The 125,502-nt window shown below is 41.9% G+C and overlaps 1 protein-coding gene and 1 long non-coding RNA gene across 4 annotated transcripts; one reads left to right on the top strand and one right to left on the bottom strand.

Annotated features, from left to right (window-relative positions):
* Window positions 1-7,203: 7,203 nt before the first annotated feature.
* Window positions 7,204-25,053, top strand: LOC114017715 (uncharacterized). Its single transcript, XR_008731998.1, has 3 exons — window positions 7,204-7,427; window positions 24,431-24,517; window positions 24,649-25,053. It is a non-coding gene; the product is annotated as an uncharacterized LOC114017715 (long non-coding RNA).
* A 27,852-nt stretch (window positions 25,054-52,905) lies between these two features.
* Window positions 52,906-100,713, bottom strand: LRRC3B (leucine rich repeat containing 3B). 3 transcript variants are annotated; one of them, XM_055710218.1, is made up of 2 exons: window positions 100,416-100,713; window positions 52,906-54,170 (listed from the first exon to the last, which is right to left on the bottom strand). In XM_055710218.1, the coding sequence occupies exon 2, from the start codon at window positions 54,005-54,007 to the stop codon at window positions 53,228-53,230; it is 780 nt and encodes a 259-aa protein (XP_055566193.1). In that variant the 5' UTR covers window positions 54,008-54,170; window positions 100,416-100,713; the 3' UTR covers window positions 52,906-53,227. The 3 variants fall into 3 exon arrangements, with proteins under 3 accessions (XP_055566193.1, XP_055566191.1, XP_055566192.1); XM_055710216.1 differs by having other exon boundaries at window positions 100,530-100,711; XM_055710217.1 differs by lacking the exon at window positions 100,416-100,713 and adding an exon at window positions 99,751-99,894.
* Window positions 100,714-125,502: the final 24,789 nt, after the last annotated feature.

The raw sequence follows: 125,502 nt of genomic DNA on the forward strand, positions 1-125,502 counted from the left end.
TATCAACAACAGGCTGTACCAAAGACCCACTCTCGGCTTCCCTCCAATGACACTTGTTGCTATTAATACTTTTCATCTGGCATAAAGTATGAGAAAGCCTTTCTTCAGCCTCAGATAAATGGTGAAAGTTCATTGACGACTATGCACTGCATAAGGAAAAGTAACATTTCTCTCCTGTTAATGCATCATCGAGATTGGAAGTTACTTAGAGCTCGATTTGCCATTTTTGTAGAAAATATTTTGCATTTGTACAAAACTTCCTACAATGAGGGGACCTATCTCGGGTTGCTTAGCTCAGGCTGCTGATCTTTATCAACAATCATCTACTACTAATAATAATTAATTGCAATAAGTGATGACTGTGTAATTTCCTTGTTATTTAACAGACTGGGACATAGAGGTTATGGCTTTCAAAAGAAGGTGAAGAATGAGAGAGCCTTGAAGGCCTTGGTTCCTGAAAATCAGACTCCTTTCAGGACACTTAAAGTCTGTAATCACAAATCACTTTTGGCCTGTACAGCGGACTTCCTTTCTGTAAGTGCTTAGTGAATAGTTTGTAATGGATATTCCTGTGATTTGTAGCCCAGGAGTGTGAGCAGGTATCCCCTTCCTTCTACTTGTGCGTTCCTGCTGGATGACTCTGCTGTTACAGGGGGCTTGTTCTCTCCACTGAATCAGATTTTCTTTTCTCATCAAGCAAACTTCAGCCTGTGAACTAGCATTTCTTTTCTGGGAGCATTGACACAAGCTACATTTTTCTTGTGCAAATGTTTATGGAAAGCCAAACCAGGGCTTGACTGGAACGAAATGTATCTGAGATGCCACCAAGGCATCTGAACATCCTTCTCCTAGTCTTTGCCTACCTCCACTGTTGATTGATCTATTACAGCAAGGCCTTGTGCATGGCTGGACTCCAGGCATTTTCTGGTACAGTGTTTATTAATGCCTTACCAAGACGAAACATTTCTGAAACAAGATTAGCATCAGTATTTACAAGCAGAGGGTCAGCTCTAGAAATAGCTCAATCAGAAGATGTCAGACCAGGCAGCTATTCATGGGAAGTTATTTGCAAGGGACACATTCCCCCCCTTCCCAGTTGTGCTTCATGTTTTCCTCCTGCTGATGATGCTGATCAGGTTCATTCTCCAGTTCAAAGCTTAAATGAGAAAAATACATGTTTGCTTCCTAGAGTGCAACTCTGTTTATTTTCTGCTACCTTTCTGCCTGTGGAACTGCCTATCGATTTCTTAGCCTGTATATTTCTCTTCTAATGACTACACCTTAAGCTGTGCCAATGTTGGTGAAACAGTGTGTCTATGCCACACTGAAGTGGACACAAGAGGAATTTTTTTTTTTTTTAAATTGAAATAATCTCTGATCATGTCTTGCTAAGCAAAGACTGCTCTTGTGACCAGCTGTATGGGGACAAGAGGTACGGGAAGAAATGTCCTGGGAGAACAGAAGCTTTGGAGGCAGACAGAATTTTTGCTGAGCCCATAAACTGTTGGCCAAAGACAATTCATGTGCCTTGGACTGTCCTAAATATGAGCATGATTTTTAAATCTAGCCTTCTACCCATGCAGGGTGTGTTTCTGGGAGACGCACCAATCCTTTGTTTTCCATTCTGATGAAACAGCCACCAATATCTTGACTTTCAGAATAGGTACACAGCCAAGTCTCATAAATGCAATACAGTTAATTTGCAGTGTCCTGCTGAGAGCTTAGTGACACTGTAACCTGAACCTGTAATGTGACCAAAACTGGCTTCAGGCAGAGGGCATGTCTTTTAAAGCAAATACACAAACAAAAAGGAAAAGCAAAACCAACCCAAAAGCACGTAAAAAAAAATGCATTGGGGAAAAGTGAGAAGATGATGATGATTCCTGATTCTGTTTGAAACAAGACCTTTTGCTAGACTCTAATCTATATTCCACCTTTCCTTTCACTACAACTTGTCAGACAAATTTTGAAACCCAAGACTGAAATTGGTAGTTTAAAAAATTGCTCTCATTATTTTAGAGAATTATAATCTAATCAAGAAATATGTTCTAAATCTGCCTTGTTTTTACTAGCTAAAGGGATTTTTAAAGTAATATATGTTTTGGCAAACTATATGTGCACATGCCTTGTAGCTGAGTAACAACCTAAGAGTTAATTCTTATAGAAAATGTGCATAACGAACTAGAGCTCGTGATTTTCTGTTTTCCTGTTGAATAAAGTATCTGGGAACAACGAATGTGATACATTGCTGCTACTAATGCTGTAGCCTGTCCCTTTGTTTAATTACTGCAATTAATCTTAATCTGTCTTTGTTTGGCAACAGCTAGGTTACGAAGAACCAGCTGAATGCTTTTAATAGAGACTGCTGTTTTGATCACTAAACTCACAGTCTTTTCTTTGACAGATAAAAATATTCAGTATTTTATGGCAATCTGAGTGGATGCTCTATGGTTCTTCCAAATACAATTGTGTATTACTAAGGGAGTGGGAAAAATATTTGCTACAAAAGAATATTTTTGTAAACACAGTAGAAAAATGAAATTCAGTGTCTAGAACATGTTGCCCTGTTCTGTCTCTACAATTGACACAGCTGTGTTTCACATTGTATGAAGCACTCACACAAGCATTTAATTCACTCGTAAATTGAGCTACATGAAGATGATGTAATAATTAGGTCTGAAAAAGATAGAAGGCCTACTTTAGATAATATACTCACTAAAATAGCATATGCTGTCTTCCTTCAATTCTATATATTTTAGTCTGTAAAGCTGTACTTTTGATCAAATGACAGTGAAAAGAATAGAACAGGCAAGATTTGCACAAAATTTTCTGAGACAGACACTCTTCAGTTTTGCAGTACTGCATTTTTGTAGGCATTGCTGTATATTCATAGAGCTGCATGTACAATTTCTTGGTTGTGATTCTAGGAAACACATTGAAGGAGTACCAATCTCATTGAAACAAACTTCTATTTCTCTGCTGAGTGTCAAGGAGTAGAATTTTACCCCACGCAGGCTGAAGAACCATGATCTGCTCTGGCCTCACCTGGGCAAAGATCAGCCAAATGCATCATCTACCCTTGATGAAGTGATGAACAAGACCATGCATAGAGAGGATGTAGTACACTGTCTGGATAGTCATATCTCCAAAGGTAAGCCCCCTATTGCAAGTGGGCCTCCAGCATCTCTGTAAGAAGAAAAGGTTCTTTCCCGCCCCCCCCCCCCCCCCCTTTCCAATGCTCGTTCTTGCAAGAGCCCAATTAAGCAAAGTTCTCTGCTGTTTTCAGCTCCTCTGGCCACAAACAAGAGCCAATGTCCCATCTGGCGTAGCAGGTCAAAACCAAGTCTGAACTTCACCTGGGAGAAAACGGGAACCTAATGCAGCATTTTGCAGAGCAGGCATTGCTCGTACTGTGCAGCCAGATCTCCTCAGTGAGCAGGTGAAGACAGCTTCTGCAGATTTCAGAGACAGCCTTGATAGGAAAATACCAGGCGGTGGTGACAAAGGCATCAGGTACTGAAAATGCTGCAGAATAAAGTTGGTCATGGTACATTTGCTGTTTCTGCGTTAAGGATTTTCTAGGGTTTATAGGGACATACCAGTGTTTGTTTGTGCCAGCATTATACAGAAGTGGCTGGTCTGCTCAGACCCTAGGATCTGGACAATTTTCTCTTCAGAGTGACTATATGCCTGACCTCTATTCCAAAAGTATTTTAAACAGTAAGAAAGTAAGAAACCTTCGGGGTCTTTTGACCTTCTACATGTGTGTCTCACTGATGTAAGACAGTTGTGTCTTACACAGTTCTGTCTGCTGTGAGGTGGCTTTTTAATATTTACACTTTATGCTATTTACGCCCACCACAATGCAGCCCAGGTCAAGACCAGTGTTGGGGAAAATTGAAATGGTTGCATGGATTTGTTTGGAAAACATGTCAGTGTCTGTAAAAATAACGTGTTGAGATTTTGTCATGTGTGATTTTGTGTTGGCTGGGTCAGGCAGGTAGGGCTGAAGAAATCCCTCTTTGGACCTATGATCCCAGTTCCTTTAGCAAGGGGTTCTCTGCTCGAAGGCATGCAGTCATGTTGTTCAGACCGTTGCTCAGACTCAGTCTGAATGAGAGCAGATTAGGGAAACAGCATTAATACCCCTCAATTTAATCAGTACAGTCACCCAGCTGCGACTGGGCAGCCACCACTTGCTCCCTGAAGGCCCAGTTCAGCTCTAGGAGTGCATGTGCTCATGTTTTACCAAATAAACTTCAGTCTGTGCAAGATGTCCTCCACAGGGATGCAAGTCTAAATGATGTATATGCACATAAAATGACTCCATGAGTGATCAGTTCAAATCTAAAAATTTAAAAAGTGAGACACAGTGGGTTTGCTCACTTGAGGAAACATGCAGCATCTATTTATTATTATGAACAAACCCCAGCAGATTATAATTACTATCTTCTTGTCTTATTACTGTGGCAATCAGGAACACTGCAGAGGGAAACTGCCTGTGGCAAAAAGAGCTTACAAGCCAAGGGATAGCAATGTGATGGAGGTGTCAAAGTTGTTTCAGCAGAAACTAGTAAGTAAAAGCTTTATTTCTCTTTTGCTATTAGAAAAAAAAAAATATCTCAGGATTGAACACAGTATTACATCTGGCCCCAAATGACAGCTTGTTGCAGGTGCCTGCAAAAGATGCAAAGGCACTGAAGAGCTGGATTTTTCATAAAGCTGCTACATATCCCAGTGCTGGCATCTCTCTTACCCACTGGCTCACAAATAGGCGTCTTCCTGGCTTGTTTCTGGTAAGAGCTGGGGGCTCTCAGCTCCCCCTTTCGCTCTGCCATACCTGGTATTGACAGCTAAACAGCCCCTAAACAGCTAAACAAAAATATATTTACATACACAGAGAGAATCCTTATCCCTACGGCAAGGCGCTGAGGGCCTTCGTATTGAAAATAAGCAGCCTGTTTGATCTGATACTGAAGTAGGAACCAACAGAAGGATTCAAAGACCTGACTGAAGGTCTTCCATTGAAACTGTTGCTTCCCAGGAACAGAAAAGCAGAGACAGGCTGTGAGGTTTTGTACTGTTACAAATTTGGGACAAGAGTGTTATTCCTAAGAGAAGTTGACATCAGACATCCAGGTCATCCCAAACAAGTTTTCACACATCCTGTACACTTCTCCACAACATTTCTGATACATTGTGATGCATGCTTTGTAGAAAAACGTATTTTGTGTAAGCTTCAGAAAGCAGTCGTCTCTATGACTGCCCTTTTTCTTCATCTGTCGTTTGTGCTGCCAACTGCAGGCAGCATGCTTATTTAGCATACTGCAGAGAAACGTCCCTTTGTTCGCTTTACAGATTCTTCACCAAGAGCATGTTTGTTATTTGGTGTTACTAAACAGCTGATTTTGCAGGAGCACATTTGAGCTCTGAATTGTTTGCCAGCAGTTTGTAATAAGCCAAGAAAGAGCAACAACATATAATCAAATCCATTATGACTACATTAAGATTACAGTAGAGAAAGGAAATTAAACAAACAAAAGTATTGCAAAAGTACAACTAAGAACAATGAAGATATCCGAGCAATGTTGTAAACACTTATTATTACTTACATAAGAACCACTTGTCTGTTTACTCTCAAGCCTGGGACTGAACAGACTTTCCTTTTAAGGCTGCCCTCAGATAAGGTCAACCTCTGTTAATATGGAATCATCAAGTATGAACTTGTTTCTCAGCAGCTCTCTTAATACTGAAGCCATTCCTTAAGCAGCCAAACTCTTCCTTCAGTCCTGACAACTTTTATTGTTGAACAAACAACAGAAATGCAGATAAGATGATAAAATCATAAGGGAATCTATCAACCTTAAGACAAAGAAATATTTAATATAGATAAGTTTACAATTTAAAGGAAAACACCGATTAGCATAGATACATAGTGGAGAACCAGTATGTAAAATGCACTAACCCAGATATGTTTCTCAATGAAAAAAAAACAGGTAATAAATTAGGTGTGGTCTCAGTTCAGGCCTGAAAAGTTACCTTTCTTCTTGATGTGGAGAGGGAACGGAAGGCAGAGAAAGTAAATAAATACAGACAAGCTTCACAGAAGGCGAATGGGAATAGTTTTGTAAGTTAGTCAAATCTGTTTCCCAGTTCTCCTGTATTTGACATTTCCTGTGGGAGAGGGGTTGGAGACGGCTGACAACCCCAGCCGTCTGTGCTGCACACCACGCTCCTGGCTGGCCCACGCTCTGGCAGCAGCTTGATCTTACTGAAGTGCAAACATGAAGGGCAGTTGCAGTGATATGCAAGCTCCGACCCGCCAGAGAAGCATCCCGGTTACTAAAAAGCACGTTTTTAAGGAAATTGTCTCATGCAATGATTGTTATAAAATGTCTGTCTTTCTCTTCCAGCCTCTTTTAATTAAAATTTTAATAGTAGATTTCAGATTACTACACCATAAAGTTAATTGGGACTTTGTTCAACCAGCTACTATGCCATTAAGATCAGTGGTTTTCCTGGGATTGAATTTGTCTAGAAAAGAATTATTCACTGTGTTCTCAGAAGGAAGGATTGTATTTCAGTATTTTGCTAGAGAAGGCTGCTGAGGCAGAAAGATAACAGAGAGAGAGGAAGAGAGAATACATAGCATGCTGTGCAAATGATACAGTCTTCCTTTCTTCTCTGCATAATTCAGTTCTCACCAGATTTTAACAGGCAGGCTGCACTCAGATTGCCTTTCAGAAGCCGATGATTGGAAATGCCATCTCTCATGTATTTCCCTGCCACGGCTTCAAACATGGCAAATGATTCCCTCAGAACGGGGGCTCTGAATGGCTGCAAATCATTACTGTTCCTCCAGGTTTCCCCTCTGATCATTTTGCCATTTAGGGTTAAAGGAAACTGGTAAGCATCATAGTGTTTAAACAGTAACTAGCTGCTGAAGGTACAGGTTAATTAAGCTTATTGAGACTGGAGACACCAGCTCTTTTTGTCAGCACGTTTACACTGAGGTAAAGCTGGTGGGAAGCCGTCACCAATCTGTCCCACTAGGGCAGACCCAGTCATACTGGGGGCATTTCTATCTGTGCTCTGCGGGGATTTCTGCTCTTACGTACCCAGGCAGTAAAAATTACTTGGAGGGGAATTCTATTCCTCTTAGGCACAGCCCTGTTGATTACAGCCAGCATTACCACTGCCTTCTGGGAATTAAGTCAGTGCCTTTGCAAATTAAATCATGGGGAGGGTTGCTGGTTTTGTAACAGTTTTCAAGATCTGAAATGTGTTTCAGGCTTCATAGAAAGAAAACCACTGAGCCTTTCTTCATACACAGAGAATGGTGTGCCCGTGACCTTTTTTTCAGTGCAGAAGCTGAGGAGCTCAGCTAAGAACACAGACACAAATTGCCTGGGAGAGGAGCTCTGAAGGTAAGCTCTGCAAGGGGGAGGGAAGGTGGTCATAGGTCTCACGGGTCAGCAGTTGTCCCTAAAGGGAGACATAGGATTTTTTGGGTACCTGCAACCCAAAGCCCTGCCTGGCTACACAAAATTTGTAGCCTGCATAAGCCCAACACAGCAGCACAGTGAGTGTCCTGTGTACTCCTGAGCCATATTTCAAGTGCAGGTCTGAGCTGTAATCACCCCTTATGAAGTACCTGGGTGCAAGTCCTCCGTGCTGTGCAGAGATACAGGGACAGGAGGCATAAAGCCCAGGACTGCGCCAGCCCCTACCTCTGTGTTACCAGGACATGAGCAGCAGCCTAAGCTGTCATCACCTATCCCGTGCTTGTGGGAAGCACTGGGTGCCTGATGTCTGGTAGGGTGCCTCTAGAGAGACCCAGCATTACAGGCTGCGGAAGCACATGGATGAGCTAAAGAAATTATGACATATGGGCAATGGAGATTATAGGGCTTCTGCTCATGCACCAGCCCATATTGCTGTGCTCTGCGACTCCTTTACTGTGCATTCAGGTAATATTGTATTCTTGAGGATGTATAAATTCGGTTAGAAATGGAGAGATAAAGTCTGACATACAGCATCAGGTTCCTGAGGCATCTGCACCAGTACCCTGCTCTAGGACCAGCTGCTCTGAAAAAAAAAAAGCTCACAAAGCTCAGTAAGTGGCATGTAAGGGAATAAAATCCTTCCTATCTCCCCTCTCATAGAGACTCTGCTCTGCTTGAAGCTTGGCTGCGTTTAGAGACTATTCAGATTTTTTTTTTTCAGGGGAAGAGTTTTTGTGTAGCATTTAAAAGAGCAACTAATTAAACATTTTTATGACGTAAATTAACTTTTGCTTGTGTATGTTTGTATATTTTGTTGTGAAAATAAACATAAGCATCCTCCCACAGGTATTTACCTAGACATAGACCTATACACACACTATATATGTGCATATATATATAACATTCTCAGTTTTTCCCATAACTTACCATGGAAATCTTTATCTATCCCTGTCTTGGTATGCCCTCTCTTCCCCTCTCTCATATCGCTTCAATAAAAAGTTAAAATCTGAAGGAAGATAATAATGCTGTACAAACATCTGAAATGTGAAAAGCAAGAGAAAACCAGTTTTGCTTACCCAAAACTGTGAGGGTTGAAAGGAAGGCCTCATCAGCTTTGTGTAAAGAAGCAGAGATTCGGGTCAGGTATAAACCTTCCTCAGTGCTAAAGCAGATCAGGTTGTGGAATAAACTGCCTGAAAAGATCACTGAGTCACATCAAAGGAGGGATTGTGGAGCTGGAGGCTGTGGAAATTGCAGTGCCATTAGGATGCAGCTAAAGAGCCTCAGTGAGGCTGGGTCAGCCATCTGACCCCGCCACCTCCACTTTGGGGTCAGTTTTTATTTCATGCACAATTTAATGTGACTTCTTCCTTATCTGCATGTAACTAAACCTTGCTGTGCAGCTCCTGGTGTCCTTAGTGTAAAGTCTCAGGTTAGCGGTAAGCTTATCTAGCCTCCAGCAGACAGGGAGAGGAATGCCTCTGCCCTGGCTCCCTGGGCTGCACACTACCGGTCCCTCCCCATCACCCAGGAGCTAAGAAGCGGCAGGATGGCTCCCTCATGAGCAGGGGTGGTAGCAGGGGACAAGGGGGGAGTAACAGATGCTTTCTACAGCTGCAGCAGGTGAGACATGAGACCAGCACAGTGGTCACATGGAGCTGTGCCCTGTACCACTGCTGTCCATGTTGACCATCAGCTAATGAGCTGGAGAGAGCAAATAGCAGAGACGGGCAGAAAACAGGTGGCTTGGCATGGCTGTAAGCGTCCCAAGCACAAACACTGGTCGGTCACTGCTGTTTCTTGATGTCAGATTCACCACTTTACCAGGTGCCAGCAGCCAACGCCAGTGGGAGGAGGTGGTCAGACCCGCACTGGGTCAGGGAGCAGCCACTGCAGTGCGGTCTGCGTGCAAACAGCTGGTACTATCAGCTGCATGTGTTTATGCAGAGAGATACCTGTGTACCTGTGTTCCTTTCTTACTCTAACTTCCTTCAAATGGCTTTTTTTGCTGCATCTTTCTCACTTCCATGACAGTCCTGCATTCCCAGTGACGCTGGCAGGTGCTTATCACTGGGAGCAAGGGACAAAAGGTCTTCAGCCATGGTAACAGTATACAGTCATCCTACCCGAGCTATAGTATGATATCTTTTAATTGACTGGCCTTTTTGCAAGCATACACACATCACATTTCCACTGACTTCACTGAAGCTTCATGCCCCCCTCCAATATCGGCACTGCACAAGACCTAGGGCGCAATTCAGGCACCACAACAGACTGCTACAGCACACAGGAAATCTACACAGCATCTTGGAAGAGGAAGAAAAACCAAAACCACACTGAGTTTATCTGTCATGGGAATGCACAAAGCCAACATCTCCTTCTAGGTCCTTCTAGGACCCAAGCTAGGAAATACACTCTAACCAGTTAGAGCCAGGCACTGGGCAGGCTGGGAGGAGAGGGCTGTGTCTGGGTGCAGCTGTTGTCACCCCACCACAAGCTGGAACTGGGCACTCCATCGTGGCTGCCCCAGTGACACTGTTCCATCCCCAGTGCCAGGGAGTGCAGCTGGTGCCCATCCCGGGCAGGCTTTGAAAGCACGGGCAGGGAAGGGCGGGGGGGGGGGGGCTGTTTGCAGGCACCCCGTCCTCAGGGCTTCTGGCCCTCGTGCCTTGTGGCAGGATAGATGCAACATCTTTACCTCTCTCTGCTACGTGCCTGAGCTCCTCCACAGGGATTTGTGTGTGGATAGTGAAATCTGTATTTCTTCTCATGAATTACAGAGAAAATCTTGAACTGCTATCAGCTGGTCATCTTACCAAAGGTAACCAAAGTTGTGTGAGGGAATTATATGAAAGAAAGAGTTAATAACAAAGGCACGGGAGAATGGACTACTTAAAACTTGTAAATAACTAATTGTTTTAAGATGTGTCAACAAAGTTTTTCCAAACTATTGCCCAATATACTACGAACAGTTTAAGACAGAAGGTCTTGGAAGACTCCCCTGGTTTTTATCTCAAGTGTTTTACTACAGTGACAGACAGAAGGACAAGCCTTGCAGATTGAGTACGTCTGAAATGGAGGTTTGTAATGAAGACGGTGCCTTCCTAATCTGAGTCTCAGGTTGCTTCAAGCTTCTTTGGGAAAGCTACCAACGTATACATAGTCAATAAAGATGGAGTAGAAGGTGGTAATCTGCAGTTTATCATTATCGTATGATATGTAGTCAATAAAGATGGAGTAGAAGGTGGTAACCTGCAGTTTATCATTATCGTATGATATGTGCGTGCGTTGCTGGGTGCTGTCCTTCCGCTTAGGGATGTGTTGGTATTACTCCTAGGCTGGCCATTCAGCAACTCTAATCCTGGAGAGATTTCCCCGTTTGGCTTGCATTGTATTTGCATGAGCTTTCATCATTTTATCAAAAGAAAAGAAATTGCTGATAAGAATATTATTTGAAAGGAGGTTCCAAACATTTTTCCGAGAAGTAGGCTGCGCTAAAAACAAATGCCTATCTATGTACATGCATAGCATGAGGGTTATCACCTCAGGAAAGTAGTATATAATGCAGTTAAGTGTGTGTAGCGCTGTTCCACACCTCTATGTGCCACTGTGGGAATTAGCTTCCTTTCCCCTATAAACTCCTCACTGTGCTGGCAAGAAAGGATCTGGAAGGCAGCTGCAGGCACTAAATGAGTTGCACAACAGCCATTGCCCACACTCCACTGGGCTGCAGAGACTTTCTATTTTCATATTTTCAGCTTTTCACTCCGGTAAACACATTAAAACCCAAAGACGATTGACTTGCCATAGACAATCACAACCTCACTTGGGCATAGTTGTGTGCCTTTCCTATTTACCCTACCTTGTCTTAGGGGGAATATCTCTCGCCAGTGGAGAGCAGGACCGAGTCTGTCATTAATATTCTTTAGTAGAATCATGTGCTGTTCTCCTGCTAAAGAAAACCCGAAGTCACACAATCACCCAGAAAACAAAAAGAAAACATAATTTATGGATCTCTTGTCAGGCTGTACTAATTATAGGCTGTTGCCTTCTGCTCAGACTCAGAAAGAGTAGTGAGCATAAATATTCAAGTGAAACAAGCGTGCAATGTCATGTATGCTTTTGTGGTTAAAAGGTTACTTTTAAAAGCTGAAGTAAGCATATGTTCTGTCTGTGAATATGAAGCAGAGCAGTACATCATAATTCCAGCTGAGAATCCAACCAAGAACCCCCAGTCAGGTGTTACCTGAATGAAACACCTTCTATATTATGCTTGAGATCACTTTCAGCACCTGTAGCTACAGATCTGTGCCTGCCAAGTTTCCCTTTGCTTGAGGAGTAATTGAATTGTTCCCACCTTCCTGGAGATAGACTTGCAGGTCCAATAAATTACAGGGACCAGCAGGTAATTAGAGAGATAAATGCTGTCATTTACAATTGAATCCATTTAACCTACAATCTTACACTTAAAGCTGACTGGGCATTAGAAAGGGGGATGTGGACTCACGGGCTGTTTAGAAGCACCGGGTCCATGGTGCCTGACTAGGTCTGAAGTGACATAACTTATTTTCCCTTCTATTTCTTACTGTCATGCTTTGTATCAGCCCCTTGCATGTCTCCCATTTTAATTTGGCAGTGACTGAATCACTCTTCTTATCCCCTGCTAGATAGTTCATCTGTGTCTTCCATTCTCTAGCCAAAACCTTTTCTTTTTTCCTCCCTGTAATTTGAAAAACGTCTCATCTCGTGTTTTTCTGCTCTAGAAGATGAGTTTGGTTAGGAAGTCACAGGTCCCGAAGCTTGAATACACATACAAGTACATTCGCACTAAAGGTTAGACATTCACGTCATCCAGTTTTCTAGCCTGGGGTGCTGGATAGCCAATATGTGCAATAGCTAAACAGCAGCCTTATTTTTTGTAAAGGTTACATTGCTTTTAGCTTATCTATATGATGTTGGACATAGCGTTACTGGCATTTCATGACATCAGGGTTACCTTTATTCTGACAACAGTACAGAAATACCCATAAGCTACAACATGATTTAAGCTCTTTATGATGGTTATGCTTAAGGCAGCCCTGTAGAAAAATGGAGATTTAACTTCAGTCAAAAGAGTAAACTTTTTTCAGGTCTGTGGCATAAATCTGAGCTCTCTGCCCATTCCTTTCTACCTCTTCCCAGTCATTTAGCTCAGTCTGAAAAAATGCCAGGCTACTTTCAATATGAGATAACCATAAGCTTTTTATGTCATATTTTAGGAATTTTTTTTTGTTGAACTGAGAGAAAGCAACATAGAAGGTAGAACACTTCTTCAGTTGTAAACTAGAGGAGGAAAAAGTTTCTCCCTGTGTGAAAACACATCTTTCTTAAACCCATCCAAATGGGTAAAGAAGAACACCCCCCACCCCCCACCCCACTCCCTGAGAAAAAAAAACAACCCACCAAAAACCCACAACCCCAAACAAAAGAATGAAAAGAGCCAGAAAGCAGGTGAGATTCTGTCTCTTATCTGTGTCTCTGGGAACAACAACCAAAAAAGAAGATTTTTTTTTTTTTTTTTTACTTAAAATAATATCTAGTTCAGTAAAAAATTTGAATGTTGGATCAGTTATCAACACACTGATTCAGGCCTACTCTTTGAACCACATCTGGAGGGCAGTTGAAGGCCTGTTAAATCTGATGAGTTGAACATTTCTACACGCTAACTTCTAAACTAAGCTGCTTTTATCCATGCACCAGTGACAGCTTCAGATTACACAAGCAGGACACTGCAATCTATAGGGTTCAGAAAAGGCTTGGTGTTTCAAGGCTTTCAGCCCCTTTCTTCCTGCTTCACAGATTATGGGTCATTTGAGAACCAAGGAGATCTGTGGAGGTGAAGCAGAGAAATTTGGCATTAATGTGTCACTGCACATGAGAGAACAGTTGTTTGTTTCGATGTCGTACAAAAAACCAGTGCAGATGACAAGAGTATTTCCTCCCCTGGAATTCACCAAGGCTTTTGGCAAGAAACATACAGAAAAGGACAGACTGTTGGACAAGATGAAACGTAGTAGTCAAAGAAACCACAGCTTTGACTGAGTTGTCAGAAGTGAGATGCTGACGTGGTTTTATTTGATATGAAATGGACTGAAAAATAAGCATTTGCCTACTGAAAGTGAGGCTGAGGAACAGCACCTAAAATTGTTTGAAGATGGGACTACAAGAAGATTTGCATATTATTACGGTCAGGTCAGGTAGCTGGACTCACAACACAATGCTAGGAAGCGTTAATCGGTGCAGCAGTAGAGGTTCTCCTGTGGGGTTCCTGGTGGACAAGCAGCTGAACATGAGTCAGTGTTGTGCTCAAGGCAAATAGGATCTTGGGCTGTGTCTGCAGGGACATTACTAGCAGAGATAGAAATGTGATTATCCCACTCTATTTCATGCTTCTCAGGCTGCTCCTGGAGTCCTGTGTCCAGTTCTGGTCCCTCCAGTTCAAGACAGACATGGACAAACTGGAGAGGGTCCAAAGGACCCTACAGAAGAGAAGGCTGAGGGGGGACCTCATCACCATCATAATATTCCAGTACTTGAAGGGTGGCTACAAAGAGAACACAGGTTCCCTCTTCACAAGGAGCCACGTGGAGAAGACAAGGGGCAACGGGTACGAGTTGCACTGGGAGAGGTTTCATCTCAACATATGATTTTTTTTTTTTTTTTTTTTCACAGTAAGAACAATTATTCACTGTACCAACCTCCTCAGGAACGTGGTAGAGTCATCATCGCTGGAGGTTTTCAAAATGTGATTGGACAGGGTGCTAGATAATCTCATCTAGGGTCCCTTTCCCATGAAAGGTTGGACCAGATGAACTTCTGAAGTCCCTTCCAACCTGGGTGATTCTATGATTCTAATTTAGAATAATATTTCTATGCAAGGATATTTATTGTGAAGAAGAGCATTTCAATACCTAAGGAAAGTTTATTTTGCTGTAGAACTGGAGGAGGGAGGGGTTAACATGAAGAAATTCACAGTCACAGCTGGAAATAGAAAAGGGAAAGGTTTAGGTTAGACATCAAGAGAAGTACCAAACCTGGTATACGACACTGATGTGTTAAATAGTTCCTTAGAAAATGTAGAAACAGATGTTGCAAAGAAACGTAAGGAGAGAACGCCTCAGGAGTTAATACCACTGAATATATCTGTCTGGTTGTGCCTGTTTGGGTACAAAGAGAGAAGACACAAGTGGTTCTTTGCACCCCTTGTCCTACTGTCTGGTACCAACATGGTAAGAGGGATTCAGCCATCTTGCTATACTGTGTGACAGGTTAACCAGGGACACCCTTATGTTCATGAAGCTATCACTTTAATATCACTGGGAGGTGCCTCCACTGCTGTTAGGAAACAGCTTGCTTTACATTTCAACTCTATCTATGAAGATGTTGCTTGGACATTAAATAGAAATATGGTACCTTTGTAAAAAAAAAAAAAAAAAAAAAACTAGCTCATTGGTTTTGGCAATTTTGTGTTGGCAGAATAGCATAAGGAACGTATTGCCGGAAAAGGGAAGAAAAGAGCTCATGAACCCTCAAGGGATAAGTGAAAAATATTCTCCCTCTTGGTGAATAAACAATGGTTTATTCCTTGACAAGGAACATACGTTCATTTTCTTTTCTCTATATTTTTCCTGTTGAGTGAGTGGGCAGGCTGTGATAAGGGGTATCTGATTTGACATTACACGTATTTATGACCTACAAAGCTTTATGTAGACCAAAAAAGGGGGGTGGGAGTGGGTGCAGGAAAGAGAGACAGACAGAGATGGCTTAACAGTTGAATGTAGACCTAAGAGCCAAGAAATCTCCAGGACTAATTGTACTGCTACTCCCAATTTATGGGGTGGCCTTGGACACTGTTAAAACTTAGCAAGTGTTTTGAGTTTGAGAGCTATGTGTTAGTATTAAGATGGCATAACGAGGCTTTAGTTAGGGTAAAATAGGCTAGTTCTCTGCTGAGACAGAGTAACTATTGTAGATGTGAATATACAAATACACTACCAAAGCTGAAAAGAAACCTATTGATCCCTCTGACATGAAATCTTGAGAATGGGCCATAAAACAGTTTCAGTAAGTAAGTATTTCACTAGAGATTGTATATGTTTTTGTATGTGCCATTGTTGCCATCAAAGGTGAATATACTTTGATTCATTTTAATTTATAATTCTGACTGAAAAGATTGTTTTCATTCCAGTGCAATTCATATAAACCAATACATTCTCAAGACAGGGGTGGAAACTTGGCAGTATTTCCTTTCCACACGAGTGCTAAGCCAGCTTTGACATTTTATACATTTTTAATTAAATCACCATGATCTTTGCAGGCTAGTGTTTGGTCTGACAGGTTTTTAAAGCTTGAAATTAAAAGGTAAATTATTTTAACAAATGTGCACAAAGATTAAAAAATTAATCCCTTCAGTGTTGAGACTGCATTGTCTGTTATCTTTGTTTTAGGTAAAACAGATGTTTCATATTGCAAATGATGCATGAATAGGACTTCCCCAATGTGATGCAAATGGATTGTTGAAACCGGCATTGTACAGACTAAAAGAGCTTGATGCTACTAGAAACTTCCTGGACAAACATCAGTAATGAACATGTTATTTGGTTACGTTTCACCACCTTCTAAAAAGCAAAGCACGCTCAGAAAGAAATCACTAGAGAGAAAGTAGTCCATTCAGTGACTGATTGTTTCAAGGAGAATAACTAGCCTAATAAGTCAGCTCCTGGTCCTGCTGCTAATTCCAGTCATCACCTCTGGCAAGTGCATTCACTCAACCTCTCTGGGCCAGCCACTGTAATATGAGGGTCACAGTCTCCCACTGTTTATCATCTGTCTCATGTATTCAAACCATCCATGTCTGGGGCAGGTATTTTTTTCCAGCAGCTGGCACAACCGATGCACACTGCTGTAATCCAGAAATCAGTAGCATCTGAGGAGCAATATCTCCCTGAGTTAGAAAGATCTTCCACATGCACTGGATTGTGTGGAATAGACCTGTAAGCTCTTATAACAAAAAACCATTGTTTCGTTTGAGCAGACTGTTTCACCTCACTGTGTCCATGACAATGTATTTCCTTGAAGTACATCATTACCAGTGTAAGCAATTGAGAATCAGGTCTAAATTAGCCTCCGTGTTCCCAGTTTAGAAGAGGACTTGATGAACTTTCAGTCTGTTCCTACAACCGTCAATATTTGTGTTTCAGTGACTAGAATGAAATACATTCCTAGGCTGGTAGTGTACTGACCAGATTTACATACTGTTTTCAGCGACTGATTCTTCCCAGCTTTTCCTCCTTTAGAGGAGGAAAATTCAGATTTATGTCAACAAACCCGTATGCAAGAAAGGGCTCTTGTCCTTAATCATTGTATTAAAAGTGCACAACTGCCTTGCTTTAAAATGGAGCACTCCAGCCACAGCGTCACCAGCTTCTCTTTTTGTGTGTGTGTGTGTGTGTTTTCTTTCATTGAGTATTACAGATCACAGAATGTATGGTGTCAGTTTTGCAAAATAATTAAATGAGTTATTTGGGTATTTGGGCCTGGTGACCTCAGTATGAAATGCTGGGGAGAGCAACTGCAACAGGTTCAGCTGTAGGACAGGAAAAACGCTCATGATAAATAAGTTCCCTCAGCTTTTGCTTGTCCTTTTAGTTGCTCACCAAACAATTCTGATCAAAAGGTTAATTTTCCTGTCTTTATTGAACCTATCCCACATGTACCCTGACACAGTCAAGATTTGCCTCTCGCTGTTAAGTCTTATAATTGATCACCAATTCCCTCCTGGAATCCTTTCCTCTTCCCTATTCAAAATTACATTGCCAAAGAACACAAAAACCTCTGCCTTCGCATGATTTCCCACAGACTTGCTGAATTTCAACCCTGTCTGCTGTGCGGCTGGATTCAGAGCACATAGGCAGAAAGGCCCAAGATGGACCCTACCAGGAAGAATTTAAAAGGCCTTGGCAAAGCAAGGTGACATCCAGGATCACCAGTTGGGAAGGACAGAGAAGGCTTGTGCAGGACTGAGAAAGGAGCACGACAGAGCAGGTGGAAGAAGGTGGTGAAATTATAAGAACAAACAGAAGTTTGAAAAGCCATAGAGGTTTGCCTGATTTTAGTAGTTCAACATTACACATCCTGTTCTCTCCATGAGCTCGCAGGGGTACCCAGTTCCTCTTTTTATGCCACACTGGGCACACTTACTGGTGCATATGTTTCAGAGCTCACCAAAATGGAGACCATGACAGGAGGTTTGCTCCTTGCCTAATAGGCAAGTCTGGTCTCAAAGAGGGCTATTTGGCTGTTGTAGCGAGTGATGCAGGCAAACACCATAAAATGAAACGCTGAGTATTCTATGTGTGGAATCATACCCATTTTCACAACATCTAGAATTATTCCCCTGACTTTCCAGGGCTCCTTAGCCTAAATGCTCCGTGAAGTCTGTGAGCAACTAACAGTCAGTGCTTTTCTGGAGTGGGAAGAGAATGTACATTTTTGCATCTGTTTGTGTGGCTTCTGGGACTTTTCCTGCTTTTAACATTCTCTGGCGATGCCTCATGCTGAGTCTGCCTTTGGCCGCAGCCACTGCACCAAGGGACCATGCAAGCAGAATAAATAACGAGGCAGTGCTGAGAGGCTTTCCTTGATACAAATTGCTGTAGGTTGGGAAGAGAAGGCATATTTTCTTAGCACACAAAAGGCCCCCACGGCTGCTGCTGTAGGAAACTGATCCACTGTTGTTGCTTTCTGTTCTGGGAAAGGATGGAAGAGCTTTTTGATATTCTTTGGTTTCTGCTGTATAGTCTGCCACAGCAGTCAGCATTAGCAAAACCAGACCCGTTCTCATCTGTTCAAAATATCGCTATTATTTCTGAATGCTGATTACTCAGGCAGACTGCAAGGCAGAGCTGTGTGAGTTTCAAAAGCAGGGCGACAAATTTTGTACTGAAGTGGCAATGACACAGAAAAAGGAGGCAGGGTACAAGCACTTAAGGGACCTGGAGAAGCTGTGGAGAAAAAGGGTTGTGGCTGAACGACAGCAGTTAGCTGAAGGAAGCATTTACTCAGCACTTGTGAGATCCCATCTGAAGTACTGAGTCCAACTGTCATTTCCCCCCCCCCCCCCCCCCCCCCAAATACAAGAAAGGCACTAGTGATGAGTCCAGTAGAGGGCTTGCAAGATGATCAGAGCAGGAGCACTTGCCCGGTGAGGAGAGGCTGAGAGAGGGGCTTCCTCCAACAGAAGATGTGATGGCTTTGGAGAGACTTAACAGCAGATGTCTGATGCCTATAAGGAGGTCACTGGAAAGATGGAGCTAGGCTGTGATAGTGGGGCATGGCAGCTGGATGATAGACAGTCAGTTTCCAACTAGATATAAAGGAAAAAAACATTCACTGCAAGGACAGTCAGGCAGCAGAATAGGATGCCCAGAGAGGTTGTTCAGTCAATCTCCATCCTGGGAGGCTTTTCAAGACCCAACAAGATAAATCCTCAAGCAGCCTGGTCCGGGTTGAAAGGTGACCTTGCTTTGAGCAAGGGCTTGGACTAGAGACCTGCTGATCCTTCCCACACAAGCTACTCTGTCATCCTCATTACCAGTTGCCCCATCATGCTAGATGTAATGGCAGCTCTGCACAGGTCATCTCAGTCATCACCCAGATTTTGCAGCCACTACACTAATGCCTAACCTCAACAGGCAACTTATTCAAGCCTCCAGTCTCTAGGATCCTTGCAATATTTTTGTTCTTTTCTTATGAGGCAAACCTTGGAAAGATGACCTCACTGTCTTCAGTAGAGTCACAGCAGTTCAGGGCTGCAGAGAGCTTGAAACAATGGTTTCAACCCAGAAGTCCTCCTTACTTGTGGTATACCAAGCCTGAAACCTCCTGCTCTGAAGGTGTTGGTCCTCTTAAGGGTAGATTGGTGTCAGGTGCTCTACATGGCTTGGATGGGCCAGCAAAGCCAAAGATTGGAGTGCCAGGAGTGGTCTGAGATGCCTTTTTTTCTCACATTGTGACAGAGGAGATTTCGTTAACCTTTTTACCCCCTCTGGCTTGCTCTTATTATACAGATATAATCGTTACCTGCTTTAAACCTCCTAATGTAATACAGAAGTAAATCTAAGCCACAGAGTTAGTGCTATGTATCAGTGTTAAAGAGGGGAAAAAAAACAGCTATCAGTTAGAATTTAAGTACACACGAAGGTAAAGAAATTACAGAAAATACGTCTGTCAGGTTTAGGACAAGAAGGACTATTTAAGCCATAGTACAAACAAAAGAAATTTAAATAAAAGACTGCGTTTGCAAGGTGAAAACAGGACCGTTCATAACTGCAACCGAGAAAAGATGTCAGTAGATATTTCTGTTCTGTACTCAGAGAAAAGGAGGTGATATGCCTATGCCACCTTAAATGTTTTCCAGTCCATTAGAAAGCAGGGAAGGTGCTACCATTTCTTTAAGATTATTGTTTATAAAGCACCAAACCTGGGTAACTTGCATCAAGAGATACAGACAATTACTTCAATCTTCTGGTGATGGTACAGTAAAAAGGAAAAATGGGTTAATATAGGCAATCACCTTGCTAGCCTGATGCTACCCTTGCAAAATAATGGAAAAACTGAAACAAGGTTTAATTAATAAAGACGTAAATAGATATAAAATGTGTGAATATAATTTCATGACAGTCAATATTATGCTATTAAAAAAAAAGTCTTGTCAGAACAGCCTGATTTTATTGGGAATTACATGTTTGGCTGATACACAGTGTTGTGTAGACATAAAAGATTTCTGTGGTTTAATGTGTTCTGTTTGCTGCCATAGGATAATCTGAGTTTTTAAAAAATGAGCAACTGCATGGCAAGGTTGCAAAAATGAGCAATTAGTGTCAATAAAGCTTGGATAAGATGAATTTAGAACTTGCTAAATGGCAGATTGCAAAGCTGTTGCTAACGTAAAATGTTCTCTGAATGAGTCTGTTTCTAGTGGCATCCCATGGTGGTGGTATGTACTAAAACCAATGTTGACCAACCAATTCCCTCATAATCCTGTTGATTTAAAACAAATCTGTGAATATCACATATGCTAGTGGAATAGAAATAATGAGGACATGACAACTATATGAAATTGTGATTGAGCGTATGTAGTCTAATCAAATAAAGCTTTTTAATACGGCTGGGTCACACAAGCATAGACTGTAGGCTATATCTGCAGAGTTGGGGAAGCAGCGATGCTGAGCAGAGTCTCGGGGCTGCCACAGTGCAAACAGAGTCCCACTGTGATGTTCTGGCAATACAAGCAAACCTAATGCCTAGCTACATAAACGTGAGAAAAACAAGTAGGAGCAGGGAAGCAATTTCACTGGAACTGGAATATTGCATGAAATTCTGATGCTGGCATCTTGAACTAGATGTTGGAAAATAAAAAAGGTGCAGAGATTATTTGAAGCCTGAGGAGTCTGAGAAAATGTTTTATTCTGAGAGGACTTAATCTATTTATTGTGAAGTGGCTTTATAGCAGCTGAAGTAGGGAAAAAGAGAAGGTAGGGCACACAGATACCTTAATCTAGTGAGAAGAGTTCAACAAGAAACAAGAACAGGGGGTGAGCAAGCTCAAATGATGGAAGCTAGAAAAAGCTGTAATAGAAGATGCATTTTTTTTTTTTTTAACAGTGGTGGTATCAATCTGTCAAAGAAATTACAAGAAGGGATAGAGGTGAATCTGTTTCTAGATCTTCATCTCTGGAAAGAAGGAAATACTTTGAAAAACAGGTTTTAGTAAGCCAGAGGTCACTTGTTGTGGTAGAGGGAAGACTCCTTTAAGCATTAAGTTAATTAAACAGAGAAGAGCTACTCTGTGATTGTCCCTTCTATTACCCCTTACATCTCTTGGACGTGTCCAATGGATGGGCTTATACGGGTAATTTAATGCTTGTGATTATGTTTTTGGTTTAACTGCCTATAGGGTTTAGACCCAGCTGTGAGGCTGGCTGTGTTCTAGCAACACTGGTCATATTCATCCTTTTTGCTGCACGCTGTGTGGTTATCACAGTCCCTTTCTGAAATTAAGAGAGGCACGTGTGTCTGTTCCCAGGGTCTCCTTTGTATAGGGAAAAGCCACCAGGAAAATATCCTGCAAATAGAAATTTGTTTTCTGGAAGCTGAAAGAAACAATTAGGGAAAGAGGTATGAGCCACTGCATTTTCTCCCTGGAAGGATCCCTGTTTGTATTACTGAGACAGGCCTTCTTGCAGCCACGTCCAGCTGACAGGAAAGTTATGTATGTACCAAATAACAACAAACATAAATAAAATGAGCCTTTAGAGCTACACTTACTGTACTTGACTTACCTTTATTGATGCAGCGGGATGCAAACTGCATTTCCAGTAGCAACAGCTGATGAACCTCTAGGCCAGCCAGGAAAGACTGTTTCAGACTGGGGACAGCAAATTTAAACTGTTCCCAGGTGCTCCAAAATAACCTCTCAAGGGGACATATTTACAAGAGGGCAGGCAGAGCCAGCACCACTACAGATGTTACTCAGCTGAAGTGCATTTTTGGAGTGGCACTTCATCTGCCTGAATAAAATGGGGATGGGAGTCATCTACCTAAATGTAGGTCACCTGGGCTGCCTGGTGACTGACCAATAGTGGATAGAGCTCAGCCCACCCTAAAATAGACTTCTAAAATAAGGCAGGGGTGTGCTCCCTGAAAGTGCCTCTTTCTCTCTCTGTATGGGGAGTTTGCTAAGTAGCTTAACTACAGGCTACTGTGCTGCAGATGTCTGCTTTCATTAGCTTTTTGGGGTCTTACAACCAACTCAATTTCTGCCATCTGTCAGTGCTGGGAAAAGGTCCTGATGGGCCACAGTCACACTCATTGTGTGCCATGAAAAGAAGCAGATGTGATTTCATTGTCTTCCACATGCACAAAACGCACGTTCACACTGGCTGATGAGCACTTAGTGCAAGCAGTGCAGGGAGGCAGTCCAGGCTCTGATCATCCAGCCTTTGTTAGCAATCTTTGGACACCACTTGTAAGTGAGTGAAAGTAATTTCTGATTTTTTCCCCTGCTGATTACAAATGAGGATTGATCTAGCATTGATACATAAGGCAACAGGCTCATTCCACTTATTAAGTGAGGGCAAACCAAGAAAGCCAGTTTGAACTTTGCACCAGAGGCACATGGATAATATGGTGGTATGGTTTCGCTGTGCTTCCTGATTATAGACTGCATTGTAAAATTAAGGGAGGGCTGCTACATTGCCAGAACCAAAGTGTCACCAGCCGCATTATCAGATGGCTGAAGGAGGAGCAATGGGCTGGGTCCTATTGCAGCTCAGTGCCAGGAGGTGACAACGGCATTACTGGAAAATTCACACAAAGCTCTGGTACTATCTGTGCTTTGTGAGATGCAGTGCTATTTTTGAAAGCCATAAAACTAGTCAAGTGTCTTGAAAGCATCTCATTTCATTCATTGGGAAAAAATACCCTCTCCATCAGAGATGGACTGTGAAGCGGTATAACAGAAGCCAAGATTAATCCAAGATTCCTGGCATTTGTAGGAGTTGGATAAAATTTTATTTGTATGAGACTATTCCTTTGCAAATTGAAGACTGTAGTTACAATGTGATGGAAAAGAGGAGGGGAATTTGCACTTGACTAACAGAGCATAATCTGATACCAAAGCAAAGCCTGGGACTTGCAGATTTACGCAGTTCAAATGAATGATAAACTGCCTCTTAAAATGACAACAGTGCTTGAAATGGGCTAACAAATGAGTTGCCATGTAAATAATGGCACTGCTGGTGACATCAGAAGCCGTTCTTTGAGAAACTTCAAAGAAAAACAGAACACTAACGAATTTCTACGTGAAAGAGGACCTTAGTTTCCTAGTACAGAAGTAACACATGGCCAAAAATATATATTTTTCTCTTTCTAACCTACACCTTCCACCTTCCATAGTGATTCTTGCTTTCACCTCTTGGCTAAAACCAAATTAAGAGTGAGTTGTAAATAGCCTTTTCTGTTGTCACATGCCACATGGACAAGGAGATGCTGAATGAGCACTATGCTTAAAAATGTCCATCTACTGAGACTAGGTACAGAAGATGCATGATAGAAATGACCTAAGCAGATGCATTGTTCCTGTAGTGAAATAAAACCTGCAGCAGTCCTACTAGAGGGAAGTATCCTGTTGGTGGTATCGAATAAAAGGGGATGACTATATATGACAATACAGTATGTCTAACAGAAATGTGAAACAGGCCCCTTTGACCCACACTCTGTAAAGTGAGACCCAGGCAGCAGGCGATGGAGGGTACACACAGGCAAGTCAGCAGTGACGTGCAGGATCTATTCCAGTGGAAGTAGATATTGGACTGGGCCTTGTCACATGCAAGCACAACTGATCAATCAAAATTGCACTGTTGTAAACTGTGGAAATTGCTAATGCCACTCAGTTCCATGGCCTTTACTATTTGAGTTTATTCCCAAATGCATTTGCTAGAGCCAAGATGCTGCTTACATGTCAGTAGGAAAAAAGGTAAGACCTTTTTCCCTGGGAATTGGTTTACTTTTAGTTCAGTGCTAGGTTAACGGTTGGACTTTATGATCTTAAAGGTCTTTTCCAGCCTAAACAATTCTAAGATTCTATGTTCCCAAAGCCCTGCTCTGTGTGATTTGCTCCTCTGCCATTTGCCCTTAGTTTATTCTTCTCTCTTCCCAACTTTTGCAGTGTTATTGCTGTGAGATTCCCACTGTGATCATACCCGATATTATCCTGTCTGGTTTATCTTCCTGACTGCCAGTCACAGGAAATTCTCACATGAAGGAGGATTTGTGAAGAGACCGTCATCTCTGCATGTTGACTCTGACTTGTTCCTGTTTTTCAGTTCCTGCCACAGCTCCTTGCTGCTCAGTCTCAGTTGTCTGCTGAATGTAAGCTGCATCTTCCATCTCCCCCTGCTCCTTGACTGAAGGTACCTTCAAAGCTGTCACTCAGCATATAGCAAGGGAGACAGCTCCATCTTACTACTGTCCTATTACTCTAAAAAGCAATAGCTCTGTGTCTAAAGTTTTCTTCTCTTTTATGTCAATTCTTCTTTTGTAGTTTGAGGTGAGATCCTTGTTTCTCAGCCCACCTTTGGACCCTGGGGCTTGGAGAGAATTAACATTGCTATCACCTTTCCCTCAGCCACCAAAGTCATCTGTGCCTTGATCTGGAAAATGTATGTTCTCTATCCTGGTCAAATGCAGCAAATGCCTTAAGCCTGATGGTAAGTGCGTGTCCATTCCCGTTGAAGTAAGAGCTTGGATGCAGCTGTCCGAGGATTCACCATCCTTCCCCCACATCTCTCTCTTTCCACCATGAGACTCCAGAAAGTGCCAGGTTTTACTGCAGACCCACCCCTAGCCTGTGGTTTCTCTTAGGTCAGCTGGGCTGTCTCTCCTGCTCCTCCGTTTAAACCCCATTTGTTTCACCAAAGCGTTTGTTAGCATGAGTCAAATAAACCATTTTGACACCTTCTTCAGTCTATTTCTCATTGAAGAAACCTCTTTTATCCTTCTAAAAAGTAGAAGCCACAAGTATCCTTTCAGTTCCTAATACTGCGGCCCTCGCTAGCAGCAGCTTCCTCAGAGCCGGTGGCATTTTTCAGTGTGGACGTGAGGGGACAACTGTGCTCCTGGAGATCATATGGCTTGCAGCCAAGGTGTGCAGATTCCCCTCCCAGATCCACTTGCATGCTGAATCATCCATTACAGGGGGCTGGGAGTTAAGTAGCAAGGGGCAAAAACCTTGCTTAGTGAGGTGCTCTGTGAACAAATTTTCCCCTGAAATAAAATGGAGAAAATGCTGAAATGTGAAATGATCCTCGCTGATCCTACAGGGTTTCACAGTGTAGCTGGGCTTTATTTTTAGGTTTCTGTGTCTTTTTTTGGCCATTTATTATTTATCTCACAGCTTGGGAGAGGTCACTCTTGCTCGTCACTCTCCAAACTTTCAGGTAGTCAAAGGCTTCAGAAGCTCATGCCTTTCCCTGCTTCGATTAGGTATGGTCCAATAAGCCTGACTAATGCTGGCAGGATCCCAAAGCCTGGTTTGCTAGAAAATAAGCCTAATGCCCATTATTTTATCCTCAAGGTACTTCAGGTTTCCAGACAACTTTCAAATTTGAGATTAGGAGGCACGAACAAGCCAGCTGATTAATTACAAGAGGTATTTCATACATCAGATTCCATTTTTCATCTGCAAAGGAAGAGGGCAACCTCCTGATCTGCCAGAAGTGTGTGTGTTTGCTCATGTGGCTGCTTAGCATGGGAGCAGGCTGCTCTCTCTTTAAAAATTCTGTTAACAAAGAGGAAAGATTTCCCAGTATTTTCTTCACGTGCATAAAAGAGAGTTACACATTAAAATCGCAAGCGTCTTGTTCCCTTGTGTGTGTGCATGGGGAGAAGTGACACCCCCTTTTCTTTAGTGGGAGCTAAGCTCTTCTACCCCAGCCTAGAAAATCAGCTTTGGATTTTTGGTGTCAGTAAGTGTGCCACATCTGCCACAGCACGGACGGCAGAATTCAAGGTGGACTTAGAAGCATTTGCATTTTCTGGTATTTGTGACCTGCATGAAAGATGGATGATTTGTGGTACACTCTGAGAAATTAGCTAGCCTTTAGAAGGAAGTTTACTTTTCCTCTCTAGTCTTTAACTGGACAGCAAAGACTTAGTTCATTACCTGGGGATCTCCAAAATAAAACATTTTGAGCCCATATGCAGAAAGGCAGGAAAGTTCAAACTCCACCCCCCACTCCCCCCTTTTTTTTCCATAGCAGGTTCTTCCCTACTTGCAAGCACTGAGCCCCTACTGAGTTGACTTCATTAAGACCATAAGAAATGTCTAACTAATTTGAGGAAACAATGAAGAGTGAGTAGCATGAGGCTGAGGAGCACTATGCCCACCCCCACTGCCCTTGCCAGTGGTTCTTCACCTCTACGTCCTGAATAACCACCCAAGGAACCAACATGCCTTTCGCATGTTGCTCTTTATTTCTCTCAACTCAGTTTGTTGGAGGCTACCAAACCCCCAGCATCAAATAAGCACAGCCAGTGTTCATCTTCACTGGAGGGTGGATGGGAAAGGCTGTCTTCTGCTTTCCATGAAGGGATGCTACCCTGCAGCTCCAGCAGCCATTCCCAGTCCATGTTGTTCCCCTGCTGCCTCAGCAGTGGTGTCTCACCCCAGGGCTGCTCAGCCTGCCCACACCAGTGGCGAGCTCAACCTGGCATTAGCCATGACATCATGGGGATCCCTCAGTGTCTGTCAGGCTACTGACACAGCTGCTGAGGTCCCAATTGCTCCCTCCTAACATGGGTCTTCATGACTCCTGCTAGTACTGACTTCATAGGGTTGGGACACCCTTCTTCTTCACGTAAGAATGCTATCCTTACAGGTGCAGTTTGTGCCTTCTGCTCTTCCTCCATCTCACCAGCAAATGCCCCCATCTCCCAGTAACCCCCAGTCCCAGGCTGAGAGATACAGAAGGAGAAGGGAGGACTATGCCTACAAAGGGTTTATCTGTGGCATTTCCCTAACAGCATTCTATTCATTTAGCAGCATCTCGCAGCATTTCCCCATGGACAGAAATTTTTAGTTGGCTTGTAGAACATAATTTTTTTCACTATTTTCACAATTTAAGTGAATTGGTTTTACAACCAAAACAGAAAAGGTGGGCAATGAATGACATCTGTTAATTTCAATCCCTGCGTAATGCCCAAGTGCTTAGAAGTTCTGAGCAGAAGTGAGCAGGGAAGGGGGCAGGGCAACTGAGCAATGCCACGAAAAATGAAAGTCATCTCAAAACTGAACATCAGACGGTAATTGAAAGCAGCTGCACTTTTTAATTTAATGCCCATCCTAGATACAAAATGAAAACAGTAGCTACATCTGTAATAAAATAAAGCCCTAAAGCAGTCCTAACTAAAAGCGATGTCAGATACCACAGACCTGGTCTTCTACTGGCTGATGAAAAAAAGTACCAGGGTCACTTGGCAAGTGCCAAGTGATGTCATATCCAAACATTTCTAAGGAACTCTAGCACTATAAGTCTTAACACTAAAATAGCTACAAAAAGTTGTCAGAAAACATTATGAATGACTAAACAGATTAATCGTCTATGCATAATAGTGAGACATACATATACAAAAAACAAGTACCTTAAAAAATGAAGTTAAATTAAATAAACTTCAAAAACAAAGAAGAGATTGCAGTAAAATACATACCCCCCTCCACCACCCCACCCATCTCCACTGACGTAAATATCAGAAACCCATGCACTGGAAAAAAAACTATGTCCTCTAAAGCAAGGTAACAAGCTAGACGGGGAAGACCATACCAGTGAAGGCACTGCATCCATATTTCAAGTGTTTTCATGATTGATGATGACAGATCCTTTCCTGGCTATGAGCGGTATAAGAAAGAATTATTTTTCCATTGGCTTTCCTTGGGCATACAGAAAACAAGGCAATGAAACATAGATAATATGGCTGGCAAGAATGTTCTCTGGATAGTCAAGAGGACAGGTCTTTAGCTTGCATATATCAGAATAGCATCATTGCCTTTACATTAATTAAGCACCTGCCCCAGCATATTAATGGTTCTGTTACTGTTCTTTTTTAATGGACAGTCATATGTATTCTAACAAAGAAATCACCAAAAGAGCTGTCTTAAACCAATGAACCAAAACAACCCCATAGTGGAAAGGTGTATCATATTGGTATTCAAAGGCTCCAGAAACAATTTGGGTAACTCAGCCTGGGATTTATTTGCAAGGAAAATGAAGATTCAGGGCATGGTTTATTTTATCTCTGCCAGGATGTGCCTGCCCATTCTTGTACCCCTAGGCTGTATGCATGCATGCCTTTATGTACTAAATGAAATCCAGTAATAGTATTCAAAATCACTCCCCAGTATGAAAAGGCTATGGGACTGCTTAAATTAGATTAACCATCACAGAGTAAGCATGTGTCTAACCCTTTACTTGGGTTCTTCTATTGATCATAACTATTTCTTTTTTTGGTATTCTCTCCAACTATATTCTAAATATAAAATGCTGTGTTTGGCGGGGACAGATGAATCGGGTGGAGAGTAGGGGTTGTCGTATTTCTCAATCAGAAACTACTAGCTTGATATGTTCCTGCCCATCTGATTGCCTCTCCTTGGACCTGAGAGCATTCGCTCCCACAGGCCCCAAAACCTGCACATTTAGAGGCCATAGCAATAACGTGTAGGAATAAACCCTTTCACTATTTCTTTGGGTATTGAAGCTTGCCTCATCTTTCTCTCCTATTTATTACCTACTTAACTACTGGCTGTACCTTGGCTCTTCTGTCCTTCAGTCCACTGGAAATTCATCTGCTCTTAATGAGGTGTCAAAAATGATTGATAATGCCTCTGTAATGATCTCTGCCTGCTCTTTAAGTACATTCAGGTGAGACTATCTGAGCATTTAGTTTGTCACTATCATTTTCTTCATTTTTCACCAGCCCAAACAATTGCTTCCTTAATTGTTTTCTCACTTTCTCAGAAACTGTAGTGAAAGTACAGGTTTGAATGCAAAGCAACAAATTCTGTACTTGCACATAGTTTGCTTGTGAAGCCTCACTAAGGTCCACGATAAGTACAAGACAGAAATCAGAGCACATGTTAGCCTTAGAAAAATGCACTCTTGTATACTTCAATCTATTACTTCCAAGTGAGTATGCCTGGATCACAAAGAAGCTTTGAATCCTGTTTGATCTGATGTGCCAGTCTGTGGGCCAAGTTTCTGTATTAGAAGACAGATTCTACCCTTTGATGGACACAGTTTCATTTCTGAAGGCTTTTGTTTGAACTCCATGCACAAAGCAGATGGTAAAGTCAGATTTTCAACCCAGGCCCTTAATTTGGTGTGGGTGGAATGCTTTAGAACATTGAACTTTCAATGAAAAGATAAAATTATGTGCTTTTGAGGTAGGTGGGGAAATTCTATCAAATTTATTCACATTATGGTGCCTCAGAAACATCATTATAAATTAATTCAGAGGCATGAGTGAGGCTGATAAAGCCCATTTAAAAATTAAGTCTGAAAAAAATGTTGATGTATAGGTTATCAGAAAATCTATCATGGATTTTATCTTCATAGGAAAGTGGTAGGCATTCAAACAAACACAAATCCATTTACTTCAATTTCCCCTGGTTGTAAGTAGAAATTTTACGACTACATAATTTTTTCACTGAATTTTTAGGAGTATAAATTCCTGTTTATCTCAACTGAAAAATTTAAGGCATTGAAATTGAACAGCAAAAAGTAGAGGATGTAATTTTAAAAGCATCAGGCCAGTTCTTAGGAACTAATTAGAATTCTTCCAATAGACTTTAGTGCACAGAAGCATCAATGCAATGTATGTGTTCATGCATAAACATACCAAAGCATATGTAGTGGGCTCTTCACCCTGGTGTTATAGAGGAAGCTTCACTGATCATGTTTATTAGGTACTCACCAAGTAGGCTCGTCTTGCCCAGTTTTAGACACTTGAAGCATAGACATCTATAATAAGTAACTCACTGTAGTCTCCCTCCAGTCAACAGAATGAGATAGGCATGGCCTACCTGTCGCTTAGGCATTACCTTCAGTAGAGGAGGAATCATGCTCTGAAGCATCTCTTTTCCTTCCACTTGGGAGATAACTCCATTTGGTCAAAGGATCCTTTCAGAGTCTTCCTCCTCCACATTTGCTTTTTTGCATTTGATTTGGATTTACATTTGGATTTGATGTAAAATCTGGGCAGGTCATATCAAGACAGGATTTTCCTTGCTTGTTTCAGAATTTGGGTTAGGGTTAGAAAAGAGATCTGGACAAGAGGCTAATAGTCTTTTTTATTGTCTTACTTGTGGAATAGGAGTATTTCTACTGGTAAGAGGTGAAAATACAGCTCTTAGCACCCTTGCTGCCAATCTAAAAGGGAATCACTACTACAGTACATCCCGCTTCCTGGCTCAAGCCTAATGAAATGTGTGCTAGCGTTTATTACATTGATCCCTCCCTCCATCCCTTTTAAGATCTGTTTTTGCAGTTCAGATGGAACGCTGCAAAGAATAGCTGCAGTTTCGCTGCCATCATTACTTTTTCTTTAAGTTCAGCCACATAATTCGGTTTCCTGATTTGGAGTCCTGAAGGTTTTCAAGAGTCTTTCAACCTGTCAGTCATGCTAATGTCCCTACCCAAGTAAGGCTTGTCTGGCCACTGACAGAGATCATTATGCACCCTGCACTTCTGCTCTAGGCGAGTCCCTAAGCTCACTGTCCATCCTAATCTTGTTACTCCTAGCACAGATGAATCTCTCAGCCATTCTAACTACCCAGCTGGTAAGCAGAGAAGGATCTAATGTTGGCACCAATGTGAATTTTGTACATACCACTCCTTCCCCCCAGAACTGGAGAAAGCACATTACCATTGCTGGTTGGAAGGATGCCACCCTGAAAACAGTATGCTGCTATGCCCATTGCTCTGCATAAGCTGGGGGACCTGCCCAAAGGGATCAGTTTCTAGTTTGGTAATTTTTGTGATGACAGTGATGAACATTATAGCAGTTATCCATGCTGGAAACATAACCATACATATGCTAGGCATTGGAAAGAAGTGTTTAGCTGATTTTGCAACACATCTGGTGATTTTGACCTGTACAAAGGAAAGCCAGAATGTTTTGTTCACATGAACCCAGGCATGGGAACATGCTATTTCAGGACAGACGTTTTAAATACCGCTTTTATGCCCAAGTCACATGGTGATTTTCTTTTTTTCTAAGTGCAGAAATACTCAATTGTACATTGAAACTTTGAAACCACGTAGTCTAATGCCTAACTTAACCATTTTAATGCTTTCTTCATTCACTTCAGGTTTTGCTCTTGAAGCAGACATCTTGGGAAGCAGGAGACCTTTCCTTGTGTTTTCTGAAAAGATTTCGATAAATCTGAGACTAAGCATGAAGAGCCAGTACAGATTAAATTAGCGTTTGTTATATCTTCAGTAAAGGCAAGAAGTAGGAGTGCATCCAAAGAAGAGCAACAAAGCTGGTGAAGGGTCTATAGAACAAGTCCTGGGAGAGGCAGCTGAGGGAACTGGGGTTATTTAGTCTGGACAAAAGGAGGCTGAGGGGGGACCTTATTGCTCCCTACAACTACCTGAAAGGAGGTTGTAGCAAGGTGAGTGTCAGTCTCTTTTCCCAGGTAACAAGCGACAGGATGAGAGGGAATGGCCTTGAGTTGCACCAGGGGAGGATTAGTTTAGACTGGATACTAGGGAAAAATTTGTCACTGAAAGAGTTATCAAGCACTGGAACAGGCTGCCCAGGAAGGTGGTTGAGTCACCATCACTGGAGGTATCTAAATGGCACTTAGGGACATGGTTTAGTCGTGGACTTGGCTAGTGCTAGGTTTACAGTTGGATTTGATCTTAAAGGTCTTTTCCAACCTAAGTGATTCTGTTTCTATGATTCTCTTAGCCATGAAGGCCAAACTGTTAGAAACCAATGAAATTCCAAGTAGGAAGAAAAAAAGATACACACTCATATCAGCACGATGAATCCCCTCCCCACACCTTGTTCACTCAGCCTGAAGCCGCTACAACCTACCTCATGTTTGCCACTGGTCATAACACCCACACAATTACTGCGGCTCCCTTGCAGTGGAGCAGCTAATGAGGTGCTGATAATGTATGTTCAGAAAGCACCGCCTCATTGAACGTGAGATTTCAGGTCCTCCTGCACCCAGAGCACCTGCACGGGGAAGCTGGCTGCCCAGGGCACTGTGCTGCCGCCAGCACCTGGGCCTCCCCGCGGCCTCCATTTTGCGTGCGAGGCTGGGGATGGCAGGTCAATGGAGCAGAGGCTGCCTGGCACTTCCCAGGCCTAAGTCCTCAATGAATTATTATAGATATTTCTCTATAAAACTCTCTGCTAATTGGAAATTATTTAGCTTTTGGAGGACTTTTGCTGCAAAACCAGGCTTTGGAAGCATTAGTAGTAAATAGTGCTGAGCAGGCAAGCATGCTACCATGAAAAAAATAGCATGTTATTCAACTACCGGTGTGACTGAAATGTTGTTTAACTTCAGCACTTTCTTGTTTTAATTAAACATTCCCCTTTCTTTCTTTCACAAAGAGAATGTTGGCTAAGAAGCATAATCTTAAAAAAAATTAATTATTCAGATTTGCTGAGGACAAAGAAAGGTTTCTTTCTCAGTCAATTTACAGTGAGTCAGTCTACCAGGACCATGAATTAGCACTAGAAGAAACCCAAATGGGTAATTAGCAGCAGTAACAGCAACATCAGAGATGGGAGCTTAAAAGACCAGAAAAAGTTCTTCAGGTGCTTTCTTTACTCAGACTGGCTGGAAAATGACAACAGTGCACTTGCTTCTTCAGAAACTCAAAAAGTGAACCATTTACCCTTGCCCCTCCAACCTTATTCTCAACTCTTAATCTTGGACACACACCTTCACAATCAAAATTGTAATTGCATGACATTGTTGCTGAGAAATAGGTAATTAGATGCAATGTTTCTAACATGCCAAAATCAGTGCCATATTTGGGAAGAAGGTTTCAGCTCTCACTAGCAAAATTTTATACCCATTACTTACTACTTTATTCCTATTTTCCTCATTGCTCTTTATTGGGGTATTAGATATTTGTTTCATTGTGGGATCCAAGAAGTCATGCTAAGCCTGGCACAGCTCCAATTTCAGCCCAAAACCCAAAGGAATGACAATTATACGTAAAGTGAGGCAGAACCAAAGATACAAGAAGCTGATAGCCTTATTTTGATCATGGTAATATGATGCAGAAAACACAAATTCTTTAATAGCCTGAAATTACCTAAAGTGTGTTGCAGTTCTTGCTAGTACAATAGCAGATTTCTGGGAAAAGCTTCTGTTACTTGAAATCTAAAGTTCCTTTGTGCCTATGAAGTTACCCCTATAAATCATATTGGAAATATATTTAAAACCAACCACACTTGTGAGTGATTCTAGTTTTACACTGACACAGATATATCAGTAATGCTTATTTTTAAGGATAAACTGTAATTATTAGAGAAAAAAATACACTGCACAAATAAAGTCACATATGACATATAATAAACTAGATTGGAAAAGGTCAGATGATAACAAAACCCAAACATATGCCAAAACCTCCGAATACCCATTAAGTTATTTATTGGGTACTTCACGCAGAAAAGCCTGGCTTTTGGCCATTACACTTGACAGTATAAACTTGGTAACTTAAGGTGAGTGCTTTTTGAGGGTCAGGTGATTGGTGCTTTGGTTCCCTTCCCACTTCTGTCACAAGCAGCCAACCCTACAGCAGACAGAGACCAGAGCCACATCCCTGGCTCTTCCCTGCTCCTCCAGCATCTGGTCATGCTTAGCTGGCAGCCACCTTGCAAATCAATAAACTTCTGTCAGCCCTTTCAAGAAATGCAGAAGCTGGACATTAGGAAGGGAAGGCAGCATTTTGTGTCTCCTCCTCATGCTAAGGATCCCTCCTGGAGTCAGGCAGAACCTGGAGTTCCAGAAAATATTCTTTTAAACATGGTTTTGCTGTCACACTTGTGTGCACAGCATTCAGAGTAAGATAGCATCTTAACATTAATCACCTCATTTAAAAAGTAAAGTACTCTACTTATGTGCTTGAGGATTTTGCCTTGGCTGGGGTTAACCCATAGGTCTCCTGCTAGCATTTTCTGCTCAATTAGTTCTTTCAAAAGGATTATTGAATCTACACAGATATTGTGTAATCTAGGTTAAATCAGGAAATAGTATAACGAGAAGCAGTTACATGGGGAAGGGAGGTCAAAAAAAGCAGCAGCAGGAACTCAGAAAATATGAGGATATAAATAAAAGGACAGGTGCTATCTTCAGTCATGTAATGCTATGGGGACTCAGTAATTGACCTAAAAATAGAAGAGACTAAAAGAAAACATTCTGAAAAGCACAGTAGAGGCCATAACCTCAGCTGGTGTAATTCAACGTACTTCCACAGAAATGAGTACAAAGTGAATCACTACAGCAGAATAAGAACTTACATATTTATAGAAGAAGTGGCAAAAATAGCACTTGTCAGAAAACATTATTCAAAGCTAAAGAAAAATGCTTGTCGAAGTAGACCACGTTCTCTGAACAGAGCTGTGATTACTATATTATGCTTACAGTAAAGGCAGGCGATGCATAGACTAGGTTAATTTTAAATACATGTTAAGCAAGAAGCATTTGGTAGCTATGATACAGATGGTAACAATCCTAAAAAAGAAGGGATCATGTTTATATTTTCCTCCATGACAGTATTTTTGGAATGACAATGGCTAAATCAGAACAAATACTTAAGTGGATCATGCTCAGCTGGATATGTATCTGATCAGATTTCAAACCTTGCCAGTTCTGCCCTGGATATAATTATCTCAGGCTCTGGAGAATTACTGATGGAATTTTACTTATCAGAGGCAACTGGTGATTTTAAAGGATGGGCATTCCCCATCAGTCTGTGGACAAAGGGACACCAAAGGCTAAGATTGCCTTGGACAACCTAAACCTGAATTTTAGCTTTCTGCCTTTGAAGTGAGATACTAGGTCTCCATTTTCCCCTGTTTCAAAACAGCCCTGCTCAGCTTGTTCTGGATCCCATCCTGAGCAATTTCACTGTTGAGAAACCTTGAGAGACAAAATAGATGAGGAAATGCTACTTTCCTCTTTGGCTGATATTTTTTCACTTGAATAAAAAACTTTCATAAAGTTGGAGAAATTCTGCTCCAAGAGTAAACAGGAGGAGAATGGCTGGTATGATGCAGGCCAAGAATACTGTTAAATCTGTGCTTTAATCACTGACATTTTATGCAACCGTCTATAATTAAAAGCAGAGTTTTCACCCAAAATATACCTCATGCAAGCAACATATGTTTTGTGCATTGGAGCTTAACTGTTCCTATCCTCTGAAGGAGCAACTTCATTCCTGGAGAGCTGGCACCAGACTGTTTCCTTACGATGTTGCTGAAGCCAAGCTCAGCATTACCACTGCCACACTCATAAAGATCAAGTGCGATACCCTTGTTGTTGTAAATCAGCATAGCACCATGAACTTTCATAGTACTGCACAGACTTAAGCCTAGTGAGACTGTGACTCCTACTTAAGCAGGACCATTTGACTGCCACGGCTTCATGCGGCACCAGGATAAATGCATCCAGAAGTGTTTCTTCCCACAGTCGCTAAATGCAAAGGCCTGTGGTGGAGCCAGCTTCTCAGATGCATGGTTGGGTCATTGCATCCATTCTGCACATCCATGGATGAGCAGCTTTGTATGAACCATTTCAGAATGGCATACTTTAATACAGTGAAGTAATGGTAAATGGTAAAAAGTGCTCTATTCTCTGTTTCAGTAAGGCTAAGGAATAATTTGCTAGCACAAAAATCACACTGTTTAACTGAATTTTTTTAATAGCTTTGAAAATATGTTTATTCACAAAGTAGAGTTCCAGCCTTCTCAGAGATCAACAAAAGCTATATGAGTGTGTTCTTTGAGAACTAGCGCAGCCAGCGTTATGGAAGCCTTATGGTTATTGGCTTTAAATGGAAGACAAAAAATTTAAACCAGCTCAATCAACAGCTTTGATTCACTATGCTTGTTTTGCAGCAGAATAGGCTAAAATGAAATAAAACTAATATAAATGCCTCAAGGTTACAAGGTAATTTTTCAACAAAACAGTAAAGTAACACACACAGCTCTCTCCAGAGGAACAGCAACAACAAAAAAAGCTGGAAATTGTCAACACTACTTGGAGCTGTTTGCAAAACATGAACAACTTCTCCAGAAAAAAAAAAAAAGTAAATTTTTTCACATAATTTTGAACCAGCTCTCCTCAAATGCTTAGAAATCGCTTTTGAGCCAAGCAGAGCGTTGGCACCAGCTTGAATTCTGTGCTGCAACATCATGAAACACAGTGCAGTAGGATAATATAACAACCATTCTTTTTGTCTTAATATTTCCCCCTTTGTTTTGCCCAGAATTTTTTTCATTATTTCCTTTTTGCCTTAAATACTGATCTGTTGCTGATCTGATCTGTGAACCAGCTACCTTACCCTCCAACAAACGTCTCATCAGCTGTCACTGCAAAGCTCACAGGATGGTGCAAAGTGCTACTAAAAAGCCTCACAAATAGCAAAAATGTATTGATAGCTTGATTATTTGTATTTAATAATTTTAGAAACATCTGAAACCATGCAACTAGTCACACACTGTGTCACCCCTTCTATTTTATTACATCCTATTAATGCAGACTTTGTCCAAGTCTTTTCTAAAGTGAGCCTGTACATAGATATATGAGCATACTCTGCCTTCTGCGCACAAGAGTCTTGTTCCCCACTGGAAACTCTGCTATCAGTTTCACAAGTGGTCATAAGAAATGTGCTCAGGATTGTGCAGGGGCAGAGAAACACTAAGGCAGTCTTACCATGTGTTTATACTCTCCCAGCAGAGACAAGGGTGTCTGAGGCTCTGCAATAATACAAATTTGCAGATCCAGTCTGCAGCAATGCAAGATCTGATTAGCAAGTCATAGAATCATACAATGGTTTGGAAGGGACCTTAAAGATGACCGAGCCAAGGGCAGGGACACCTTCCACCAGACCAGGTTGCTCAAAGCCCCATCCAAGCCAGCCTTGAACACTTCCAGGGATGGGGCATCCACAACTTCTCTGGGCAGCCTGTTCCAGTGCCTCACCAGCCTCACAGTAAAGAATTTCTTCCTAATATCTCATCTAAATCCACCCTTTATCCTTAATCTGTGCAAACTTCTTTGGTTAATAATAAGCAAACTCCTTCTGACCATTTAGTGAAAAACATTACAATTGGATTGTTTGAAAACCCACTTATTAGATATTTACCAGCCTGTGTGCTCTCCATGTTGACAGAAAGCCCCATCTTAAATGTTGACATTGGACTAGAACAAGATTATCTATCAAAGTGGCCAGTGGAGTTGGGGATGTTTTGAGACAAGCTCTTAAAACAAGCAGCTGATTAGTAACCAGTGTTCTCTGCAGACAACGGTATTGGGAGGATGATGAATACTATTTGTTCTCAGAAGTTGAAAACACCGCATTCATTTAAACAGCCACAGCATTGTTTTAGCTGTCATAATATAAGGCTTCTGGCGAGGTACGTGGGAGGAGTTGACATGTTTTTGTAGGCCACCTGACATAATTGGGAGAAAAACAAACAAGCAAGTATTTTTTGCAGTTTCTGCAGTTTGCAAGAGCTTGTCTGTTGGGTTCCTGCCACCCCCTTTTTTCTCAGCTATATCCACAAGTCTAAGAAAACACAGTACCTTTTCACTTTATAACAGGCACATTAACAGGGGAAGGGAGAGAAAGTGCAAATGTGCTTGAGGACTTAGAGAAATGCAAAATCTTTGATAACTTAATTCAAAACCAACCAACCAGACAGAAATCCTTGTGTGAACTTCAGTGTTCTTTTGGTAGATAGAGATGATCAGGAAAAGCATACTGCATTCCCCTTTATATAAAGTTTTGTACTTGCTTTGCTCAGTGGCATACCTGTAACCAGCAGTGGAACTTCTTAGTAGATGTTCCCAACGCTGACAGATCTTAGGTGAAAGAAAATAGTTTAGACAGCTGGATACATTAGAGGACCACGTAAAACACAGTTTATCTTGACCCTAAAATTCTGCCACAGAGTCTGTTTTTTCATCCTAGTCTGTCTTAAGGTTTTCTGTTGTTTCCTCAACCCCTTTTCCCAGGATAACTGCAAAAACAAGAGGGGAGGGTGAACTCAGAGAGTCAAACACCATGTAACAAGCAGCAGAAGTTTGCCTCTGAGCAAACAAGCCATTCAGTTGTCAGCTACTTTTGAAGAGCTTGCAGATGCACAAATTGATTTTCATGCTGAATCGGATGAGAAAAATGGAAGCACTTCAGTATGTCACATATTTCTAAAGCTAGACTTTCCTGGCCACCTGGTTAATACATACTCCATTAGGATGTGATGTCTGACACCGAGACCTTTAGTTGTAATGAGTGGCCAAGGATTCAGAAAATCTGAGCCCTTGATCCTCATTTGAGTTGCCGAAGTAAATATAGTATTCCCCTGCAGACGGTCCTAGAAAATACGACATAAATGCAATGTTCTCTCTTTAAAAGAGGACATTAGCAAGCTGCATGGTTTTTAGAGGAGTTCTTTAGGTCTTTTTCTCACAATGCTAGAGCCCCTCTAACCACAGGCACAAGAGGTATAGTTAACATACTGCATTTAGAAAACAATGTCCTCAAAACATGCAACTCCTTTTCCAAACACACTTCCTCTCATTATGGATCTGGCATGCATCGGGAAGACAAACTGTTTTGCAGAGCTTGGATTTGCATGTATCTGCAGAGCACCCCCCAGCCCTTAGACGCTACTGGGGCTTGTCATTGTTCTGTATCGATCCAGAGGACTGAATCTTGCCTTCAGCAACTGGCAGGAAGAAACAAACCAAAATGAAAAGGGAAGAAACATTGTCACAAACACCCTCACACCTGGGGGTGACCTGAGAGAATTAAATGGGTGAGCACCATACCAGCCCCGTGCATGGTGGGGAAGGTTCAGGGCACGGAGGCAGCAGCAGCACCAAATCTTGCTGCTGACCAGGTCGACAACCCAGAGAGAGCCCAGCCCACGCCGTGCTGCGGCCCCAGCTGGAGCTAGAAAAAGCAGCTCCTATGTGCTTGATTCCCACCCCTCTGGCAGCAGTATCCCCATAGATCCTACTCGCATCTGCAAGCACTGTAGTTTGGCACAACAAGAAGGGGTCCTGGGCTTGGCTTCACTCTCCCAGGCTGCCCTGCACTTTTGAAATGAGGAATTGTTTTTATTATTTTAAAGAAAGATGCTTTGATTTCTATCTTTTACCTTCTTCCTAAACAGGCATTTCTAAACTTAGGGTCTTCATTAAGAATATGCTGAAGGAGCCTTGTTCTTTAAGACAAGTTTTTAATCCACTCTACTTCCAAAACAATTTGAATAATCCAGCTTCAAGTCCCCTCATTAAGGCCAGATTTATAAAATCTCAATCAGACTTTTGCTTGAGGTTTTGTAAATCTGGTCCTAATACAGGTACTTAGAGCTGGAACACAGATCAGCTTGAAGCTTTGGGGAATTAAAAGAAATTAAAGCAGCAGATAAAACCTGTACACCAAATATTCCTGCCATTGTAGCTGACAAGAGAGAATGTATACATTTTGCATGGACCTCGTCTTCCCCATCTGTTTTGGTGGCTAAATTACAGCTGCTGGGTAAATGACAGATGAAGAAATAAAGCTAAAACCTTCTTGATTTTCTTTTAGTTTTACTTTTCGACCTATCTGAAATATCTTGAGTTTAGTCTTTCAAACTTTCCAAGCCTTGATAAAGGATGCGCCAAGGATGTTTGAGTTCTTCCATCTCCATGAAGAAGCAAAATTGTTATTAAGGATTTTAAGTTCTCTTTTATCTGATGTTAATTAGCCACAAAAAAAAATTACATGCTCAGAGAGTTTGAGGTAGTCTGAATTTAAAAAAAATAATCCTGTCTCTTATTAAACATCATCTCATTTGGCTGTGGCAATTCACCACTTTGCTATTTCTCCAGTCACTGTACAACTTTACAGTCCCGGTAGGAGTTCAATTTCAGAAGTGAAAAACAAGCACAGGAGAAAAAAATAAAACCAAACCATCTATTTTATGAACACCTTTCCAGGCATCCTCCATACATCTTTTCCTTCACAGGTGACCTTTACCAAGGTATATTTGTTTAAAAGTTGAGCAACAGTCCTGTATTTCACCTGGAGTTTCTCAGCCTTTGTTGATATCAAGCACCCCAGCAGACAGGTCTGCCATCCATACCATTCACATCTAAGAATGATGAGGTTCTAGAAAAGGCTGGCAGCAGACAGCAAGGGTTTACATTTACGGTACTCAACTATATTTCATGGAATTGTAGCGATAACAGTCCCAGAGAAATTCTCATTTCCTTGGCAATGATAAGGATCTTAGGTAGAGACAGCAACTGTAACTTAAACAAGTTATATATGCCTGCAGAACAAGGTTATTTTTAAATGCAGGATGCCTGCTTGCAAACGATTCTCTGTAAATTCCTCAGAGAAGCAAGGGACATAACACTAGCCCTATAACCACTGGTTAATTAACCTCTGGTTCAAAAGTACAATTTTTAAGTTAAGAGAAAGCCTGAGACTATTATTTTAAAGGTTGTTTAAATTATTAAAATCTTGTTGGGTGAGTGAGGTACCTCCAAACTGGGAGGGAGGTATGTCTTGAGTCAACCAAGGAACATTTTTGCATCTTGGCAAAAAAAGGTACAGCATCTCACAAGTTCATTTTTAGAAACTTGCTAATCAGACCCTGTTCACTGGCAAACAATTACTATGATATGAAAACAAAGTTCAGGGAAGGTTTAGCTACAACAACATGTTAGGAACTGGTGCTAGGGTAAGAAACTTGGAGAAAAAAAAATCAGAAAATATGGTTCTGTACAGGCCATTTTGCACTCACAAGACACCACTCACCCTGCCATGTATGTGCATGTGCACACAGAGACAATTTTGTATATATATATATATGTATATTTGGGTGGACTAAATGCTCCAGTATCAACTTTCCAAAGGATAAATACATAGCAAAGCTAACATGATCATAATAGGCCTTCTGAACACACAGGCTTCTCACTTCTGCCTCTATGTCCTTAGAGCATACTACCATGCTCTTACAAGAAGGAGCAGAGACACAGGTCTTCACCTGTCCCTAGTACTTTTGAGTTAGACTATAACTGCTCTTTCTTAGCCCTGCTTTACTGCCTTTGCAGTGCAGCAGTGACATATTTTATATTGTACCAGATAATTCTAGGGAAAAAATAAAAAGTAACATTGAGAGAAGTTCATGTAGATTCTCCTTATCCTTCTACTCACTGATGAAAGAATATGACCTTTTCAAGATTCAATGAAGATCATAATTAAAATTAGATTCTCTTTGTTACCTACAAAGCCTTGAAGCTCTAATCATTTGAGCGCTATTCCTGTTGATCTACTTAGCCCTGACAGCTTAAGTCAGCGCTGAAGTAAACTCGTGCCAACCCAAACCCTTGTATCAGTATCTTTTTCTCTGCTAGGAGCCCTTAGGCACAACTGAAATAGCAACAACAAGCGCCTTTAAACTAGACAGGCTAAATATTCTCCCAAAATTACCATGAATTTACTTCCTGTATGCTCAGTAAGGATGCTGGCAACTAAAAATGCTTTCTGCAAGAGGACCTCCACTGTGATAGAGAACAGCCCCTTTGATTTTAATGGAATCACATTACACCACTTCAGGTAGGGATCTGACCCTCTACACTTTTGGATTTCAGGCAGTACTGTGGGGAGATGGTCTCTCAGCTTATGAATTTTTAAAAGGACAGACACAGCAGCAAGAAGCATGTAAGGGATGACTTGATTTATACAGCCTGCACCCTTTTTCACTACATCTTCCCTGCATTTCAAAAGACACATACAGCTGGTTTAACACCTTTCTGTGGGAGAACAGAGCATGGACATTATTTACAACTCACTGCCTGAAAAGAAATATATCTTTCCTCTTCAGAGTTGATGAGGGCTGGGCAGGAAGACCTTGGGTCTTCAGGCAAGCTGTGGGGTGGCAATGTGGCAGTGACTGATAACTCAGCAGCCACTGCAGCAGCTGGCACCTTTTTTCCCCCGCCCGGCTCAGCGGGAGCCAGCCTCACAGCAGGAACAAGGCCCGTGGTGGGATGCCTCCTACTGACCCCGCTCACCATGCCACAGAGGTCTCAGAGGCTGCAGGTGGGAAGGGAGCAACACTCTGGCCAGGCTGGATGGGACTGGGGAACTGGTCTCCTTGTCAGAAGCATAAGCATCCTAACCCTTCCTCTCCCAGCTCAGCTTTACCCCAAATGGCCTTTCTGGAGCAGGGAGCAGCATCAATGGTGTTATGGGAGGTGGAAAACAAGTCACGGTGTCAGCAAGGGTCACAGTGACTTAACCATGGGGGAATTCCCTCTGCATCCCCCTCTCCCTCCCCAGCAGCTGCCCAAATGAATGCACATGCCCATGCAAAGCATCCTCTCTGGGTTGTCACCTCATCTCAGCCTCTCCCATCCCTTCCTTCCCTCTCCACAGAGAGCTAAGGGCTTCTGCCATATACAGACTACCAGGTTTCTGGGGCTTACTGTCATTTCCATGCATTCCCGTAACCCCTTGCTTCGGATCAGGCCCTCCTTCATCCACCCCAGCTACTCCTTTGTCCCTGGGAGCACAAGGAGCAGATTCCCACCACCTCTCACCCTGCCCCTCAGCCTGACCTCTTTTCTCTGATAGGAAATGAAGTTTCTATGTGGAAATGCACAACGTCTGAGAGACAGGCAGATAGTTTGCCACTGAAGGACGCGGAGAGCCCCCCTCCCCCGCAAGCACAGCTGTCAGGTGAACAAGGCGTTTGCTCAGAGGCAGGTGCCCCGCCATCAGGTGGGGACGCACGAAGAACTTGGCTGACTCCTTGCCCTGGGGAAGTAGCCTCAGACAAAAGCAACCTGGCAGGCTCTGACGTGACATATAGCATGCAGTAATTAAGTACTTCTTCATTATGGCAGTGATAAGTAATAATTTAATTACCCTGCCTTCATTTTTACAGAAGAAGTTCTACTACTAGGCCAGTAAGAGAACAGAAGACAAAATAATTACAAACCTTTTATATCAATGCTGGAATAGCACATGACCGTGGCAAGCACCCTCTAACCCTCTCCCACCCACCTTCCAACAAGCCTGTGAACAGCTTCTCCAGGATACTGCTGCCACCCGAGCCCATCACCTGTAAATCCACTAACTCACGATGTTGGGCACATAAATTCCCACTTTCCTACCAGCAAGACCTACTTGAGTCAAACGTGCAAGTGCACACACACGTGCATGGGGACAGGAGGCTGGAACAGCCGAAGTCCGTGTGTCATGAACCAATGTGGTTTTCCACAAGGGATGAGAACTGTTGTTTCAAACCAAGTTCATGAGAAACAGCTTCATCAGGCCTGCAGTGAAGGGTGCCATCTGCTCACTCTTCAAATCTTCAGCCAGACCACACAGGGCCTTTCACTGGCATCTTCTCAGCTTGTGCAGAGAAGTTGGTTCTCTGTTGCGCTCAACCCAACACCTGCGGCAGAAGGAGCACACTCGTCAGACACCCAGTACTGTGCTCATGTAACGGGAGCAGCCATCACCCATGCGCCTCTGTCAGCTAAAACTGACTGCCATACCTACAGTCATCTCCATGCTGCATCAAAATAAATCTACCCGCATCAGAAGGAAACACATTTCAACACTGACTGAAGACTTACCTGCAGGATTTTCCAAAGCAAAGACTACTTAATCATTGCATTTCTGTGGGTTTTCAGGAAAAGCAGCTCCATTCTGAATGACTCGCCCTTCTCAGCCCAAACCACTTGTTCCCTGTGCTAAGTATGGCATCAATTTACTCAGGCAGTCAGAGGCCAGGCATAAAATGTGTGTCAGGTCTCCTCAGGTCCACAATTATGTACTGTTGTGTTTTAATTGGGGTATTTTCCATGAAAGACCCTTTTTCCATGCCTTCAGGAGAGTTTCAAAATGTAGAGCTTGTTCCTTCCAAGACAACTTTCTGCCTACCTCCACAGTGGTGTTCACAGAGGGCACAACAGTACAGCTGTAATTGTGGAAAACTACCAGAGTACAAGCATTTAAAAAATAACAGTGGTTATTTTCCAGAAGCCTGCTGACTCCAGCAGTTTTGCTATAAAGCAACTTTGTGGGTGGTGCTGTCTGAACTGTGACCCATTATTGGAAGCTAGTAACATGCAGTCAACCAGGTTTTGGGTAAAAAATAACAAACCATTTTTTTTTACACTGGAAAGGCCTGCCCTCATACACACACACTTACAGATTCCAGAGAGGTCTATGTACAGCCAAATAAAAAAAAGACACCATCTGTCTTCTATCATATAAACAATATGAAGTTAAAGACAATTGCCATCGCTTTTGCCACCAGCATAAGGAAAAGCTAGTCCTTCACTGCCACTCCAGAAGTCTGAGGGTGTGCCACTGCCGAGCTGTGTGATGCCATTTTTTATAGATTAAACCCACACTAACCCCGTCAGTACAAAAGCAATTGCCAGAACAATCAATCAGTTCACCCCACATCAATAACACATTTATTGCAGAAATGCTGATTCCACTGAAGGCAATGGCAAATACAGCCCAAAGCGCATTCCTGGACTTGGGAAGGAAGTCTGCTAACAAAGAAAGCACAAACTCAAGTTCAGCAAAGAATTTTGGTATATCACAATGTGAGATAGAGATTGATTATTTTTATTATCTAAAAATATATTATTTTCAGCATTGCAATTTGCATCTAGTGCGATGCAACTACAGATTCAGGGCTGCCACAGGTTTTGAAGAGAAGTAAGTGTTTCAAGGTACTGCAAAGCTTGTCTTTTGAAAGAATATCTTTATATATCACCCAGCTCTTCTAAACAGATTTTCTTTCTTTACTGCAGAACTTCAGAATAAAATACAGTGAATTTCACTTTGTTCATTTATTAATCATTTTTTTAAACTTGTGTATATGCATCATATCTCATTTACTTTGTAAAAAACCCCTAATATTTTAATCAGTTCATGAATCTTGCAAATAAAATGAGAATAGACCAAATCTATGCCCACCCATGCATGTATTTCCCAGTGAGGTCTACCATTAATAGCAATAGAAAATAATTTTCGATAAGTGAAAACAAGCTTGCTGAAGATTCAATATGAAGAGCTATGAAGGTTTAGTATTAAACAACAAAGGAGAGGGAAAACATTTCTAACATTTTTAGTATGGCTGTGATATGGTTAGACACCCTTTTCTTGAAAATCCAACTGGCTGTGCTGGTGGTTTTCAGTTTGTAGTACTGGAAAGTCTGATGTCCCAAAACTAACTTGTGTCATTCTGTACCAAAGCAGCAATGAAACTGGCTTAACGAGATCATATGGCTTCTTCCACATGTCATAAAAAATTAAATAAATAAGTGCTCTATGGTTTTAAGGGACAAGCTTTCTGGGATTCTGAGCCGTAGTGTATCTGCTGCCAGTGGTAACTGAGCCACTTCAAGAGGGTTCACAGATGTCATCCAAACAGCAGTTTCCCTTCTTTTAGAAATGGCCTAAAACAACGTGCTGCCAGTGCTGCGGCAGGACACTGAGCAAACTGCTCTCAGGGTGGCATTTCCCAGGTACAGACTTTCCCAAAGCTCTCGTCCTTAGTGACTACACGAAGAGATAAAAGGTTTTGTGTTCTGTAATAGCCACCAGACCTGTGGGTTCTGAAATAGGGTAGCAAGAAGGCTGGCTGCCCCACATACAGCCACATTAAGAATACAAAAGCCAGCATCTACTTGAGAACCTGAAATCTCTCTAGCATTACCTTAATTCAACAACTCTTTTCCTTCACCACTAAATTTAATTAACAGGGTATAGAAATATTGTCTAGAGAGCTTATTTGTTGCAGTCACTTTTTTTTTTCAGCCAACTTGATATGCTTCAGTATTTTCTGTTGCCGAGATCTCTGTTTATAAGAGACTTAGCTGAAAGTGGATGTTAATCTGGCTTAAGTACAGAAATAAAGAATAAGTAAGCCATGAAATGCAGCATTGAGCACAAAACTAATCCTCCAAGGAAGAAACAAGCATAAGTTTTGCTATGGCTTTTTTTTTATTCCTCCCTTCATCCAGCTCTGACTTACAAAGAAGACCTGAAAGTTCTTGAGTTTGTTTTTCCTTTCTAATATTTTCCTTGCTTTTTTACATTAAAATCTTTCAGAGCCTATTGGAAAGAGTATGGTCTTACAGCCACACCTATGTAAGGAAAATGTGTAATTTTTAATATATACATAAATACTTTTTTGTAGTGTGCAGACAGGCATACAAACAGATGCAGATGAAGCTTAACTAATACGTTGAACTTCAGTCACCTTTTAAATACTAGCACTGCCAGGTCAGATAGTACCAGTGTTAGGGCAGTTGTGTTTAAAAAGACCTATTTTTCCAAATTAAGATGGAGCTATTAAAAAGACTAATGATCACAAACTCTTTGATTATGAGGCTGAGACTAGTAATTGTGAAGATAAAGATATGTAAACTGACTGTTCAACATATGGACTTCCTATGTTGTTTCCCCCCACCAAATGCCCAGTTTACCACTAACAGGTTTTGGAGGTTCTTGCGTCTTCATGAAATCTTCTTGCAGACTGCCCCACCAAACCAGTGGGATGCTCGCAATGTGCATTTGAAGTTTCACAGCAGCATTAAGAATAATACAGATGTTTGAATTCCCAAATACTTAACTGCTTCTCAAGTTTCTCTGCAGTAGGGAAAGCTTGAAACCATCTCATTTTTCATTCCGGAGCTGTTGTTGGATTTAGCAGCTGTATTCAGACTCACAACCATCTTAAGAAATCTCCACCAAGGGGCATAGCTATCTCCTAAGAGAAAAACACAGCCAAACACACCAGAATGCCAAGAACCTACTCATTAACAAGTGCGGAAGAGGAGAACAGACCCAGGGACACTAGCCACATTTGCACTCTCCAGTTTTTACAAACAGGACTGTTCCTTACGAGCTAAAAGGCATTACATCATCCACCTAACCATTTTTCTTTCTAGAAAATTGTTTTCTGTGAGCCAGAAGGAAAACAAAAGGTTCACAAAGGTCTGTAACAGCTTTATATAGTAACCAATGGATCTGAGTAAGGATCTCAGAAAGAGGATGAGATGTGCCAGTGTCACCCCATTTTCTTTCATGTTGCGTGCAGCTGGTGCTGGGACCCGGGGGACATCATGAAAGGCTGAGGACGGAGGTGTACTTGGCTTGGATGCAGCATGACTCATGGCTTCAAAGCAACCTGTTTCATGATTAAATAGGGGAAATGAAAGCATCCAAAGGAGTTCTTGTTTTACCCACCTGCATGTGTACATACACGTATCTGACACACTCATGCACGCGACTAACCACAGGGAAATATGAGTGAATTTGAAAGACAGAGGATGACTTGCACACATACTTACTCATGTATGTATTGGCTTGCAAAAAACACCTACTTCATAGATTGCCATGGTACAGCATGTATACTCTGTTTAATGCTTGTTGGTTGGTTTCATTTCTCAAATTAATTGACTTGGGCAAACCAAAACTAAAGAAGCCAGGGTATTTCCCTGTCATAAGTGGCACTGTGAAGTACTCATACTTTCATTAAGTCATCAGAACAGCCTTCACTTGAAGAAGCAGACCACAATGAAGGGATTTCTTTGTGGAAAATAAGGCTTCAGCCTTGTTTTAATGAAGAACCTACAGGAAAATCCCCATCCTTTTTAGATGGACCACCGGGTGAGCTGTAAGAGTAGTATCAAAGCATCTCAATGTGCCAGGGAAAATCTCTGAATAGATTTCCCAAAGGTCCCCAATGAAAAGCTGTCATTCCTTTAGCTAAAAAAGTCTTGGCACAACTCAGCATGGAGAGCCTGAACCCTGCCTGGAAGTTATCACTGCAATTCACAATGAGGAGACACCAGCAATTAAATGTGATTTTGCTTTTCCCAGGCTTCGTTCCCACTCCATGCATGTGAAACCTCATTGTCCACACAACAAATGTCCCCTCCTGCCTCACAGGGAGGGCAGTGCAGCATGGCTTGCACCCCACTGGATGCAATCCAGTGCCATCATCAGTGCCATAAAATCATGTCCACCTTCCCTTCTTCAAAAAACACCCACAGCAGTACCTCAGAGAGACTAAAGGAAGCACAGACTTGTGAGCTTTTCCTAGGAAAACATCCCTGCTTCACAGGATGAGCAGGGGCTTTCCTTCTTGAGAACTGTATCTGCATGAATGTTAACAGTGTTAAGTAACCTCTGGCAACCTTGACTTCCATGAACTTGTGGTGTCCTACCTTTCCATATGTGTTTTCTACTCTATAGTATCCCATACTTTATCATTTCAATGCATGCTAACAAAAAATATTAACACCCCGCCCCCCCCCCCCCCCCCCCCCCCCCCCCCCCAAGATACAGCACCTAGTGCCTGGTATTGTTTAATCAGAACTGTTCTATTTTCTGTTGCAAGAAAAAGAGATCAGTCTTTCTCAAGTTACCTTTTGCGTACCACTCCAGTTGTTACCGTGTCTTCTTCTGGCATCTCATCCCCATGCTTGGGAATGTTTGATGTCTTCTCCTATAGAAACAACTTCATATCCTTGATTATCTTACTGCCATTCTCTACATCTTCAGCAGTTTGGAGACAAAGAGAATCTGAGCTGAATGCAATGTTCCAGATGTGGCTTCATCACAGATTTCTTTCAGTGGTTTATCATGTCATTCCACCATGCTGTTTGACTATTTCCCTCCTAATAATTTCTGGTGTTTATAGTTGAAGACCTTCCCACTGTGCTTCCAAGATGTTTTTTCCATTGATTATAGCCAATTTAGAGAATGTCCTTGTGTTCATAACTAAGGATGTGCCATCTGCAGTACTTTGCAATTATTCAAACAAAACCCAACCTTCATTTTATCATCTTCTGCTAACCTGGAAATGTGAGAACCTTCTGTATTTCTTCACAGTTAGCTGTAGGTTGGGCTGTCCTCAATAACTGTTTATCATTCACAAATATTATCAGCTCACTAGCTGGCTTTTCCACATCACCCAGAAATACACTGTATAGCATTTGTCCCATTCTGAGATCTTCGGGACGCTTTTGGGACAATGCTAGCTTTTTTCCCAGGCGTGGGAGTACAGGGACGCTCTTCTTAAAATTCATTTAGATTCAGTCTGAGACCCCGCTGCACATCTAAACATGCTTCAAGACTCTACAACACCTTCAAGCATTTTAGCCTCCAGCTGCTCCTTTTAAATTTTTTTTTTTTTTTTTTTTTTTGCTTGTTTCCTAATGCTTACAACCTGCCCCTTTCAAACTGAAAAATATTGTGGTGGATTTTCTGTATGGCAACTCTTTGCTAAACCAAGATTCTCCTCTTTCCTCCCTGGGAAGACCAAAACCTGCACCACAACACACCCTGTTCATACTCAGCCCCCTCAAAGTTATGGCAATCACAGTGTGCAACCTTGTTATTGAAGACTTAAAACCAACGTACATTAATGGTGAAGATATCTGTATCTAATTGTGCACAAAACTGAGAATAGAAGTATAAAGTCTGAGCCTAAATACACACAGCCCAAATGCACCATCACGTATCTCACCCACAGAGCATAGTTACACTAGAAAATTAGCAGAGAAAAATCAGCATTAGTTTTAAGGAAAAAAATAATGTTCAGAGAGATATCCTTTATGCTTTAGAAAGAAAATCTAGCAAAGGTTTTTAAAAAAATCAGGCTAGAGAAATAAATCACATTTAAGTTTCTGAACCCTAGCTCTACTTTTCCTGAAGCATCGTAATTAAAAAAAAATTAAGAATCACCGTGTTATGCATTGCCCTCCTTATTTTCTGTCATATGCTATCTCCTGTGAATACGGAAACATCCATTTCCTCTCATCTGTATTTATATGCTAAGGTAACACAGCTAAAAATACACCAATTTACTTATTTTTGAACAAAACTGTTTTTGTAAATAACTTCTTGAAGCGTTATGCAATCGAAGTTTAAAAGTTGGTGCCGTTGACTTCAAAGGGCAGCATGCAGGTCTACAGACAGCAGTTTGGGACACAAAGGTGTACAGTAAACACAATAAAACCAAGTATCTTCTTAGGCTAAAGGTTTTTGTCTTTCTGTTTAATGAAACAAAGAGATGTATCTCAAATATTTGAGTTGACAGGAATACTAGCGCCATCAAGTCTGCTGAGGAACAGTGATTTAATTCATTTTCCTCGTCAGCTAAATTCAGCTGGACATATTTGCATCTATTTGTTGTCAGAGCATTGCCTTGATTCTCAGATTTTAAACAGTTTTCAGTACTGTCTTTAAAAGAAGAAAGGAAAAGTCTTGTGAATCAATGAAAGAAAATCAGTAGACCTGGAGAACTGATATGAAACCATCCCTCCAGAGCCTTTCTACAGAGTACTGCTTAACTTGGTTTAAATCGTTTTTTGGCCAGGATTTAAACACACAGAGTCAGAAGCTCAGCTGGGGGAAAACTGTACCCGCTCCAGAACAATTCTTACGGATCAAGCAGTAACATGGAAAAACTAAAGATAAATTATTTATAGTTTTGTCAGTCAGTTTTGGGGAGAGATGTGTTAAGGGGTTTTTTTGGTGTTGTTTTGTTTTAAACGCTGCTTAAAAGCTAATTTAAAAAACCTGCAGGTATCTTTAAGTGTTTTAAAAACTGTCTGGATTTGTAACTATTGCTGTTTAAAATATTTTTGTCCAAATTTTGTTTTAAATTTTGTGGAGAAATTCCTCCATTTAATTATGAATACACAGCACTGAATTCTTGATTTAAGTTAGTATCTCCAGCTCAGTCCCTTTTAACTAGTCCCCCCCTGCATCAGAAATATCGCTTGGGGAACAGAGTGAAAGAAACAAGATAAATTTTACCCTGAAGGAGATTTTAGAGAAGTTAGGAGAATTATATCAGGAATTAGCTTGGCTCAGCCTATGCAGAGGCACTACACGTCCCGTTCAGTAGGGTTTGTTATATCACCAGTACAATATAACATTTTATCTGCTCTCTTCAGAGTCACATGTGTATTTAGTCCCACTGCTTTCAGCACCTGCAGGAGGCCCCACAGCACTGGGGGGGCTGGGGACTTTGGCAATGCTGGAAAGTTCAGCAAGATAGAGCTTGAAGAAAAGGAAGGTATAAAATGCAAGCTAAGCAGGGTGTGTAATCAACAGCATCCTCCTCTTAGAAAATATATATTTTTTTTAACGTAATAGGGGGGCAAAGGGGGGAGGTAGAAATATCAGAGCACAGATCTTTTTTGGATAAACTCTGCCCTTTACAAACATGAACATTCTCTTAAAAGGCCACAAATTGTTAATCGAGATAAAGCAATGCAAATAGCTAAGTTGGTCACAAGAACAGCTACTTAGACAGGAGTCAGCCCACAAAGATGACATAAAAAGTTGACTCTATGCAAATTTTTTTTAAGACGTCTTTTTTTCCTGTTCTCTCACTTGCTTTGAAACAGATTTTAGATACTCTTTTAACGATGTTCTGAAAGAAGATAAACAGGCTTGTGCCTTCTAAACCGTAAGAGTATAATTGTAACAGAAATAACAGACAATCTAATGGAAGATATGACTGGAGTTTTCTGAGTTAAGGCTGTTAACGCTTTTTTGGCAAAGTAGCATTTTATACATTTTTTAATCCATCCTTCAGCAATCCATAGTCTAATGTCAGTTAGACTGGACCTATAGGGACCCAGAGACAAGTATTATTTTATTATGGAAATGAAGGACAAGAGGTACACATTCTTGTGAATCTGTTCCCTTTGAAAACCTCATCTATGACAAGAGAACACTACCATGTTTTCAAAGACATGGTTTTAAAATATCCATTTTGTATCCAAGGCCGAATTTAAGTACATGGACTTCCTAAGCCTTGCCCATAAAATCATACCAAAATATTTTCTAACACACAACAGAATATGCCCAGCCTAAATATACACTTACTTAATTCAGTTTTTTAAAAAAGGATGCACTCTAAAAAATAAAGCCACTTTTAGTTATGAACCAATACACAGATTAAAAAGACTAATTTGCTGTTTTAAATTTTAAAATCTGTCATCACCATCACTACTCTAGTTTAAACAGTATACTAAGTTTGTGCTTGCCTTCTCGCTGTCCTCCCCATTGCTGGGGACCCCTGCCTGAAGCTCATGGGAGGCAGTAAGCAGGTATAAGATGAAACACCACCGCATTTTGCCACTTACCTCTCTTTCATGTCCTGCAATGAAGTTCCTTCATGTTGGCTCCTCCCCAGTGCCGCCAAAACGCCTCCCGGGGTCCTACCCAAGCACGGGTCCATTACACCCAGAATCAGGGCACTGTGCTCTCTCCACACCCTTCTCCCATCACGGTCAGCAGCCCCAAAAATGGGCTACCATTCACCAGCTCTTCACCTCGCACCCCAGGGAGAGAAATGTCCTTCAGGGAGCCTCGGCTCCAGGACCTCTCACAGCCCACTTCGTCATCGTTCCTCTCTTCTACCTTGCGAGCACTGATCAAACCAAGTGTGCCCTGGTACTGGATAGGTTTGTGATCAATAAATTACTCTGTTTTACATGGTTCAAATTTAAGCTTTTATTTGGTTTTTAAATTAAAAAAATAAATTTCGTTATTAAATAGTGGAATGGGTCTAAACTAATGTTTACATATTAGTTCACTTGCTTTAGGATACCACCAGAGAAATAATTAAAGTATACCACCCGGACAAAACTTTCTGTTAGAAAGCTCAACAGTGGTGTAATTCAGTTAAACAGGAAAAAAAACCCCAACCCCAAAGTGTTAATGTTACAATGAACGTTAGAAGTAAACCTCTGGGTTTCACGTCATCCAAATCCAGTCTCCATCACAAAGGCAGTCATTGTATTCAGAATACTATACCACAGTGCTAATGTCATCAGCTTCATCTGGTTTCTTTTGCCTGCTTGGCAGGGATTTCAAGTACTCAAGGTGCCTCCTCGCATCCTCCTGATTTTGCCGGACATAATAAACCACATACGAGATCACCATGGTGAACCAGCCAAACATGGTGACCAGCATGGCATAATCGGTAGTCTTTTTAGGAAGGTTGCAGAGGTCAGCATCGTTGGCAGCATTGAGGAACGGTCTCCCCGCGTGTTCATCCAGCACAGAAGTCTTGCAGATGACGTTATTGGCAGTCTCATGGTTGGAGGCCATGCTCCTCAACACCTGCTGCAGTGTGCAGTCACAGTGCCAGGGATTGTTTGCAATTCTGGCTCTGGCCTTTAAGTTGTTGAAAGCGTTTTTGTGCACGCTTTGAATCCGGTTGTCGGACAAATCCAGAGTCTGCAAGGTTTCTGCCACCCCTTTAAAGGCATGTTCATCTATAAACTCAATCCCGTTTTTTGATAAATTGAGGACTCTCAGTTGGTGCAAGTCCTTAAAAATTTCATTAGGGATAGAGGTTATCTGATTGGAGTCCAAATACAGTAAGACTGTTTCTGGAGGAAGATCTCTGGGAATTTCCTTGAGGTTTGCATTGCTACAGCTGACGTTCAGACCTCCAGAGTGAGAACAGAGGCAGCCTTTCGGGCACATACTGGCAGAATGAAAGCACAGTATCATGAGGACAAAACTTTGTAAGAGCAGACACATGGAGAGGGAACGTGTTAACCACAGGTCTACCAAATGCATGCTGGGGTGTCAGCATAATCACGCGACCATTTCTCATTCAGCCAACAGTGGTGGGAAAAGGGTCGGCAAAGCTGAAACGTGGCTTCATTTTCTTCAGTGGGATTAGTACAAACTGACTAACACGTGGGCTTCCTCATGGTCAATACTCTTCTTAGAAGCACACCTACGGAGAGGAAGGAAAGAAAATTTTGTTTTCATTAAAAAAATAGAAACAAAATGAAGTCAAAGTGAAATGCAACACTAAATAAATGTTCTATTATACTATCAGTGCACCAGAGGATTTATTTAGGTAACTCCCATTATCATTAATCTGAGTTTAGTACATAAAACCCCAGGACATTTTTAAGAGGAAAGACTACACCTATTAGAAAGTGCACAGGTTTGGGCTTTAATACTCATTAGAGGCGGCACTGGTTTGTTTTTATCACAGACTTTTCTAAAGCAGCTATAAAACTAAATTACATTTTCCCTTGCTGAAAGCAGAATATGCATTAACAGGAGCTGAGAGTTGGACAGGTAAGTGAGGGATTTGTGGGGGTTAATGTGAACTTATTTCAAAAGCATATATGCTATTTTAAGTCCAAATCAAAGTACTTCAGCAAGGAAATATTTTTACTGTATCAAGAAATAAAAATCAAGTAAACCAAATGCTGCTGTAAGACACATCCAGCATCTCCTTTCTTGTCTCCCTCTCCTTCTCTTCTGCTTTTGAACGCTGGGTTTCCTGTACCTCCCAGCATATTGTGAGACCCACAGAAATCGTTTCTACTTCCAGTTTTCTTGAAGATTTTCTTTTCATTTAACATAAAGGAAAAAAAAAAAAGAAATGTAACAATTGCAAAAAACCTCACACAGCCTGACTCCAAACCAAATAAAATTCACACAAACCTATGTACGAGCCAAACAACAACCATCTTATTCATGGCATGTAATTTGGTAATAGAACATATGAAAAATATTGTTTCTGCTTCTCCCTTCTCAAGTTGGCTTGAAAATAGTAAATATCCAGAAGCTTTTCCATTTTCTCCTTTAATTGGAGCACAAATACAGAAGTCTGAAATGCTGACCTATAAGGTTTCAAAGACAACCTCATTTATTTTTTCCCCTGTTACGGTAAACTATGAATTTCTAACCTCAACAGGTCCATTTATTTTCATGTACACATCCTCTGTCTTTGTAGCAGCTTGGATATTTGCAGCCTTCAGGTTGTATTTACATACAAATGATTTTACTTTTTTCCAAACCCACACCGTAGTCCACTGAACAATAAAATCCCTGCAGGGAGGATACATGCGATCTTACAGGAAAAAGAAGAAATTGCATTGCAATCATTTTTGCTCGCAGAACTCACACAATCACTGCAGTTTCTGGCACATCACAGTAATACGGATCAGATGTATCACGCAGAATTTCAAATCCATAGCTCGAGCCCTATTTAACCCTTTTGCTGAGGCTTACTACGTCAAGTAACCACACAGAAAAACACTAAAACCACCCAAACCCATCCTAATAGCATCTATGTCATGTGTGATTACTCCTCTGCTATGGCTTGGGAACAGCAAAAGCTCAGCCCACTCTCACTGCAACTACTGCAGAGAGTAGCGTAACACCACTGCTCTTCAACTCATTTACTGATCAAGAGATTGCGCAAGAACCTAAACAGAAGTTTTACACTTGGACTCCAAAAAACTCCTACTCTAAAATTAAAAAGAAGGGAAATTGTTAGCAATGAAAAATTGTCAAGTCAACCCTGGAAATGTGAAACCATTAAGAAGGGAAGTAAGCAGAGCATGAAAAGCTCCCTTTGAGGACAGCAAGGTGAGGTAGCACCTCCACCATGGAGTCCTGCAGGACCTCCGTGGAAGAAACAGGTTTTACGTGAAAAAAGCCCATTGCACAGGGAGCATCCCTGCCATTTCTCCCTGCTGCTCTTTGGTCACTGCAGTGCCTGGTCTTCAGGTCAGATAGAAATCTGCTACAGAAGCAGACAAGCTCCAGAAGTTGTTCTTTCCCAGCCTGCCCAAAAGTGCTAAGTACTTGCTAAAATGTGCATCCCATTCGGAGGCCAAGCTGGAGCTGGCAGCTGCTCCCCCCCCCCCCCAGCAGCTCTGAGGTGGCAACCTGCTCCTCCCTCCAGCAGCCCTGGGTGCTGTGGCAAAAAGGCCCATCCCCTGGAAAAACAGCCGCCTATTTTCCTTTCCCTTCATGTTGATGTGTCTCACTACTGGCTGCACCAAAAGAGGAGATGAGTGGTCCAGTTCATCACCACAGAATGAGCATCACCTCATCACCTACTGCTTGTATACAGTGACTTCCCACCGACGATACTGGAGTCCTACTGCAGGAATGGACTGGGGTGGAAGAGCAAAGGCCTAAAGTAGTTTCGGATGCTTAATTCTGAGGGAAGCATAAACCCCACACTGTTCTTAGCAGAGATGAGACAATTAAATATCATATTTGCTTCACTACAGACTAAAAAAACCCTGCCAACCTGGAATCACACTATGGACCCTGCTGAGTCCTCCACAGCACACCTACGCCACCAAAGATCATGTATCAAAAAGGCCCCAGGCACCAAAGACAATGTGGAACATTTTCATCCCACTGAAGAAAAATGAAGCTCTTTTTCTTTATAGTGTATTGATGTGTTTTGAGTGGAAGCAGTAGGATCTTTACAGACTAAGCAGGAAATTCCTCTTCAAAAGAGATAAGTAAGTAAATGGAAAACTCCCAGTGCTTTAAGTCCTTAGAAAGAGCAAACACAAGTTTAAACCCATAATTATCAATACAAGTCAACAAAACTTAGCTGAGCAGGAGTAAAGTTCAACAAATTCTCAGTAAATTAACTGGAAGCAACTCATCAGGACTGAGCATCAGTCAGGGGAAACAGAGCTTTGTTTACTTCCATAATCAGAATATCTGATCCAAGGGATATCTGATCTGAGGTTTGGGTTTCACCAACAAACTTACAGCAAGGACTTGCTTGAGTCACAGGCAAGCTAGTGACGGCAACAAGAGAAGAGAGAACTAGCATCTGCACATTTGTAATGCCAGAAGGAAGATTTTCAACTCCATCTAATTTTTCTCTGCTTGGAACACAATAAATAAAGAAGGTAACAAAGCTGGAATAAAGACAAGAGATAAACCAGTCAGAAACACTAAAAAAAGGATGGCAGAAACAGAATAAAAATAAGTATATGAATTAATTAGAAATCTCCAAATAAAGAAAAAAATAAAAATAAATTAAAAAGTAAATAAAGGCACAGGGAAATGACAGCAATACTACAAACACCGGTAACGGCATCATGTACAAAAAGACCTTTTGTGTACATTTCTAAAATTCAAGTACAAACATAGAAAAACTAACATACAAGTCAAATATTGCAAGGCAATAAAAGACAGTGAAGATCGCACAAAAGAATTCTTTACCATCTTGCAATTTAAACTGGTTTTCAATCTTTCCTCTTCTCATGCTCCCCTAAGACCATTCACTCAGTACAAACATCTGACAGCATAGGAAAAACGTACAAATCCTGAAACCCTCAAGGAAAGCATATTTGCTTTTAATACACATTGATATTTCCACCGAGCTTCAGGTGTCAGGCACTTGCAGATGCTTGCCCTTCCAGCAAGCAAGGTGCAGAGACTGTGTCTTAGCACCTGAACGCAATACTACGGCATTAGGTATTTGATTGATTACTCCTCCCCACAAGAAATCAGTGATGTAAAGAAGCATTAGTGCCTCCAACTACCCACCTGGACCAACCTGGAAAAAAAGGCCTGCAGGCTTAGCCAAGTCACAGAAATGCATGACAAGACTACGTGCAATATTATACTTTTGCGTCTTCAGAGCAAGATATAGAAGGATAGCAAATCCTATAACCATCACATGGCACAGTATAAAAATGACAGTCTGAGACCTCTTACTGTTTAGGACAATGCTAAAAAACCAAAGCAACATATATAAAAAAAAAATCATATATATAGTTAAAGATGTCTGACTTCACGGAAGAGAAAGGGAAGGGCAAAGGGAAGTAAAAGTGGTTTCTACTGTAATGTAGAGACTTTCAGAGTCCACATGGCAGCTCTTCATTACCCAAGTGCTCACACACGTGTGAGTAGCTCCATACTGGTCCTTTACACAGCCTCTGCCCCTATAAAAAGTGAGTGTGGAGCAGCTGCCAGTTCCTTGTACTTGAAGGCCAGCCACTGCTCTCAAAAGACTCAAAATTAGAGACTAAAATCAGCCTTAAGAAGTATTCTGCCCATAGTGTTTTAAATGCACATGCACCCTTCCCCTCAACCATCAGGATCTTGCATCTCCACCAAGGTGAAGTCAGCAGATCCACTTGTTGATGAAACTGTTCCTGGAAATTTGTATCTTTCAAATGGGAGAGGCTGATATTTACTCTCGGCTTGTTCAGGAGATGCCTTCTTCCTACATTGTGCATCTAGACTTCAGTAGGATGCTTCAAAAATTACTTTCTAGCACTACAAAAATTACCTGTGACAGCCAATAATCTTTGCTCGAGTTGCTCCAGTATCACAATGCTTCTACTTGGAATTTCACCTGAATTCTCATACATTTTCAGGTGAATTCCCAAACATTTCTGTTGAGGAGAGATCAAGACCACCACCCTCTTCCTGATGATTATTCATCAAGCAAGATCTCGCATAATAAAGACAAAATCATGATCCAATGTATTTAATATAAATGTCTTTTTTACATGATTCCTGTCCTAAATTACAGAAATGAGGGCCGAAAATGAAGTCTGTAAACAGGATCACATAGGCCCACGCCAGTGTAAGACCCCCGGACTCACACACAGAATTACTCCTCTTGCTTGTGGTCAAACACTAATGAGAAGAATCAGCAGCAGCTCTCTGCAGTCAATACCACATATTTCTTCACTGGATCGCAAATTGTAAGGAGTCATCACTGACAAGAGACAGAGGAGGACTTTTAATTTTTATTGTTGTTGTTATTATTTACAAACAAGCAGAAGTGGCAAAATGGAGAAAGATATGATCCTAAAAAACCATTCTAGTTCCCTAAGCCAACCAGCACAGACACTGTGCAGAATGCACTTTTCTAGCAGTAACAATTGGATAAATATTGGATAAAACAGGTATTTTGGAAGATGCTCTTTCTTTCGAATCTGATGTCATGGCACGCAGAGAAAAAAAAGACTGCAGGTGGTATGGCATCAAGCTGCAGCTGAAGCATCATCTTTTGAGCCCAGGGTCCATCAAGAGGCATGCTTCTTCCTATCAAGTTCCTGCCCCTACTTAACTACGCAGTGTTCCCTCTCTCTTCCCTTCAGCATCTGATCAGGTCAGTCAGCTGCGTATGACCGCTCAAAGCCCAACCCCGAGAACTGGAGAGCACAGCACTGTCAATGGGTACAGTCCCAGCAGTACAAGAAATTTTTATCCCTCTAGGTTCAGAGATTGCATGGGACTGTAAAGCCATGGCACAAAATGAGTTGCAAAAAAACAAAGGCAGAGGTATTCAAGGTGCCCAGCAGGTAAAGGGGGACTGTAGCAGTGTTCCAAAAGCATGAACGATGGTAAAGGCAGCTGCAGGAGCACTGGGATGCTGGGAGAAGCAGCAAGGGCACAGCAGGAAGGCATGCTTGTGAAGCCAAGTCTGGGGGCACAGCATGGAAGTAAGAGCATAGCTGTTAGCCACCTACAGATTTTTATGTGGCTTCTAGGGTCAAGTCTGGCTACAAAATGTTTTCATTTCATTTCTCTTATGCAAAGTGGTATTTCCATCTCATGCATGATCATCTGTGCAGATGCCGTAAGATATGCCTTCACTGGAATTTGAGCAACTACACTAGCCTCTTGCCATGTGCAAAGAGAGCTGCATGGCACACATGTCTCACTGTGAAGAAATCAGTGATAGCAACTCCATTTTCCCTACCAGTAATGTAAGGTACTGAAATAATGTCTCTTCTTGTCTTCAAAGCTGGACCCCTTGATGAAAAAGATTGCATCTGTTACTCCAGCAATGTCACAGCGGTCACAGCTAACTAGAGACGCTTGGCATCTGCACACACAGTTTGTATTCGTGGTTACTGAAGGTGCCATGATCAGACAGGAATTTCTTGCTACTGTGGCTTATGCACCCAAATGAGCGAGAATGGGAGAAGCCAGAAGACCAGCCACAGGGGGTGACCTGTGGGCCATGTCATGATTGCACTCAATCTGTCTGGTCTGTCACTTTTTGACCACCAGAAAAAATGGAAGAATTTAGGTACAACCCAGCTTCCCAAGAGTGTGGCTCGTAGGGTCTAGTGCACAATTCACCTGCCCAGCCATACCACACTTCTGATGATGTACAGGTGGAAAACTTGGATGACCTTGCTACTAACTTTAGGCACAGTACCTGGAGAAGCCCTCACTGAAAACAGATCCCAAATGGCACAACAGAGCTCCACACTCCTTGGGATCACAGTGACCACCACAAACGTCACTGTGTTTTTCAGTTAATACCAAAGGCGTCCCTGTGAGCAGCTGCTTGCCCTCCACATCAGAGATGCACGGCACTTGTCAAGGTGCCTCCCGTTCTCCTCATGTACAGCCCATACGACTCACAGAGGAACCTGTAAACCGCTCTGTGTATGTGTATGTGTGCAGCCCTACCACCTTCAAATGAAACCCTCAGCTCCCCATAAGTCTTCAAGAGATCCCTAAAAAAAACAGCTCGGTTTTTCAAGCCTAGATAAGTAAACTCCTACCCTTCAGAGTAACAACCTTCTTGGGTGCCAGCATTGGAAGTTTGATACAGAATTAGAAAAGCCGAGGAAATAGACTCCTACAGGGCTCTTTTTATAGACATCCTTTAAAGCAAACTTTCACTTTGAATAAATATTAAACTTTTATGACTAAAAATCCATTAAAAAGGAACACTGTAAAAAGATTATTGTTTTATCTGACTTCCAGATAATTAGTAAGTTGTTTTATAGATTTGAAAGACCTGATGTTATTATAACTTCTTTTTCCCCCCTCCTTAAGATATTGATTATGTTGGTATATAGAAAACATGCACGTTGATAAATCTAGTCTCCTATTCTCTACTAAAATAGATCTTAAATTTGCCATATTGAATACTTTTATTTTAAATCAGGTTTAGCAAATTACCCACTGAAACCGAAAATACTCCTCTCTCTCTCTAATGGACTGTTTTCCTTGCACTCTTCTTCCTGTAATGCCAGTCTGTTTGTTACAGCACACACACAGGCCTGCCTTACTCTCTACATCCATAAAGAGCTATATTTTATGTCTTTGTACCCCCCCTTTTTTTTTGGTCATAAAATGCCATATACTAGTTTATCTCTAAAAATACGACCTTGTAATTAGTATTGACAAGACAGCTGTAAGTTGGCTAAGGGAGAAAATTCACAGGCCATTAGCCCACCCAAAAAGTCCTGTTTCCTGAAGGACTGAGGACAGGACAATTTTACCTGAACCAAAGAAAGAGATTTGTCCCCACTACTCCCACAGTCCAGACGGCATATTTATGAAGAATCAAATCAGAGAAGATATCAAAGGAAAGACTGTTTTCTATACATCCTATCCTCAATCTTATACTACCAGCTAGTACAGACTTTGCACTAAGCCACCCATGGGGTTGCCCTGTGCATCTGCGTGCCGTGTTTGAGAGCAGCTGAGCCTCTGGGGCCAACACAGTCTGTGCACAGCGGGGCAAAAATCTCCATGAAATCCTGCCTGGCTCCTCAAACACATGGGCTGAAGCTGACCACAACTGTTTAAAAATGCAAGAAGACTGATGAAGAAATGGTGAGCGTCCTTCTTCTACGTCTTATTCTACATCTGTCCCAGGATTCAGACGATGGTTCAAAAGTACAGTATCAAAACAACCGTAATTATATATAAAAAAAAACAAACACAAAAAAAAAAAAAGGAAAAAAAGAAGAAAAAGGGATTTTTGCTTACTTCCCTATGGACATATGATAAAACTACACCATGACAATGTGACTGAGTGGGTACTGAGCTGGAAAATGATGATACCTGCGTGCTGGAGCTGAGCGGGAGCAGCAGGGCCTGAAGGAGCACACAGCAGCCACTTCTGGTCTCTGTGCTGTCTGCGCACTACGGAACAACGGATTTCATGGGTACCAAGTGAATTCCTCCAGACAAACAACACAATTCTTTAAAACAACACTGCCTGTGTACTGTCAGCGGGGAAGGCACCGTGGCATGCCACAGCTAAGGGCAATCTCACCAGCTGCACAGGCAGACTGAGTTGGGCAACTCAACCCTCTCTGTAGCTCCAGGACACTGTCATGAAATTCAGCCTAGCAGATGAAAAAAAGAATCTGGTCTCCAGTCTCGGGACAACCTCTGTCTTTCACGCCTCTCTCCCTGGCACTCCTCAGATGCGGGGCAGCTGCCTGGCTGCTTCACAGCTTCACCTTGAAGGCAGGCAGTTAAAATGCTATGAAGCACCAAACCAGAGAGATGCCAAGAATTGCCTGCAAGGTGCCAGGTGATTTAAATTCCCAGATGCAAGTCTCTGGCAATGGAAGATTTTTAGGATTTCAGAACATGGCAAGATGAAACCCTAAAGCAGTATGAAGAGAAATTAACAGAAGCCAACAGCAAATGAGGTGGGGAAAAAAAGGGGCGCAAAAGATCATTGATTCAATGAATAATTGAAATGTCATGATTTATCGGTGTGAGCCTGAACGCTAATTACATAATGGATTCATTATCTAATGAAATGCCAAATGTACTCAAACTATAATATTCTCCCCTAAGACAGGACTCCGAATGCCAGTTGACATTTTGTTCCCATAAACCTTCCAGTATAGACATCCCTCCAACAACTGCTCATGGCAAACCACGTCCAGTTGCAGAAGCAAACTGTGGGTGCAGATGTTTACAGATCCTAAGGTACAAATACCCTCTCTTAACAGTCACGGAGTAATAAAATGGTTAAGGAGAGCCAAATGAACATTTAAAGCTATAATTACTTTCTGATTGTGAGATCACTGAATGTATCACTCCTTATTACAGATTAACATCTTAATTATACTGTGTGGGCAAATGAATCAGCACTTTAAGACTGATGGGTTGGGTTCATGTTAAAAAATGTATTTGACTTTTCTCCCTTTTCATGTCAAGTCAGGAATTATTTTATAACTCTCAGCTGACATATAATTGTGTGAAGCTTAGCAGATAATAATAACAAATCACTGACAGAAAACAACATCACCAATTATCTCCTAGCTTTCCTATGATGCTTTGCTCTTGGAAGTGTTCTGTGGCAATACATTTCTTGGAATGAAATTTGATATGCTCGATGGAAATTAAAGAAACAGCTGTCGGGGGTGCTCTTAGACCTCTTTCTTTCAAGCCCTAAGACTGAATCACTTGATTTTTAGAAGATGTTCCGTGCCGCCTACTTTTCCCAGTTATCTCCTGCATCCTCTTTGTATGCCTTAAGACTACAAAAGGCTCCCATCCCTCTCCTGAGCAATATAGCCTGTTGGGAAACATAAACAACATTTTGTATGCATATCTATGGCATCTGAAAAAGGAAACAAAACATTACATGCACTTACGGTGCATATATAGTGGCATCATGAAGTAAGTTAAAAATGAAGGCATAAGATGTAAGATAAATACCATCATCTCTTCAACATCGTTTATCACGGTACTTGCAAGAAATTAGCTTGACAATCTATTGAAGAATGAACAAAGGCTCAAGATACGTCAGTTACTGCTCAGCAAACATATCTGCAAAATGTATTTTTTACCACTACATAAGAACATGAAGAACCACGTTACATACGCTTAAGGGAAATGCTCCAACACAAACAAATGACTGTCTGTGAAGAGTTCTCCAAAGCTATAGCATTTGTTTATAGATTAATTATTAGTGTGCATTAGAATCAAAAACATTTTTAGTCATATATATATTCTATTTATATATATATATATTCATACATTACATTCTACTGAGTCTTAGTCACATTTTCTGAGACAACATCAACAACCACTCTGTTTGGCAAGAAAACCCTTTCCAGCAGCAGCTGAGTCAATCCTCCATATGATCTATACCAGAAAAAAAAATACTCTGAAAGCTTAAAATAGACTGAAGTGGAAATACTTTGTCTTCCTTGGGTAAAGAGATCCAGACTAAAGTTTAAAGTTATGGTTTATGAACTGAATGCCTAGGAGCCTTTCATGATTAGGCTACGCAGTAGGTTTTCAATAAATCTGACAGAACTCAGTGGAAGATGTTTTCAACACAAAAGGTCAATTTCACAATATTTGCTGATCTATTTTTCTCTTACGACAATGTGATCAATGTGAAAAAGACAAGTGCTTAGTTGGAACCATACCCTGACTCTACGCAGTAGCTAATGATAAATGCTTCTTCAACTTAATTCTGCAGTACCATATCAGAGAAAATGTCGTCTTGATCTCAAGATAATTACACTGATCACCTCAATGATTACCAGCACAATCAGTGACAAGTCTAGTAATTTAATCTTGATAACCGCATCTGGTGACTGCAGATGGTGTCCTTGTCCAACTGAAAAATCTCATTCTTGTTTTGCAAAGTGTAAGTAAAACCCCCAGTAACAAAAACTGTGTTACCAGAAACTAATAGGCCTTTAAGGTACTGCTTTGGAAGATAAGCAAGCTTCAGACCATCTAGAGACCTTTCTTCCACCTTTAAAGGGCACTTAGTTGGTTCTGCATACTGCTATCCATCTTCAGGCTCATTTGAGGTTCATCCAAATATTCCCGCAACTTAGTAGGCAGTGGGAAGAGAGAAGCTGTAATTAGTCTGAGGAAGCTGTGCTGATAATAAAGTCAGCAAGGCAGAAATAAGCATGCAAACCTGAAGGGACCATTCAGCAAGGAACACGCTAGCAGCTTTGTAAAGTTGACAACAGTTGCACGAAGCAGCCAGCAAGACAGCTGCTGGCAGCACATACCTGGGCACTAGGGAGTCCTAGAAGAAATAAGATGTGTTACAGACTCCAAAGTCAGTCAGGGAAGGGACGAGGAGAATGAGGCAGAGCACAGCTGAAAGCCGCTTCTTCCAGCTGAACCTCTGCCACAGAGCAGGTTCCCAGAAGCCATGATGGGTACCGCAGAGGAGACCATCTCTTGGGTTAGACACCTCAGAAATACAGAAGCGAGCAGAGGCAGTGCTGCAGTGGCAGTTTAACACCCAGTTTCACATATTCTTGCTTTTAATTGGGATCTAGATTACTCTGCTGTGTTAAACCACAGGAAACCATGGCTGTTTCTCTCCACGCACAACTGCTCACTGACATAAACACAGAGCCTATGGCACAAGGAATTTGCAAGGAAAGAAGCCAGGGCAGTAGAAACTACTACTGAAATGAAACAATCTCATAAATATCCACAAGATGAGACCACAAAGAGAAAGAATATACTTCCAGAGCAATTACTCTGTATGAAAATATCTGAAAGGGGACAGGGGGAACCACAAGCTAAACTGCAGTAGGGGCCAGCACTTCAGAACAGAGTAGCTCAGCAGTTATTAATTCAGCTCCCTGTACTTTGAAATATGCTAGTTGTATAATAACAGGACCTTTCAATGGCACACCAAAGTAGAGTATATGATTTAGAAAAATGCAAGAAAAATAAAATATGTTACATTTGTATATAAAAGAAACCAATGAAGTCTGCAATTCCCAGTTAAAAGCTCTGAACTTAAAAGTGAATGCCCAACACCACAAAACCACAATCTTCTATTGAAGAAATTAAAATTGTGACGTATCAATGCATTTCAGAAAAAAGCAAAAGAGACAACAAGTCTGGAGTAATTATGAGATCAGTAAGAAATTAAGCAACTTTAAGAAGGAGTTCAAGTGACCTTCTGGAACCAAGCGACACACTGAGTTAACTACAAGACATTCAGGCCTGCCAAAGAAACCAGTTGATTAGTGATGCTGGTTTTGCAGTGTCAATGGTTATTAAACCTGCACACTGCCACTTGCATAGCTGAGACAGCAAAGTGCACATCGACAACAACGCACACACCTACACTTCCCATTTCTGCACCCAAGGTTTCAAGCAAAGGTATCATAAACCTCTACTGTATCAAACCACCCACTAATAAAACCACATCCCCACTTTCTAATATTTTAATCCATGAGCAGTTTCAAATAACTGTAATTTCTTTTGCATCATCATGCCAGTTACTTATCTTTTTTCTTTCAATGAATGCCATACTACCGGGCTAATAACAGATTTTATTTCTATATTTAGATATCATTATAGCTGTAAAAGCTGAACGTGTGACAGTCTGGAATAGTTAGACACAGGGCTTTTGTACTTCCATGAAAGCAAGATTAGCAGGTTCCCATCAGGACTCACTTTTAGCTCTGCTGGCTACCACTGGTACCAGAGGCCAAGGAAAAGACTAGCCCAAGTACAATCTCTGCAGCTCTGCTTCAGCTGAGGATCTCCCAAGCAAGCGAAATCTAGCAGCCGACAGCTACAATGCCATCTTGTGCTGGCAGCATTTCCCTAATTAAGAGTTTAAGGCCAGATGGAGCCATTAGATCATCTAATCTGACCCCCTGCCTATCACATGACGTGTCATTTTACCAGTAAACCTCATCTCAAGCCCAGTAATTCAGGTCAGACTGAAGCATGTCAGAACCGAGGACGCTGCTGTGTGCCCAGGGCAGTACCTTTTGCCCCCGCTGTTCCTGCACCATCCAGTACCAGGAGGTAACAGGATGCCTTCAGCGGCCTCTGAATGCACCCAGAAAGTGCAATTCCATCAACGTCCACTGTAGCAGTTAGAATCATAGAATCATTTAGGTTGGAAAAAACCTTTGACATTATCAAGTCCAACCGTTAAACTACTCTAGAAGACATACCTGTTCCACCAGCATCTAAGACCCCAAGCAGGAGTGTCTATTTTCAAAAGAAAGGCTATATTGAAAGACAATGTTAGACTCCTCATCACGAACAGCTGCCTGTTACCACTCGTCTCCAAATGAGAATTAGAAAAACTGGCTATTTTTTAATGTGCTGGAGAGTTACATCAGGCCCTCAGATGCCGTTAAAGGCCTCTGCAAATTACATGTGTTCCACCTAAGCAACAATCAGCGTGTTTTCATTTTGAAATGACTGCTCTGGAGCATCCCCAAGGAAATCAGGTAAAATCCTTTTTTTTTTTTTTTTTCTTTTCAAACCATGCAGTATTTTTCCAAAGTCATAAAAAGCTTGCTGTTTAAGTTTCTCTTCTGAGGACATATGATCATAGCAAGTTGTTATTACAACTCGATGTAGGAGGCTGAAATCCTTTAAGGGTTCTCTGACCCTTACTCAGCAAAAATATTTAGCCCGGTTGCAACTCAGCAGCTTGGTGAGAGGCGAGCCTTCAGTGTTCAGGGGGCTGAAATAAAAGTTGTTTATCAACAATTGCTAAATAAAAGGAACAGCTCTAAAGGATAAAAAAAAAAAAAAAAAAAAGAAACATCAACATTTTTCAGTGGAAATAAACACCAGTCTTTATCAGACATGAAATCTAGCTGTGCTAAAAAACAAAAACAAGGCACAGCTGCTCAATACTGAGTGAGCAGAGATTTTCCAGTCAGTCATTCTTCCCAAGTAGAAAAGAAAGGAAGAGCCAAAAGAAAGTGTTGCAATGGCTGCCTCCAAGATGAGAACAAACTGTTGAGGTCACATTCATTCTAAGGGAAAAGAGGTCTTTATTAGCAGCACTAGAGCACAACAGGAAGAGACCGAAACTCAGTTCAATAAAATCCTTATTTTAAAGACAAGAATACATCAGCTCTTCATGTGTCCCCACGGAGGTTACACAGCCAAGTTGACTTTGGAGGGGTTAGCTGATACAAAAAGCAGGAGTTGTGAAGGGAAAAAAAAAATAATCTTGATTAGCTGGGCAATGATCCAACGAGCAAGACACTGGAGGCTGAAAGTTCACAGCCGAAGAAGCTCAGGTAGAAATAATTTATAGCAAATTAAGTTAGGTCATGATAATGAAATTTAAAGACAAGTGGGACATGATTTATTTTACTAAGGCTTGTTGAAAACCAGGCAGAGCTAACAGGAGGGCTAATTTAACTCTGGCTATAGCCGGTACTGGCACCAAGATAAACATGATATATTTGGAAAAGGAAAGAGAATGTAAGAATAGTGTTTTGAAAAAAAATTATTTTAGGCCATTCCTCCAAATTGCAGGGGGGAGCAGGGCAAATTCGGTCCTGTGAATCACTACTACTTGTTTCACAATTTTCAAACATCCTGGCACACAGCCCTCAGTGGCAAGCATAGTGGAAATACCCGACTGCAAGCATTGGGAAGGGATGGATACCACCACCTGTGCTGCAAAGCCCTTGCCATCAAGGAGCAAGAGGTAAAATAAAAAACCCTAATGGGAGAAGCTCTCATAAAAGCTGCATTCCCCTCGTAGGTCACTAGAAAGCTGCAGCCATGACAGGAGGGAAGCTTTTGTCATCGAGGGCTTTGAGAGTTACTTCAACAGGTTATCTGGCGGCAGCCTGGGTTTTGGCTTCATTTGGCAACAGAATGCGGTGCCATTATGTCCTCAGCTGTCCCTCCTGCCACCCACCTGCCTCCCCCTCCTCATGCTGTGAGAAATGGCAGGCGAGGGGAGAACAGAAAGAGCCACTTTACAGTGGATGAATGCAGCAGTTTGCAGGAGAGGGGAGGGAGAGAGTAATGAAAAAACGTTAATATGAAAGTAATAAAGCCTGTGGCCATTTTTCAGTCTGAAATGCACACCGCCATAAAACAATGCTTACAGGCGCTCACTGCTGCTCCAAACCACCTGCATGCTCAGGCACCCTGCTATCAGCACAGAAGTTGTTTACTACCAGTCTTGTTTCAGTCTGATTCCAGGAGAGCCGTAAAGCTGAATTTTTTCACCCAGTACAAGAGCCCAAGTGGCCTCAAGTCTTTGCTATGCCAAGCCCCGCTCTGTCACCTGCGATCCCTGCCCTGTCACTAACCCACTCGCTTCTACCAAGATGTATAGAAGTCACATCGGAGCAAAGGGAATCTGTCCCTGCTGCGTGGCACACATACACTCCCTCCCCTTCTTGATCCTCTTCAGGAATCCTCCGGTTCCTGAAACAACAGCTACTCTTGGTGAGGTGTGCTGAGCATAACTATGATGGCCAGTATGTGTCACTTGCGTCCATACACTTCCCTAAAACAGTCTGGGTGGTGACAGGTAAAGTGAGACTACTATTTCTTCCCCTGAAATGATTCCTTCAAAAAAAAAAGTAAGGGAGAAGCAACGAAATGTAATGGCAGAGAAAATAAATTACAGACATTTCTTTGAAATCAAGACTTATTTTAAACTGGTTTTTTGTTTTTTGTTTTTTTTTGTTCCCCCACTTGCATCTTTTGTTGTTGGTTTTTGGGAGTTGTTTGTCCCAAATAAAAGCACATGAATTCAAAGCCACTCACTTTTTCCCCATCTGTCAGAAACAAACATGAGGATTTAGGGGCTCTTTATTAGAGATGGCCCAGCTACAAAGTCTTCATCTCACTGGCCGGACTACTAACTCAAGGAAATAAAGACAGAGGCTAGAAGAGTGGTGAAACCTACAGGAATGTTCAAGGCTGTTAGCAAAGCCTGTGGAATTGCAGGAAGAGTGATTTAAAAAGAGAACCAGAAACTGCTGCCATGTCAGTGCTGTCACCATGGAGGGAGAAGCCAGACATGGGAGTTTCATGTGGAAGACCTCATTGGCTTGTGAACTTCTTACAAGCTGAGGCCCAATGAAATTGCCAGGCATTAAGTTCTACAAATTATACCATCTTTCTGGGAGCTACATGAAAAACCATGAAGTGGCCCACCATCAGCAGCATCAGCTTTCCACTGACTAATAATGCACAGAGAGATGCACTGACATGGTCAACAACCTATACAGTGGTGTAGTCTTACCCTGTATTTACACATCTTCACCGCAACAGAGCGATGAAATGCACCCTGATAAATGTCCCTCTCCTTTCTCTCTTTTTAACAATCAATTAATTTCTAAGGCATCTCTACTTCTTTTATGCCTTCAAATCCCACATCTGAATACAAGTCAACAGTCCGGGACACCCAAAGAAGTTCAAATGGCCTGTGCAACAACATTATCAAGTCCCAGTCTACATACTATGAAAAATGGCAATACAAAGAGTAAAATGAACCACACCACTTGAAAGCAGCATTTTCATTTCAGTTTTTCCTCACGCTTCCCACTGCAGGAAACTGTTACTCATTCTCTTTCCCTTTGTTGCCATAGACGGAGTGCCACAGTGCTGCAGTAATGCGGGTCCCGTCTTCATAAGCTGGGGCACACCTGAGCACCTCCTGCACTCCCGACTCCTACCCTTCTGGCTTTCAGTCAGCCAAAGGTCCCCCCCAGTTCTACCCTGCCCTTCCTTACCAAACAGTGAGGATAACAGACTAGCTCGCACACAATAAAACAGACTAAACTTCTGCAACACAGTGGTGCCATACACTCTTTCAGTGCCACTCATTCTGGTCCAGGGAAAGTTTGCTTGCATCCCAAAAGGATGCTTCCTGAAAACGTCAGATTTTCTATCTCTTCCAGCTGCAAGGAGAAGCCCATCCTTGCAAACTGCATTTCGAACCTTGAAAACTTTGCTAGCCTGAGAAACAGCCCAGCATTAAACCTCAGCCAGCCCGGTGCTGTCAACAGATTTTCAAGCTGATCCATGCCAGATGAGCAGAATTTGAAAGTAGCCAGTGTTACGTGGCAATAACCATGTGTTACTGCACCACCAGGGCTTTCATGGTGCTCTGTGCTCAGAAGCGTCTCCCCAGAGCACAGAAGGGAGACACTCACAGCCATGGCTTCAATGGTCTCCCCATACCTTCACCACCACTGTGGACACATGCCCTCATCAGCAGGGCCGCAGCAGACCTCAGCACCATGTCTGCGCTGTCCTGTTTAATCCTCAGCTTCTCACTACCAGCCACGTTGCTGCTTCCAAACCACCTGAAGACACTGTCTGTAGACAGGAAAAAGAAACTACCTTGGCAAACAGCAGCAGGTATTATCTTTGAGAAAAACAAGCACAAGGATGAGGCTCTTCGGCACACAAGTGTACAGTCCCAGCTCTAGCAGGAACACTCCTCAGTAACAGACTCTTTGAGGTTAAAATTACTTCTTCCCATGATGGTCAGAAAGAGTGTCCAAGGCACCTTGTGAAAGGAAGGCTAGAGCGAGTGACACGCACCACCCTGAGTGCGAAGAGATAAATCAAGGTAGTCTCCTGGCTTTCCCAGCCACCACAGAGGAGATGGGGAGCATGTGCCAGCAGCCACAGCACGACTGCGCTATGGCAAGCCAGGAGACCGTGAGACAGCAAGCACGTGGTTACTCAAGCCACGAGCCTCAACAAGCCCTAAACAGCTACTATGATGGGTCACTTCACCTGCTGTCCTTTTCATTAGGATATACTTCTCCTTTCTGTTCCCACCAAAAAAATACCATCTTGCAAATAACTGCTCCAAAATTCTCCAAAGCTGAAACGCTAAAATGTCTTTGGCAGATGCAAACACCTCTGCAACCAGGGAGAACTGGGCAAGTCAACCACCAGCCCTGCAGGTGTCTTAAAACTTTATCTACAATATTCACCCATCAGAACTTCACTTTGTATTATGAAGTTACTTATATGGTTGCACAAACAACTTCATCAATAATGACTGATTTTAATTCTTGTATTATTTTAACAGCTGCTTTAATATGGCAATCGCTTATTTATAACAAAAGAAATACTAGCCTTCTCTTAGAATCAATGTTAGCAGTAAGATGAGAGAAAAAAATACTCTATAACCTGTCAATAATTATTTTATTTAAAGTTATTGAAGTATTGCCCAGGCAAAATTCTACCTCCTACCTTTACTCATTAAAATTGGGCATGGCTCAAAGCTTGATGGTGGATGAAGAGAAAAAGAGAAAAAAATAATTTCACATCATTCCCTTTATGGTGGCATTCTTTCAGTTAAGTAATTTCTTATTTCTGCTGCATTTTTCATAGTGTTTGTGTCAAAGGTGTTATTGACACTTTGATGGATTTTTTTAATGTTACTGGAACATACATGTTTTCTTACTGAATTTTATGAAAGCCATTTTAATAAAATATTAATTTTTAAAAACTTTTAAAAAACCTTTTAAATCCCCAAGAGAAAACAATTTTATGAAACATCATATGACAGAAAAATTTCAATCCAATTACAAAATTTAAATAACTGGCATTTTCCCATCTTACTAAAAAGATGGTATTCTTTCTTCAGCAGTTCTTCCACCCGGAGCTTTCAGCTGGCTCTCTTCAAAATGAGGAGAAGGTGCCTCTCCACTGCACTAATAGTTACAGCCCCTTACAAACAGGTGAACAAAGTGGCCCCACTGTTTGCTGCTTGGCTGGGCTTCCACTCAGGATCTTAGCAATGACCTGAAGCAGAAGCTCAGGTGGTTGGAGATCATACAACCTGTTTGTAAAACAAGACACCTAACACAGGGTATGTTAGGAATGGTCTACGATGAACAAGATTCAACAATGCATTGCAACCCTGACTTAACAAGATGCATTAACAACAGAAGATACGCTGAGGAAAATAAATGACCTTTTTGTGTAACAGTGCCAGCAGAAAGCAGCCCAAAAGATGGCACAGCTACTCTTGGGAATAATTACTGCAGCACCTGCGGCAGCCCATCAGTTTTGAGGCAGTGCCACAGTCCCCAGACAGTCATTCTTGCTTGTGTGCAGGATGAGGAGCGAACCTGGCAGACCTCCCCGTGGTGCTAGGATGAGTCCTCACCACTGCGCAACCCCCTCAGAACTGCTGGCTGTTTTAGGAACCTTAAGAAACTGAAAGCCTTTTAAAGTTATTATTAACTTAAGCTGCTGGAGCCATGCTGGAAGAGTAGATGAACACTGCCAAAGATGGACAGCTCCTCAGCTCTGACTCCATTCAATGCAGATACCCAATTTCTTTTTGGAGAAATCTGGAGGGCTGATGTAACTTGTGCTCCTCGCTGGTGGCACATGCTCAGCAGGAAAGGGACGTTCTGTGCTTTCCAGCCCCGTAAGTGGTGGGATTCCCTAGCTGCTGCTGGGCTTGGAGCTCGGAAGCCGAGAACCAGCATCCTACCTCGCACCAATGGTTGCACCTGTACCCTGGGAGGCAGTGGCTCCCAAAGCTCTGGTCCTGTTGAGCTCAGGGGCCATCAGGTTCCTGCTGAGTTGGAAACGGCATCTTCATTTTTTATTCTTCACTCCTTGTCCCTATTTGATGACTGCACAGAAACACTTGTAGATTGGGACTGTTACACCCATGCAAGCTTAAAACAAAATGGCTCAGGCACAGTCGACAGCTCTCGATGGCAACGTGAACGTGACTGCAGACTAATCCACCTTGTTGTTCTGACACGTGAAAACCATCTCTGAAATCCCTGCACTGCCTGTAGTCATTCCTGTTACACATCTCTTCACTGCCGGCCCTCAGCCAGGCCAACACAAGAGCGAAGCACACAGGAAAAACTCCCACAGTTTTTGTAGATTAATACTTTTTTGTGCACAAGAATTCTTTTTCAGTGCAATCATGGAAAGATATTAACAGTTTATCTTTAAACAAGGTCTATCAACAGACTTTAAATTTAATACACACATTCTGCCAGAACTGGTTTGCATTTAAAGCACGCTAAGTGTTATCTTTGATAGCCAGAGGGACAGACTACCACCAGGAAAAAGGCAGTCAATTATTTCTTCCTTCAATTTTCTGTTCTAAGAAATCGCAGCCCCCTGCAACCGGTGAGAAAGTGTGGAGCAATGAAGACTTGCTGTCAGCAGAGGAGGATCCAGTTAAGGGACATTTAAACAAACTGCACATAGACAAGCCCATTGCTCCTGAGGTGATGTATCCACGGATGCTGAGGGAGCTGGCTGATGTGAATGGGATACTACTCGCATCTGAGGACTGCCAGGAAGCAAAAGTCCTACTTTCAAGGAGGATCCAGTAAACCACATGTAGCTCAGCTTCACCTCCAACCCTGGGAATGTGATGAGTAAATAAATCTGGGAACAATTTTCTTAACGTGTGAAGTAAAATAAGGTGGTTGGGAGTAGTCAGCATGGATTTAAGAAAGCAGAAATCACATGTGACCAACCCGATAGCTTTCTGTAATGAGATGCCCGGCTCACCTCACTGAGATGAGAGACAAGTGGATGTTACTTATGTTGACTTCAGCAAAGGTTTTGACACTGTCTCCCATAACATCCTCCTTGACAGGCTGATGAAGTACAGACTACATAAGTAAATGGTGAGGCGGATAGAAAACTGGCTGAACTGCTTAGCTCAAAAGGCTGTGGAGAGCAGCACAAAGTCCAGCTGGAGGCCAGTCACGAGTGCAGTATCCCAGGGGTCAGTTCTGGGGCCAGTATCATTTAACATTTTCATGAATGACCTATACGATGGGATAGAGTCCACAGCAAGTTGGCTTATGACACAAAACCAGGAGAAGCAGCTGACAGACCAGCTGGGTGTGCTGCCATCCAGAGGGGCCTGGACAGGCTGGAGGGCTGACAGGAACCTCATGGAGCTCAGCAAAGGGGAATTCCAAGTCTTGTACCCAGGGATGGATAACTCCATGCACCACTACATGCTGGAGGCTGACCGACTGAAAAGCAGCCTTGCAGAGAAGAACCTAAGGGTCCTGGCAGACACCAAATGGAATACAAGCCAGAAATGTGCCCTTGCAGCAAGGGTAGATAGCAGCATCATGGGCCACGTTAGAAAGAGCGTCGCCCGCAGGTTAAGGGAGGTTAAAGGGAGGTTAAGGGAGGTGATGCTCCCCCTCTACTTAGCACTGGTGAGACACATCTGCAGAGCGGGGGCTAGTTCTGGGCTTCCTGGTACATGAGAAACAAGGACTGAAACAAGTCCAGCATAGGGCCACAAAGATGATTAAGGAACTGGACGATCCGTATGTATGAGGACAGGCTGAGAGAGATGGGACTGTTGAGCCTGGAGAAGGCTCAGGAAGGTCTTGTCAATGTGTATAAATAACTGATGGACAGGAATAACAAAGATAGAGCCAGACTCTTCTCAGTTGGTGCCCAGCAAAAGGACAAGAGGCAATGGGCACAATCTGAAACACAGAGAATTCCATCTGAAAGTAAGAAAATAAACCTACTGTGAGGGTGGTCAAACATGGAACAGGTTACCCAGAGAGGCTGTGTCTCCATCCTTGAAGATACTCAAAAGCCTGCTGGACAACCTGCTCCAGGTGAGCCTCCTTTGAGCAGAAGGTTGGACTAGGCAGCCTCCAGAGATGCCTTCCAGCCTCAGCCATTCTGTGGTTACTTCCAAGCAGGTTAAACAAAACACCTGAAAGAACTGTAATTCCAGAAAAAATACTTGAGAGCAACGTAACTCAAGACAGAGGTAACTGCAGGCCTTGCAGCACAACATTCGCATCCTACTGAAGCACATTTTTATTTCCTGTTTGTGTTACACATGGCTGTACAATCTGTGTTATCCGTAAAGAAGAGATGCACTTCATGGGGTGCTTCAATTGCAACAAGGATTTACAAACACAAACCAGAATTCAGTTGTAGATGTTTTCTATCACTTAGTGCTTATGAGACATCTTACCACCGACTACAGTTTCCACTACAACTAGGGTGGGTAAAAAAGTCTAATTACAGATGTTCTATTTTTAAAATATTAATTGTAAGGCACATAGTGTAAAGCATTAATTAAAATTATGCTGGTTTCCACAACAACAGTGCTTCCTGAGAAATGGCTATACTAACAAACAAACATTGAAGATGCACAATTATTGTATTGCTCTGTGACATCATGCTCTAAATCAAAATAGTGCTCATCTTTTATAACTCATACCAGCTTCTAAAAGCAAAGAACAAAACCTGCAAATACTTATTATTTACGTAACTGAACTGAAGTCAGCAAATTGAATTACTGAATTGACGCCATGACAAAACCCCCAATAAATATGCATAAACTTATTTGGAAGCTCTTAAAAGGAGAAGATTTTTAAATGACAGCAAGTCACACATGGCCAAACTTTTGCTAATTATATTAATAAGTACACCAAATGAACCAATTAAGCGATTAACTGATTTCAATGCATCAAACACTAACTTGGGTGCCTACTTTCATACAAGCTGTTTTAAGAATGCTGCCTTTAAAAAAAAAAAAAAAAAAAGAGAAAGAGAGAAAAAAAAGTTTAAGCCTTTTTAAAGTGTTTTCAGTCACCAAAATGACACTCAAGCGGGCCAGAAAACAGGGGCAAATTTGCATTCTGTTTTCTGCACCCAAACTGCAGAACAAAATCCTGTGAAGTGTAGCTAGAAGAGTTAAAATCAAAACAAAGCAAACAAACCCACTGAACTGTCCCTACTTAAGCATCTTGTAGTCTGTCCCAATGATTTCAGGGGGAGCTGAAATGAGCCATGGCAGTACAAGCTTTCTAAATCTCCACCTTTTGTTATTAATTTTGAGAAGTCAGTCAAATGGATTGTAACAAGAAATACAACTTCCCATCCTATATTTACAGTCTTGCCTTAGAAGATCTGAGGCCAATTCACATCCCTTTACAGGGACGTGATGCATGCCAACGGAAAAGAAGAACTCCAGGGGAACAAGCCATGGAGGTGTTCCCTGAAGCTTCCTGTTGGGTTTTGCAGCCCTAAAGGAAAAAAGGCTATTATCCTGCTAGCCTCCAGCTTGCCAAACCAAGAGCCCCCAGGTCTGCTCACATTCGCTCTGGGATTCTCTGTGGCTTTCTCTTACTACCTTCCAGCAGAGCCGGCACAACTGTTTTCATCTCCTGGTACCAAACTTCCTATCAAGCTATTTGCTTAATCTCGCAACCCCAGGGGCTCCCAGGAGGCCAGACTCTGAAGGCAAGTTCAAGTGCTGCAAGTCATTGGAGAAGCAAGGCATACCACTTCTGCTCCATACTTCTACAGGTCCAAATAATCTGCAGGAGAGAAGGGGAGTGCTACTGCTGACCAGCTTTTTTCCAAAGCCACACAGGGAGTGAAGTGTAGAAATAACCTCCACACATAAGCAAAGGTGCTAAATCATGGCATCATGTAGTTTGTACCTCAGAAGAAAAGCACCACCTCAATTGTCAAGTTCACAGTAACAAAAATACCTTCAAAATTCAAGGAACCATAGCACTTACAGCAGACAATTTTCTTTTAATACCCTAAACAACTTGGGTTCACATTTCCAGGCAAGTTTAATTTCTACTTCTGTTTTATGCTGAAGAGAAGCTCCTGTAGGCACCATGCCTACAAAAGGCAGCCCACCACATACTTGCCCACAGTCATTACTTCTGAGCACTGGTAACCACCAGTTATGGCGCTTCTCATGGTGGGAAAGGGCTGACGGTAAGAAAGCAATTAATTCTTTTAATTACTTTGGTTTAGTTCTTTCTGGTCGTAAGGCTAGACTGTTTCAAAAGTCACCATTCCCGTATTTCCCCCTGGGGTTTCGCAGCTTTCTCTTAAAATGTCTTTCACCCTTCTGCATAAAAACATCCATTCTTTTCTTGTTAGCCTTATTAATTTGACCATTTGGATTAAATCCACTTAAAAAGCTATTTTCTATACAAGTTTTCTGTGTTTCTACATGTTAACTTACTTCTCTGTTTATTTCACTTGTGGCATCTTTTAATTTGATTTGATATGTGAAAAAAATGGTCTACACAAAAATTAATGCTGAAAAGAATCCCAGAGGAATTAATATCAAAAAGCTACAAGAACAGATGGAATATACGTATGTATGTTAAGGAAAAAAATAAAGTTAGAGTACATATGTAAAGGAGGCAATACTGAGTTACTGTGATCTTTTTATCTCATCTGAAAACATTTTTTCAAGTTCCATTCTTTAATTCATAGGTCCATGCATAAGAAATTCAAATGTCCAGATAACTCATAAAAATACTACTTATCCATGCACAACTACATAAAGTAAGCAAGATTCAACATTATGGTAAAGAAAAGAAATGAAATGTAAAAATATTTTCCCTTACACCACCAAATGGAAGTCGGGCTCATTTAAGTAAATATTTTGCTATACTGATAGAAGCCAAACCCATGTTTTTTTCAAAGCCTTGCTTTAGCTGTTGCCTGTAAACTACCATGGTTTTTTTTGGTCTGGTTCATATAAGATGACACAAGAAGTTTGTGTTCAATAACACTATCAATGAAATGCTCTTTGCTTTTTTACAAGTTGTTTGTAATGAACATTGTTGCTCTCTCAAAAGGTGAAGAATATAATCAGTTCACTTCTCTGTGCACATCCTATGAGGATACTCATCCTCAGTAGAAACAAATTTCACCAGATTTAGTCAGCAAGCTGTAATGGCATGTGGTAAAACTATGATACCCACCAAACACTTACAGAATTGTTAATCAGTAGCAAGATACAACAGAACATGCTTTCTGAAAACTACCCAAATTTCCCAAACAGCATTTGGATAGCTTCCCTTTTTGAACAGGGACTTCATGCTTCACATTCAACCCATGCACACCATTTTCTCCTTCCTCCCTAAATGCCGAACATTTTTCTTACATTTACTTCTTCTGAGATTCAGTAGTGACAGTTTCTTCCTTACACTCCTACATATATTTTGCACAAGCTGTTAAACAGAATTAGTCCACACTCCTCTTTCCTATCAGTCACCACTGGCCAAAATTCTTTCCACAGAACCTGGTACACAAGAATCCAGCTGACTTCACAGTTGCAAAAGCTCAACAGCAGCCAGACCACTAAATAAACCAGAGAAGGGCACTGTTTGTAAGTGATTCTCAACCACACAGTTGGATGGAAGGCTGTTTTTCCTGTGCTCTGAAGGAACCTAATAAACTGACCTTAGAGAAATCTCAGTTCTCAGCCTCACCATCCAGCTTCTAACCTGTGCAAACATGGCTCGGTGGCCAGGCTGAAGAAAGGTGTTGTGGACTATGGTCATGCAGACCCTCCAAATGGCCACAAGAAGTGTTTATGAGGTGAAAAAAAGGTCCCACGTGGCTAGCAGGGCGGGGGTATGAACACAGCATTTGCAAGACAGGTTGAGCATGCCCAGTGTAAACTCTTTATGCTGCCTTTAACTACCCTGAGGGCATCACTTATAAGCAGGTAACAACAAAAATATTGCCTGGTATCACTTGGTTGTTGCACTCTGCACAATACAATAATCCAGGTTTGCTCAAAAGGACACCAGCAGCAAGAGTGCTGGCTTAAACCTTTACCTACATAAAGAAAGCAATTATATATTTACCCTGAGTATAAAGGTACTCTTCAAATCCCATTAAAAGTCTTCCCTGCGATTGCCCGTTACCATTCAAAGCTAGCAGATAAAAACTCGGAAAATCAACAAGTTAGAATTACCTAGAGAAATTAAACCTTGTGGTCTTCACAGACCCAGCAAAGCAGAAAGATCAATGTCAGCAAATTCACCCCAACCCTGACCCCCCAAAAAGGCAAAATTACACCCTGATAATTCTTTTAGTTGCATTTCACGAATATATTTTTTAGTAGTGAACAGGAACAACTAGTATTAAGGTAACAATCTAAACTCAATGCTCTATTTTCTTAAAAATTAAATAAAAATATCCAAAGAGATAGCAGGGGAAAAAAAAAAAAAAAAAGTAGCACTGGAAAACTGACAGATTCTGGGAGATGAAATAATTCAAGTTTGAATGTCCTTCCTTCACCATGTGTTAGGACCACATGGCACAAGAAGAAAAATCAACATGTGCAGTATCTGAAACCCGTGTCACAGAACAGAAAAAACTGGTGGGTAATAAAGAATTAGCCTATTATGCAAGTGCTGATTTCTGCATATGTTTAAATCAGGAGGCACACTAACCCCTCCTGCGGAGCTTTCTGCCAAGTACAGGATCCATGGAGAAAATAGCTTAATCCCCCAGTAATGACACACTGTGAGGAGCCTGTCCGGGACGCACTTAATGCTGTCCTCCATGCTGCGGGTACGCCTCCAGGAACAGTCTCCCTCCACCACCCACCTTTTCATGTTCTCCATATCCTGCCCTGCAGAGGCAGGCATTCACACCTACGGGATGCTGCTAAGTCATGCGGGGACATGGCACGCAGGAAGCTGCTCTTGTACAGAAAACTCCTGCAAATACAGTGGACATCCCACTAGGACTTCTTTCTTTACATGGATTCCAACAGGATATGAGATGGATGTCTCTGGTGATTTTGCTACACCTTGTTCCTGCATGGAAGCAGCACTCTGCTTCTGCACACCCTGACTTTTCTCATGCATGCTAGAAAGGGGCAGAGGGCATCTTCCTACATCCTTTGCATATACTGTGAGGCCCAGAGGTGTAATAAAACAGATAAACGATTTTTTAAAAAATTGTTTAGTTACAGCAAACCTTTGTTCTTTTTCCTCTCTCTCTCTTTTTTTTTTTTTTTAATAGATTTTTCTGTGGAATTGCTATTTACCACACCGAATGCTGTAAACATTTCTTGTTAGCTTGCTCCCAAAGCGCATCTAAGAATGGGGTAAGATCATGTGCAGCTATCCAGTGAAGCACAGGAATGAGTCATCAGTCGCAAGCTGAACAACAGATGGAATCATAGATTAAGACCAAGGTAAACTCAATAATGAACGAAACGCCAGTATCTAAATTACACCTCTGGACAAAGCAGTCTCGGATGGCAATTCATGAACATACTTACCTAGCCTAGCATTAAAAAGCATACATGAAATCCAGTGTTCCACTTAAGAGTAAAACTCCATGGAAATCAAGTGAGGGAAAATCTCCCTGAAAAAAGTTTGGAACAGCTGAAGGAATTCAGTTACACTAGCGTACACCTCTGTAACTAACTCGGTTAAGTCTTGTGTCCTGTCTTCTTACAGGTTGGCATAAATATTATGGATTAGGAAAATGTCACTTAAATAAACTAAGTAATTCAATTAATTTACAGTGAACTCTGTTAAGTTTTACTCCTACTAAGATGAGTACAATTTTCCTCACAGAAGAAAAAAAAAAAAAAGACAGTAGTGCAAATGCTCTCTCATTTTATATTCAAGTGGTTTCTACTTTGACTACACAAAGGCAGGAGTCTCTCATAAAATGAGAACACTTCCCACCAACCACACTGACAAAAAAGGCTCAAATTCTGTGTGCAGTTTTGCTGGTCTAAATGCAAATAATCTAGGTAATAAGTTTAGATTTCTACCAAAGCAACTGAAAGCAAAACATGTCCCCAGAGATCCACAGACTGATTAGTGATGATAAGCTGAGATTGCACAGCCCCAGCTGCTCAATATGACACAAAGAAAGAGGTGGGCAGGTTCAGAGAAAGCTGCACATACTGGTTTCACTCCTATTCACAATTTACCCCTACTATTTCACTCACCCACTCTCTTTTCACCAAAGCATGAAATGCCAGCTGCTTAGATTTAAGCTGTTCAATATTCAGCTACTGCCATCACAAATTACTATATAAATTAACAAAATGCTAGCCCAATGTATTTTCAGATGCTTCCCTCTCCTCCTGAACTTTTCTGCCCTGTCACCACCACCCACCCAGCCCTGTCACCACCACCTAACCAGCCACAGCACCTGCACCGAGTTATGACCACAGCTCCTGCTCCATCCCTGCCCCGAGGCAGCACGCCCTTCGCTGAGGACCGCTATGGGTACAGTACACATCGGGGTACTTTTCACCCGAACCTTTACCTGCACCTACAGCTCACTGAGCATTGCATCCCACCAATTACCCCTTTAGCTGCCGCATGCTACAGAGACCACATCTGCCACTCTCCTGGGAGCCCCATCCACAGCCAGTGCACGGTTGCCCGAGCTGGCTTAGCCCCCTCCGTGAGAAATGGAAAAGAGAGTGGGAAGAAGGATAGCCTGGACATAGGGCCTTCAGCTCGGCTCTGCAGGGAACTTCCCCACCCAGTGACTCTGCTGGCTCAGATGCGAGACTCACAGGTTTAATTTTGGTGGGTCTCCTCCTACTAACACTTTATTTTAGCCCAGACATGCTGCACCACACTGTGCGTTGGCTGCGCCAGTCCCGGCAGGGTGAACACGCTCACAAGTGTATGGCTCAGAAAGGTGAGGACCTCACCAAGAAAAGTAACACCACAGACATATTAAGAGGACAAGTTCTCAGAATGGGGTGGTAGAGGATGATAGGACATTTAAGGACTTCTGACATATACCTGCCTGTCCCAAAGAGGGAATGCTACTAAATTTTTGTACTGATACCTCCAAACCTATGCTTCAACAGCTTCACAGGAAGGTACTTTTGAAGGCTATAAAGATTACTTCAACTTCCCTTCTTCTCCATCCTGAACCTGCTTCTTCACTTACTGATTTTTTTTAAGGTAGCTCAGCTTCCATCTCTGTTTCATGGCTTGTAATTAATTCATTTTTCATTTTAAGTATTTACAGCTTGGGAGCAGAAAAAGCAAAAGGGTAGGTGATGAGCAGAAGGCACAAAAACTGGCTGTGCAGAATACCCCCTCCAGGAGCTGGACCACCTCACCCGCAGGCAGGATGGAAAGCAGCTTGGGGATGTCTCCTTCCTGGTCACGAAAACACGAGAGGCTCTGAAAGATTGCTTTCCCACCAGATCGCAGCTGTATCGCGCCTACCAGGCAGTGACCCAGAGCACCCCTGCCACACACACACAATTAAATTCTGTCAAGCCACTACTGACCGCCCCTAGCGCGCCGCACATGGCATGCTTTAATTTAGCATTAGCTAAATACCAATAGCCCCTGGAGAGACTTGGATTTAATTCTACTCCGAAAACATGTTCACTGTACTAGAAGCAAAGAAGCAGCAGTTAATAATAATTATTAATTGCCAGGTCTTTGAACATTTTCATACCTATACCGAATGTCTTGGAAAGGATAGCTCTTTTTGCTGAACAGGAATGCCAAACCCAATATTTGTCTGAAAAGGAAGATCATTTCAGACAGCAGATGTTAACTCTACATTCCCCTTCGAAACTATTCAGATTCTGGAAGCAGAAGAAACAAGAATTCAGTATGTAAAACTGCAGCTCAAATATTTTCAGCAGCCCAGCAAAATCCTCTTGCACACATTCTTGCCAGTTAAAAACCAGATCTGCTGTGAGGCACAGCATGTACCTCATGGCAACAGTGGAAATTTATGGTTCTGCTGTCTGGGAAGTCAGTGCTATGTAAAAGGATATGACTGGCTTTACAGGTCAAGGTAAAATCTATCGCACTGAAACAGACTGAAAATGGAAAACAGATCTCGCAGCCTAAACACACAGAGCTATTAAGAAGGGGTTGAGAGGTAGGACACATCACTGCTGATTTATACAGTTTAAATAGCACAGTCAATGCCTTTCTTCTCCATTTGACAACTTCTCTTTTTGCTTTACGTTTTCCTTGCCTTTCAGCCCTTTGGAAACCTCACTCACAAGGGAGAAGATGTCACATTTTCCCTGGAATGAAATTGGCTTATGACACATTGTATAATTCCAAAAATACATAATGCATTAATTTGACACACTCCTGTCGTCAGGACCTTAATTTCTAATATCTTCTTTTCCAGATACAATTTAAAAATTTCTCTGCCTCAGTCATCTAATTTGTATCATTTTAAGAGGGAGAGTTTCTTTCCACTCACCCCAAGGTCCTTCGCATGGGAAATTCCCAAACCTCCAGGGGAAGGTCTGCTTGAGTGTTTTCTTCAATGTACCATGTTCTCATCCTAGCAAGTGGCTACTAGGGAGCTGCTTTTTTCAGCCAAAGCTTTGTATTTTAATTCCTATGTTTTCTTGAACAATTTCCTCCCTGTTTTCCTGTGCATCAGTTTTTTCTCCCAACTCTTGTGTTCCCATTCACTCTTTCCTTTCACCTTGGTTTTGCTCTCTGGACCTGCGAGTCCCTCTTCTTCCTCACCACCAGACTACCGTGTATGCTACAAGTTCTCTCAAATTTTGCGGACTACAGCAATGATTTCTGTGCAACACTCTACAAGTCTAGGAGTGCTGTCTGGCGCTTGTTCAGGTAGAACCCTAAAACTTAAGTGGGGCATTTTCTGTAAAATCGATGTGCTTCTGCTATATAAACTTTATGTGCTCCTACCTTCTCTAGAATTATAGCTGCTTCTCTTTCGATGTAAAAAGGCAGGCACAGAGAGAGATAAGGTATCTGGATATACTGAAATGTTTTATAATGTCATCTGGTGGACAATTAACGGCAGTCCGTGAGTTGGAGAACTGTTAAGAGATCCACCCGCTCACAGGTTTCTGACATTTCTGGTGTATTTTAGGAGTTATACAGCATCTCAGATAAACTGCCATTTCACCCTCACAACAGGCATCACCTGGTTAAATATTACTTACACCTTGCAGAATGCAGAAGAATTATTGGCAGAGCCAGTATTAAAATGCAACAGACGTTTTTTTACTGTTTCCCATAATACTGAGCCACCTCTGCAGTGACCTAAGATGAGGGGACAGCTGACTAGGAGGGGATGGAGACACAGCACTGTCAACGCCACCACAGGCAGCATTGTCACAATCTGACCCAGCATGTCTGTCTTTCCCTTATCTCCCTCATCATACATCTTTTTCTCACCCTTCAACTCCAATTGTATGTACACACAAATCAGATGACCTGGTGCTATGTTTTTTCACAGAATGTCCAAATGTCTTATTCCCTGGTTTCCGAAATTGATGGTACATAGAATAACGGCAGCAGACCCCAAAAACAAGAAATTCACCCCAAACAGTAAACTGATGCTGCTGACATCAATCTTGCCTCTCTAGATCAGTCCTAAATTAAAATACCAGAAGGAAAAGATGCTTTGCAGAGAAGGAAAATAAAAAGGTATTTTTCATAGCCTTCAATACACAGCCATTTGCACTTGTGAAAGACAATTACAAAACATTATTCCAACTCTGCACCACCAAAACAAAACAGCAAATGCAATGTACCAGCACACTCCCTTTGCACTTGATCTCTGTGATTCTGCAGAGATGTCAAGAAAAACACAAACCAATATTCATAATTGTAAAGATTACCTTTCTGTGTCCTCTCCCACTGGTTTTTGTTCAATCTCCTCATGGTCTCACCATCAAAAACCAGAGCACCATTCACTGTCATGAAGCTGCACATCCTGGACATAAAGGGATATGAAAGCTCTCCTTTTTGGACCAAATCCCTTGGATGGGAACATTGCCCAAGTGAAAGCAACCTGGCTGAGCCATTTAAGAGGTTAGGAGGCAGGGAATCACATTGCAATCTTAATATTTCTGGTTGTAAGTTCAGGAAGGAGAAAGCCAAGGCAAGTGCTGGTAGCTGCAGAGCACCTGAGCTGCTCCATGGCACTGCACACATGGGCCAAGGCTGATCTTTTCCTTCCCACATGCCTGGGCAAGCAGCCCAGCTAAATGCACACAGCACTAGAACGGAGACTCGGCTCTGAATGTGCCCTTTATACCACATACATTGTCCAACTCTACCAAAAATACCCCCCAATTCTGCCCAGCACCAAAAAATTGCATGGTGCTGAAGGGCCACTGCCAAACTGGAGAAAATAACCCTGACTTGGGCCAGTAGCTCAAAAAGAAACAGAGGAGGAAAGACCATAAGATGCGTCTTCATAGGGTCAGGCATATTCTTTTGTCAGTAGCTCCTGTTTTTCTGCTAAATTTGCATAATCCTTTGCACAACAAGGTATGTTTGACATATAATTTAAAAAAAATTTTTTTAAAAAAAGTAAGATAAATCTTTTTGCACCTATGAAGGCTAAAAAACTTGGGATTATAGATTTTACCCCAGCCTACTTCATTATGCACCTCACGTGCAAATTTATTACAGAAAAAAATGTTACCTAATTAAATTTATTGTGCTTTGATATTTTTTTGTTAACTTATTTAATTAAAAACTTCTTGATTTATGTAATTTATTATGGCACGGCCATTGTTAATGAAGCTCACAAAAGGCTCTATTGGATAAATTCATGCAAAGGAGATGAAGCACTGCAGAATGAGGGATTATGTTCTTAGACTTACGAGGCAAAAAAGCCTGAAATAAATGCAAGTTGTGAGTGTTTGGAGCAGAGGGTGCATTCATTGTAATTATTTCAGACTGCATGCTGATTGCAAAAGATTAACATAAATAGAAGTTGTTATTGCAGATGCTTCTATTCTTGCTAGGAAATCCCTTGAATATAAGGAAGCACAGAATAAAAAATGCAAAGACGCTGTACTACAGCATGGTAACTTTAGTTCTGTTCTTTTTTCTGTTCTGGACACACCACAAGAAACATAAATAAAGCTGTACATCTTCAGGCCTTGAAGGAAAAACACCATGCCTCTCTGGTAACACAACAAAACATCCAGATGTAACCTCACGGCTCAGCAGTAAGCATTTTGGCACATTCCCTCCTCCCTCCCAGAAGCGTGCACGTAGACTGCAGGGCATTAGGTTACCCTCCAGAGCTTACGCAGCCTGCAGCTACAACCATAGTCAGTACAATAAAATCCATAGTAATTATCAGGTTTTAAAATCTTTGCTCCTCCATTCACAACAGCAAACTGAGCACATAACTAATTAACATGTAATTTTGGTATTTCCGACTCCCTTTCTACACAAAGCAATGGCAAAATTTCCAATTCGGTCTTGAAAAAAATAACCAAAACTTTTCCTTTTGAAAATTTTCCACAAAATAGAAGTAAGTAAAAGCGACCAACGACAGTACTGGAGGTGCATATAATACAACTCATCGTATCTTCTGCTTCACTTCCTCACTTCTCATTATTTGCTCTCTTGTCTCAGCAGGATCACAATGTGCAGAAACCAGGAAGAAAAGTAACGGGCTCAGAGCAGGACAGTTTGCCTCAATCTCCGATCTGCTGCAACACTTGTTTAAAGAAGAATACTGCTACTTAAGCTCTTCAGTTATTTGTGGACCAGCAGTATGAAGTATCCTCCACACTCATAGATTGGTATGAGTCAATGATGCTGCAGTCAGTACAGTATCTGCCGATAGGCTAAACATTATTTCCTATGGTTGGCACTGAATGTGAAACAAAAAGGTCATACGGGCCTTTCCATACAGTGACATACATCTCCACGTGCACTATGTTTCGCAGCCAGAAATGGCAGGGCAGTCAGCTACACCACCATGGACCAGATCCCAGAGCTTCACCCCACTGCCTGGAGACCGAGGGGATGCCAGCACCTTCCCCATACATTCCTCAGCCCCGTGCCTGCTCCATACTGGATAGTGCCAGGAACGTGTCAGACCTAAACACAGTTTTCTTCACCTGGAAAGGACAATGTCCTCTGCTGCCTGGGGCTCGCTGTGCCACATGGCCAGTGCCCACCAACGGACTCTGGGCACCTCCTGCTGCCCAGCCCTGCCAGCAGATGGGCCTGGTTCCTTCCCAAAAGAGATCAGGCCACAGAGGAGGACGGTCACATCGTGACCAGAGGTTTGAACGCTGCCAGGAACTAGGAGCCCACAGAGCACGTCTGTGCTTGCAGCACAGACACTGCTGCGGTGACTAGTTAAGACAGTTTTAACAGCAGACTCCACCGACAGCACAGCACATCTTGTACTCCAAATCTGTCCCTCTATTTCAACGTTATGAAACAGTATCATCAACTGCGGTTCAGGTATGGCTGGAAAAGAAAACGTACTAGCGCAAAAACAACAGCCCTGTCTAACATTTACAGAGTGACTTTCAGCAGAGCAGATCTCACGGGATTCCTTAAGTCTTTCCAAGCCAATTGTATAATGCCACAGGTTTTCACAAGTGCAGCTAAGGGCAGAGTTGTGCGCTCTGTATATATGATTTCTTCTATTCACTGCCAGCTGCAAGGGGTCAAACGCTGACAGAGCACAGGAGCAATTCTACATAACAACGTCGCAGAGGAAGGAAAGCACGGTCTGTGGCAGTGGCAGAGGGAATTCACTGCAAGCACAACACAACCGCTGGTTTCAAGGTTTCCCTTGAAAAAGAGGGAACAAGCAAGAAGTAAGATAGAAATGCCCTTTCCCCAGCACAGCACAGTAGGGCTGCAACACAAATTTTACCATACTTGCAAGAGGGAGCAGGGGATTTATAGGTACAATTATAAATTCTGCAAATCCTTTCCAAATGACTGTCCTTGAAGGACTGAAGCAAGATCCCAATCTCCCTGAACTAACTATGTAACAGAGCTCAGCAGGAATGAAATGCATTGTATGACTGTCACTTCTATCATTTTAAGCAGAATCTTGTTTTAGTAGCCTGTCAGATGACAAGGGTAGATATTAATTCAATAGATAATACTGAAGTCCCAGAAATAGTTATTTCAAGTATTTCTATATTGCAAGTTAGGAACAATGCTTCACTTCCCATTTGGACATACACAGTGTTCAAATCAGTATGAATAACATCCATTTTTAAGGTGTTTTCATTATGATTTTGCATAAGTCTATCATAAACTGAGACAGTATGTGCATTATGGACGTAAATCTACTGTGGCTTATACACACCTTAATCAAAGCACCTTCAGTGAGCTCAGATTTATGCAGGTTTACCTCAAGTCTTTATATGTGAGTGAATCTCAAGTAAAAAACAAAAACCAAAAACCCCCACCAGATCCACAATACTGGTGTTCCCAAAACAAACAGCAACCTAATCGCTAATGGAGACACCTCTGTACAACTCTGGTCTCAGGTCTGAACCTACACACATTCCTGTGGCTCCTTCTCCTCCTAAGAATCCAGCTCCATCCCCAGAAGACCCATCTGTCAGCTTCAGGCACCTGCACTGAAAGTCTTTTGCTGTCCTGCTCCGTGTAACCCTCAGCCCACGCAAAGTGTTCAGCTGGTATGTGGGTAGAGTCCTCTGTAGCCGACACCTCTAAGAGAGGGGGAAAACATGTTTCAAAAAGCAGCAGCAATGAAAAGGGAAGAAAGCAAGATAAAAAGAAAACAGTAAAAAGTTTAGGAACTGTAAACATTCTAATTACTATCCAGATATTTGCAAGGAAAATTACACAGTTTACTTTTTATTAACTTGCTACGCTGCTATGCTATAGTGAAACATTTCTCCATCTTTGATTGGGAAATGAAGATGTGCTGTACTTGTTTAAGCCTCTTGAAGACTTTTCTGGTCTGTCACCTGAGAACACCTTACCTTCTTATCTAGAATGACCATTTTCCCCTGAGAAAGGAAAAACCTATCCACCTCCCATTTCAGACCTCCTAAGCTGACTCACATCTTCTGAAACTCTTTTTCTTTGTTGTGCCAACATCTCTAATGGACTTTGTTCTTTAAACATCACTTCGCTTCAGATAAAAATTAGAACAAGGTTTTAAGAGTTCTGGGGAAGGGGGGAAAAAAAAAAGGAAATGGCTGGGAAGTTAGAGATTTTAAATGCACATTGCAAAATGTCACATGAGACTCCCCCACGGCTGAGAAGATTGAAACCTCACCTACCCACCCTCTCCTAAACGATGTCACTCACTAACGCAAAAGAACTGAGCACTTCTTCCCGGTAAGGTTTTGGACAAAACCTCCTGAAGCCCTGAACCACAACCTTGAAGGTCTCCTGCAAACCATGGCAATTACAAACAACCTCGGGTCACACTGACAATATTCATGTTAAAAACTCAAATGGTGGTATTTTTGTGCACAGTAAGCGTAACTAAGTTTGGCAGCAGCAGGTACTGAAAACATATCATCATTCCTCTTACACCTTGGACCAGCCACACATCCTACAAAGGAACTCTTTCGCAGAGGGGCTCAGCTCTTGAACAGCCTTTTAAGATGATGACTTCTGAGGGAAGCCCATTACCACTGACAGCTGTGAGCCCTTCACACAGACACCCAAAGACAGAGCTCCCATCTGAGATGCTTCCCTGGATGGATTAGGAAGGAGCACCAAGAATTTGCCTTCATACCAGTGTCTGTGTCTCAGCCCTGACAAATCCCTGTGCCCTGTGCACACGCAAAATGCCCGTTTTCTCTGCAAAATGCCCCCACCAGGGTTGCCAAGTAATTTAGCGAGGGTACGCTGCAGCATAAGCAGGATGTTTTATCTTTTACCGCTCACCAGAGGTACAAATGTTACAGCAAATGTTTCAGCATGTCCCGGTCTTTCCGCCCTTCATCTCTGCGGATGAGCCTTCTTCCACAAGTGTTTTATCTGGTACCTCCCTGCCAGTTCCCTACAGACAGCACTTCCTTCCCATGCTGCCCCCGAGCCCAACGAATGCAAGCCCGAACTGAGGAACACCAACCTGTCACACCTGGTGAATTTACAGAGGCTGGTGCGCTTGTTTGGTTCTTCTGGGGTGGATTTTTTTTTTCTGGGTGGGTGAGGAAATCAATTTCCCCCTTCAAATCAACCCGGGGTCAAACCTCCCAATGAAAAGCCAAAGGCTTTCACCAACAAGGGGAACTGCAACGCAGCATAGGGATGCCAGGTGAACTCCGCAATGTCCCACAGAGCCCCTGAAGTAAAGAGGTGTGCCCTAGAGCCATGCGCTGGCGGGGCGCAGGTGCACCGTGCGGCACGAGGCTCCCGGGCAGCCTGCAGACCCCCGCTCCCCTCCGAGCACTGCCATCGAGGCGCCAGCACCGCCGCTGCCACCGGGCAGCAGGGACCTGACCGCCAGCCCCGGCCTTGCTCTGCTCCTCAAGGCAGTCACTGCAGAGCAATGCTCTCCTTCCCACACCTGAGGAACGCAGCGTTCCTCTCTCGTCTGGAAAAGCACAGGCTATGGCACAGGAAGCAGGTTTCAAAAGATTTACATAGATGGGCTTCCCCCCGCCCCATTCTGGTGTGAAAATGAAGAAAAGATAATATAATTACACTTATTTATATACTGAATTTGTTTTGGAAGTGAAGACACAAGAGCACTTGCTTTTAATTTCCTTTTTCCAGGTTCATTCTTCATTTACTAAGAACTATAAAAATTCTTTTGGAAAAGTAATATATTCAAGACTAATAAAATTCAAGTGCAAAATATTTTCAGAGGCAGCTTAGGTACAATTATTAAGCTGTCAAATAAAATCATCTAGTCTAAGTTATACTGGAGAAAGGACAAAGTTTATAGCTAATTTCTTAGACCGTAAGGGAACTGTTCCCAGGAGCAACCCTCCTATCCAAGGTGCTGCCAGGTAACTCCAAGAACAGTCAGGTGTATGGGCGAGAACAGCGAACCTGAGTACAGTGTCAATGCTGGCCAGCAGTCCACCGCTCACCAATCTTCCATTTTCACTACCACACTCCCCACCTCTATAGCTAGCCTACCTCTACTCACATCAAGTGACCACAGGCAGCTCGGTATCTGTAATCAAAAGCAAACATGCTTTTTTTTTTTTTTTTTCTAGATGGCAATGGTGAACTGCACTGCCCTGATAGCTGATCCTTGGAAATTAAACCTTTCTCTGTCAGCTGTGGTATTTAAGTCACCAAAGAGGTACCCTGACAGTGACCTTTACCTGCAACTGACTGATTCAAAATGAAGAAACAGTGACATCAGAAGGGCTGAGACCAAATGTTTTCAGAGCTCCATTAGCTCCTGTATACATACATCACATGTGCAGTCACAAAAATGTCATCACTTTTAAAACATATTTATTTATATACATATTTATATATATAATAAGGTATATTTATTAAACAGTCTTCTTAACCCCTTGCCTTAACTATTTTTAGAAGAAAGGTAATAATAATATTATTTTTAAAAAAATAAATTGAGGAAATTATGGATGCATGGGAAATGGAGAAAGCTACTTGGAGTAGCCAAGTGAATGGAAGAACACACGTGGTCAGAATCAGCCCCCGGCTCCGCCCTGCTTTGCATCGATGCAGCTCCGTTCTGCAGCCCTGACAGCATTGTGGCCTCCCTTTGTAGAAGCCCAAGCAACTACTCGGGATTCAAAAGCTGCACTCCACAGCTTCTAGAACCAGAATCTAAAACGAGCAGTTTTAGCCCACGATTAAAATTGCTTCATTAAACTAAAACAACCACCAAGGCACAGTAACTCCAGTCAACAAGACTACTTTTGGGGAGCCCACAGAAAACCAGAGCTTACCTGCTCTGCAACTCCACAGCAAAAGGAAAAAAAATAAAGGACCTGTGCAACCTGCAGCATCCTCATTCACCTCATGTTTTTCTAATGATCTCCCAGCTAACTCCAACATCCATAAACTTTTTAAAGCAATTTACTCATCACCAAAGCATTGCTTGCCGAGTTGTGCATGCCACAGTGAAAAAAACCAAGATGTCAGTGCATGAAGCCGACGCTGCATGGAGAGAGCTTCTCTCAGGGAAGGCCAGGTTCTTCTGTGGTGAAGGGACAGAGCCTGTAAAGTACGTTTGTGGTGCGGTGATACAGCTGCACAGAAAGTCCAGATTAGAATGGTATTTTTATATAAACTAATCTTGACATTAATGCAAAATATATTTTATTGGATCCGACCTGCGGTCTGATTTCATATCAAGACAGATCCCCAGCACAACAGCTTTTTGTAATGTAAAATATAAACACGCATCTGTGAGCCAAAATCAGTGGCAAAGGTGTAATAGCAAACATCCCTATGGCGAGCTTGTAAGAAACAGCCATCCTCAGACAACAAAGACTGAATGCGAGAGGGTACATCAATTATTGCTGCACAAAGCAGATCAAAAGAACAGCACACAGCTGATACGTTCATAGTTGTTCATGCAGCATGAAAATGAGAAGGGCTGAGATGATATTAGACAATACAACAGCATGCAGTCAATTTTTAACAGATTCATGCAAATTATTCTTTTTTTTCCTCAAACCAAGGGAAGTTGCAATGCTACTGACACTGCACAGTTGACTGTTGATCTTCAATGTGTTAAAAAAAAATCTGTTATAATTAAGGAATTGCTTGGCCTCTGTCCATTTTGTTCCACACTGCTGCCTCACACTTGTTTAAAGAACTGAGAAAATTTGTTGAAAATGTGGCAGATAGCGGGAAAAAAAAAATGTTAGGCTTGACTGGTTCAAATTAGGCGGTATTTGTACAGATGGAGCACCTGCCGTGACTGGCAAGAAGAACAGTCATGTCGCTTTGCAAGAAAAGTTTTTGGATCGAAAGTTATTGAAATACCATTTGTATCCATCAGGAATTTTATCTGAGCCAAAGATTTAGGTTTCTTACATGTCTAAATCCTGTCATCTCCTACTCCAACAAAATAACTATGCATGAGAACTGCCAATAAGCATACCATGTAATTGATGAAAATGATGAGCAGAATACATATACAGTGTCTTCTGTCAAAGGGCAAAAACCGTGACAGCTTCTGGAAACAGAATGACCAATACATTTTCTTAACAAAAACTATTAACCCTTCAATGACAACAGTCTGCCTAAACCCAAGAATGGGATCAGAAATCTGGTCTGTAGGGACATGACATCTCAGATTTCCAGCCTCAATACGCGCTTACAGGGAAAGGATTACCCATTTACTGCATGCTGTCACCCATGTGCTGCTTTTAAGTCGAAGCTGATATGTTCTTACTCTATTTGAATGGGTGTGCTTCAGTTATTTGCTGCGTGCGAGAAGTGACAAGTGAAGTTCTAAGAAATACTGTGATCCCATGTTTTCGGAGTTGCTTCGCTCTATGTTTGAAGATCCTAGAAAACAACAATTTCCCATTCCTATCCCACTCTATAATGTGATGTAGACCATTTTATTTGAAACAGTTTGGAATCTCTCCACTTTAAAAAAAGAGGAGATATCCTTGCAGCAACAGAGAGAAGATCGATACTCTTATCTACAGAACATGTCCAGGCACACCCACGGAACCACAAAATCCAAAAATGAGTACTTGAAAGCAGTTCCCATCTGATATGCGCCTTCCCTTTTAGTGCCTGTGAAGACTGGGACCGACACATATTCACGAGCAGTAATACTCTATTACAAATTTTGTTAAAAATAGACTGTTCAAAAGTCACCAGTTCTCATCTCAATGGCTTGGTGTCAATAAAGCTGAAAAGAAGGGCAGAAAGGATGTTCAGAAATACTGTCAGACTACTTAAAGGATGCAGTGGCAGTTGTACTATTAACTTCATTTCAGGAGAAAAGAACCAAGGGTAATTCTCTCTTTCAACAATAATAACAATAAATTATGTTTAATAATAAATAGGAATCAACATACATTTTAAAGATCATTTACAGTACATCCAGGGGAAAAAACCCAACCCAAACCCAAAAGCCAGACTGCTGTAAAGACTGACCCCTGGATTTCCTGATTCCCAGCCTTGTGAACGCTCTTCTGCCTTTGAGTATTTCCATTCTTCTGGAACTCCTACATTTGCACATATTGATTCATTACTTTAGTTCTGGGCAAATACCAGTTTTGCCTAGATGGAGGAAAGTATAACAGAAATCACCATTTCAAAATAAAACTTCAGATTAAACAAACCATTACAGAATCTGTTTTTAGAAATACATGAGAAGGTTTTTGGTGTTTATTTGGGTTTTTTTTAAGGTAAGAGTGCGTTGAAAACAATACACAAATCCTGCCACATGAAGAATTAAAAATAATTTAAATGGAAGTCTAAATAGATAGTGTGAATTTTCATTACCCAACAGAAATAAAAATGGGTAAAAAAGTCAAGAATTAAAACTTATTTTGGTTTTATAGTTCATAAGCTGAAGTTTCATCAGTAAGATAAATAACCACCGTTGCTTGCTTAACCACATATGACCTAGCAAGCAACTTCACATGTTTTTGTTGTAGCTCGTCTTCTAAGTGGAAGAAGTACTTGACTTTGTTTTTAAAGGAGGAGGAGTACTTGCAGGAACACAACACTGTACACCCAGTGCTTTTATTTCTTTTTAATTATAATGCCTTTTCAATAGCAAACAGCATAGATTCATCTGAATGTTCACCAAAGGCTTCACCCTTTGGCTGCGAATTATTCACATGCACATAAGTATGTATGCTTTGTAAGTATTACAAAAATACTTTGCATGAAGCAAATTCTGCCAAAGCAATACACATCTGTAATCTAGGTGAGGGTAAACAACCCCCACATGCTTTTCACCTGTCCCTCTACCTCCCAGTACAAGCGCAGTAAATACTCAAGTTGTTCTAGCACTCTAATGAAATGCTGAATACTTACGAATTTTACATACAAAATACCTTTAGTTACTACAGTCGCAAAAGTATGAAAACCAGTTTTGATAAACTGCAAAAAAATACTCCTTTTAAAATCAATGGTATTATTTGTTGGAGGAAAAGTTAACTTTCACTGCAACTTTGACAGAAGGGAAAATGATAATGCCATTAAAACTAACACCATCCGTAAAGTATATCTCTTAAGACGGCTTACCACTAAGGCATGCCGCCTTTAAAAACACATGCCCTATTAAATGAGGTTGTGCACCCAAAGGATGAAGCAGGAACATGTAACGACCCCTCAGGAAAACACCCTGCATCAGGCTTCCACAATTTGAGTAGAATACAGGTTGTTATGTAAACACTGCAATATATGGATTTATACTGATAATATTTTCCAATTGAAAACTCCCTGGAAATTTTAAATCCATCCCCTGCCCCTCTGATCCCTCCCTGTTCACCTTCTACTTTCTTTATGCATTGTTTCCCTTCCCTAACTTTTTTTTTTATTGTTTGTCTCTCCTTTTACTGTCACTTTATAACCAGACTTCTCATTTATTGTTCCTTAAATAATTAAACAGTCTCCATTTGCTTTCCTGCTTACAAGCCAGAGTAGCATCCTATTTATGTGCTATCAGTCACTTCTACCACCTTTCACTTTCTCCTGTTGCCGTATCTTTATAGTACTATCTGGCAGGCAGAGATCAACTTTTTTCCTCTTCTCAAAGGGTAAGTCGGCAGCTTTATGAAACTGCTAGTAATGTAGGACAAAACACACACTAGATAGCTGAACTGACCCTGAAAAGTAGAGGTAAACCTTAATCAAATACATCAAGATCTGTAGTGGCAATTTTCATCTCTGTTTATGTAAAAAATCCCATTACCCAGTTCTATGTATCTCTGAAAAGGCTTCTACCAGCCCTGTTTACTTTGTTACCTCCTTTCTGTCAGTGGAGTGGAGATACAAAAAGCCAAGTTCAATCCCTCAGCAACGCTTCTAGTTCCACTCAAATCAACAAAAACATCTTCTCTCAAGTCCCGTGGCACAGCAGGGAGCCGAGCCAGAGGGCTACGGTGCAACCCCACCGACCCCTTCATCCTTTGGGAAGTCAAAGTACCCAGTTCAGCCACTATCTTGCTCCTTGCTGTCCTTCACTTTTCCCCTACTCCGAAGGCATCTGTCCTTCCTCATCTGTTCCCATTTCCCTCTTTCTCTTTTTTTCACCCCTATAAAAGTTCATACCTTCTCCAGAGAGACGCCTCATTTTAATTCAGCTCCCATCACCTTTTCCTTGCTGATGGAAAGCAGAACTCTGGAGGTACGCTGATCCTTATGGTAAAAGGCTTTTCCCGCATCCACTGGTGAAATCAGTGCAGAAAGAAGCTAATTAGACAAAAATAAAAACCTGCTTGCTGAAGGAACTCAATAGATCATTTAAATATCCAGGGGGAGAGGAATAAAAGTTACTTGCTTGTTCGGTAGCAGTAAGCATTGTGTTTGTTCTTCAAACTAGGTCTCAATGTAAAACCAGCCAGCGCCGGCCACAAATGCCGCTTAGCCTACAGGGGTAAGCAATGCAAGCCATCAATGGCACGTACGGACACAGACACCAATTACCCACAGAAATCTTCATGAAGCAGGAGCACACATCTTTAACCATTGTGAAATACAGAGATCCTCCTCCACAGTGGGTTTGGCAACTGTTTATCTAAAACGTGAGCTCAGACGAAGCAGTGAGTAAAATCAATACCACATCACACTGCTTCTTCTCTGGGATGCACCCACAAGTCCGTTGCACATCCAGACTAACAAACTGCACCAGAACGATGGAAGCACAGAAACTTCTTTATTATAAGAGCTGAATTAAAACTAGAAGCACAGATTTACATTCACCAGAACAACTCTAAATTTGATGCTACTTCACCCACTGCACATTGGATTTAAGAGTAGAAGGCACATCTATTTAAAAATACTTATTGAATACGCTGAGAAGTTTCTGAATCCTTATTGCTTGTAGTTTCTGTAGACATACTGACGTTTGATTCATACCGGCACTGAAGTGCTCTACCAAAGCTGCACTTTCTGGAAGTTACTTTTAGTGAATAAAATAATATTTAAAACAGCTTAGCCAAACAAGCCAAGGTAAATGCTACATATTCCATGAACTCAAATAATTTATCCTTGGCTCACAATAATATAATTTTGAAATAAGGTTCTGTTTAGCATTATTACAAGTTTCTAAATTTCATAGCTCCATAAGAATTTTCTCTAAATTTACAAACAATTTTTACTGCATGAAGTAGAATTGTAAAGATTATTTTACTAGCCACAGAACACTAATTTAAGCTGCATTCCTACATGAGGCCTGATCCAAAGACCACGCATGCAGATGACAAGGACAGTAGCTACATATAAATCCTCTAAGTCATCACAAACGCAATATTCTACTCCAAGAAAAAGTACCGTCCTTAGTCCATCTTCTTATTAACTGAAACGGTAACAAGTATTTCTATACCTATTCCTGCTTGCTTAAATTATTCATGTCATTAAAAAAGTTTAAAATCTTCCTGCCAGTGAACCATGTATCCCTTGCGTTACCCTCATAAATATTCCTAGCGAAGAGACAGGAAATATCCTTAAAAGCAAGATTCAGAAGTACCGTATTATTTAACTGAATATCTAAAGGTGTGTTTGCAATGAAGCAATAGATTTTCTCTGGGTTTAGACAGCCAAATTAGCACTTCTGAGTAAGGCTGAATTTTATAAATTTCAGTTCTACTGCTTGGAGGTTATTTCTTGAGCTGATGTATGCGTTTGCTCTGAAGTTACTCTAATGCAGCTTCAGTGTGAGCAGGAGGAGCTTCCTAACTCCCAAAAGATTCGAAATACGGACCCCGTAAAGCACATGGAAGAGACAAACCACAAATGTCTTTAAATTAAGCCTTGCTGTAAGTGTATCTGTGGCAAAGCTCTCATCAACTTTATTAGCACAGGACCGGATCCAGAGCGTGAACTTATATGCTTATTAAATTATATTTCTTTTTCAATTAATCTCTCATTTGAGGCAAACCACGCTGATTCTTGACAGTTGCAGGTATAACCCTCCTTCTCATTTACTGAGGCCCTGATCTCCTTCAACTCATCCTAAGGCAATGGAAAACTACAATTGCCCACAGCAGTTCATCTTAGCTGGACTGAACTAACTCAGCGCAAATTTTACAGCAGACCTCCGGGAAGGCAAGATCAGGGCTCAGAGCTCCTGTCAGCAATAGCTGAAAAACTGGAAGAGATCTGGACTTAAACCCAAGTTCTTCTCCTACTGACATCAAAAACCTCTCAGTACCGCCAATGGGCACATCCCCACATAGTGCCGTACAGTGGAATTATCTCACAACGGGCCCAATCCTGCTATCTTGAGTCATCAGAACGTTACCTGTAGGAGTAATCCCACAGAAACCCATGGCAACTCGCACCAGTAAGTGCTGCAGAATCAGCTAAGCAATCACACTTATGATAAATTCCAAACAATTTTACCATTTCAAAACTAGAAAATCTGACTCTGAACATAGTGAAGGTCTGACAAATCAGTTCATTCTACAGCTTAAATACTTTCTTCCTCTCTAAATCAAAATAGAAGCCCATTGCGTGCCTGTCCTTTTTAATTAAATTACTAAGAATAATATCAACGGGTAAGTCATACAAACACTGTGGTGGTCTGTACCCAAGCCTTCAAGCTACTGCTTTCAGCAGGGCGTGATGCACACCTCGCAATTTAAATGTACAAATTATTAGACAGATTGACACAAGAAGAAATTGTTGCCAGTTATTTTTCAGCATTCAGGTAAGGCTATCCAGTTTTTGCCTTGAAAAGTACTCATCTTCCTTTCCTTGCCAAAAACCTTATTTTTAAAAATAATTACAATAATCTCAAGAGCATTAGCTTATTTTGTCATTTTCAGAGATATACATATATGTAAATATCTCCGGGCTGACGCCTTTGAAAGGAGTACTAAATGCCGTTTGCCTGGCTTTCATTCTGACTCTTTAAGTAGTTTGTTTATTCATGTTTTTCAAGTTATTTGGTTGGTTTTATTCTGTATTCACACCGTTTCTGCTGTCCAGGGACATTCCAAGAGACTGGGTGATAAGCTGCAGCCTGAATCACTTTGCGATTTCCTAAGAGATACTCTGAAATCTCCTGAATTTTGAAGGCAGAAGCCAAGAAGGAGAAAAAAACAAAATCCCGCTGGCACATCAGAGACATTTCCCAAATTTTTGGAGAGGGAAATTCTGGAGGTGCAGATGGCCGGGAAGGCGAGAGAAGAGCCTGCGGTTTCTGCGCACACAGAGCACCCGGTACCCGCGCACTGCGAGCGACCGCCGCATCCCCCCGCGGGCGCTACGGTGGCGGCCGTGCTCTGCCCGGGGCCCCGCCGGTCCCCGCCGAGCGCCAGCGCCGCCCCCACGGTCCCGCCCGGCTCCGGACCGGGCAGCGGGGCGGCCCGAGGCGGTGCAGCTCACCTGGGCGCAGCGGGCGCCGCCGCTGCCATTTGTTGCTCGCGTTCGGAGCGAGCTGCCCTCTCCTCCCCATGGCAGCCACCGCCGCCCGCTCCGCAGCAGCTGGTCCCTGGTAGGTGTCAACGTGGAAAAATCCCACCGCAACGCACGCGGCGCCTTCCCACCGCTGCCGCCTCCGCGCCCCGGCCGCCGCCCGCACCATCAGCGCGACCCCCGGCAGCCCGCCCCGCACACGGCCGGGGGCGCCGCCGCCGGGCAGACAGGGGCGGATGGGGGTGCGCTTTCCTTCCCCCCTCGTTTTCTGATGCCGCCCCGGTACGGGATCAGGGGCGCGAGTCCCAAATCCCTCGTTTGCTCCCAAGCGAGGGGGTGGCAGCCCCCCCCCCCCCCCGTAGCCTCTGCCTCTTGATTCCCTCCCCACCCCGCCGCTGCCTCGGCGCAGCCCCGACCCCGTCACCCCCCAGCACTCACGGGGCGCCGGCGGCTTCAGAGCACGGCGCGGGGGAGGGGAGGGGGTACCCCGGCTGGCCCTCGCCCATCAGTGCTGGGCCAGGTGGCACGGCACGGCACGGCACGGCGGTAGCGGCAGCGCTGCCCACCTCCCTCCCTCCCTCTCTCCCTCCGTCCCCGTCGAGTTTCCTCCCGGCGCTCCCGGCCCCCCAACTCACATCGCGGAGCGGCGCTTTCCCGCAAAACTTCGCGGCGTGTCGCCGCTGGGGCTCGGCGCGGCTCGGCTCGGCTCGGCCCGCGCCCCAGCGGCGCAACAGGCGGCGCAGCCTCACCTGGCGCGGGGCCGCCGCGCCATGGGAGCGCCGGGCGGAGCCTGCCGGCGGCGGGGCCCGGGCGCAGCCACCGCCCGCCAGCGCTGCTGCCTGCGCCGGGCGCGGGCCGGGCGGCTGTGCCTGCCGCGCCGCGCTGCCTCCTGCCCCTGCGCTGCGGCTGCGGGCGGGCGGGGAGGAGGGAGCGGGGCGGGGAGCAGGGGAGGAGGAGACTTCCCTCCCGCTCCCGCGGCACGGCGGGGAGGCGCCCCCCGCGAGCGGCGATGCCGCCCGTGCCTCCCCGGGAGCGGTGTCGGCTCCGCGCCCCCAGCCCCGGGGCAGAGCCGGGGCCGCCCCGGCCGCGGCTGGTGCCGCGCAGCGCCCGTCAGTGCCCGCGGGGAGCCCCGTCCCTGCCCGCGGCGCGGCGCTGCCCGGCGGCTGCCGGCTGCCCCCGCGGCGCACGGAGCGGGGCGATGGCTTCGCCGATCGGGATGAGAGGCGCTCCCCGCCCGCCCGGCCGCCCGCAGTACTTGATTTGGCGAACTTGCTGCTGCAGGGGTTTTGCTGCACTAGGGGAGCTCACCCTGCGCCCAGCCCCACCAGCCCCTTGCACTGGTGTTGCGTAGAACCAGTTGCTCAGACCCTGCTCTGGGTCTACCGTGATTCTGGCTGGGGTGGCTTTCTGCTCTGAGAAGTGCTTCTGTGAAACGTGCCACGTTGCAGCAGTGGCACGGACTGCCAAAGCCGAAGCCAGGCTTGAAGGAACATCACCAGGCGGTCAGTTGGCTCTCCCAATGAAACATACGCTCCCTGGTGCACTTTTCTACTCGGGCTCTGTGAAGTTAATGCTCTGTTTACCTCGTGCAGCCAAGGGTTCCGTTGCCTGTCTCCGGCTGAGAGCACCTGGGTAGATGGGCTTCAGAAAGATTCGCCTTTGCTTGGTAGCTGGTTTGCATTAAAAATGAAAGCCACTGAAGGTGCTACGTGGAACAGAAAATGAATTGGCTGGGATTGCCTTGGTGTTTTTTTGGCCTCTAACGATACAAAACTGTTTTGTCTCCATACAGGCCATAGTTAAAAAGAAACTGCTGGGTCAGAAAGACCAGCTGTGTGCTGGTCTTTTTTTTTTTTTTTTTTTTTTGAGGGAGCGGGGAGAGGCAGGGAGAAGGAAAAACATGCAACATACACTGCTAAATGCCATTCTCCATCATTAAACCTCAGTCCTGGGAGTCTCTACCCAAGAAAATACTTACGTCCCTGAGTAATGTCTGAGTCACATCGGCAAGATAATGTAGGACCAGGTCTTTGTATTCCATCAAAACCTGCTTTTTTCCTCCTAAGAATATTTGCAAACTGGCTCACAAACACTTTTATGTATGCCTATCATTTTCTATTCTTATAAGAGGAAATAGAAAATATGGAGAAACTTGATAAAAATCACTTTTGACGGTTCCTTACACATTCCTTACGCTGACTGACTCAACCCAGCTTTGAAGACATAATCAGTTAAAAAATAAAAATTTAGTATATGAGCATGCATTCCTGTTGACAGTGTGTTGTGTTACAAGTCAGTGACCAGAAGAAGCCACGACTGGACTGCCAGCCCTGTACTATTTGCAGTGGGAAATGATTTTCAGGCTTTGTGAGTTTTATTCCTTTAACTGAAACTGACTCAGATTCATTTTCAGGCAGTAGAAAAATATTAATCATTGCTGAGAACCCAAAATCTAATGTGCAGGAACCATTTCTTCAAATTCAGCTTGTGTTTGTATTTTCACTGTTCAGCAGATAGGCATCTGACAACTGGGTATAGCACTCAGGATGGATGCATTTTGTTGCTCATACCCACAATACACAATAAGACAAGCATCACAAACCTCCTTGGAGTGACTTGCTGCTGTTAAATATTTTCTTAATGAAAAAGAAGATTAGCAGATCTGCTTTCCATTTGGTTCAACAGTACAGAAAAAAAGAAAGTTTATTTGATTAGATAAAAATGGATGGCTTCCAGCGGTAATTTCCCTTTAAAACTGAACCTCCAGTTCTACTTTGTGGAATGAACCATTTGCATAGTTAAATATCATAACAATATAAGGGAAGGCTGGTCTTAGCTTGCATAACTTAGTTTACCGCATTAGCCGTGATGTTACTCATCCTATTGATTTAAGCGTGATTGCCTGTGTTAAGGCAAAAAGAACCTCACAAAAGATAGAAATACTTATTTTTCCTGTTGAAATTGCAGCTTCCAAAAACTTTTTGGCCAGCTGCACATGAGTAGCTGGTTTGGAGGTTTGTATTCAAAGACTCACTCCTGAGAGCGGCTAAGCATCTATAACTTCAGCTGAAATTAATGGGTGTTTAGTGTATCTTTGAAAAGGAGAAGAAAGGTGTGTTTTTTCTGGGGAAAATTACTGTGAAGGGATGCATAGCTACTTGCTGTTAAAAATGTCACAGATTTTTAAGAACTGAAATACTGCTGATGTTATGCCCCCCCCCATCCCCAGCTGGCTGTGTGTGCAGTAGAAAATATATTCTAGGTAAAAAAACCTTCTTAGCTCCATGAACAAACCCACTAGCAGATTTGCTTATTAGCTTATTGGCATCACATGTCCATTTTGCAGAAGCAGAAGTGAAAGGATTAGTCCTTTGTTAGGAAGGAGTGTAAGTTTAAAGGAGAAGGTCATTTGGCTGCCCTCAAATAAGAAAGCGACTGCTAATACTTGCTGACTTTTACACATAGTTCTGCAAATTAGGGAGCATAAATAGGTGATACTAGATGGTTCTTAAGTTTACCTCATAAAATAATTTTAATAAGTGTTCATAAATATTAAAGGCCCCAGTACTAACAACCTTTACACAAATTATTTTTTCTAATGCAAAACCCCCTACATAATTCAGACAGACTATGAGTAAGGGTCATTCATACAAATAAGGCTTTACAGGATTGGATCCTTAAAAATTTATAAACATCAACAAAATACTTCAATGGCTAAATTAAAGAATCATCTGGTACCATCTATTCCTTTAAGCTTCCCAGATATTAATAACTTTGTATAAAAGTCAGTGCTGAGATAAATTGAGTGACCTTACTAGAGGATCAATTATTTTCATAGCCAACATTAAAGAACTAAATCTTGCAACGGTCTTACTCTAGCAGCATGTGCTTAGGAGTTTAGAGGGAATATTTCTTCTGTTCATGGGCCAGAGCGTGACTTTTTTTGTAAAGACAGTGCAAACACATGTCATCCTCCTTGGGATTACTCCATGATCAAAGGGAGGACACACACAGGGCCTGAAGCAGCAGTTTGCGTTGAGCCACAAGAGCAGCAAAAAGTATGAATTTTTGCATCCTGGAAATACTAAACCCCACACAAACTACAGTGTTCACACTGTAGCCGTATTCCTAAATTGGACACCTGCTTCTGCTGTTCCTCTGTGCTTGATGGTGCCAAGAGTCTTCATGGTCCTCTCAGCCCATAGGTACTGCCACTGTATGTGTAGGTGATGAGGTTTTGCCCCAAGGAGGTTAATAATGGAGAAGAGCCATCTTTGCAGAGGGCCAGTACAAATCCTTTGTGTCTCTTAGTCTTGCTTAAGCCCTGTGCTAGCAATGTGCCAACCATCTTGATTTCTAAGCACTGCTACTCTCACAAGGGTTTGAGGACTGGGGTTTAACCACTTTCTTCAAAAAGTACCAGTAGCTTCTGTTTTCCTGTATTTGGCAGGTTCTGTCATTTTGAAAGACCTTTCTAGTTTTGCACATAGTCCCTTTTCTTCATAGTGAAGAGTTGCACGGTATTATAGAAGAGAGTTTCTGTTTTAAATAACAGAAAATCCTTCGACAGTCAATAATTCATCTCTGAAAGAGAAACAGTGGTTGTAAATAAGCTCAACTAGTTCAGCTCATACTCCACCTAGCTCTGATTTAGAGAAAAATATAAGTAGGGAAGTATATTTTTCTGCTATGCGCCATCCATTACTTGAAATTAGTGTTTGGGGCTTGTGACAAAACAGCATGCATTTCTGGTATACTTCAATATTAGAAAAAGAACTGGAGAATAAATATATATAATGCTAGTCAAAACAGGCTAGTGGAAGTTAGGTCTTGTCAGACACACTTGCGGAATTTTTGGCTATTTAGAAGATTTATATAAAAGATTACAGGACTGCATGAGAATAGCAGCTGTATTGATAGGACATACTTGGATTTCTGGAAGGCAGTCGACTTAATACTACATAACATAATTTCAAGTCTTGCATTACATGGAACTAACATGTCACCCATTACAAGGATTAAGAAGTGTCTCACTGACAAATTTCAAAATGTAGTCTTTTAATGGGGAGGTTTCATTCAATGTGGGGAGCTTTCCCAAGCAGAATCGGAAACAGTCTTCACCTAACTTTATTTTATATTGGTTTCAGCAATCCAGGCCTTGAGATAGAATCTTTGCTTTAAAGGCTTGCACATGACGCAATGTATTTTAGCACAGTAAATAAAGAAGACACGTTACTTCTGCAGTGATTTGATTTGGCTAAATGATCACTGTCCAACAAGCAGCACACCAAATTCATTTTACTACAGTCAAATGCAAATTAATACCTCTGGGAGCCAAAAGCTTGTAGGAACGGACACTAGCTCAGAGAGCAAAGACTCAGGGAATGATAAAAAGTGATTACTCTAGATAATCACCCTTAACACGAGATCTCAGTGCAATGCTGTGGAAAGGACTCTGCACAGTCCTTGCATGTTTCAAAATCATCAGGCACAGTTCTGGTGCCTGCACTTTAAAGAAGATGAGAAAATACTGGAGAAAATGCAAATACTTTGCGAATCAAGCACAAGTCTTGGAGACAGGAGGCCTAAAAAGCTGGACATATTTCACTTGCTCAAGAAAAGGATGAGAAGATACAGGGAAAAGATAACAGATAGTGGTGAGCTTTTTCACTCTTGCTGACAAAAGCACAACTAAATCCAGTGACTGGAAGTTTAAGGTGAGATGCAATCAACCTTGAAATCAGATGCAATTTCCTAGCAGTAAAGGTAATTAAACTCTGTACAAGCTTACAAAGGGAGGTGGTGCACTCACCGTTGTGTGATCTTGTCCTAAAAACTGGCTGTCTTTCTTAAATATGGGCTTTACTTCAGCTTCTGGGAGAACCTGTAATGGACTGAGCAGCCTCAAACAGGGAGGGAAGGAGGGTCACGTCAGGCTAGATCCCTTGGTGATCCCTCTAGTCTTGCATCCATTAGAATGATGCATCTGTGCGACTTCTTATATTATGGCTGAAGCAAGGTGCCTTGAATTGTACCCTGCCCTCTCAGACGTTTGCAGGTTGGCTCTGAGGTAATGAGTATAATCAAATCCCGCACTTGAGAGCTCCGGCTGGCTGCCTACAGCGGGGAGGAGGATTCCCTTCTCCACTCCTCCCGGAAGATATTTGGCCTCATATATTCTGCAGTAGATTTTTGCCTTCCCTCGGAGCATGTATTATTTATTTTGCTGTAGCCAGGAGGAAAGTAAACCAATGAAGAAAATAATCTTAGACATCTGATTCTTGGGTCTGAATTCAGCCAAGTCCAGGAGCAGCAGAGATTTTTCTAGCTCAGATTGGCAAAGAGGTTGATTTTTTTGCATGTATTGTTTCTGTGATTGTCTGGACATGTCATGCCTAATCAGTTCTCAGGTACTGCAAGGATCTCAGGTACTGCTTTGGGCACATAAGTTTGGTTTCTCAAGGACTAAAACACGGCTAATGAAATAGCTATCTCAGCTATGAGGTACACGTACAACATTTAGTAGCCACCAATCCTCAGGATATCAGACTAGACAATCTAATGATCTCTTTTGACCTTAACTTGTGAGGAATGTAAAGCTTGTCCCAACCTAATATCAGCCCCTACTTTTCCAGGGCCTCCCAGGAATGCAGGTGGTTACAACATGAGTCACAGGCACCAAACAATCTCCAGTACCACTGGTCAGAGAGAGACAAACTCATGGAGAATTCAAAAACTTCTCAGAGGTGTCTACCTTTAGCAAGAGAGGTGGCCTCACAGTATCCACCATCAGTAGTCCCTTTCTGCCTGCACTGATGGGACAGGACTGCAGGACAACCAGACAGCTTGGACATGGAGAAGCCCTGTTCAAAGCAGGTTTCTGAAGACTTCCAGCTCTTAGCTATGAGGCGTTTCATCCTTGTGACAGGTGAGGGTGCTCAGCATCCCTGCATGAGAACTCAGATATTTAACACCCTCTCTGGCAAAACATTCACAAAGGCAGGCACCATGATGTTTTGGTGTGGTTGCAAGCTCCAAGTGGCTCCATCTGGAAAGTCATTACTGAATAAACATAAGTTCCTCTTTGTAGACTAACATGACTAGTGATAATTTGTTTTTAACCTCTTACCCAGAGAGTCATCAGACTGATGAAACAAGACAGAAAGCACGTACATGTATCATACCAGCACAGATGCACATCTCCATGACTTATTGCCTCTGAATAATATAATTTTAAAACGAGTGTTGTGTTAATCATATATAAGTGTAATGAATAGTGTGACATTGCAGATTATTCATAAATAAAATGAATAAACCATGGTATTACAGATCCCCAAAATGTTTGCACCTGGCAGCCTACACGAACATAGTAGGTACAGCTTCATATAATGCTTTTCATCCAGAATTTGGGATACTTTTTGTTGCTGCAGGGTGGGAGGAAAGGACACATTATAGCCTCAGCTCACCCAGATACTCTTCTCGGTTTAGATTTATCACAGATTTCTTTTACACCCCAGTTTTATTTAAGAAATGGGATTGTCTCATTGAGTGTATGTATAGACTGCAAAGGAGGTTTTCCAAAGAAATCCTCTATTGCGTAATTCTTGCTGTCATTTTTCATAGCTAAATGCAAAAATAAATAGTTTTCATAAAGAATCATTGTTTTTGATGGGACATACAAGAAGCAACCGGCACTATCTCAGAAGCAGTTTGCAGGGTGTCTGGACAGAAAATGAGAAACTTTGGGGGATTTATTATCTTTGTGAAACAGAAGAAAAAGATTGTAAAAAAGTAATCTAGCAACAACTAACAATAACATAACATTCCAGCCGTCTGAGACCTGGACATCTGAGACACTGTTCAGATGATATTGAAGATATTTCTTACTTTATGTACAGTATCACAAGGACTTACAAGAACTTGATTGCCCTGGAAGAAATCACATGGTACCCAGGTTCTTTTATTTTGAGCCTTTCAAAATAATCAACTTGATTGACTAGTTTGATTTTTAAAAGTATGTCTGTTATTGTTATGTAGAAACTGTTAGCCAAATTCACTGGGATTTTGTGTGTGTTTACTGAACATACATATTTTGCGAAATATTTACATGGTATTTTACATTAATAGAATGAGAAGTATAATGTGCACCAAAAAAACTGCCAACCTAAGGTCCTGATCCTGCAGGTATTTATACATCTGCTCAGTGTTATGCACCAAGGGTACTGCCACTGACCAACTGAGCCTTTTAAAGTCTTTAAAGTTAACTGTGTGCCTAAGTCTTTTGCTGAGTGACACTTCCAACAATACCTATGGACACATTGGGAGAACAAAATATATAGGTTAAATGATCCCTCATGCTTAGGCACTTTAATTTCCACCTAGACAAAATGAGAAGGTATGTGCAATTTACTTTCAAGGGAAATCTTGCTCACAAGATGGAAAGTGCTGTATAAAACCTGTTATTACTATGAGATTGCTATTTTATTTTTTTCCTGCAGCCAATTTGTTGAAAAAGTACTTTAATCATCCATGAAATTGTCTTGCAAGACAATTATGTTATGGTGTAATAACAGGTATGTTATGTTATGGACAAATATGTTGTGGTGTAATAACAGATATTACAGGGGAAATTACATGACCTGTAGTAACATATATTTATATATATCTTCTACATGTGAAGATTTTCTTTTCTTCACATATATCAGATACCCTTTGTTATTACTGTTGTTTGGTGCCGGACATCAGGGAGGACCAAGATTGAAACCCTAAGAAGATGTACTTTTTTTCCCCCTCAAGTTAAACTCTGAAGAGAAGCTGACAGAGATTTAACGTAGTCTGTGATTGTTGTAATTACTCTTCAACAATGTCCTTTTCAGGAGAATTCCACAGAAGACAGCCCAGTGTGAACCCCCACATTGAATTAAGTTTTGCCAGTGCAACCTGAATGGAGAAGCATCATAAAAGAACCAGAGGTCCTGGGAAAATAAGCATGAACACTGTCTCTCTGTTTTTTAGGAAGTGGGACAAGTAAATCTTTCTGCAAAGAAGTCCACAAAGAGATTTCTTGTTGCAAGGCACTGATTTTGGACAAACTGCCAAAGCTGAAGTTATTGACTCTTTATAGATACATAGTGATCCACAAGAACGGTAAAAAAAGAAAGAACAAGATCAAGAAGAAACATTTGAAGCATAATTCCCTGCTTCTTTTCTGGCTGTCAATAAAATCAGACTTTTTTGCTCCCGTTTAACTATTTAAGTGCAAAACTTCTGACTAGAGGTCTTGCTAACTGTTGTGCTGAAAGGCACTAAAGGCTGTCATCCAATGTTTAACCCAAATAAACATTAGACCCCACTTAAAATCAGTGGTCTTCCAAGAATTCCTTCAGGCTCAGCGGAATATCCAAAACTCCTAGTCAAAACTGATCATTAATCAGAGGGGAGTAATTGCCCCAGATGCCCAACAGGCCAGAGAAAATTCACCATGGGTGCAGGGTTTTTCTGGTTGCAGGGAATGAGCCTGGTCACAGGGTTTGTCTCAGTTGGCTCCCTCTCTGAAAAAAAGCTGGAGCTTAGACCTCTTTACATTGCTATTATATTATAGGGAAGCCAATATCCCATGGCATATTCATTTAAATTAATTTAAATTGTAAATAAATAAACACGATTAGACCAAGGATTTGGCTGTTCTCTTGTCAGCTTGGGGGAAACAATGAGACAAGGTCCCCAAATAGTACCACTGCCAGCTAACAACCTGGTAAACTAAGAGGACAACCTTGTGATGATAGTCACATTAGAAGTGCCTAAAATCATTAGAATTAATTTTAAAATGGTCTCTGGGAAGCAGCTGGGCAGGGACTTAGAGGAAGAGAATGAGAAAGAGAGAAAAGTGAGGACATTAAAATGGACTGATTAATAAAATATGAATACAGACAAAGCTGTGCAGCTGGGGTTTTACACTAGCATTTTAAAATAGCCATACATATTATTCTGCCTCTGGACCTATATCGCTTTAAATCTTTTAGAAACATATTAAAATTACTCAAAGAGGGACCATTTTGAAAAGCTCCCTAGAGTTATGCAGGATAATTAAAAAGAGGTTCATTGTAAATCCTTCTGTCTAGTTCAACAGTATTATCTGCTTACAGACAGCCCTCTGAGGGCAGAGTTGCAGCCTTGATCTGGCAAAATTATTGTCCCGTGATGATGCATTGCTTGTGCTTACAGAAATGCAGCATGAACACAATAACAATGGATCTTGTATACGGATGCTAGCTACAATGTCAGGAGAAAAACATCAACTACATCATTGTTTATACTAATGAGACATTTCTGAAATAGCATTATTTATCTAAAACCAAGGACAGATCAGTTTCTAAAGCCAAGGAGAACAGGTAAGGGAAGAGTCAGCTGTAATCCAAATTTCCATTTTAGGACAGTTATTCTCTAGATCATGCAGAAGCATTATGAAAATAAGTGTAGAAATGAATTTGAGAGAGATGAGTGGTTGAAAACATTTGGATGGTAAGGTCTCTGTGCATATATGAATTCAGAGGATCATGATCTCAGGAATAATATGACTCAATAAAAAACGGGGTGGAAAGAAATCTTTTAATTCATCTGGAACGATATACTAAAAAAAAAAAACCCACCTTAAATTTGAAGTTCTTATTAGTCTAAGACATGTATCTGTACGTGACCTGCAAAGAAGCAGATTTTTTAAGCAGCGTACCACTGTTCCCAGTTGGGCATGCAAAACTGCGCTACATTTTGGAATAGCATCCACCCTGATGCAGAGGGCTGGCACAGGCCCATACAATTTTCTTCCATTTAAGCCTTCAAGATAGAACTGAAGTGAGAACTTGATCTTTTCTTCACCCTAAAGTCAAAGAGTGACTTTCATCCCATTCCTTTTTTCCTGTCCCTTGGATTCACATACAAGAAGGGGTTGGGCAGCACTTCCGAAATGTGCTGAGGAATCTCCTCGTGGAGAGGCTGTGTGCACATATATTGTGTGCACTTTCAAGGCTGAGTCAAAAAATGACCCCTGTTACCACAGAACAGTGATGAAACAACATATTTGTTTTTATGAGATGCATAGGCCCTTCCATGCTTCTTACAGCTCAGTTTGAATTGTTGCTTTCATTATGAACCTATTAGTTCAGAGTTTTAACAGAGCCAAGCAGCTCTGCTTCAGGCTACTATTTGGCACACAACACCACCAGTACAAGAGTAATGGTTTATTTGGACAGTTTAATAAAATTCTGTACCTCAACTGTTGCCAGGCTCAAAGACAAGCAAAAATGCATGTGGAGGTTTTCAGATTTTACAAACCATATTCAGATCACACAAGGCATCTTTGCCTTTAAAAGCTAACTACACAAAAAGGTAAGAGTTCTCAATTTGAGGTAATTGCCTTGCCAAATTAGATGAAAAATATATTACAATATTGGCTGACATACACTGGATAAAAATAATGTTCAGAGACGGCACAGTAAACAGTTGAAATTCCATGGAATTTGGTTTTAAATATCTGTTGATGATTCAATAACAATGTGATTCATTTGACATGGCAGGGTATAACGATGAACTGCACGCTGTGCTCCCTTGTAAGGTGTTTTGAGAAGTGTCAGGGAACTCATGCTTCACACTGAAGTACACGTAATTGTTATTGATTAAGAAAGATATGATTCAGTAACAAACTAAACATTTTTTGGTCATTACAGATCTTCAAAAAACAAATCTTCTAAAGTACTAATTAAGCCTAAAATTATTTCAAGGAAGAGGAGTTTGAAAGCTGCTGCAATATATATGTAAGAAACATCATATACCACATACACTTGACTGGAAATGCATTTTCTTTTTCTTTTTTTTTGGTGGTAGTTATTCACTACATTTTCAGAACTGCGAATGAAGTATATTGGGAGCTGTAATGCTAAAAGCCTTGCGACTGAAAACTTTAATTTAGAGGCTTTGAATTAAATGATCGGATGACTCAGAAAACTGGTAATAGGCTATAAACTCCTTAACCACGATGGTGGTGAACTGCTTGTTCAGCGCCAACCTGGGCCCCACGTGACCAGCCAGGCCTTGTGGGGCAATCACCAGCCTGGGCTCCAAGTAGCCACTTCCCCACATTGCACGTGAGCCATCACAGCTTGGGCCTGTTGCACAAGCATTTTCCCAGTCTCGACAAAAGCAGGGTAGTGAAAAACACCAGTTAACCTGCTCATAAGCCATGCTGACCTATTGCTTGTTTATGCAACCTGTCAAAGTACTTCATCTGTGGCTACTACAAAGTATACATGTGTTAACTACCTAAGTATTCCTGGGCAGACTTTGCACTACAAAGCTCCCATGGCTCCCATGCCATCATCAGTGCCCAAGCTAGCTACTTTAAAGCTAAAACGGCTCTGTCTACATGAGCTACAGCCACCGTGAACAGCCCTATGCCCTAATGCCCGGGGATGTAGCATGCTTATGTTGCTTGCTGCCCCTAAGTCACAGGGGCTGCTCGTCTGTAGGGACAGGAGGCACAGAGATCCAAGGGACGCATTTCAGTTGTCTTTCTGGAACATGATGGTGACTTGTCAAGATTAGGATCGTGTTGGAGCAAAAGAAGGTGGCAAGGCTACATATTTTCTTGCTCGTTGGAATAAATAGAGAACTGTAAAACTTAGTTCCACTGACTTCAGGAAAGCTATTGGAGTCTATACCAGTATCTGCAACTGTTAGCTTTCATAAGCATTGAAACATATGCACAAAACCACTGCATTTATATTTAAGAGGAAAATTCTGTATTGAAAAAGGCGGCATATATTTTACGAAACAGCACGATTTCCACTGGCTGCATACCTCACAGTCCCTTTTGCTGCAGATTGCTGGCAGGGCTCTTCTGCACCTTGCATGGACACATGCTCTACTCTTGCATCCCCTGAAACAGTGTGGGATGAAGGAAAAGGAACTACTCCAGCTCAACTTTTTCAAAATGTATCTACATTCAAACCTCTTTGGCATTCACAAACAGGCTCCTTTACAAATGCATGGCAATTACACTCACACCTATTTTTAGAGCTGTCTAACACACTTCAAAAAGCAGCAAGGAATGCAAAAAACCAGGACTACCATGTGTCACTTTCTTTAAAAAACAGCACTTGAGTTGCCATGTCTTACTACTTCACTGCTTGTAAGATGGGTGGTGTCATGCATGAGATTTTTCCAGGCACTGATTCTAGTGAAATTTAGTTTCTCAAACTATATTTAGTTCAGTTTCTTGGGAATGGGAAACCAGGAAATGGTGGGACAAGAAAACACACTGTTGGACAGAAGATGGAATATTTGAGAAACTTTAGCTCTGTGATACACTCCCCAGGGACAACTGTATGACCTGGGAAGCAATACCTTGCACTATAATGTCTTACACAACATGAAGCCCAAAACAGCCACTGAAAGAATGTGACACTGTACCACAGTTTAACAAGGGTTATTGCATTTTGACTATTTCATCTATAGGGATGGAGACTCTCCATATTTAACACACAATTTATTGTGCTTTCTGTGGACTTGTTGGCAATTATAAACACGTTTTTTTAGATACTGCCAAAAATGCTTGTAGGCTGATCATTAATAGTTTTTGTCATACAATATTTTCAAAACCAACATTCCAGTATAACCAGCACAAGTGAAGGAACACTTGGAACTACCCGTGGCAACCTAAGTCTCTTTTTGGCCCAGTTAAAATATAGGTTGGGATAGTCCAATAGTCTTCCCCTCTAAGTGAACACAGAACAAGGAAGAGCTGTTTTGCATATGTGGAAATTCATGGGATTTCAATCAAAGGAGAGAAGAGGACTAAACAGGAAATGAAAATGGGCCTGTAATGCAGACTTGGAAGTACTTGGAAGAAATCCTTATTTTTCATGCTATCCAGGATGATAACAGAGCTTGGCCATCATTTGCAGCTGTTCTGGGATATATCACAATGAACAGAGATTAGCTGTTATTATTCAGCGTCTGCTTCAGTGTCCTCAATAACCTATAAAATTCTGAGCTTTACCTAATTGAGCTAGAAGGAGAAACAAACCAATAAATCTATTTTTATTATGATTATGTTATTATACCAGTCTGGGAGTAAATGAATGTTAAATATAATGCCTGGGAATACTAGCTAGTAATCTTCCAATTGTAAGAGTAGCTATTAAGAAGCAGACTGGGGTATAGAATTCTTGTTCAAAAAGATTATTTCTCTTAATCTTATGGCAATTGGAACAGCCATTTATTATTAGTCATTAGTGCCACCCATCACCAGCAGGGCCAGAGGTTGCCAGTGTAGTTGAAGCAGTGCTTAGCTCCTATCTTACATATAGCAGCAATTGAAAATACATTATACTATAGTGCTCCAAAACTAGTGTTGGTTTCTGATAAGCTTCATGATGGGACTAAAGGGGTCAGCTTTAACCTAGTGTGTGCTAAACAGTTTGGAATTTGAGAAACACCCTTCACTTCCATGTCCCAGTGCCCCTGGGGAGACCAGCAGAGATTCAGTGTACCCTCTTCATAAAGGGAGGTGCTGGCTGAAATCCTCTGTAGTAGGCTTAGATCTTGCTTTCAGCCATGAACTTTGTTAATGTTTGAGGTACCCTGCTCTGCACTCACTTTTGCCCTCACAGTTAAGGCAGGGTGGTCTGCAGGTTGTGCATTTATGGGTGGCTTTCTTCTGTGCTTACCCTGTGAATTTTTATTACTGACACTGGGATGGGTGCTTTGACCTATTTTTGAAACTGGACATGTACAGATGTATTTTGAAACTGTGAATCTAAATAATAACCATGCATGATTAAGAGAAAGAACGAGGATTGCAGAAGAAAAAAAAAACCAAACAAAACAGCTGCTATTTAGTAGACTCCTTGTCTCTATCCTCAGTGGTCCAAACTGAATCACTTGACAGGAGATCTATGCTGTGGAGAGCTGTGCTGGCCCGTAGACAGCTGTATGGCAAGGTGCCTGGCTTCCAGGCAGTTGATGCCTCCTTGCTACCAACTGCATCCACAAACTGGCCTCGACCCACCAGGGGTGGAAAGAACAGACTTGCTCCCAAAATCTGAACTGATGGAAGCCTGTGGTTTAGCAATAAACCACCTTAGCCCACGTTATAACATGTAGTCATGACAGAGGCACAACTGCCCATTTTTGGCTGGGCCGCTATCCCATTTGATATGTCTCTTCATAGGCAAAGACATGTTCTGGCTGAACTAGGCAGATGCAGGTGGCCTGGGATCATCTCTGCACCTTCTCTCACTCTTTTCTCCACAGTAACTTGCTGTGGGTAGGGTTCTGTAAGACACTATTACTACTTACAAATAGCACCATAAGTAGAACAGATACTGGGGTACCAACTACATAAGGAGCAGTCTTGAACAACCATTTTAAGTTTATAGCAGAGAAGGAAGAAGGTTTTGAAATTTTTTTGTCACTGAATATTGGGATCTCTGCTTTCCACAGACTAATCGTAGCATATTGTAGCACAAGCCTTCCTTGGAAATGCTGAGAAGACAGCTGAGGATGGATGCCTCTCAGTGCATATCGGTATAATAGCTGTATAAAAAAGCATAAACATGTTACAGCTTGCATATTCACAATATCCCTGATCTTGCATTTCTAGAAAAAAAAAAGGGGGGGGGGGGGGGGGGGCGGTTAGGGGATGAGGGAAAAAGTTGTGGGGCTTCCTGAAGCTTTCAAGATCACTATTTTCCAATGGTGATGTTATTGTGAGTTTTTTAACACCGCTATAAGGCAAGTTGCCTGACAGTATTCTTGACTAAGCTGTACGGAAGAGAGGTATATTCATCCCTAATATTGGTGGCTGCCAGTTCTGTTCTGTATGTTCAGTAAATTATTGCATAAAACATTTATTTTTAAAAGAAGCAGGTTGAGGACAATAAAATGTTTAAACAGTATATTTTATAATATATACTCAAATGTGGAATATATTTCATAATATATACTCAACACTCATAATTAAAATTCAATGTTGAATCTTAACTGTACATGACTGGGGGATTTGTTTTTTCAGGGCTGCCCTAATTATCATGTGCTTTTTCTTTTTCCGTACACCTATTATAGAAATAATAACTGACGGGGAAAATCCTCCAATATTCATCCTCTCAGAATTGTGAGAATTTATGGGTGATGCTAAGCCTGTACAAGTTTTGTAAAACATTGGGCATATTTTCAGAGATAGTAAAAAAAACCTACAGAGGTGAAGTAAAATATGTTAATAACCTGATAAAAGTAAGCATAATAAATGAGTTTTATCTTGCTTGATATAAGCAAAATGTAAAAATTCAGCAGCAGTTCAGGAATTAGACTTTATTTTTTGCAAGATGTAAGAACAGGGAGATAAATTTCATTTTGAAGCCCCCCAAACCCTCTCATTCATAATATAAATGGGTTCTCCGAGTGAGAGTCTTTGCAGAGGGTGACTGTTAGAAACAATCAGTCATCGGAATAGGTACATGAAACACAAACCTTCAGAGAAGGCATCGGTATGCTTCACTCTTAAAACAACCTCCCAGGAAACCATGCTGCTCAGAGTATTTATGTCTGAAATGATATCTGTTTGCAGGCTTCAGATCAGTGAGGAGGAACTGTAGTGCCTTCTCTTTTTTTGCAGCACTATCTGGCTGCCACGGCGCCTGAGCTGTCAAGGAACAAATGCTCTGACTTCATCTTGCATGCTCATTCCTCTGGATTCTGACAACACCCCCCAGGTTTGCAGACACGTCAACCCCATTGTAATGATTGCTGCTCAAATGAATGCACTGAGGAAATAAAGGTGGAGATATATGTTAAAATTGCCTTTCTTATTCATCGGAGGTGCTAAGCCCCTGACAGAAATTTAAAAGGAATAAGCACATCTCTGACGGTTGGTTTTCTGTTTTTCTTCTATAGATAATATTTTACGTAAAGCAAGTCCTCTTCACCTGGTTTTTTTATCTGAGAGAGAGAGAGAGGGCATAAAACCCCTGAACTTGAAAAATGAAACTTAACATTAAAATGGTTGGAATCAGAAATCTAATTGCCTTGCAGAAGAGCAGTGGGGTTGCGTAAAAAAGTATCACTCCATTTCTAGTTCATCATCCTATCCAAACATCTTCAACATTCCTGTATTACTTTCTAGGTGTTTGCACCCCCTATATCAATAAAGATCATTAAGTTGCAGTCAGCAAGCAAAAAACAATGTCTTCAGGAGGAATGGTTTCTTACAAATTGAAATGTTTAACACATATACATCCATGCCAGAGGTCTAACACCTTTCCTCAGGAAGAGCTTGTAATTGGTTTCATTCAGAAAAGCCTTTGGAACCTCTGTTAAATTATTTTTAGTGGGTAAGTTTTGTCAATCCAACAGTTTCCCTAAGGTAAACTTTTTAAACCCTCAAAATATTGCTCTCAAATGGATTTGGGGGTGGGGAGGGGTGGGGGGGAGGAGGGAGAAGGGATAGAAACTCATGCTGTTTAAATAAATGTTAGCTCCATCTTACCTGACCTACACCATGGGAATGATTCTTTTCAGAAGGCTATTTTGCAAATTTCAGAACCTAATTTAATGAGCTCATGTTTGGAAATACTTACGTAAAATTTTGTATGCTTTCCCTTAGCATCCATAGTTCATCTGTAGTCATATCCCTCCTCAGCTGCTCCTGATTTGATCTTATGCCTCTCCAGCAACGTAAACGCTACTATGAAAGGGCATGGCATGGCGCTCACTCTAAGCCCTTGAGTTACTGCTTTTGGAAGACAATTTCTCTGAGATGTGTTTTCAGCTTACGACTTGGTCTTTCCAACAGCTTGCTAGTAGTCTGCCGTGGTCTCTAGGTGGGGATTTGGACAAGCCTGGTTCTGGTCCAGAGGAGCCTGTGTCTGAGCTGAAAACTCCTCTTGTGCAGCATCCCCAGCTTAAACTCCCTCTCACATGGCTCAGCCCTAACTCCAGCGCTCCTCGGAGGAGAGCCTGTGTGTACCTTGCAACCAGGCCAGCACCGTCCAAGCTGGCAGAGCGTGCTGGAGCCCACTCTGCCAGTAAATACCCTGAGTTAAGCAGAGCATGGCTGCTCCGAGCCAAGGCTGGGCTACAACCAGCATCAAGGAAGGAGAGAAAGAGCAGGGGTAACGGCTTGGTGGGATTATGCCTGCTCTCAAATCCTGGCCTCTGTGAGGACTACGTAGCCATTCTTGTTGGAACCAGAATTTTCTCTTAACATAAAAAAAGGACAAGAAGCAGTACTGTGTTTGTTACCCAGGGACAACATTGCAGGGGGGACTCTGAGCCTTTGCTCACTACCAAGCTAGAAGTCCTTTACCAGTTAGAAACTGAAACAACAATGATCTCTATTGTACCCAGACACAGCAGGCAACTTATCTAAATAAATAAATTAATGTTTCAAAATAGATGCACTACTTTACATTCTTGCATTTTGTCCATCCAAGCTGAAGTCAGTGGAAGCTGAATTAGCTCATGCACTTTAAAATGAGTCATCACTCATGCATTTGCTCCATGAAGTGCATTTCCTACTGCTCTATCCCAAGAAGGCACACCACAGTTAGGGCAGTACTCAGAAAAGGCGGCAGGTATCCAAACTTCCCATGCCCTTTTCTCACTACCTAATGTATCTGGCCTAGGATCTTGGCCATACAAGTTACTGCAGTGTCACTGACTGCAGCTGGGCTGTGTTGATTTACCCACGACTAAGATACATGGAACCTCAGAATAAATGAGCAATTGTCTGCATTGTAATTTTTAATTGACGTGTTAACGTAATCGCCTGTGCAGCAGACAACATTTAAATAAGATTTTCTTCAAATTTGCTGTTGCTGGTAACATACACGCAAACCCCTACACACAAATAAGATCTTGAATCTTAACTCAAATGGGAAAATTCATAGGCCATTCTCTTTAATTAATTTAAACATCACTAATTTAAACTAAGCTCTCCTGAGTAATTCTGGTAACAGCACTTAAAAATAATGCTCCTGTGAAAAGCTCTGCTAATTCAGAAAATGATCAGAATTAATGTTGCTCGTTTCACGAAGAAGAAAAAAGATTGTCTCTGTTGTGGCACATGCAGGAAGTTCTAGTCTGTTAGCAAACAAGATCAAAAATGAGATCATTAATACCTACTGAAACAAACAAGATTTTTTAGATTAAAAAAATTGAGTAGTAAGTCTTATGAGATCCTGAAGGGGAAAAAACAAACCCAAGCAAGAGAGGTGTGTACCCACAATGGAAGGGAAAACTATCTTTCATGATACTAGCAGACAACCAGTTAAGTAACAACCACTTTCACGTTGTATCATTGCTATAAATACCTCTCTAGTTTTGATTAAACGTCACAATGGCCAAAATTTTCTTCCCATCATGACAAGCAGCTGCCAATCAACTTGCATTTTTAGTTTCTTTCTCAAATTTCTCACAGATCAGTCTCCAGGCTGCTCTGATTTAATCCTACACACTGTAAATGCCTCTGGCTTTGTTCCAGTAAATAGAAAAGTTTTTTATTTAACCTACTGAATTTTTTATTTCCTATGAAATGCCATTGTGTGGTTGTATTTCAGGGAGCTCCTACTGGAGTACAAGTACTTTCTGCAAGAGCAATGCCATGCAAAGGGAAGCTAAGCATTAGAACTCTTTCCTGCAGTGACTGATGAGATATTGAAAGCACATCTTTCCGCAGAAGTCTGTACTCTTTCCTTCGCATGAGTTTAGCATATCCAGTGCAACTGAATTGGTGATGTTTTGGATTTTCTTAGCAAGGGTCTGTTGTTCTTCCTAGACTTTAATTTGATTTTTTTGGTGTGATGGGGAGAGCCATTCATGCAAGGAGCTAGCTTGTAGACATGTATGATTACATGGTCTTGGCTGACTGTCAATGTTATTTGTGAGATAAAATATATAGATTTACATCTGTAAGAAGGATTGGTCTATAATGGACTTAATAAGCGCAACCAGCTACATACATGACATTTCAGTTGCACACAGTTAAAACACTAACTGTGCTATTGAAATATTCCTTGGCTAGATTCATAGTCGAAAGTTAAATCCATCGTTTCACAAGTTAGTTTGCTACAAAATAAGAAGGTGTATGAAAATAACTCATGCAGCATTGTGACTACCTGTTGCCTACTGTGATCATGAAAACTTAACCAAGCACAGGTAGGATCCTGCCTTCTTAGATGATACTCATTTTTGTCCCTGGGTCCTTTAGGGGTTGGTAAAATGGGGTTATTAATCACTTTTACTTAGAGGTTATCACTACCACAAGCATTTTTAGACCTGTTCATTTGTTCTCTGTTTCTGTTCATGGGGTCCTGGTATTTGTTAGCGACCTTGAAAGAGCTTAGACTACACACTAGAGTAAGTGTCACAGACAGGAAGAAAGTATGTGGGGCTCTGAAGGGAAGAGCAAGATGGCTAATGTTAGATATCTCTGTCATTAAACATGTAGATATTATATACAGACTATCTGTCTGGAACTTCTTCCATAACTTATAAATTAAAAGAACATTCTAACCTTTATTTGTTTCTGTAGAAATCAACAAGAGGTCATAAAGGCATGTGTGTGTGTGCATATGGCACCTTCCTTTTTTAATCTATGTAGTTTTGAAAATAAAGCATTTGGAAAGACAAGGAGGTCTGGGGTTGTTATTGTCTTAACAAATTGCAGTATTCCTTTCACACTCTTCATTTAACTCTAGGATGTATTTTTGTTGATTTTCTTTCTGATATCAACTAGAAAAGTAGATGCTATGGGGGAAGCAAGATAAACAGGAAGAATGCTGATCTTTTTTCTCATTTAAACAACTGAGATTACATCTCTATTCATTTGCATTTGAGATGTGTTGGTTTTCAAGTGTTTCTTAAAGCAAAGAAAAAAACCTAAAAAGTAAATATCTTTCCAAAGGACTTTCTCGCAAATTGGATGGCAGTACAAGATTTCTATATTAAACTTAGACTCAAGTATCAGAACAAAAATGTAATATAAAAAGATTTCTCTTTTAAGTATGTTTATATTTAGATCTTGCCAGGAACTTTGATCCAATTAAACAAATTCTGACACTAGATTCTCAGTTCACTTTGACTTTCATCTACTGCCCTTTATTTAAGGAAAAACCAACTGAGATTCTTGAAAGATGAATAGTATATCCTTGCCTTGTTGTATTAGACCATATGGGACTAAGCACTCACAGGCTATGTTTAGATAGCAATTTTTTGAAGGATTATCTAGAACTTAGCCTTTCCCAGTTTGCACCTTATTAATTCTAAGGTTGAATACCGAAATGCTTTCTTAGGCAAAACTCTCCTTAACATTTTTACTAAGTTCTGAGATAGTATGTAAGAGTTTAAATTATGCAAAGGCATTTAGATACTTAAAGATGCAGGTAGGCATCAAATAGGATTTGCAAAAAAAGCCTATGCAGGATCTGGGGCTAATTCCCTTTGAGAGGTAATGGATATTAGACATCAAACAGACATGGTGTTTTGGAAATCCCATTGAGCACCTCCATGCAACATTAGATGCCTAATGGTCTTCAGGTTTTACTGTTTCCCTTCCGCCTGGAATTACTTTAAAATCTGGCTCTTAGATTAAGAGAGAAGAAAGAGCAAGCTGTAATTTTATATTAACAGATCAAAGAAATGAACATGTAATATAATAAAAAAATTAGATGTTCCAACCTGTAAATACCTGCTGCATAAGCTCTGGATGTTCACATTTTAAACTACTAAGTATACCTCATGAGTTATGAGGCCAGGAGGGTGTAATGCATAACTGAGAATAGATTACCTACCTTTACAAGACTGTTTATAAGAACACATCTGATTTGTCTTGGCATTTGAAATATATTTATAGCACATGAGGTCCTTTTTCATTGCAAGCCAAATACAACTATGTGAACTATTACATTTTTCTCCTGCTGAAATCCAGAGAAATGAAATTGCTGCCTTGAGCCATGTTTTGAACTACTAACCACTGTCACCTGAACCAAGCAAAGCTTTAAAACTTACACTGCAAGACTTCTGCAGAAGCTACAATATCCCCCTGCAAGCCTCTGAGTCAGCTGCTGATGGGAACAGACTTTTGAGGTTTCCCTACAAGGTATTTACCTTTCAAGTTAATCACTGCTGAGTTCGTTGTGTGTCAATCTTACCTGAGTACAACAGAGGTCCCTAATAAGTATTTGCTAGAAATGCTAACGTGCGTGAAATGTTAGTGTGCCATGAAACATTGCACATGAAACATGCACATGAAACAGCCCTGAGCATAAAGACCTGACAGATGACTCTTGCTGTGTCCCTATACAATGAGATAAACAAATCTTTGCCTTTCAGGTTTTTTAATCAAACAAGTAAAAACAAGAGGGATTCCTTCTGTTCTGTAATTGTGTGTCAGTGCTGTGCCTTTTCTGGTTCATTTGTTATGATTTATATTTTCAGAAAGCGTATGGTTGTGCTGCATGAGAAATGTCCCTGTTGAATTCTCTGCAGTAACTCTGGATGAGCTCAGTGTCTTAATCTGATGATGATTTCTTGTTTTTGTAAAACCAGTGTGTACAGTGGCTGCATTACTTATAGTAATTAATTTTGGTCTCATCCTGCAAATTCTTCACTGCTTGGGAATTGCCAGAAAAGATTTTTTTCTTGCATTTAATAAACCAAAATAATATGCTACAGGCAAGTTTCTATTTAAAGATTGTGTCATAGGTCAAACTCTCCCCTAGTTATGTAAGTTCAGGTAAACCATCAAGAAATTCAAAAGGAACAGGAAGATTTTCTAAAACTGCAGCAAGACTCCACTAAGCATTGGCACCCATACACCAAAATGACTGAAGGTCCAAGGTGGCTGGAATACCACTGTTTTTATCTGCAGATCTCTGTGGTGAAGGTGAAGGAAGGACATCCACACAGGAGGTGAGAAAAGCAGAGTACAGAGATCAGAAAGGGCCTGAGTTCCTTTGGCTGGGAATCTAATAAAGCTGGGCTCTGGGAAAGTAGACTGTAACTGCAGTGTTGATACTAAATGCCGGCAGTAGATGACCAGCAGACCAGAGGTAAAAACATAAACTCATGCATGGCCAGATCATAACTACAAAGGTGTTAGCAGCACTGTGCCTTTTGTACCAGGGGACTCATCACCATCTGAAATCAGAAGCCTTCTCCAGAGTAACTAAACTGGGATTAGGGCCTTCAGGATTATGGCAATTGTAGTCAGGATGTTAGAAGCAAAATATATTAACATTACACATGAGGTTTTTCCTTATGGATTTCAAGAAGCAGGAGATGCAAAAGAGCCAACAGATCAGTCAATCTGCTTCCCTCTGATGACAGGGACTGCTATTCACCTGTCCTTCCAGTGTTTGATACTGAGCAGTCAGCCTTATTTTAAGCAGAGCAAGCAATGGCACACAGCCTTTCCCTTACAGGATTCCGTTCCTAACTTTCCAGCCCTCTGTAAAAGGAATTTTTTTAATATACATGCTGAATTAATGCAGCGTGCAATTTTGGGAGTGTGCTGATTTGTTTCTCAAATTGGCAAGAATTACTTCTAAATTCAAAAAAAAGAAGGAAAACCTTTCCAGTCTGAAGGCAAGATTTTACCTAAGGGCATTCTCATTTTACAGCCCAGTATGATGAAGATATCTGCTGCCTGCCCCACCTACTGAGTTGGAATTGGAAGCATTGCCTTCCCATGTCTTTGATTTTTTGAAGGTGATGGTAACGAAGTGACCCAGTTTAAACGTTCACACCCTTATGTTGCTGGAAGTGAAGAAGTTACAACTTTGACAGCAGGAGGTTGGAGGCCCATTCTGTTAGGTGAACTACGCTGGGGGATGTTTGGCTTAGCTGATGATGTCTTACCTTCATCTTAATGGTCTTCCTCAGGCTGACTGTGTGGGTGGTGGATCAGGGTTTCCTGAATGGGAGCAAGAGGAAATGGGGCACAAAGGGAGCCCCTGAGAGAAGACTGGGAGACCAGTGTCCAGCCATGATGAAAAGGAGGAAGAAACAGCATGTTTATAACCCTTGCCATGGAGGAGAGCATCTGATCCTGACCCAGCAGGGAAAAGCAGGGATGCCTGATGCATGGCATCAGGAGTATGTGCTATTGCAGCAAGTGCTGAGAAGGGGGACAGAGAAGCACGGCACACCAGCTGCAGGGGGTAGGTGGGCAGTCTCTGGTGGCTGCAGGGAAACAAGGTCCTCTCAGATCTGCTTTGCATGAAACTCTTGCTTGTTTCCCAGCAGTTCACTTCTGGTTTTGTACAATTCACTCTGCACAATCTGCACAGTCACCGATGGCCATATTAGCCAGGGAGCTGCGTGCTGTGTACATAGCGCTCTCAGCGCACGCACACAGCAGTGCAAGCTAGGCAGTCTTGCCATTTTCCATACAGCTACTGTGACAGGCTCCCAAAACATGTGAGCTATTTACTCGTTATTGGCTGCCCATCCCAGGCATGGTGCTTTCCAAATAACACGAAGACACAAATCTCTCCTACAGAGCACGATCTAAAATAGGAAAGTTCTTGCTGGAACAGTGGTAAGTGACACCAGATACAAGTGAAGTGCTCAAGGCAATTAACAGTTAAATACTTAAAATACTTCTGCTACTGTTGTCATGACACAGCAACTTTCCATTCTCCATTGCCTTCATATCACATCACCATTCCATTCAGCTATTCCCCCCTTTGATCTGCTGGAAATCCCAAATAAGGTTTTTCCAAACAGCTCAGACAATGTTTTTATTTCTCATCCAGCTAAACATAAAAATCCTGTGGGTAATAACATGTCTTTTCTAGCAAAACTCATGTACAATATCAGCAGGATGACAACTCCAGAATTCCTGTACAAGGCAGTCATCTCTTTCTGAGGCAATGGACTATCTAAAGGGCAGAAGATAATTCTTATTTGATTATAACTCTTTCTTATGAATAAGCCTCTGACTAAGAGGAAAGCCTCTTCTTTCTACCCATCAGGAGTTACTACATAGCCATGGAACAAGCAGGTGCCGTCCCACACTGGCCGACAAATGAACCACCCATCCATGGCTAATGTATTGGGCAGTACTCAGCGTGTTCACAGGGAATTGCCTTTTGAAAAAAGCTAATGGGCCTTACTGTCTGAAATATGACCATTTTCCCAGTAGTGGTAGAAAAATGGACTGCAAAATATCTCAGTAAACAGACTGGCCTATTCTCCTGGGCAAGATGCTGAAAAAAGTGGGTTAAATGCTGTGGCTTGTCAGATGTGCTAATAGATGAGTTGTATTCTCAGTGCTGAACCTAAGAAGAAAACGCAGAGCAAAAGTCACTTTTACAGCCACTAAATGAACATGATTGTGGCTGATAGCATTTTCCTACCTCATCTGCCTGCCCACAAAGACTTTGTCCCCTTCCTTTATTGGAAATATTCATGCTTCCTCAAAGATTCACCAGGGACTGCATCTCTGCCAATGGGGCCTTGTGTGTGGAGTTATTATTCTGCATCTGCCTCTCACACTTGCCTGATCCAGCCAATTTGAATCTGACGTTCATGCAGCGTCTCTGCCAGCAGAGGAAGGAGTGCAGATCATGCCTAACTTTGCATTTGGTTACACCACCCCTCAGGTCATCAAAGCTATACCAGGGAGATCTACATTTAAACCAGGTGACCCTAGGCAACTTTCAGTTT

Source organism: Falco cherrug, chromosome 4 (assembly GCF_023634085.1).
Source record: "Falco cherrug isolate bFalChe1 chromosome 4, bFalChe1.pri, whole genome shotgun sequence".
Lineage (NCBI taxonomy): Eukaryota > Metazoa > Chordata > Aves > Falconiformes > Falconidae > Falco > Falco cherrug.

What these genes read in the sequence shown, in the direction of transcription:
- LRRC3B (XM_055710218.1), bottom strand. Translation starts at nt 54,007, where the DNA reads ATGCATTTGGTAGACCTGTGGTTAACACGTTCCCTCTCCATGTGTCTG.